A 121899-nucleotide genomic window follows, 5' to 3' on the forward strand; every position below is an offset into this window, starting at 1 on the left:
GGTTGAAGCAGCTACAAACTCTGCTCCCCATCAGCTTGGAGCTGTGCAGTTTCTCATGACAGTCGCTCACACATCAGTGCAGTTCCTTCCACCTGACAGTCTCAGTTTATTCAGCCCATCTTGATTCTAAACTTCCTCTCTCACTCACTGAAGAGAGTGTCCTTACGATGTCCCCATACTGATGTTAAACAGCCTCTGCTAGTGTGTCCTCGCGCTCCTTACTTATATTGGGCCAACTGAACGAAATAGTGGCAGACTTTTGGACTCTTTATTCAATAACAAATATCGTCATTTGAGTTGCAAGACTAAAGAAACAATTTTACAAGTGCATACAAGTTCAGTATTATAATCTTAAATATGTATAAAATGCCGTGGGGAGTAGTGTTTCAATGAACAACGGAAATGACCCATATTAAATCACTGGCCAGAACTCATCTTCTCTGATGCCCTCAACTTGTGTTTAGAAATGCCCTCCCCAAACTTCATCACATTTCAATGAGTAGATCTCAAGTTAGAAGTCACCAGGGCACCCACGTGCACAGGGTTCTCATAATGACGTTATAATCGCACTGTACCTAAATATTTATAGGCAATCTAGAGTTCATTGGAATATAGCCAAATGCAATCCTCAAAGTCTAGAGAACTGGTTAAGGTGCAAAATCAGGGCAGTTACCGTGTTCACCTTATACAGTGTGACGGACAGACAGATGGACGGAGGAACACGATCATCGCATAGCCTTTGACACCTTGGATCAGCCATCTGACAACAAAATCTACTTTTTCTGCTAAACTGAATTTCACTTTGCAGCTGCTTCTCTAAGACTCCTGCCTGACACATATCAAGGTTAGTGCTGTCAGCACATTAAAAACCAGTTCTCACGCTGCAGTTAACAGATCAGAGCAGTGTAATACAATGGATCATTTATTGCCAATCCTCAAGAAAGAACCCCCCAAAATTGTGTGCGACTTGAATTTTATTTATTTAAATTTTAATTAAAGTTTGGGCACAACGTTAAAAACTAAATATTAATGCACATTGTTTTTACATATTTAAAAAGGTTTTCAATGTAGAAGTTGGTTGCACAAAGGATGTTGTACAAGCCGCGGGCAGATAGATGGTTTACAGCCACCCTCAAGAGTGAAATAACCCCAGCACTGTATGTACTTTCATGTAGTGTTCTGTTTAAAGAAGTACAATGTATTGAACATGAAGTATGTTTAAACCTTAATTAAACAGCTGAATTCAGGGAGCCAAAAACTGCATGGCAACGCAGCATCATTTGGAACTGTGTACCCAGCCATTCTTCAGAAGCTTCAAATAAGGATTGTTTGCTTATATTAGGATATAAATAAACTGCACTTTCAAGCAGAGTGCACCGACAGCTCAACGATGGAAGAATATACGTCAACCGAGACAGCAAGGAATTGTATTCTAGAGTAAAACTGAGCATGATGGTGGGCAAATGCAGCTTTAAAAACTGATCTGTCTTCCATGCAGTAGCAACAGTTCACATACAGAAAAGTGAACTCACTGTATGTGGGCAATTTCACTGTCCATTATAAGTCATTAAGAGAAAGATATTTTAAAAACGTTTTAAATGTATGCCCAAAAACCTATAAACAGACAGGTGTCTTAATAATTGCCAATTAACTACATTTTTACTCATAAAAAAAAATCTTGAAAATACCTAATAATAAGGACACAGTATAAAAACCGAGCAAAGAGCCTTCAACACAAGAAATGGGGCCAGTGTAAATATAGGGCTGGCAGGGAGGGGGTTAAAATCCACCCTGCCAGAATACATGTGGGAATGTGGCTGCAGCTTTGTTTGAATGATTGATGGTTAATTGGGCTCCAGCCACATGTATATAAGCGTGTACACTGTGTGCTTTTGTAAATGTTTTGTAACTTGGTAGTGAAGGCTAATGTCAAGCCTACAGGGGTCTTGTTCTTCTGTTTGATCCTTTATTTTGGCCTTCGTGCCGTGTTTATTTTGTGTTCCTGTTTGTTTGTTAAAGAAACGTTTGAAACAGTGCTTCTACAGCAGCTTTCCAAGCCTCCTCATGCTATCCTGCTACAGTGGCAGATCAACCCACAGTTAAATGTTCCTTTTGTACCCCGGAAAACCAGTGTAAAACAGGGATGGAATTAACACTCCCATTGCATAGCTGTTTGATCCTTTCCGGGTTGAATAAGACACACCAGCTTGATACTGCTACACTGTGGCTAATCAAGCTTGTATTAAAATCTGGAATGGGTGAAACTGTTATGCAATAGAAGTTATTCCCATCCCTGTAAAAGTGGAGGTTCACTCAAACAAATTTGTCCTGGTCAAGATTAAAGGGTTTGATAATTGCAGGTCTCTGAACAAAGTAATAGTGATCAAGAAAATTACAGTTATCGTAGCAGATTGTGATATCCTTGGTCTGTCTCTCATCTTCATTGAAATTAATGGAAGCGGCATATTACAAATGGTATATTAAATTCACAATGCAGCAGGGAGTAAACTATTACTGTAAATTAAATGGTTTACACGAGTTTATATTTGATTATTTAAGCTCAATTCCCTGAAGCAGAGTTTGAAATCAAAGTAACAGAGACTCATTTGTGTATGTATTTATTATGTTCTACCAGGGAGCTGCAGTTTCAAAATGTGGTCATGGCACCAGGTACTGTATAATAACCATTTGTTCTTCACTAAAAGCAAAGCAGAGATAACCCTGACGGTTTGTTAAAGGTTCTTACTTAAATATGGATTCTATTCACAAAGTTTTTAAGAATGGTGCTATTGGAATGGCATTGTGAGGCAAATGGGAACCATGCCTACATATCTTTCTAACTGGTTTTCATGGTATAAACGGAAACCTTATAAGGAGAGAGCACAGCATGTTGTAGCATCCTTAAAGAAGCCATGCAAAGGCACGGGTACCGGTATGTAAAATGAGTTACGTGAGGTAGTGTATAAATCCCAGGCCACATAAATCGCAAGGACTACAATTATGGCCAAAAGTTAACCCTATAGAATTAACTAATTTTGCTTTATAAAAGTCAAATGAACCCTGCTGAAATAATGTTACGTTAACATATTGAATTACATTGCGCTTTGTAGCTTTCCACATGCTTAACAAAAAAATTGACAAATTAAAAAATGTGACATTTCAAAATCTAACATGAAATACTGTACTACTATTATGGCTTCTTTGATTTAAAATTCTGTTCATATAGTTTATTTTTTATTATGTCTCCTAAAAGGCGAGGTGATGCGAAACTTTTGGCCATAGCTGTAGTATTTAGCTAACTGTTTTCTAGATGAAAAACAGGGGAGTTTTGGACAGTTAACAAATGCACCACAGAAAATCCTTCTTTCAACCTGTCATTATTTTGGAAGATGAATAAATTACAGCTTAAAAATTACTTTTTTCTAATGCAAACAGCTACCCACCCACTTTCAAATGGAGATCAGGGACTGCAAAGGCAGAACAGACACAACTGTAAGATAACTGAATACTTAACCAGCTGTATTTCCATTTGAATGATTTTCTCTGTGACAAATTATTAGCATATTATGCTAATCAAACAATAGCACAGCAAATAAATGAAGTAAAAAAAAAACTATTGGTACAACTCACAGTAGAAATCACTAAATAATGCAATATATTCATTGCAACAAGGGTGTGCAAAATGAAGTCAGAGCTGACACCGCCATGGATTCTAATCTCTCTGGATATCATAATTGAATGTTTTTCTTATTGTTCTAAATTTTACAGGTTCGTTCTTTCTGGACATGAAAGTTCTACTATTAAGGATAGTTTGGTATATCCCTTGTCTGGTAAACCCAAGGCCCTTGGTCACATGACCACAGCGAATCTCAGCACTCCAATGGAATCAACATTATTAAATTAATCACATTTGTCTTTTCTGCTAGTGCAAGAGCAGCTCAGTTGACGTTTTCTACAGTAGCACACCGGTATAGTAAGCTAGTTGCTCTGCTCCCTGCTACAGATGACATCAGACAGACTGCAGCCGAGGCCAGCCAGCGCAGCTTACCCAGGGAAACTAAAACACCACCACATTAAGGCACTGATCAGATAACAGTTTGTGCTCTGTGACTGGTGCTCCTGATGCCAACTTGTCCCTTCAGGTTCTGACCTTAACTTCAAACAGCACTATTACGGACTACAATGTAAAACTTTATAGGTACAAATGCTTGGCTGTGTCTTCATCAATGTAAAGTGCACTTTGCCTACTTAACTTTTTTTAATGGTTGTATCTCACTCTGGAGGAAGTTCTGCTCTGCACTGCTGCTGTAGATCACTTACAGCTAACATAATCAAACAATACACAAAGGCTGCTGCTTATGCATCCTCAACTATTGATGAAGTGTAATCTGATTGCAGTTGTCCAACAAGCACATTACCTGTGGGGTCAGGCTTGTACTGTTTATTGCCCATTTCCAGAAATTTACACAACAAGCTCATGATGATGAAGAAATCTGACAAAACCAAGCACTGGACTTTACGAATCACAACAAACACATTGATCCCAAAAGAGAACTGTACAGCAATGTATCACTAGCATACTAGTTCTTGTTTGCCAAGTACAAAGGACCAGCTTTTACAAGATATAAATAGGATCTCAAGGCATGTTTACAGAGAGGCAAATTGCCATGTCTGTGCCGGCAATGATGCAGTATCACTTTCAGTGTAAATGGGAAATGTCGGTAAAAAGCAGTCACACTGAACAGAGATGGCTCTGTGCCGGTACTGAAACAGCTTTTTCTCAGTGTAAACTGCAATGCCGCCACTGACACCGCATTTTACGTTCAAGGTGGATTTTTTTTTTTTCCAAGTAAACACAATTTCCTGTTCCACTATGCGTTGATTGAAGAAATAAATCCAACAAAATGGCAAGTTACCCAGGCAGTAATTGGTCTGACAAAGCAGTAAGGGAGCTTTTGACCACCAGAGCAGAAGAAGAGATAAACGCACAACTTGATGGAACTGTGTGAGATGCTAATGTGTACTCCACAAGAGTAGAAAAGTTAATGACACGCAGTGTTGTGCGTAATAAAAAGCAAGTGATGGCTAAATTCTCTCTGTATGTCTTCCTATCTTTTCATTAGTCTATTGTGATATTCAGAAAGTATAGTGAAAAATATTACGCCAGGTACCAAAGGCATCATTGTTTTGATTACGGTACTGAACACTAGCAAATTATGTTAATGCGAGAACATCCGCCTTCTGTGTAAATGGGGGTAAGCCGCCAAATTGCTGGCATTGAACCGGCAATATTGTTGTGTGTAAATGGTGAATTTAGAAAACAAAATGCGGCATCAGTGCGGCTTTACAACAGTTTATATTAATGCTTACATTTACCTTGTTTATCACAGATGCTGTTTTGTCAATAAGTAGTATTGCAAAGAACTGTTAAGCATAAGGTTCAGACAGTCAGCTGGCAGTAAGTAGGCTCACAGTGTTAGCTCTCTGTCAGTGCAATAAAGTTCAAACCTTAAAAAAAATAAAAATAAAAAGAATATCAACCCTACAGATACTGACATAGTCACTAAAGAGGTTTTAGTTTACCACCAGTATTCACTTAGAGTAATGCTAAGGAAACGTCCGTAGCATTCCGTAGTTATTCTCAAGAGTACTTTCCTCTACTTGGAGGTAATTCAATTTCTATTAATTCGGCAGCCTTGCCATCTCCAATCCACCCATCAGGTTCCGTAAATAAGGCTTTCCTGACTAATTGAGCTTTGAAAGGTTTTTGTCTGCAAAGTGACAGTGTAGAGTTATTATTAGCTGCAGAATAATGACCTGTTTGCTATTGTATTCCAACCTCAAATCTGTAGCACTCTTGTTCAGCTTTCAATATTTTTTTTTTGTGTTTTTTAAATCAGGGGTAAAATAATGTGGCACACTAAATTTTAAATAAATGAATAATAAAAATTAATAAAATACTTATCAGTAACGCTTTGGCTTCCATCCCAATATGTAGTGCCGATAAACAGCGAATCATCCAAGATGAATACTTGTATCAGATTGCTTGATGTACGGTCTCTTGCCTCCAAAGTGATACATCATTGTTTCAGTCCACAACATGAGTCGATGGCATTTGTCAGCAAAATGTCAGATTAATAAAAGAGATTCGCTGTCAGATAAAATTACTGCAGAATAGGTTTATTCTCATGTGCTTATGAAACGTGATGGATGGGCAGTCTTGCTAGCCTTGATTCACGTGGCAGATTCTTTACTACACAGCATGGTGAGTGTCAGGGTAAGCACCTTCAGTATATTTCTTAACTTATCAACTTGCTGAGCAAGCTTGAGATACTGTCTTGTAAGTTCGTAGTTCATTAAAGGATAACTGGTTTATTTACTTGGCAGATGTGTTCTCTGTGCCATGTACTCCTACAGTGTAAGTTTCAGAGTGAGCAAAACCATGCAGAATAAAGCAAGTTATACAACAGGTGTACATGGATCTACAGCAGCACCGAATAATGAAGTACCATCCAAAAGCGCTGTCCAAGAGCATGAGAGGAATTCAAAGACACAACAATGAAAACAAACAAAGAGATGAAAATAATATAGATCGGACAGTTAATTAAAAAAATAATATAGATCGGACACACAGGTCACACAGTGAGTCAGTCAGTGGCAGAGGTGGGATTTCAACCGGTGACCTTCTGGTTACAAGCCCTGGACTTTAAGCAATGGGCCACACTGCCTCCTGATATGTATGTTCTGCTTTTATTCAACATAATACATTTAAACATAAGTATTAATTACACACATGCACTCAGTTGTGTATCAAACCATTTTACATTCAACTCCCTTTGGATGTTGTTCCATGGCAAAGGAGCAAACTCTTTTGACAATTTACGTATGAACATTTAGGCACTGCAAAATCTGTTAATGATAATATTAGGCATCTGGCTTCTGACAGTCGTGCACAATTAATCGATTGATGGTGGCCCAGTATACAGCACACATTATCCCAAATGAGGCCTTAGGGTAAACGAGGCACACTCCATTTCACAACAGTGTACAGTGTGCTGTGCTGACCTTATGACTTGAAACCAAGGGGGCCATCTGCTAGACCATGATGATGATCCCATCTCATGGTCAATAGAACAGGAATATTATTGACCCTGGTGCCCTGAGCAAAGACATCACCACCACTCCCCTCAAAGACATGAGGAAACAAAGGTCTTGTGAACCTACCCTAGATTAGCCAAGCTGGAAGAATGTTACAATATAACCTGTTGGTCACTGGACATGCTCTTCTGCAAGCTTGATGCCAGAATAGTTTCACATGTGCCCTATATTTACCTTAGAATAACACTGTGTATAACCAGAAGGCTTGCAATAAGAAAAAATCTAATAATTGAACGCGGGACCTGGTTTTCATTACTGAGCCTCACAGTGATCAAACAAGGGTCATTTAAGGGTGCACTAGATAAAATCCTTTGATGTCACCTTTGAAGTAATGTGGACAAAATTGCACAGTGCAGTAACAATGCACCCAAACATGGAGACACACATTTATAGGAAATAAATATGTGCAGACATACACTATCTCTTGAAATACTACATGTAATTATAATGAACGAGGAGGCTTCAGCATGCAGAGATACAATCATACAGTATCTAGTGGACATCTTTGGAACCCAGGATTACAACTGGATTTTCTTTCCCCATATGTGACTAAATCTTCTTATAAAATGAAATTCACTCACAATTCCAAGAAAAGAGACTGGGACAGAGATAAATAAATGGGTGTTTTGAGTTGTTTTTTGTTAATGAAAAGAGGAAAAAACAACTGTGAATAAAAGGGCTTAACCTGATAAGATATATATGTCCCACAAATAAAAATGATGCTAACTTTCTTTGCAAGAGGTGCACAATTACTGACAGGTTGGATCTGGTCATCCATGTCCTGCTGTCTTAAGAAAACGAACTAGGATTACAGCAATACAAGTGAGGCTTTTTGCAAATTTAGCTTTTAATGTTTTAAGTACCAGCGAATACAAACTCCAGATTTAATTTAGCTGTAAAGCTGCATCCTTGCTTATAAGCATCTAACAATCCACTGCAAATCAAGCGTTTGACCACTTGTAAAGCCATTATTTGCAATTACCCCTGAACATTGGAGGTAATTGCAAATACCCCAAAAGAAAATGGAGCCAGGAGAGCATCCAAATCATTAAAACACTTTTGCCAACGGACATCAAAACATCTACCAGCTTGCCTGCCTTTAAAGTACAGCTGTGTGAACACTGGAACCACTCTTAGTTTCTTAAATGTGGCTCTTCATTGTGTGAATAATTTTGAAACTAGGTACAGGACTGTCGGTCTTGTTGCTGCCTTGAGGACACTTGGAAAAGAAATGTTTGATCTCTGGTGGAGTGTTTTAAATAATATACAGAGTCTATATTGATGTGCTAATAAAATGCATTTCTCACTGATATGCTAGTTACAAAAGTTAACCCCTTAACACCTACCCATCCATTTTTGACAAATTTAGCCTTACCACACAAAAACAACACAATGAAATTAACTGGCAAAGCCTCTTGCATTACAGGTTACAGGTAGAGTATCTTTAAAAGGGTATACTATAAATATATAGTCTTTTGTTAGGCTATTTAGAACCAAATTTAGTGTACGTTTTAATAGTTTTTTTGATAATGCCCATGATTTGATTATCTGTCCTCAGGATATTTTCAACCCTTAAGCAAAAACATGAATACTTTACATAACATGAAATGTCACAGATAGAATAAACATGCCCATATATAGCCCAGTTTTGTGGGTTGAAGAAAAATGTTTTAGTAACTGCCTAAAAGTGTGCAGGACTGCAATGCATTAACAATACAAATACATTAACAATAGAATGACTATTCAACAGCTCAGCAGAGAGAGTAGAAGATTGTAGTGGTTTATGACAAAATGTGTGTAACAGAAAATTGATTAAAAAAGACAAGTGGAGGAACCCACTATACCACCTCTTCCACTGAATCACACGAGCTGTTGTTTGTTCCACAAATTCAGCTCTGAAAAAATCAAACACTCTTGCAGTAGCCATTGTAGGGTTGATTCATATTTGCAGTTTTAGTACAAAAAACTTTTTCTATTTCTGACTGAAGTAAAGTTGCTAGTTGGTAATTCAGTTTATTTTCAATTAACAGCAGAGTATTTTTTACTGTAAAGCGGCATGGGCAGAAACGAAAAACTAGTCCTTGAATTTAGTGTGAGGCACTTCATACTGTATGTGCCATTCATGTGACGATTCCTGTTTTCCAAAGAATGAAAGAGGGATAACCAGCAACCAGCAGAATACAAACCTCTAACATCTTTGCAGGTTACATTCTCCTTAAGGGAGCAGTCTCAACTATGCAATAACCTTGCCACCCCTCTCTCTCTCTCATGTAAGAGAGAAAGCTCATGTCCAAACCCTTACTTTACAAATACCACATCCGTTCTGCAAAGCTGTAAATCCCTTTTTGAACATCAACAGACCTCTGAATGAAAATAAAAAGCATTCATTCATTGCACACGAAGGCTTTCGTCTGCCCTGGTTAGCTTATTGAACTACTTAAGGCAGCCTTTCACAGTCATGGTCAGTGGAGTTCTAGCCCTTCTCTAGTTTTAAGCTCAGTAGTTGCTAGGAAATGTATTTTTTTTCACATTCGAACCAGCAGAAGCGAGGGACTATAATGATGCTTTCTGTCTGTCCTTCAGTCTGTGTCTCATTAGTGACAAACAAGGGTTGTGGGAAAGCTCAAGGTCAAAAATCACAGAATTGTTTTTTGCATTTAGTGCGCTTTGAAAATGATCAGTTCAATGGGTTTCCATAGCAGAAAAAGAACTTCAGTTGTTCAAGACCTTCCTTATTATTTAAGTAACATTGGTAACATAATAAAGCTCATTAAAAGGTAGGTAAATGGCTTAAAACACATGCACTTTTTCTTTAAGCATTAACATGACCTTGGAACACTGTGAACACAGAAACAGATGTTGAGCATTACTGAAAGAAAAGAACATTATCTGCTTTGTATTATCATGTATTACTCAGACTTTATTACATTCTGAAAGGTCACACCAATACATTTGTAAAGCAGAATTATATAAAGGTTGATATTCTGTTGCTGTTTCTTCAGAAAGTGATATTAATATTTTACACTGTTAGTAACATACGGGGAACTGCTTTCAGCTTGTCCCATGCTTCGCCTTGTTGATTGCCCAGGGGAAGTCTGTGTGATCAAGTGACTCACAAGTGACAAAACATTTGCTTGAGGTTCCAGAACCTGCTGTGAGATTTTAAAGAATTAATTACAATTCTTAACTAAAATAAAACAAAAAATGCTACTTTCATTATATAAAAAGTAGGGCTCTTTTAAAACAAGCATTTGCAAATAAAACTTTATGTACAATTTTCTAAAATGATTTATTTTATTTCTGTCCTATAAAGAAATGTGAACCCCTGCTTTAAAATCCATTTATTGGCATCTTATTAGTTTTCTTAACATTATTACTGCCCCTTCAATAATAGAAAAGGCATGTCAGTGAAAATACTGCAAGTAAATGGTAAAAACTTGATTTGTACTGCTTTAATAGTTTTTGTAACTGATAAAAATTGTAACAGAAACACTAGGAAATCCTGAGCTGGCAGATATTAATATTAGTCAACAAAATGAACAATTATGACCTCTGCTAGGTGACATGCAAATATAGACAGGATTAATTCCAACACATATTTCCCAAACAGCCCAGAGACAGTAAAGTAAATAATAATTAACTAGAGAATACAATGGCTATTAGGCCTCAGCATACGCATGGGAAAAAGGATAAGTGAAAGTTGACTTTACATCTGCCATTAGCAAATGCCACACTTGCAAAAGACGTCAGTAAAATATGCAGACAAATACACTTCATTGATTTTTATTTTCCTTTCCAGCGAGATCTCAGAATCAAGCAAAAATCATTTCACCTTAGCAATAATATATTCAAGAAATGCAAAGCAAGAAAGAATGCAACATAAATTAGAACCGAGAGCTCTTTGTTATTAGCATGTAAAAAGAAAAGCGGGGAGGCCAGTGATCATTTTGCTAGTGCTAAAAAAAAGGTAGGTAAATATCATACATAAGTAGTCCAAAGAGTTTCTTGTGGCTGCAAACTATCTAACCCTGCTACAAAAAATACACAAACAGACTAAATGGTTAACCGTTAATTAGCTATTGATCACCAGGTACCCGAACTGCATTTTTCAACTGCTTCTCCTTCAAAAACAAGTAAAAGAACATGTCTATTACTGTTCTCATCATTTCACACATGTTCACAGGTGGGCCTACAGAGAGCTCTAAACAAATACATGTTTCACACAGGTATGAGTAAAAACAACCACATTTCATCAAGTAAACACCATTCTGTATTTTAACACAAAGATGTTAACAACCCTGTAAGAAAAAAGGTACCTGAGCCAATAAGAACGCCTGATTCCACTGTCACCTTTACCACAGGAAGTGATACTGTACTTGAAAGAAGGAAGTAGGGTTACCATATGGCTCCAGATTAACCGGACGCTTTGAGACAGACCCTAATTCCCCAAATTCCCCCTAAATTGAAAGTAATTCATGTATAAATGAGCTCCACCTTTGCTGAGATTAATCCTGCTGTGGTGGAATTGCTTGGGCGCGGCAAACAATTCACACTGATCAGCTGCTTCTGATCAGATCTTAATGAACGAATAGCTAATTTATCGATAGAGCAACGAGATGATGATGCGATTGTATTTGCAGAATAATATGGCCGATTGAATTTTAACAAACAGAAAAAAATAGCGACTGGCTGCAATTCATTCTTAGTATAATACAATTATTTGACGCGCATGCGGGTATTTAAGCACCATTCTTAATTGTAGCTAAGGATGGTTCATTTACACCTTCATTTATTTCAATTTAGGGGCAAGTTTGAAATCCCGTTCTGTCTCACAGCGTCCGGTTAATCTGGAGCCACATGGTAACCCTAAAGGAAGTGTAAATGTTCTGACGTTACCCTCTAAAAAAATCGGGATACCCCCAATTAAAGAAAACCAGTGATAATGCTGCTGATGCTTATAAGAGGGAAGAAACTGAATCCAGATGCCTTGGTTAGCACTCCTTTAGGAACAACAAATCTGCTTCCGTAGACAGAATGGAAAATTAAACCGTGTCTATTTCCATGGTACATAAACTGTGGCAGCTCATTTGCAAAAGAAAATCCAATAAACATAATGAAGATTTTAATCTGAAAGCTGTTACCACAGCAAGAGGCAGGTTTGGACTGCGACATGCTTAATGTGACTTTACCTAGGACAGTATACTGTATATCCCTGAAAAGGTTTCACTTTATAGGTAAAATTACGTTGTATAACATATTTAGATGGGTTTATATTTATACATGTATGAATGTTAAAGTTACATATTTGAGAATATGTTTGTACTATAAGATTGCATGTATGTTATTTGGCCTATTGTGATATATTGTATATCCCGGTCTTTAACAAGAAAGGGCATTAGGATGCTTTGCAGAATGCTAGTAGAATCTGATGGAACAGTACAAAAGCAGATTTGTTTTATTCATCTGGGGAAAATACAAAGGGCCATCAGAAACCATCAATTGAGGATTCTTTGTAGAAACATCAAAAGCTGTCTTTCTCAGTTTGGATTAACCTCCAAATCAGAGGACCGGAGCATGAATTTACTATTCAAACATGCAACACTTACCCCTGCAGCAAACCCCAGGCTACTATCCAGGATTCATTTCTGTTGAGAGAAGAAAAAGGCCAATTTGAAATCTCCCATTTGTTTCTTAAATGAGAACTAATTATTCAAAGGCACAGCATAGCATGTGTGCACAAAAGAAGAAAAAGCAAAACAGACAGACAACGATTGCTCATAACAGGTAGTAAATTACTTTAATAGTTTTAAACAAGTGAACTTCTATTAGAACTTTTTGTTTTTAGAAATAAGCAGCTTATACAGGGCTAGTTTTACTAACCACCACTTTTCCTAGAACAAAATTAGTTCTGAATATTTATTCAGAGGGTCCCAGGAGGAGAAACAGTACAAATATCACAATGAAATATGCACTATACAGTATGCTCCTCCAAGCTGCATATACAGTATTTGCCCCCTGTCTGATTTTCTGCATTTTTGCACATTTTTCACATTGTATTTGGTCAGATTTGTTTGTGGGTTGAAGTAGTATATAGAGGGAGTCTGAGAGAAAAAATGACACCAAAGTTTGGTGCTTCTTTCATTTGTTTGGTGTGCAAGGTAATCAAACATGCAATCTTCAGGTGTGAAAAAGTTATTGCCCCCCTGTCACAAAGACGGCCAGAGTGGGTGGCGTCAGACCAGACAGGAATTCAAAACAAAGACAGTGGTTGATGATGAGCTGAGTGCAATGGCTGCACTCAGCGTTTATTAACAAATAAAAGGGTTGAAAACAGCACAAAACACGGGACACGGCACTTCACGCCAAAATAAACAGGTAGACAAAACGGACAGACACTAACAAACAGGGACGAACAAACACGGTGAGTGAAAACACTATTTACTTTATATTTACGTTCTTCCGTTCTTATTTTAACTCTCCTTCTCCACACTCGTTCTCCACTCACCGAACACCAACCCCGACTGAGTGAAACTGTGCATCTATATATACTGTTGTGCTGGGATTCAATTACTAATTCATTACTCACTTGAATCCCAGCACGTGAATTCATTACGTGCAACCCCGTGCCACACATTATACACATTTTATCTGCACGTGAAGTGATGTGCCATCCTCGTGCCTAAATATAATTATACACTTTAAACACACGTGAAACACAGACCCGTTTATATCCCGTGTACCAATCTATACACCAACATTAACATACGCACGCATATATACAACACAGAACACACAAATGCACACAGGGGCGGGGCACTTTGCCACATATACCCCCCCTTGTGCGCAGCACACATGGCCTCAACGGCCACCTCCCCCCTTAAATACCCAGCAGTCCAGGCCAAAGTCTCGGGCTGGGAAGGGAGGCTTTAGTGGGCCCATGGCTGGACATGCTGTCAGCTCCCCTGCCGGTAGTGGCACGGCTGACAGCATGCTGGTCCCGTCCTGCAGCGAAAAAGCTGCGGGGGCAGATGGTCCCCCGACCTCCCCCTTCTTCATAGCCGGCAGCTCCCTCCTGTGGGGCTCCGGCCACAAGAACTCCTGCAGCGAAACTGCTGCTGGGGAAAGTGGTCTCCAGACCTCATCCCCCTTCTTCGTGGCCGGCAGCTCCCCTTTCTGGGGCTCTGGCCACCGTACTCCCTGCGGAGGTACGGGCAGCAGAGGCAGCTCCAGCTCCTCTGCTCCAGGCGGTGGCGGAGGCAGAGGCAGCTCCAGCTCCTCTGCTCCTGGCGGTGGTGGAGGCAGAGGCAGCTCCAGCTCCTCTGCTCCTGGCGGTGGTGGAGGCAGAGGCAGCTCCAGCTCCTCTGCTCCTGGCGGTGGTGGAGGCAGAGGCAGCTCCAGCTCCTCTGCTCCTTGCGGTGGTGGTGGCGGAGGCAGAGGCAGCTCCTGCTCCTCTGCTCCTTGCGGTGGTGGTGGCGGAGGCAGAGGCAGCTCCTGCTCCTCTGCTCCTGGCGGTGCTGGCTCCCTCTGCTGTGGCGGCTGGGCATGTGCGCGCCGTGCTGCCTTCAGCAGCATAGCGAGAGGCTGCTGGGGGACACCAGCATCCTGCCCTTCTCCCCCCCAAAAATTTTCAGGGGGTTGAGCCTGTAACCCCTCCCCTTCCGGCTCTTGGGGCTGAACCAGCAGGCATTTTCCCTCTGCTGGTGGCTTGGGTCCCAGGGCTGTGGAAGCCCCGACTTGCCTCCCTTTGGGCTGTGGACGCACCGACTCCTCCCTTTTGGGCTGTGGACGCACCGACTCCTCCCTTTTGGGCTGTGGACGCACCGACTCCTCCCTTTTGGGCTGTGGACGCACCGACTCCCCCCTCTTGGGCTGTGGACGTTCGGGCTCCCCCCACTCAGGCGTAGGACGTTCGGGCTCCTCCCACTCAGGCGTAGGACGTTCGGGCTCCTCCCACTCAGGCGTAGGACGTTCGGGCTCCTCCCACTCAGGCGTAGGACGTTCGGGCTCCTCCCACTCAGGCGTAGGACGTTCGGGCTCCTCCCACTCAGGCGTAGGACGTTCGGGCTCCTCCCACTCAGGCGTAGGATGTTCGGGCTCCTTCCGCTTGGGCTGCGGACGCTCAGGCTCCTCCCATTTGGGCTGTGGACGCTCAGGCTCCTCCCATTTGGGCTGTGGAGGCAAAACCAGCAGGCATTCACCCTCTGCTGGTGGAGATGGGGACAGCAGGCATTCACCCTCTGCTGGTGGGCCTGCTACCTGGGCTGCTGTTCCTTTTATCGTTGCCTCCAGGTAGCTGAGGAGAAACTCCACACCTTCCTCCAAGGTGTTTGGGGTGTGTTCCTCCTGATAGGCCTCCCATCTCTCACTGTCCATCATCCACAGGGCCCGGACGATTATGGGCAGAGACTGGGCCTCCAGCCCAGCATTCTCTAGGAACCAGCCCCGCAGTTTGATGGCGTCTTCTGCCATTGACCTTTTTTTTTTTTTTTTTTTTTTTTTTTTTCCAGACCCCTCCTGGTCTGACGCTTGGAGGCGCGGCTATCCCACGATGACACCACGTGTCACAAAGACGGCCAGAGTGGGTGGCGTCAGACCAGACAGGAATTCAAAACAAAGACAGTGGTTGATGATGAGCTGAGTGCAATGGCTGCACTCAGCGTTTATTAACAAATAAAAGGGTTGAAAACAGCACAAAACACGGGACACGGCACTTCACGCCAAAATAAACAGGTAGACAAAACGGACAGACACTAACAAACAGGGACGAACAAACACGGTGAGTGAAAACACTATTTACTTTATATTTACGTTCTTCCGTTCTTATTTTAACTCTCCTTCTCCACACTCGTTCTCCACTCACTGAACACCAACCCCGACTGAGTGAAACTGTGCATCTATATATACTGTTGTGCTGGGATTCAATTACTAATTAATTACTCACTTGAATCCCAGCACGTGAATTCATTACGTGCAACCCCGTGCCACACATTATACACATTTTATCTGCACGTGAAGTGATGTGCCATCCTCGTGCCTAAATATAATTATACACTTTAAACACACGTGAAACACAGACCCGTTTATATCCCGTGTACCAATCTATACACCAACATTAACATACGCACGCATATATACAACACAGAACACACAAATGCACACAGGGGCGGGGCACTTTGCCACACCCCCCCAGTTAACTCAACTCAATTAAAGGGATAATTAGGGCCAGCCTTGCCCAATATAAATCTGACTAACTTTGGCCCTTACCATCAGAGTGAAGTTGTCAGCACACAGGTTCTAGAGGCACATCATGCCACGAACAAAATAAATTCTTGAAGACTTCCGGAAAAAAGTTGTTGATGCCTATCAGTCTGGAAAGGGTTTCAAAGCCATTTCTAAGGCTCTGGGGCTCCACAGAACCACAGTCAGAGCCATATTGTCCAAATGGAGAAAGTTTGGGACAGGAGTGAATCTTCCCAGGAGTGGCCATCCTGCCAAAATCTCTCCAAGAGCAAGGCGTAAAATCGTCCATGAAGTCACAAAGAATCCTAGAACAACATCCAGGGATCTGCAGGCCTCTCTCGCCTCAACTAAGGTCAGTGTTCATGACTCCACCATCAGAAAGACACTGGGCAAAAATGGGATTCATGGCAGAGTAGCAAGGCGGAAACCATTGCTCACTAAGAAGAACATGAATGCTTATCTCAAGTTTGCCAAAAAGCACCTGGATGATCCTCAAGAGTTCTGGAACAATCTTCTATGGACAGATGAGTCAAAAGTGGAACTTTTTGGCCGACATGGGCCCCGTTATGTCTGGCGAAAACCAAACACTGCATTCCACAGTAAGAACCTCATACCAACGGTCAAGCATGGTGGTGGTAGTGTCATGGTTTGGGGATGCTTTGCTGCATCAGGACCTGGACGCCTTGCCATCATTGAAGGAACCATGAATTCTCCTCTGTATTAGAGAATTCTACAGGAGAATGTCATGCCATCCGTCCGTGAGCTGAAGCTGAAGTGCAGCTGGGTCATGCAGCAAGACAATGATCCGAAACACACAAGCAAGTCTACATCAGAATGGTTGAAGAACAAGAAAGTTTTGGAAAGGCCTAGTCAAAGTCCAGACCTAAACCCCATTGAGATGTTGTGGCAGGACCTGAAAGAGCAGTTCATGCTCGAAAACCCACAAATGTCACGGAGTTGAAGCAGTTCTGCATGGAGGAGTGGGCCTAAATTCCTCCACGGTGCTGTGAGAGACTAATCAATAACTACAGGAAGCATTTGGTTGCAGTTATTGCTGCTAAAGGTGGCGTAACCAGTTATTGAGTCTAAGGGGGCGATTACTTTTTCACACAGGGAATATACTGGCTCAGTACTCTCATACTGAATGAGTTAAAGGAACCATGCTTTCATGAATACTGATGGACATTTGTAAATCATCATATCTAAAACTAGATCCCAGGAGAGACGGGTAGGATTACTTTAAGGTTCAATCCATGTGCCAATTAAACCAAAATTCAAACCAAACATATATTGAGCAATTGAATTCCATGTATGAGGTACATAAATCAACTTCAAATATCAATCCATCCCTGTGACATGGGATGCCACTATCCTACTTTTCTCTATTGCTTATTTAAATTGTGAAGAATGCAAGATTTGCATGAACTACACCTCCGATTGTGTGCTATTTGCAGGCATGCAATCACAATGAAAGCTTGTAAACTTTGAGATAAAATCAGCACCACAAATAGGGAGATGTTTTGCATGAACACAAAATAGCGTGCATAACGGAAGCTTAGCTAGAATTAGACTCCTATTATAATAAGCTTTACAATAAGCTTACATTAGCACACACAGACACACCTGAACATGTTATCTATAACACCTTGCCAATTAGACCTAGAAAAAACCTGGTGTCCACTGAACTGCTGATTTAATTGGGGTTCCTATTTGCAACCCTGAAAATCTATTGTGTTTCTGTTCTAGGATTTATCATAACTGCTATGCCTGCAATGTAACAGAGGAATATATACAGTAGATAAAACCATATTCTTCTACTTCCATCCACAACAGCCCAGAAGCAACACAGTGTCTCACAATGTCACTGGTGTGGTTTCTCAAGCCGTTGCCTGCATTAGAGACCTGTAATTCCTGATTTGATTTCCTGATTTCAAAGGAATGCAGGTTTTACTGGAATTGAGATCATGTTTGGGGTATTATTGCTTACTTGATTATAATTTGTTGCTATTATTACAATAATGAAGGCCAGTTTTCTGTGGGTATGCCAAGAGAATTAAAATAAACTAACTTGTATCAAGCTTACCTGGTGTTTCCTTTTAACCTTCTGTTTTCAGAAGACAATAGTCCCTCCCAGCACCTCCTGTACCCCAATCTTGTAAGTGTCTGTACAGGGGGCAGTCTACTGAGAGGTAAAGATACAGGTGACAATGGCTTGTGAACAGCATCTGTTGTAGTTTTTTTGCTTGATAACTCTGATTACCAGATCCATTTACCACAATGCATTGTCCAAGTTGGCTTATGCTGCTTTTTTCCCCATTCAATGCATGCCCTAAACTTGAATAACGGTTTATAATCAGATAACAGTTCTAGTGAAAATGACATCATGAAATGAGACCAGATGTAGAAAAACCTGCAGCTTTAATGGTTACAAACAGATCGTATTTAAATTATTTTTATAGGGTAGATGCTTGCTCATTTTTAATGCAAAACAAATAAGATAGCCTCGCTTAATTGCATACCTGCACATTATGTTGCATGCATAATGAATACTGCACCTTAACGACTTTTTTTTTCAATAATCTACTATTATACAAATAATTTATTTTATATTAATGAAGCTTTTTATATCGCATTTCAATATACTGTAGTACAATGCAAAAAAAATGCTTTTGTATATGGTACCGGCAGTTAATCAGTAAGCATGCTGAGTAACATAATCAATTACCTATAAACTCTTTTTGTTCCTTTTGTATTTCTTTTTTACAAATAAAAATATAGATTACAGTACTTGCTTACTTTCAATCCCACAAGTACCAGTGAAAGTCCACTTCCTGATTCCATGTCCACGTTTTCTCTGAAACACAAGGCTGCCGTTGGCTATGGTGATTCCCTAGCTCTACCCTATGCGTCAGTGTAAGGTTATCCTGAAGACGTTCCATCTGCTGTCCTTGGTGTCAGATTGTTACATATCGTGTTGTGAAGTGATCTGTCATCCTAACAGTACAATAAGCTTAGTTTTCAACTACCACAAAATAATGTAATTGCTTTTGTATTGTTTGTGAAGGATAATAGTGTGCAAAGTCTGGTTTTCATCTGAATGATAATACAGAATGCAGAAAGCCCATATGATTAAGCAGGCAACATAGAACGTTACTGCTGCTAGAAGGAAGTAATTCCTTCTCGTGATAAAAGGGTACCAAAGCGAAAGTGAAAAATAATATCCAGTATTAATTTAAATACATTTAGGAACAAGTTAATTTAAGAAAAAATATATATGTGTAGATAGCAATGGTCCCAGAAACAGAAATGCGATAAATTAAAACTCCTTTTTGTATTTCACTTGTACTACAATAGCCCATTGTGACAGTTAAAAGCCATAAGTATTTTAGGGTTCCTTTGTCTGAGATGATCTGTCTGAGGTGGGAGAACTGCATAATTGCTAAGTGTAGGTGTCTGTATCATTATGAACTGGCTTATTTCTGCCTGATAAACTAATAGCAAGTACGTATGTGTGCGTGTGTGTGTGTGTGTGTGTATAGATAGATAGATAGATAGCTTCTCTAACACCCCATATAAAAATACTGCAGCATAGTAGGTTGCAGTTGCTAACACACTATAGATTACAGTATTCTATGTAGTACTATAGTATAGTTTTTGGCCACTTGTATAATACTGCTGTATTTTTTTTTAGTATGGACACCCTCTGTGCTTTTGCACACAAACACAGCCCCTCAGTTCTGTTTGCAGGCAGCTCACTAATGTTTACATTGACAGGAGCATCTTAATCTCTGCCCTGCTTGCTACTGCAAGAGTGTTTATAACAATCCAGGTTTTGTTTCACCATTATTTTGAAACTGGATCCCTTAACTGATACATTCTGTGTAAATATGAAAAACACTGAAATGATACCAAATTGGGAAAACACGACTCTATGTGTTTTTTTTTTTTTTTTATTATTAAACATTGCAAGTCTCTAGCCATAGCAGTTCTTTTGACCAAAAAAAGAAAAGGAAAAAGTTGAAACGACAAAGTGATCTAGTTCAGAGCATCTCGTCCTCATTGTTTATTGTTTATATATTCCTCAATAACACCACGCAAAATACTTTTTAGGTTTGCTTTACACAAACATGCAACTAATTGCACCTTTATAAACAGTGCCCTTGTGATTGGACCAATCAAATACCACCAATCGGACCACCACCCTATTATACAGTACAAATGTTGACCAGTATTAATGTCTTTAAAACAGCATGACTTTATGAACTTACAAACTACTAATTGTTTAATTTTTCTCTTACATGTGGTCGCATTCAGGGAACATGGTCCAACCCAGGCATCTCCTATCATCATACATCATGCTGACTTTATGATCATGGTATTGATAAATCTATCACCTACTGCACTCAACAACTAAGATTGTTATGCTGTGAGGCACAATTATAATAGGCAGGGAGGCCATCAAACCACTGGTGCAAGATTAGACTGGCTCAAAAACTGGTCTCAGAACAGCATAGCTGAAACCTTTGTTTTTTGTTTTTTTTTGCAGTTTCTTTCGATTTCCTACCATTATTGATTCATTATTTGCCTGTAGAAATGGACAGTAATTGCCTCCTATGAAGATTGAACATTGCCTTTCAATAGGAAAACTATGTGGTAAAAAGATTTTAATCGGTGTGGCGGGTGGGTTAAAGAAATGCACAGAATTATGGTAGTACTGTACTTGTGCTGCATGGATTCTCTGCTGAATGGATAATCAGTGATTATGCTAGTTTACCTTTCATTATCTCTGGGAAGACCACATCAATATCAAGTAGCTTAGTATCACAATGAGGAATATACAGTTAATTGATTAGGGGAAAGATGAAGCAGCAGAGTATACCTTCCCTTCAGTGAGGCTATGGACTGCATATCAATTCAGCCAGAGGCGCTCAAGAGGCCACAAACCTGTCAGTCAATCTGAGAGGCCTGACAGATTTGGTGAGAACTCAGTGAAACCTGAAATTCTCTTCATCTCGAAGACAAAAACTCAAATATTCATAAGGTGCTTTTTCTTAGTGTACCAATTTATTTTCAGAGCAGAATATATGCATTGCAGCCTTGAAGCAACACTGCACAGGAACCTACTGTACTGAAATTAATAACACAGTCTGTATCCCTAATATGTTCTGACTGCTTTTGCTAAAAAACAAAACAAAAATGATGAGATCATATTTGTCTTTAAAAACTATTTTTGGAAAACTGGAACAGTTTTTAATATAAAAAAAATATTCAAATTTAGTGTAGATATTTTTGTAATAATGCTTTATTAGGATTTCTACTATGCTTTTCCATTCTGATTCATGTTCTGCCAATTGCATAGCAGTTTGGGCAGTTACAGGTTTTAATGGGTGCTTAATTAGGCTTAAAAGAGTAGGAATCGTTCTTTGCTGCATGTCACCATGCTTTCCTGTGCTTTACAGCATTTTGGTATCCAATTGTACACCTCTATAAGGGCATACCCCCACACACAAAGAGTTGTGACTGGAGAAATGGGATTTCCTACTGGTACACCTGGTGGAGGTGCTTTTTCAAAACTTGTAATCTGAATCAAAGTGATCAGGATTTTGTAATCCTATATTTTGTGATCGAGATTACTTGTATCTGGATCGTTTTGATCCGTTTTTTCAGAAAATGTCATCGCTGGATTACATTTATCCAGATTACAAATAATTACAATTACGAAATCCTTTTTCAAAATATAGGATTACAAGTTACAAACTTTACAAGTTTTGAAAAACCAGCCCCTGGGGTTATTATGCATGTTAGAACTGGGTTGGAGCTGTTTTGTAATCATCTGAATTATAACCATGTGATAGTGGTGTGGGTATCCGTTGCGAGACAGGAGAGATTGGAGGTTGTATTTATTTTGCCACACCACTCCGTCATGCAGATTTATTTACAATATTTACATGTTTTTATTCATTTCAGGTGGCAAATGCAGTTCATTTGTTTGTTTTGTGCACGGCATTACAGCTACAGTGATTATTACCAGGATCAAGTGGTTCTTAAAATAGTGAGCAGGATCTGTTGATTTATTTTTCTATTTATGGACAAATCTGTTTATACAGAAATAACATTTGTCATGCAGTAACATGTATTTACTAACATTTAAGCTTTTCCACAGCTAAATCAGAAAACCAGTTGAGTTTTTTGGTGTTTATGACTTTATTTTCCCTTTGACTGACTCCATCTGCCCTACTGCTCATCATCTACAGTTTGAGAACATTTAGTTTCTTACCATGTTAATTAATATCATATAGGTGTTTAATAACTTATTACAGTAATGTGAGTTTCTAGAGCGAGGTGGTTTTCAAAATGACCACTAGGGGCGTGCTACTGAAATTTCGGACCTCTGAGGGTCTTATTTTCAAAGTGTTCCCTCCATTCTTTATTTAACACTTTGATGTGCTTAAGAGAAGTTATTTGTTTGGTTTTAGTTTTAAATTAAAAGGTGTATTACCAATTTAAAAAAAGAACAGGAGCTAATTAGACTGAAGTTTAACACTTGAATATATGGTCAGAAGTCTTTAAAAACCGAAAGTCCTCATAATCACATAAATATTTGTGTAAAATCAATCTAAATGTGATCTACAAAGTCTATTATAAAATGCTGTATAGATGTTGTAAATTCAAGGCACTATTGTGTTCACTCTTATTCTCTTTGGATGATTCTAGCCAGCTGTATCTCAAATAATTGGCAACTGGGTATGTTTATAGCTTTAAGCTGTCCTTTTTTCTACAGTAAACTAGACAAGCTGAAAAAATAGAAATTACCCATATAGAGATAATTAATCAGCAGATTTAATTACTGTTGAAATGTCTTAAGCCTTCAAAGCCATATTAGACTAGCTATTTTAAGCCGTTCGCCACATTCAATTAACTTTAACAGTTGTTTATCATACCCTATTAGTCTCATATAGCCTCCATCATGTACAAGCAACTCAGGCAGCGAGTGAGCTCGGGCAGACACCTGAAGAGTTGACCTTCATCCTCCTGCGGCCGAGGGCTCTAGTATAGTCAGCCTTTAAAGAATACAGTTATCCTGTGAACTCTGAAGGGTGGTGACCTTTGTCAGTTCATCTGCAATGTATCAACTAAAAGGAGTTGAAGAGTTCACCATGGCTCTGAAATTCAAGGCTAATATTGAAGTCCAGCTCAAGTCCAAGTCAGTTTCAGAAAAAAAAATACTAAATCAGAGAGAGGAAATCCAGTAAGGAGGATGGAATGCTTGTGTGTGAGGTTGTCAGATGAATAGCTCCCTGCTGATGGAGCTCCCATCCCGAGGGCCGCTGACGTAGCTTTAGTCCGGCAGGATCCTTTATTTTCACAAGGTCCTGGAGGACTTGTTGATAGATCTGTAATAACAAAGATGCTGGTTTTCTTTGGAATCCGGCACGGCCCCTTAGTCTGAATGAATTGCACAGCACAGTTTACAAGAGCCTGTAAAACCTAGTTCAACAGGAAAGAGTTAATAAATGGCAAGGAATGTTTGGCCAGTAAACTCTCTGTGAAATGCCCCCCTTCCAAATAAAGTAATTCCCTGCATACCTTGAAACAAATTGATTCAAGATTCTTTTTTTGTTGGTTTCACCCCTTCCTTATAATTACACAGGCTGCCCCAAGTCTAGCCAGCTCCTCCTGGTTGACACCTAATCTGTTAAAAATGAACTGTGTTATGTTTATATTACGTTGACCTGTTTCATGCATTTATGAATGCCAAGAATTCTGTTTTCTGGTTGAAACAACAGAGGCGAACCATGTTTCATATTAAGGTTGAAAAAAAGTCACAGCAAATTGATCTGTCCATTTTAATAAAATGTGACCATTACTTGTGGAAGAAGACTTAAACTTTCTACGAGTTCCTATTGTTGTTTCAGTAGCTGCCAGTGAAGCATGCTGCAGCAGTCACTCTGAGCTTTCTTTCCACTGACAACGTAACTAAAGACCACAGGACAAAAAAAAAAAAGTTGGAAACTATTTCAGGGAGAATGTTTAATCATGAAAACAAAATATCTGCAACAGATGGAGCCATCTGCACCTTGGAAACAGCATGATATAAGACCAGCTAAATCTCTGGGACCAACAGCACAAGCAAGTGTGCTCCTGGAAGCAAATTCTCTTTTTAGAATTTTTCGGTACAAAAAAAACTTTTCAAAGGAATTTCATTTGTAGAGCTCTTGTATGGATTTTTATGTTACTGGTCTTGTTTTTGTGTTTTAATATTCTAATTTGGCATCTGGGTTTTAAATCATTTCAGCATATGGGCCGTTTCTCTTTTGAAAGAAATGTCTTCTAAGTTAGTTTCATTTTTCACAATGGATTTTTGGTTAAGAAGAACGAGAATATTTTATCAGTGAACCCAGAGGACATACACTGACTCTCTACTGCTACATTTTATTGTCATTTTAAATATATTGTCCTCCTTCAATATATTGCTAAAAAAAATGGAATCGCTGGACTTGTCTGTTACAGATCTTGTTCAGAATATCTCATTTGGTTTCTTCAATGACACCCTAGACTATGAGGATGACGTTCCTACAAGCATCTCCAAAGTCCTTATGGCTGGACTCTACTGCATGGTTTGTGTGTTGGGACTTGCTGGAAACTCATTGGTTATCGCCATCATTCTCCACTTGGACAAGATGAAAACTGTGGCTAACATTTATATCTTTAACCTGGCCGTGGCTGACGGCTTGTTCATGCTGGGGCTTCCCTTCCTGGCTCTACAGATGTTCCTCAACCGCTGGATATTCGGCAGTTTCATGTGTAAACTGGTCATGATCCTGGACGGGATCAACCAGTTCACAAGTGTCTTCTGCTTGACTGTCATGAGTGTTGATAGGTACTTGGCCGTGGTCCATCCCATCAGATTCTCCAAATGGCGCTCTCCAAACGTGGCCAAGATAGTCAGCATCCTCCTGTGGTTCTTCTCCTTCCTGCCGGTGATTCCCATGGGCATCTATTCCAGAGTGGAGTTCAGTTTGTGCGTTTTTGTTCTACCAGCTCCCTACGAGACCTGGTCTGCTGCCTTTATGATCTACACCTTTGTGCTTGGATTTGCCCTGCCCTTCATTGTAATCTCACTGTGCTACATGTTACTGGTGGTAAGATTGAGGACTGCCCTCATAAACCCTTACACCAGGGAGGCAGAAGTCTCAGAGAAAAGGGTAACCAAGATGGTGGTCACGGTAGTGTTGGTTTTTGCCATTTGTTGGCTGCCATTTTACATCATGAATTTCTGTTTTCTCCTGATGCCATTGGCTACCACTCTGTCCCTCACCAGGCTCTTTGAATTTGTGGTTCTTCTCTCATACTCAAACAGCTGCGCCAACCCCATATTATACGCATGCCTCTCAACAAATTTCAGGAGGAGCTTCCAGAGGATTCTGTGTCCCAAGAAGAGCGGCAGGAGCGTCCGGGAGGAATCAAGTTTGGAAAACTACCAGCTCAATGACCTGCCTGAATCTTGAGTGACCTTATCCAGCGGGGAATAAGAGGAAGAGACCTTAGACATCTACTGTAATCACAGCAAACATTAACATGGACTTCAGTAGATAAAGGTTTGGTAACTGTCTACAGTAAGTTTTGATACACACCTGAAGAAAGTGCCATTGTTATTTTTCATGTGGTTTTAGACTAAATTAAATTCTCATGATCCATAATTTATTGATTAATTATACGGTGTGCAGCTGGTCTGTGGCTACTGACGATTAAAGCTGAAACTATCACCCAATAAAATTTCTATAACAGATGTAACACGCTTAGCTTATGCATCAAGCGATTGTTAGAAAACATTAGACCATTAATGCCAGCTGCTGTCTTTAAGAGTGAAGGACTTCAGATACAATGGGTTTGCTTCTAGGTTCTGGGGAAAACATTGGAGAAAACAAAAGATCCTAGAAAATAAAATAAAAAAATGAAACATTCTTATTCCCAAGAGGAAACACTCGAGTGCTGATCATTCTGTTATGAGTACAGGTTCAAGGGAGCACTTGGGTGTTGCCCTGTTACTTGGACACAACAGCTTTAAAATCACTGTTACTAATGAGTGCAAAACTCTATGGATGCAGGGTGCTTTGAAGATTGGTGTCATTTTATTGTGCATTTTAGAGCAGAGTTGTTTTTTTTTCAAAGTGTTGGAACCCAAGTGTGTAATTTTCTCTAAATGAAAATAAAAAGGTTGTGTCTATCAGTCAAGGGCTTTTACGGTCACAAAAACACTCTAGGGTAATGCCTTGGCCATCCTTTCAATCATCATAAATGCTGCCAAGAGACCCTGTTTACTGCCCCTCTGATCAGGCAGCAATGATGTATTCTTGTGTTATATCCAATGCATTGATCTGGCCACACATGAACCATATTGATGTATGTATGATGTTTGTAAGAGTTTAGTTTGATTTTTTTTTTAGACTTAAAATAATGTATTGTAACTTGATTGTAGTTAAATGGTTTCCTTCATATAGAGATGCTGTGGGGTGTGAGAGTGCAAACATCAGGTAACACCACAAGTTATTACTTTATTTAGCAATTATTATTTCCTTTTTTAGAGTTTTTTTTTATTTTTTAATTAAAGATCACGTTTCTGTAATGGCATATGAAGCGACAAGGGCTGTGCAGGGAAGGAAAATATATTTTGTATGGATATTAAAATTTGAAATCAGTATTTTTTTCAATTCAAATAAAATTAAAATAACAAGCTCCTGGTGTAAAATGCACATACCTTGTGTTGCCTTGTCTAATATGCACCCCTTGCTTAATGTCCTATTAAAATAATATATAGTATACTTAATAAAATACTATTACCAGAATGCACACATTGTTTATAACTCACAAGACAATTATAGCACACAGAAATTCTCCTAATATTTGTAAAAGGGTGCATGTTATATTAAAAAAAAAAATCATAAAAAGAGAAGAAACTGGCATGAATGTAATACTTTTTTTCAAGCAAAGCAGCAGTCCAATGCTGCACTAATCAGTCTCAGTATTCATCAATGATTAATCCTTAATAAGAACATTGTTCATTGGTGACACAAGCTTCTTCTTGTATCAGATGAAGACAAATGAAAAAAAAACTTCCATGTTATTATCTGGAAAATTAATTAACAGCAGTACGCAGCCCACTTCTTGAAATTCTGTGTGCCAGAAGCGAGAACTATCTGTAACTGTATTAGTCATTTGTTTTGAAAATATGTGCTCTTCACCACATAATAAACCCTGATTGCCTTTATATATTATATATCATTCAACGTGTAACATGATGTAATAGTATATATGTATATCTCTATGTGTATTGGAACATATAGCTGTATTATACTAAATGAGGAATGTGTAGACAAATAAAATTAACCATTCATAATTGTCCTTTTTTATTAAACATTCTGTACCATAAAATCTCATTTCTTGTGCCCTTTTTCAATTAATAGAAAAACAAATAAATACATTGTTGGTGCAACCAACAGGGACATCTGGCCAGGTCATGCCCCGCTGCCATAGAGTGTGACGTGGTCGTGTATAATTGGGCACCTGAGATAGGTAAGCCCGGGGAAAATGGTCAGGAGGGGCGTTGTATGATTGATGTGGTTTTAGGCAATGTGAAACCCCACACATTAGTGGACACAGGATATGAGCAAACCTTAATTAGAACAGCTCTCTTGGGCAGTGTGTCGTGGGTCCACAAGCTGGCCATCTCCTGTATCCATGGAGACATGGCGGCATACCCCACACTAAAAGTATGCTTATCGGTAGGACCGATAAAACGTCACTTGGTAGTAGGGGTGGCAGAAAGGTTGCCACATCCAGTTATTCTGGGCCGAGACTGGCCAAAATTTAAAGAAAAAATGCAAATAATGGCAGTCTCAGCCGCACACGTAAACATGGCAGAAAAAAAAGGAAAAATTGGTGATGTGTTTCCTTTTCAAGCCGAAATGTTTTCTCCTATTTTCCGTCCTAGAAAAACAGAAGGGAGCATCACTGAGACAAGGCTGGGGTCTGGCGGGAGAGTGCTTGAATGGTAACAAATGCCAGTCAAAGGGAGTCGGAATGCAGTGTGACCGAGAGGGCGAGGTTACTGGGCCATCCAGGGCAGATGCTACTCCTGCCCCTCTCAATATACCGGATATGTGGTACTCAAGCGTGGACATAGTGTGGGGTAACATAATGACCCATCACTAGTGCACGCTTGGGGGCAGGTCCGGTCTATTGAGTAAGGATGTTGATGGCGCTGGGGTGCTAGTATATCCACACTTCAGTATCAAGGGACAATTACTATATAGGGTAAATCTAGCCGCAGGCACAGGACAGCCTGTAACACAATTATTGGTTCCCCCATCTTGTCGGACCAAGGTCATGAGGCTGGCACATGATACCCCTTTTGTGGGGCACCTCGGAGCTGACAAGACAAGGGAGTGGATATTGGTTTGATTCTATTGGGTAGGTCTTCATACTGATGTGTCGAAATATGCAGCCATATGCCCGGACTGCCAGCGAGCAGCGCCGGGTCGAGTGTGCCCCGCCCCTTTGGTTCCACTGCTGATTATTTCCACTCCCTTTGAACGTATTGCAATGGACATAGTGGGCCCTTTGCTACCTTCTGACTCTGGGTATACGCATATATTAGTAGTGGTAGATTATGCAACGCGATATCCAGAGGCAGTTCCATTGAGGTAAACTAGTGCCACTGCAATAGCCACCGAGTTAGTACAGATTATGGCTAGAGTAGGGATCCCCAAGGAGATCTTGACTAAGCAGCGAAAGTAGAGTTCTTTGGACGGGCTGGCCTGACAGTTCTTTCTCCGGGCCGAGGAAGTCGGTCAGTCTGGAAGAAGGCAAGACTCTGCAGGAACGTTGCAGGAACATATTGGCCCGGAAGGGAAACGACGTAGCAGCTGCAGATAGTAGAGACAGATGCACTCGTTTACCAAGGGGTCATGCGTGATAGCATAAAAGGGGACAGAGAATCGCAATCTACTCCTTCACTTGGTTTGTGGTTTTTAAACCTAGAAGGACGGTGGGAGACCCCAAAAGGATTGTGACCAGTATCATGAGTGTTTTTTGTTTGTTTGTTCTGTCTTTTAGTAATTGTCTTGTTTGTGAATCACCAGACAGCTAACATGATTCCTTGGGCCAGCACAAAGCCGGAACAGCACTTCACCACTGTCAGGAAATAAACTGTATCACCCACCACGAGCACTACTGCATGCACCCAGGACTGGTGACCGTGTTAGTATATTGTGAGACGGATATTCGTGTTTATTATTTGGGACTGTAACCCTGTTGTTATTTACTCTGTGCACTACACATTGTTGTGTATTGCCGGAGATTATTATTTGGTCACCAGACCTGGATACAAATTAAAAACTGTTTCAAACTGTATTATAACTCTCTGTGTTTCATTACTGCACCTGCACGTACCACTTACCACTTTTCCACAATAGGCTACGGATGTCTGATAGGGAGTTTGAAGTTCTGGACCATGTGGTCTATTCAACTGATCTAAACAGCAACGGATCCAAATCATTAAATCTCTTCGTGAAAACCAACATCTCTAACAGAGTTGCTTTGGAGTATTTAGAGTCTCATTTGTCTTTAAATATAATTTAAAAATGTGATTATATATGGTGGGAGAGAGGGCCACATACATGAAAAAACAGAATATTTTGGTCTATAATTATTTTAGCAAATATCCATGTAGTTTCATCAAATTCAGAAGAGGATTCTGAAGACGTAGCCTTTGTTTGTCAACCAATCAGAGACGGATATCCTCAGGAATGTTCACTCAAAGTGTTATCAAAATTGGATGAATAATTCTCAAGATACAGCCTAAAATCCCATTGTGACATACATGTATAGTAGCACATTCCAATCATGCAGACTTCTCAGAGGGGATATGAATTCATCAATAAGGGAAGGCACTCTGGTTTGTCAGTTCCTTTCTAGTTCAACAGGGACCCTGGAGGCACCCAGTCTTTGAACTAATTTGTTTCCATACTGGAGCATTAGCAGAACACCCTGAGTCACTAATGATGTTTGCACTGCTGATAAATACTGCGAATGGACACAGCTAGGAAGACTGTAGGAGTTATTTGTTTGTTTATTGGCATGTTGAACAGATCAGTTCACTTTGTTTATTGGCATGTTGAACAGATCAGTTCACTTTGTTTATTGGCATGTTGAACAGATCTTTATTGCTGGATTTTTTTTCTCCTCTAAAACCTGATACTGATCAAGCCAAAAGGATCATGAAAGAAAGGTGAATGCCATCTTAAAGAGAGAGATAATGCCAGCATGACAAAAAGATCACGACAGATTTAATGCATGCCTTGGAATGTGTTAATCACTGTAATCCTGAAATTGATTTTATAACCATTGAATGTATTCTGATAGGGGCACACAAAGCAAGTAATGTGAAGTACTCCACGAACATACAGTATATATATATATTCATTTTAGTACTATATATTATTAAGTGCTTTAGGTATTTCAGCAAGCATTTTAGTCCTTTACCTAAGCATAATTTACCCGAAAGTGTGCATTCATAGATCAATAGCCAGAAAAAAAATGAAAATGCTTGTCATAGTCATAAAATAACATTTAGGGGTGGGGAAAAGAAAGGAAAATTTTATAAAACTAATTGTTCACAAAAAAAAAAATAGCATTGAGAAGTCTGCGGTCATCCGTTATAGTATTGCTATCTGTAAGCACAACACTGGCACAGGGTATCATTTGGGCTTTCGTGTTTATGCAAGTACAACACTTCAGAAATAGCCTGAGATTTCCTCACTAGATTATAAACGTTTGGTAAATTTGCTCAGTAAATTTTGCAGTTTACTCTGCTTCTTCCACATAACAGCTGCTATTATAAAGAGGAGATCCATTTCCATAGAACCATTTTCTTTCATTTTCACACATGATTATACAGACGAAATCTGCAGGAGACACCAATCAAATGGTTATTTTCTGTGAAATATCAACTGACATAAATATTTAGACTTTTCCATTTTTTTTTACATAAACCAAAGGTCAGAAAAGATCGTTACTGGGCAATGGACGCCATCATTAGGTAATAAACATTTCAAAACAAAATACACAAACATTAGTGTGATGGAAACGATAGAGGGACCAGTTCATAAACAAGTAAAGTTTAATATATTTAATACGTGCATTTTACTGTAATTCTTCATTTAAAAAAGGATTTGTTAGTTGGAGTGGTTATGTATAATGCATGATGGCATTCAGTACAAATTTCAGGATGAGAATAAAGGGTTCTGGGGAAATTACAATCAGGCAGGAGAGACTCTCAGAAAACGAAACAATTAGTGAGAGTGTGTTCTTTTGAATAAGAGCTCTAAATCATGTCAGATTATCAAATAGATTTACTAGTTGTTTTTGGGACAACAATTCCTCATGTGAATTTCAAATAGATTTTCAGTGTGTGGTGTGGGGGGGGAGGGGGGTCATCTAATTTTTTTCTGCAGTTTTCTGTTTACATTCCTGATGGTAATATAACATTTTAATATTTATAAATACTATAGCAATTAGTTTATGAATTATACACATGCTTCTGTTCATTTACCCAATTTTCAAGGCAAAAAATTTCATTGCAAAATATGAATGAATCATTCTAATTATGTCAATCAATCTATCTTTACATATCATTGTAGATTCTGTTGAGATTGTAGATTAAGTTTATAGCAGCAGTAGATTACCTCTAACCAGTTTGTACTACACAACTGTGGAAGTAAACAATGTGAGACATAGACTTGACTTTGAAAAAAAAAAATTATGTACGTGACAGAAAGTCTGTGTATGTAAGTAAGAGAGTACAATAGGTCTCTAATTTCCTCAGAATGTTCTAGCTGTCACTATCTGTAACGCAAGTTGCTAAGAAACTAGAATACACATTTTCTGCTTGCATCTACACTTTTCTTACACAATGCAAAGTATCAGCCACTATTGACAGAAATACAAGGTTACTATAAAAAGCTTATTAACATGTGATTGGTACAAGTAGAATACTTGTAAAGACTTGATTGGTTACTGCCTTATGTAGAATCATGCCTGTTTAGCTATATAAACTCTATGTTTCTGCCTGTGAGCAGAGAACTCATGGGTTAACTAGAAGAACTTATGTTCGGTTGCCTTCTGATTGTCTCTCCCTGCAATTGCTGGAATGTTTATAAAATGCACAGAATAACTTTGGATCTAAATTTAGACTGAAGTGTTTATTCTTCCACACAACCCATTAGCTAAGTACAACCCTTTTACAGTTACAGGTCACATATTATATAGTAATTACAAGTGCATGTAAGTAACTATTATCCTTGTCACCTGATTCTGAATAGTATCCTTTATCCAACAACAGATGCTTTCTAACAAGCATACAGAATCTCCTGCGGATGAGATGTTAAATCAGTGTCCTATTGTAAGTGACTCTGCATATAATGCACAGTTCACAACCTACCTCTGTAAAGCGCTTTGTGATGGTGGTCCACTATGAAAGGCGCTATATTAAAAATATATTATTATTATTATTATTATTATTATTATTATTATTATTATTATTATTATTATTATAACATTAGCTAAGTATAAATCTGTCTAAAAATACAATTAATAAATAAACCTGTAATAACATAATTAATACCTGTGCGTTGATCATCACCTTCCTGGTTTATAATTGACCTTGTTTTTCCTGAGACCCTTTGGTTTTGGACACTCACTGTAACATGTCAGCATGGTGATTTATCTTGCAGGTAGCTATTAACACCTAATGGTCTGGAAACAGCAAAGTAATACAGTAGTCATTGTTCCATAAAGATTAGGTAATAACATTAGCACCATTTGTTTAAAACCAGACAGTTTTTACATGCTTGAGAACTGTAGTCCCCCTTTTAGTTAGTTTATTTAATTTGATATTTTTTGAAGAAAAAACATAATTCTTGTCTAAAGTTCACATAGATAGAAATGGTATATGATGAAGCCTGAATATTTCAACAAGATGTGATTGCGTTGTTGAGCTGCTCTGATTATAAATGCAGATTGTGTTTAGATAAAGCATTCCTGTATAATAGCCTCCGGGAAACACTAAAAGTTTCATTTAAACTGCTAAAAAAAACACATCATGGAAAAATCTTTGATCAAAAAAGCAGAAACAATATTGCACGACTGCCGTATACATATTGTAAGTCCAGAACAAGGCAAGCACATTTATACCACACGCCAGAGACCCGGCTGACACACACATGCTGCACCACCCACACTAAACATGGGGCAGGCTGCTTGGATTGTCTTGAAATAATGGATCAAGGTTACAACTAAAGGGAGGAAAGGGAGAATATTTTTTTAAGATCAAACATGGAGTTCTTCTGTATCAGAAGGATCACAGTGTCACTCCAAAGTGTCATTAGAACCATTTTTTGAAAGCTGCATGGTTGTTTATTTCTAGTTTTGTTACATTGGACTCTATTCACAAAACTGCAAGGACTGTTTTAAGGAATGTTTTTAAAGCCTGTTTTGATTATTTGATTAAAGTTAATTCTCATTGTTCTGTTTGATCTGTCTTGAACTTAAAAAAACGTCTTTAAACAGTCCTAAATGTTTCAGAATAGGGTCGGTTAAAGGATGTTTTGCTATGATCAGAAAATAGGTGCTAATGACACTTGCAATAAATGGCTTTCACAATTCCTAACAATGTAAAAAAAGAAACCTTATTTGTATGTAAAACAGGAGACCATTTGCAGGTTTGGTTTCTAAAGGTTTTGTGTCTAGCTCTCATTCTTTCTGATAAAGCAGAGTTCTCGTAAGGTAAAGATAAGCTATAAAAAGGCAGTAAGTAGACACAGAGGAATCACATAATAACCTATTGACTGGAAGGAGAATCCCTCCCAGCTTAACTGACATTTACATGTTTTAAATCTTGGAAATCGAATCCTGAAATGAAAGGCTTTCTAAGCGCTATCTTAGCTCTGAGTTATATGGGAAACATTGCAAACCTTATTCCGCCATTCATTTATTATTACACAACATTATTATTATTATTATTATTATTATTATTATTATTATTATTTATTTCTTAGCAGATGCCCTTATCCAGGGCGACTTACAATCGTAAGCAAATACATTTCAAGTGTTACACTACAAGTAATACAATAAGAGCAAGAAATACAATAACAACATAATCTCTATGCTTTTAAACATTTAAAAAATGGCACAATACATTATGAATGTGAATACAGTAAACACACATTAAAACTAAATGGAGAACACACGCAAGCAATATAGGGCAATACCTCAATTTCCTTGAGTTGCTGACTAGCCTAACTCATGATAACAACTTCCACTCACGCCACAGCACTAGCAGCTAGACCATTCATATGCCTTAAATAAAACAGGTTATCTTAAAGCTTTTGAGAATCGACTTTTTACTTTGTCACCGCTGTTGTAACAGGTTTCCTGGGAATAAGAAGCACATTCAGAGCTTCTTAACCTAGTGTACTGCCCGATATCATGTAAAAAGAAAATACATGTTTAATATAACGCGTTTATTTCATAATTGCACCTTTTAGACCTATATAGTAAATGGATGCGCACGACAGCTAAGAGCTATGTAATTATTTCGTTCCGAGGACATTTCACTTCAGCAGTGTCTCTTCGGTCAAAGCAAAGTCTCATTACATTGATATTTTATTCTAGGGGACTGTATTCTAGATGGTCTTAAGGGGGTAGTTTGTTTTAGGTCACATTTTGGTTCCAGATAATACTGCCCCTGCAGGTGAGACGATGTAAGCCCTATATCCATCAGAGATCATAGACCCGATTTCTGTACAATGGTTTGGCAGCTTGCTGTGGGACTGTGAGTTTGTGCCGAGGTACAAATATTCAAATTGTGATTGATCCAGTATTTGGTGTTAAGTGGTAGCTGAGCTTTCTGATTGACTAGTGGAACAGTCAGACTACATCAAGGTAATTGTTCAAAACATGTGGTTCATTTGAAAACAGATAACATTGTAAGTAATATATCTGGGTTAATTCCAATATTATAAATGTATAGATTTGTTTGCTTTTTAAAATGTTACTAAGTGACTTGCAGTTTGAAATGGCTGAAGTGTGTTGAGAGTACCTTGCAGTAAATGTTATACCTTATTCTTGTCTGTGTGTTGTGAAGGAGTTACATCTCTTTATACTAAATAAGGAAGAGTATTTAAAAAAAGTAAAGTAAAGATCAAGTTGTAATTCTGGACTGAAGAGCAGGCAGTTATTAGTCAAGCTTGGCAGGTGATCTCATGAGAAATTTTCCTGAATGCAAGAAGTCTCACCAGAGTCTTTCCTACACTTTTATGACTTTTCTTCTGACTGAGGAATGTATAAGGCAGGTGTTTCTCTAGCATTCATTCTTTATGTAATATTTACATCTAGTAACATTTGCAGGCAATTTGATGTAAAGTGCTACCAGGAACCAGGTAGGATAGTGGATCCTAACATCCGCTTATAATGGCCATTCAAGGGATAAAAGTCTTTGTAGACAATTGGTCTTTAGGTAAATGGAACACAACCAGCACACATGCCTTAGATTGTAAAATATCAGAATGTAGAGCATCTATGCCAGTTCAATGCGACAAGGCACAGAACAGATTGTAGGATACCTTTAAGTTCTTTTTATTCAGAAAACTGATTAAATAGCAGGAACAAGTAAGTAAGTAAGTAGCGAGATTGCGAAAGGTTAAACAAAGTTTACATTAATGGGAACTATTTACTTTCTTAAGTGCAAATGTAACAACGCTGCTACCCAGCGAATAGAGGGGATATACATTTTTACACAACACAGTAAAAGTTATAATAAAAACAAAATACAACGGTCTAAACACACACACAATGTCCGTGCAGGGGAGGGAACACACAGAGAGAAACTAGCATCACCGTCCATATAGCCTATTCTGTCTCACTTCCTAAATTCATGTCGGCTACCGACAGGCTAAAAACACTCAAGCCGCTCAAGTTCATTATTCAACACCGGCACACAATCAGCCCAATACTTAGTCGGGATGCTCCATTTACTGGCCCGTTTCACTCTCTCTTACTCGTCGTTAGAAGCTCCAAATTTTGCGTTCCCACTCTTGCACAGACAAACACAAACCCCAGGATGGTCATTTGTAAAAACATGGGCTATTTATATTCATGCACGTAAATTGATCAGTAATTAAATCAGTCGGTGCCCAATAAGGCAGATAAAGGGAAACGAGTGGAGAAGCTAACATAACGTGATACAAATCAATTATAAAGTGTCAGACAACATAAAGCATGCACTAATCAAATCAATAAATAAGATTATAAAAATAATAACATACAAGTGTAAAATAAATGTGAACAGGGCATTCTTGACCCTGTTACACCAAGATTATTTAACATTCAGCAGTCACAATGAAAATGCTTGAGCTACTTAACACAGGTTTGATCATAAAATTGAAAGAACACTGGTGTATCACTAATGTAGGCTGACTATTCATTTCCTATTAAAATACTATATAGTGTTGTTCCAGTAGAAAAATTTATATGGATAACTTGCCTCACAGTCCACACTGACTCCTGTTATCACAGCCAGAGGAGGTTTCCAGGGTGACATGATCTGATCTCCCTGAGTTTCAAGCTCTCTGGAGGTCAGTGTTAGAGGGGATACCGAGCGTGACTGTATTCTCTCCAACACTTCAGCCTGATTCTTCTGGGGATAATGGAGAAATACTTGAGATGCTGGGTGACTAATGATCCTTAACGTAAACCTCAGAGGATAGGATTTGTACTTGCCATTGGAGATTAAACTTTTACTGAAAACCAGCAGCAATTTTTTTTCTTGTCCCCTGAAAGCTGCTACTAGCAGATGCTGTGATGTTATAAGCTCTGATTTCAGGGTGGTGTACTATACATAAGGTATTGTATGCTGTCTTTATTCTTTCAACTTTCTATTCAGACGGGAAGGTTATAGCATACATTCAATTGCAGCTGTGAGTCCATTCAGTAGGTAAATCAAAAGATACGACTGAAATTAAACAGTCAAAAACTACTTTAAAAAAAAAAAACTGTGAAAAAAGCCCATCATTTATTAAAAAAAATCTTAAATGATAGCATATGTATGCTAACTGGCCAAAAAATTGGAGACTGTAAGTAAAATTTAAAAATGTATGCAAATTTTGAAGGGAACGTTAATATACAACCCTGCAAAAATGTATCTAGAATTTGATGCGGCACCGAACTGATACTATAAAATGTGATGTTGTTCTTCATTTTTCCCATTGGTTAAGCCATTGAAGGGGCCATTTTCGGTGCTCTTTAATTTTCTCAAATTAATGTAGCCCAAGCTGGAAAGTGGAGAATGGGAAGAGGAATTACACATGCCTGTTAATCTTGTGAGCTCAGTGTTATAAAGGACTCCACTGTCAAACAGAAAGAGGGAGGAAATTGATACCATGGACCTCGACAGAGCCACGTTGCCAGGCGTAATCTCACAGCTAGATTCAATTGGGGCCTTTCTTCCAGAGGCATCGCATGATCACGGGCTGGCAACACCAACCTCAAGTCTTGTTACTCTTCTTTTTTCTTGGAAACCTTGTGGAATGAGCAACTGCAGAAATAAAATCTGACCATGGCCACACACCACATTACATTACATTGTACTGCACTACACTATCCATTGAGTTTGCAAGCACATTGGAAGCACTGGAGAGTCCATTTCACCACTGAGCAGGGGTATCACAAGCAACGTTTCTAGCTGTTACAGGCAGGCTGGTGTATTCACTCTCATCTAAATCATATCATAAATGTCATAAAAGAGTTTCGTTCGCCTGTTGCAACCAATTGGCAGCGGTGAGCCGGGTTGAAATAAACAATAATAATTGGGCTTACCAAATTGGGGAGAGTTACCAGACTTCCTGACAAATTGGGATTGTCCCAGTTTCAGTCTTATTTTTCTGTCCCGGTCAGAAACAGTAAAATTGTTAAATCATCCCAGTTTTGCTATTTTGTAGTCACATTTTTTATAAGTACAGAACTGTAGCAGTGTGCTCAGCAACTTGACAGAAAAATAAAATAAACTTATGGATTACTTGTTTAATAATTCTGGTTATGTGTTTAATAATTCATGTTCTGTTTAACTTCCTGGACCATAGCTATCTTATTTTTATTTGTATTAATGCCTCTGTATTATTTAGGCGTAAAGTAAAATAATAGCTAGAGCCGAACCATTACATTCTGAAGACTTGCATGGAAAAGCTTTTTAGATATTGCTATGGGTTCCCATACTTCATAATTCCAGTTCATCCTCTGACAAAAAAACATCCACCTTACTGGCAAAAAACACCAACATTAAAAAAATAACAATAAAAAAAAACAACTTCATTAATTTGAAATATGTTCCCTGAACACTCTCAAGTAATATCAATACTGAAAAGTAATGACCATATACATCTGTTTCAGTCTTTTTTTTTGGTGCTAATATCACTCTAATCTATCATTCCATACCCCCCAGTCAAGTCTCCCAGAAGTTGAATACAATTAGGTCTGTTTTTTTTTTTTTATATAGCAGTGGAATAATATTCACTTTTGGAGATGCCATTCCAATCTATTTCAATGTCTTTTTTATGGCTTGTGTTATTTTTATTCTGGTTTGATTGTATAAGCTCTGTTGCCCAGGCTCCTGGATAATGTCAGTGGATAATGGGAATACAGAGTGCAGGAACAGGGGGGGCATCACTGTTAAAAATGCTGAATGATTACATGATCACACATCAGCTATAGGGGTCTAGATCCCCAGCGATAAAACCGTACACGCTTATGAAATGTGTGGAGATCATGACCGCAGTAAGAGAGAAGGACCCAAGCAGAGTCCTGGAAGATAGGGTTAACTAGGTTTTAAAATTGCATCATTAATCAACACAGCTCAAATAGTAGATAGCTGGTTTGATAAATAGCTGAACCAGCAACATGGCATCAAATGGAAGCAATAATAATTCAAGATACAGGATTTTAAAAGTCAAATAGTAGCGATGGTTTGTCAAAGAAGCAGACCCAATATTAATCATTACTTATGATTAGTATGTTATGATCAAACTGTTATTTTTTGTTAGTGGTGAAAAATATATAGTGATTGAAAGTTTGAGTTTTTGAGTCTGGTCATTTATCTAATTAAATGGTAACAAATTTAAATGGACGGTTGACTGACTGATTGATATCTTAAAGCACAGGATATCAGTTCTACATTGGCAGCATTGTATGTGGAAGAAAATCATAACATAACATAACCAGTCTAGTCTTTATCATCAATACTGGGTGGATTAGAAGTAGGGAATGAAGATTTCAAAGATGTTTCAATGATTAAAGGCCTCCAACCATGACTTTTCATTGTCAAAGATACAATACAAGTAGATTCTGGTAAAAGAATTATAAAGTTATAAATTCCTCGTCTTGGCCTCTGTATTTTTCCATTCGTAATTTACTGAATCGTTTATAAAACAATCAATAGAATATGTTATGGCATTGGTTATATAACATAAATGATTGATGGTAATAACTGGGTGCCATATATTGCATTCGACAGATCATACTAGCTTGCCCTTTTACTTTGATTGTCTTAAGTTAACATTTACTGATTAAATGAAAAATGAATAAAAAGCAAGCTTCTGTGTTTGAGGAAATTGTAGAAAACAGGGCTGCTTAACTCATGTTTAGGGTTACTCTTTCCATACGTAGCAGGAATTCAAATGTAATTATATAAAAAATGTAATATTTAGATTTAGTATCTGCATGCTATATTCTCTCCTCCTAAGCCAATACATGTGTTTACTTTACACACTGTGGCCTCAGCAGGCTATTTTGTTTGCTGAGTTTACAGTTGGTTTTGTCCAATTTAGTTGTAAGTTTTTTTTTTTTTTTGTATCACAATATCTTTTAGATTTCATGTTATTTTCTAAACAGTACGGTTCTACTGTATGATTCACTGGTATATGCATGTACCGACAACTCCCCAGTAACGTTGTTGAAGCTGACACCCTGGGATCCTTCAAGAAGCTGCTTGATGAGATTCTGGGATCAATAGGCTACTAACAACCTTGTAAATATTCTTATGTTCTTATGTTCTTATGTGTCTATACCATATGAGAAAAAATCACAGGGCATAAATCACACAACTCTCCAGGCTATTAGAATAAATAAGGAAAAGGGTACTTGAGCAGAAAATGCAGAAGTTTACTTTCCCAGACCAGTAGGACGCACACTTCTATCTTTCTCATAAACAACAGCCTCTCCAACACTCTTATTTGGCTTTTAAGTTGGTGGTGCAACTTTTATTTTATTTTTATTTTAAGTGGGATAGCAGTTCACAAAGTTTTTCCCATGCATAGGCAATTGTATATGCATCGTATTTCACTATGATGTGCTAAACTACCATAGGTATATCACATTAAAAAGTTGATGGTATGTGGGCAGAGAATTTGGTGTGCTACAGAGACAAATAAATATTTTAAGTATAATGGAGCACCTGTCTTATGTTGTAGTAGCTGTCATATGTTTTAAACCTGACCCCTACATTAAATACGATTTTTGATGTGTTTTCTTATGGCGGACTATAGATTTCATTTTACAGAATGCTCTGTAGCTGCCAATAGAAATATGTCAATTACTAAAGAAATGATAGGTGTAGGGTCAGAAAGTGGTATAGCGTCAGAATGTGGTACAGCGTCAGAATGTGGTACCCGTTTGACTGCAGAAAAAGGTACGCTGTCACTGCTGTGATTGACTACTGCACAAATCAATACCAACAAGACAAACAGTTCACCCACAAAATCGGATATGTTTACAATTTTAGATAACCCAATTTGTTGCTCATCAGTTAAAGTCACATACATTTGCTGAGTTTTGAAGAAAAAAAAATGATATCAAAAAAACTTTAAAAGTCAAACTCAGTACTTTGTACCCCTTTCAGATGGCCGTTTACTTGTTTTCTGATCTAAAATCATTTGCGCATGCCCGGGCAAGATCAGTACACGATGTGCCACGTTTTAACGCCTACCACACAACAACACCACACCGGTATTACAACAGCATACCCCTAACCCCATATAATCAAATAACAGCTAACTATCCTGATATGGGTTTCTATGTTATGAGACGACAAGGTTTATTCATCCAATTTGAAAAATACCAAAAATCAAGGGGGTAATTTGGAACTGTAGCAGTACTCGATTGCTCAAAGGCATAGGTGTAAAATGATTATTCCGAGGGGAATCGCCGAATGTGTAAGGGTATAGCTCGTCAGTCTACAGCTTAAATGCACAGTAAATTGATTTATGGTGGAGAGGGGTGATTGCACAGTTTAAAGTATTGATGCATAAAAGCAAGCCATGTAGGGTCATTTTTTCTGATAGGACGAGGGTGGGGGGCAGCAGTCCGCTCCTCCCGCGGTCGGTGGCTCCATCTGCGTTTAAAACTGGAATCTTCCGATACAAAGGGAGCTGTTTCCAGTTCCAGTTGTCACTAGCATCAGAGAGCCTCCTCTGCTCAAAGCGCCTGTGCTTGTGCAATCCTGAAACCAGTTTAAGACTTGACTTGACCATGAGTCCTGCAACACGACCGCACTCCCTTTCTTCTACCCTGAATATCATTTAACGGAACTTTATTAAACTAAAGAATTTTCTAAATACGGAGAAAAGTCAAACAGATCACCTGTTGTCTTCTCTCCTTGCTCCACGTGTTTTTATAGTGGGGAGCGTGCTTTGAAATCTTTTCTGCTACAGGTGCATGCTTTTTAAACAATGTATGTGGAAGAAACGCTGGGGGTTCCTAGGACTTTAATCGACGAGAATTTCTCAATTTCTTCCTGGTGAATGCTGGATTCTGAAAAAAAAAAGTTTTTGAAGATCTTTATAGCTAAGGTAATATTGCAAACTATGTATATTTATTTATTTATTTATTTTATTGCCACGCATTATATGCAAATGTTGGTTACGCCTTTTCTGTCGCATGCTAAAAGTCAATGTTGTGAATGAAATGTGACTACATATGCATATTTATTTTATTTCTTTATTTGATTTTAATGCATGCGCTTAACGGTTTACCTGTATATTATGGAACGAATAATTTATTATTGCCATTTGAAAAACAAAAAACCCAGCAACTGGCAAATGCATTATCCCAGTTTTTTTTTTTTTTGTTTTTTTTTTTGTATTTTGTCAGCTATAAGCTATTTACTTTATATACATACACACACGCACACCACGTATGCATTATTAAATTATTAATCGCATATCGCGTTGGCAAGGTAAACTACTTAACTACAGGGTAGTCACAGAAAGGACTAACAATTCATAATGCACCCTCGCGAACAGGATGCGTTTTCCATAACATTGGTATAACCATAAACATGCACATTTGTACCTCATTGAAACTTACATTTAAAAAATGCATAAAAAAAAAAAAGATTTATTTTAGAACTTTTTTGTTCACTTTTTTTTTGTTTGTTTTACCATAGGTTACATTAACTGCGCTCCTATGTAGCATGATTTGCCAAAGTAGCCCAATAAAATGAGGCAAATTGTAATAACTTAAACCTTTACTGACTATAATCACGTAGCCTAACATCATCATCATCATTATTATTATTATTATTATTATTATTATTATTATTATTATTATTATTATTATTATTATTATTATTATTATTTCAAAATCATCATGTCAGTGTCTGTAAACATGTACAAATCAATTTGTTTGAATGAGTGTGCCTATTCTTTTCGCAATTCTTTGGCTATACCTGGTAATATTGGTATCATATTGAAAAATAGACTCGGAGCATGTGTGCTATGTTACGGTTTCAATAAACAGTTTTTTTTTTTCTCTCAGCGTGAAATTAGATGCTATGACATTTTTTTCTAAAAAATATAACGTTTAAAATCGTAAAGCAACTGTTTTTAAACGATTTAAACATACTGTGCTATGTAATGCTAGGCACAATGCTAAAGCCCTTTCTACTCTGTGAAAACGTGAAACCCCATCGCACTCTTTTCCAAAAAGCAGGGGGTTTGGCTGCATTCCAGAAAAGATAATAAGAAAAAAATAAAATTTTACACTGGCACTTGATTCAGTAAATCTACAAATCTATAAGTTCTAGTAAGATTGGAGATACATAGGAAATCCTCTGTCAAATTGGATCAGTCTTCAAATAATAATAATGATAAAAATAATGGCTGTATATTTTTTTCCTATCAGTACAGAATGAGGGATATATTTTGACATACTGTGTTTTAAAGAAAACAAAAACAATAACTTGAAAGAGCGTGCCTTTTAATTTTATATCATTTAGTTGTTTAGTGCCCCTTTCAAAAAGAAATCTGAGTTAATAAAAAGGATTAAACGCTGAGAAAATGAGCCCCACTAATGATTTAACAAAGTTGCCACTCATTTTATTTGCATTTAAATTTTGCATTCCGACCAAAATTCAACCAAACAGCTCTGTAGAACTAAATCAATAAACTCAGAAACCAAAAAGAAGTTGCATGTAATGTACCGATTTGGCTCAATAAATAGTGCCGATGGGTAGAAGGCTCTGTTTCCTTGCTGCTTTAATGGGGTTGGTGGTGCGACTTTTAAGGGCTATAAAACGGATGAGATGTCGCATACAGAAACAACAACCATCTTGATTTTGTGCAGTGCCTTTATTGATAGGTTCACATGCCTGGCATACATTCCACAGACTACCTAAAGTCTCAGAGACTGTGAGAACTGACTTTTACAAGCATCATGCAGTAGAGATGTAGAATGTATGTTTAACACTTGGTTGGGTCAGAAACCTTCGCTGGTAGTGGCTCCTTTAGCATCCCGAGATCATATTTAGACTCCGAGCTGAATTCTCAAAGCTGTTTACTACTACAGTATCTCCATTAGCATGAATAAACAGCAATTATAATTCTAAAGTGAAACTACTAAAACAGCATACAAGCTCCTGCATTTAAATGTGTTTTTTTCTTCAAATAAGTTGACAAGTGCTTAAGATGATTATCCACAGTCCGCGCCTGGAGATTAGTTATATAAAGATATCAATATTAATATTTTGATGTTAACAGAAATTGTCATATGGAAAATGAATGGAAGAACAGGCATTAGTAACAACACCTCTTACGATTCTATCCAGGGTCCTTCTGTTTAATAGTATATTAATAAGGCTTTATAAGGCTGGTCACCTTGGCATTGCATGTATAATTAATACCGATTTTTTTCTCTAAACTGAATTCCCAGGTTTGATGTCACATTTAAGGTAAACATTTGACTGAGACAAAACAAAATGGAGCTTGGAACTTCATCTTCAGTCGCCAACGTGACAGATCCCTGGATTTACTCCGGTATTTTCACTGGAAATGACTCCTCAGAAGTTACCACTATTGCATCTAAGAACGTCACTGACCACAGCTTTGACAAGACCAGCAGCGTGGTCATCACCTTCTTGTATTTTGTGGTGTGCGCTGTGGGACTGTGTGGAAACACATTAGTCATCTATGTGATCCTGCGTTATGCCAAGATGAAAACTGTCACCAATATTTACATCCTGAACTTAGCCATCGCAGATGAACTGTTCATGCTTGGACTACCCTTTATCGCAATACAGTTGGCCCTAGTCAACTGGCCTTTTGGCCAAGCGCTTTGCCGGGTAGTAATGACCGTTGATGGACTGAACCAGTTCACAAGCATCTTCTGCCTGACGGTGATGAGCATTGACAGGTACCTGGCTGTAGTCCACCCCATCAAGTCCACCAAATGGAGGAAACCAAGAATGGCCAAGATGATCAATGGGGCAGTGTGGGCTCTCTCGCTGTTGGTCAACCTGCCCATCATAATCTACAGTGGTGAGAGGAGAAGTCACGGAGGGAACAGCTGCACCATCATCTGGCCAGACCCTCCAGAGGCGTATTACACAGGGTTCATGTTCTACACCTTTTTACTGGGATTCTTCATTCCCCTGATGGTCATCTGCCTTTGCTACCTGCTGATCATCATCAAGGTGAAGTCCTCCGGGATCCGAGTGGGCTCTTCCAAAAGGAAGAAGTCAGAAAGGAAGGTGACCAGGATGATCTCCATCGTGGTGGCAGTTTTCGTCTTCTGTTGGCTGCCCTTCTACGTTTTCAATGTCACGTCCGTGACGGGCACTATTACCACCAGCCCTGCCTTCAAGAGCATGTTTGACTTTGTGGTGGTCCTGAGCTATGCCAACAGCTGCGCCAACCCCATCCTGTACGCTTTCCTGTCTGAGAACTTCAAGAAGAGCTTTCAGAATGTTCTGTGCCTGAAGAGGGTAGGGGGGCTGGATGATATAGACAGGAGCGACAGCAGACAGGACAAGACCAGGATGATGAATGAAGCTACGGAGACCCAAAGCACACTGCTTAACGGGGATCTCCAGACCAGCATTTGAAATAGATTTGAAAGATGCATTTCAGTCCAAATCAAGAAGTCTTTACCCCTTCATCTATGGAGATCTATTTCCATTACCATTGCCCCTGCACCATGGATGATCTGTTTCTGATATTGCACTATACTGACCCATTTAAAATCACTTCAACTAGTGCAAACCTGCACAAATCTGGACAAAACTTGATGTGATAGATGGAGACTGATGCCATTACACTGTGTGTAAGGTTCTGGAATCCACTCACTGTGTAAGGTTCTGGAATCCACTCACTGTGTAAGGTTCTGGAATCCACTCACTGTGTGTAAGGTTCTGGATCCAGCTTTAGCCACCCCCCTTACTGTCAAGGAACCTTAGAATAAGTGAAGAAAACTGTCCTTTTGTGCCATGTCTCTGATGTCTGCTGTGATGCTGCATTGTATCTCCACTCTTTCAAATAATTAGTTAGACAATCTATCCAACAATCAGAATGGCTGGGGATACTGTAGCTTTAAGTGAAAAGGTGTTTTTTTTTCAGAGGTGCAGGATCAAGTCAATTATATTAAAAAGTTACATGAGTAATATAATTCTACAATACAGCAAAGCTGTATTGTGCCACCCACCACAAAAAAACAATATATATATATTTGACTGTGCTGTATAGTTTTTTGTAATTGTGTTCATAGACATCTTGTGTAGTGTTTGTAACTGAAATATCCCCGATATCCCCGTAGAGAACTAATGAAGAAATATGGTTGGGTTAAACAACGATAATATGTAGAAGGGAATATTATGACTGATGTATATTCCACTTTAGTATTTTAACAAGGTATTTTCATTCACTTGTAAAAGGATGTTTGTAATGAACACAGTGCCACCAAAAAACTTGCATATAAATATTATGTACTCCCCTTCTGTATTAATAATAAGTGCATAATACATAGTTGTACAGATTTTGGTGAAGCAATCTATGAAATTGAATTTCTTAAATGATTTGCACAAAAATATTTAATTATACCATACGAAGTGTATCATACATCCTTTAAAAAAGTTTTAAAAATATATATATATATATATATGTATTGTATTTCTTTTGTGAATTCTACAGTATTGCAAAGAAAGGAATCCGCATGTGGTAAAATGACATGCTGTTTTAAAATTAAGCAAATTCTGCGTCAGGGAATGAATGCATTTCTGTTTGTAATTGTATTTGAGAGCCATATTGAAGTCACTGTGGATCATCCAGACTAGCTGTTTTATAGCTTTATAGTTTTTTTGCTTTTAGCCCATGTGACTGACTGTTGATAATTGATGTCTTTATTCAAGTTATTTTTGTGTGTGATATGATGAATGTAAAAGTGTGCCTGTGCCTGTCTCCCTCGTCACTAAGCTGTTGATATTGAATGTATTCTTTATATGCAAGTGGTTTTATTTGCTTTTACAGTATTTGGCTGTCCAGTTTGAGCTATGGCTAGATTTAGACTTGGGGTTCCAATGTAATTATTCACTATGTTTCTACTGTATTCCATAGCAGCTACAGTTTGTATTGCAAGCTTTAGATAGTTTGTTTGGTGTAAGCTTTTGATAACTGTATAACAGCCAAATACATTCTGTAATACATTTTACCTATGAGTTAATACACTAATTCTGTAGATCCTATTTTTCTTACTGAAAATAAAACCCAAACCACTTCACAATTATCTCCAAGAACACATTGATCAATAAAGACAAGCGCACCATTAAACTACTCCACGTCATTCCCTGCCAATCGGGAAACACTCCGTTATGAGGACCACTCATGAAATACACATTCATCCAAAAATGTATTCCTAAACAGGGGGAAAGGAATAAACAAAACCATTATGATATATTTATAATAAAAAAGTGTTTACAATTAATTAAACAACATATATGTTAGGGTTATAGGATGGCGAACGTCTGTATGGCGGTAAAATGGCAGGAGTTGAAGTGAACGGATCAAGGCTGAAAGCTGAGGTCCATTTAACCCCTACGAGTCTTGAAATACCCACACACAGACGTTCGCCATCCTATAACTATTATGTACTGCTTTATTATTAATACACAAGTTACAAATCCAGCCATATTTGTTTTCTAATCATGCACTCTGATTGGCTGAAAAGATCCTGAGCCGTCTATAATAACAATTAAACACAGAAAAGCTTTCAATTGACAATCCTACTGTACCTATAACCACACAGGTGGAATAACAGAGAGACTCAGGAACATCAAAGGCAGACTATATGGGTAAGAAAACACCAGTGAGGCCTTTCTGTTTGCTAGAGTGAACAGTCGATTCCTTTTATTATTTATTTCTTAGCAGACCAGGGGGACTTACAACTGTTACAAGATATCACATTATTTTTACATACAATTGCCCATTTATACAGTTGGGTTTTTATTAGAGCAATCTAGGTAAAGTACCTCGCTCAAGGGTATGGCAGCATCCCCAACCAGGGATTGAACCCACAACCCTATGGTCAAGAGTCCAGAGCCCTAACCGCTACTCCACACTGCTGCACGCTCCAAGGCAAACACAGCACCTAGATGTATAATGCCTTTCTTTGCAGCCATTTGCTGCCTTAGATTGAATATCACCTGCTGGCAATTAGAACAAATAAACCAGCAAAGCTCCTCAATCATTATTATTGACTTTCTTGTTCCTGATCATTTCTTTCTTTAGTGGTTGGAGGCAATGGAGTGTAATGAACTTCCAGGCATCTCGGTGCTTCATAGAAGGTGGACCACAATGTAGGTATTAAGAGATGCCAAACGGGTTAATTGATTATTCTAATTTAGGGCTCCCCACAGACCCTAACACCCAGGTGAGGCCCATTGATTAGGCTGATTTCCCATTCCAATTGAAATAATTGAGGAAACAGCTGCTTGATTTCGGGCTGGTTGTCGCTCTCCATTCAGAAAAGCAGACAGCAGCAATCGGCACAATGCAAGCAGTTGTTTCTTCAATGGTTTTGACTGGATTGGTAAATAAGGCAATTTTTGTAACCCTAACCTGGGTGTCAGAGCCTGTTTGCTGCGGTGATCTTAAGATTTACGATTCTCAAATCCACAACTCTGACACCCTATTCACACAACCTAAATAATGTACAATTATCTTGTGGTTGTGCATGAAGTGAACTGCAGTTAGGGGGTTTCAATCACACCTTATTATTATACTGTGGATAAAGAATCAAAGCAAGCCTATTACATTCCAAAGGTACCCCCTTCCGCAGTGCGATCTGGATGATTTGCATCTCCAAAACCATGCTTTGAAAAATTGCAATACAAATTACACATGATGGACCTTCAAAGGAGTCAGAACATTCCTATTTTAAAAGACTGCTAAATGAACATTTGAGTTTTAACAGCTGCAATTATAATAACAGTTGTAGTATTATTATTATTATTATTATTATTATTATTATTATTATTATTATTATTATTATGTTTTTCTTAGCAGACGCCCTTACCCAGGGCGACTTACAGTTGTATACAAAAAATACATATCAAGAATTAGAGTCCAGTTAAGAGCAAGATACAAAATACAATGACTTCAGTCCTAATAAGAGCAAATACAAAACACAGTACGAATTGTTATTGGGGCAGTTCAGGTTATCTCAGTTTTAAAATCAAGGAAACCGAGCCCCGAGCTCTTCTATTCTCCTTCCATATCCACTATATCATCTACCATCCTCATGCAAACCTCTGTTTAGAGTGCTGTACGACAAGAATGAACACCCCGCCCCGTCATGCAAAAAGCTCTCTTCACATGATATTCGAAGTAAGGTACTTTGCAAAATGGAAGGGTATTCCAACATTTTGTGCAAAAAACATCATCAAAACCATAATCTAAACAGGGATGGAAATAAGACTCCAATTGCAGAGCAGTTTGATCCATTCCTGGTTTTACTATGAGTTTAATAAGACACATCTGAGCTTGTTACCTAGACACGATGTCTAATCAAGCTTGTATTAAAACCTGTCTATTTCCATCATGAGGCAAAGACTGTTTTTATTCATAAAAATATGGTTTGGTGAGCATGAAACTCGAATGAATATCAAATGTTATTTCATGCAAAAAAAACAGACTTTGAAATCATTCTTTAAATAAATTCAGTGTCATTTATTTAAATGGTTTTCCAGCTAGAGGTCCACAGGTGCTTGGTTCCTATGGAGATGGCGGAGGTTGAGAATAATGCAGCTCGGGGATGTATGCGTAAATATGTTGACTGGGTTAATTTGCCAGTACTTTTTAGTTATTAGTCCAAGCCAGTATCCTATTTATGTGGCTGTTTCTGCTACAATGGAGTAATTCACAAGATCCAAGGTATTAAAATACTGATTTTCTATTAGTATTGGAAAAATGCTCACATAATCCAGGGCAAAAAACCTCCATCCAATTAAATTAATAATTTATTGAATTATTCTACAAACACTAGCTATATCGCCACCTAGAGCATATTCCACTGGCATAAAAATCAATGATGATTCTGCATGGATAATATATAAATATTTAATTTACAAAAGACATTATTAATTCGAAGCTTAGGCTGTAGAAATAGGATCTCTGTATTCTTTAATAAGCAAGCAGGACAGGCTGCAAAAAGATGAGTTGTTCAGTTTTACCTTTCATCTCGGTATTTATTATTCCTTCAGGGCCTGATGCACTTCACTTAAGGCAATAATACAATTTATGATTGAAAGCTATGGGAAAAAAATATTCATTTAGGCACCTGCTGATAGAAAAATTGAAATATTTACGGTATAGGCAACAAAAAGTCATATTGACAGCTGCTTGAAAAATATCCTTTTAACATTTCAGATTGGAAATGCATTAAATAACAGAGCAGGACAATCATAGTATCTCGCTTTCTAAATATTTTCTTGAACTCCTAATAATCAAAGTTTGAGAAACCCTATTAGGATTCCATTATTATAGCAGCAAAAAGACATGAACAGAATCTGTTACAAACTGGTCTTGATATAGCAGTACTGGTAGGGGTAGTGTTGCATAGGTCTATTAAATGGACATTGTAGTACTGTACAGCATTGTAAAGCTAGTGGCAGCAAGTCTCCCCCTAGTGGACATTTTTCTTTATTTTTATGGTTGCACTATATGAACATGTGTTATGGTTTTTTTGTATATTATTATCATCATCATCGACATTCTGGGAGTAAGATGCTGTTATCAAAGGGCAAAGGTTTTGCATATTAAAAGTTGGTGGGGTGTTTTTTTACAGTTGCCTTTAAGCTCAGTTCGCTCCACCTGTTGTATGATATAGCACACAATCTAAAGTGTGAGTTCAGAACAATACACTGCTTGAAAATAATACTGCGTTGCCTGGTGGGATTTAGTGTTCTCTCATACCATGTACTCCCCAAGTAACCTTGTGCTGTGATTCTATCAAAAGCATACCACAGTTCAGTTATATAAAAAATGGGTCATCTGTTCCTGTTTCCCCTGGATCGTCCTGGTTTTGAGGAAGGTGTCCTGGGATTTCAATATGCCTTCTTGGGACACTAAAAGGTACTGTTTTTTGTTTTTTTTTTTGTTTAAATTATCCCATTTTTAATCTTATGCTTTAACATCCATTAAGATAAATTACTACAACAGACGCACAGTATTAATTGGTTTTCAATACTATAATAGTAATATTAGCAATGTTACCTGCTTTCATATTAATTTGACAGCAAGCCTGAAATGATATTCATCCATTATTTGTAAAATATATAGTTTTCGTATTTGGCAGGAGAAAGGCTTTTATTGGGTGCTAAGGCTGGGCCCCTTAAAAGTTTCCCATAGTGAAAGCAAAGCAATGTAAAAAACCATAGTGAAAGCATGGCAGGGTAAATTAGGGTTGTAAATCACCGAGATGTATGGTTAAGCATTTTTTTTAAAAGATGGCAAACAGGTAAAGTATGGCAAATGCATAATAAAACCATGGGTAATGCAAAAAATACCGTTCAAAAATGCCGCGGTAAATTTGTATAAGGGGCACGCTGGTTAAAAGAGACTTAAATGCTGGTTGAAGAGCTGGTTGAGCTGGTTTAAGCTTCTCTTTCAGTAAATCTATATTGTTGTCAACACTCCTAAATAAATGTAGTTGTACCTGTTTTATGTACCTCCTGGCTAATGAATAAGAAATCAGTAAATGTGTGCTCCAATTCCAAACTCTTACAGTATAGTACTGCCAAAGAAAATGCAGTACTGTTTTAGCAGTACTATGGGTTGTTAGTACTTTTTATTTAGTAAGAAAAGGGTTATTCAAATAAAAAAGCAGAAAAGTTTCCCTAGATTCCTTTTTCTTTTTACCCAAAAACCTGTGTATTCTCCTTTAGCCGCACAATTCCCTGTAACGCAATTCTCTATGACAACAATAGATTTAATAAACGTTTTTCAGACGTTTCATTGAAGCTTGCAAGTTTGCTTGCTCCTGTTTTAACTAACATTAACTCGAGAAACAATTTCTTAGAAAACTTTCGTCAAACAATGCCAAAACTACAAAACAACAACCCCATCTACTGGATACAGATAGTAGTTAACAACAACAAAAAATGCTCTCTTGTCATGTGATTAGGGAATTCCTCGCCTGCTCTAATCAGCTTCAAGATCCTGCTTCCTGGTTCCGGTTCCAGGTTGTTGTTACAGTGATGGCTGCTGTGCCAGTTCAATCGCTCCGGGTGTCGGAGATCAAGGACCTGGCTGCGCTTTTCGAGAGGTACAGCACCGATGAGATCCGCGGGGTCGAGCGCAAGGTGCGGGGGGAGATCGAGCAGAAGAAGGAAGAGCTGCGGCAGATGGTTGGGGAGCGGTACCGGGACCTGATCGAGGCGGCGGACACGATAGGGGAGATGAGCCAGTGTTCGGAGAGTGTGGTGAAGTCGGTCCAGGATATGTACCGGTACTGTCACAAACTGAAACAGAATAAAACCGGGCCTGCCGCTACCAACAAAATGGAGGTAAGGAGATACAACATATTTTCACATGTAACGTGATTTGAATGTTACCTGCTTTTTTTAAAGGTGAACCCCGACCCGTGTTTCGCAAATATAATTTGTGAGACGATGCTGAAGTTGGCCAGCTTCTTATTTGCCCGCTGAAGTTGGCTTCTTATTCGCCAGCTTCTTATTCGCATCCCGCACATTTTGCAACCCAAATTGAATAAGTAGCTGGGGTATTTCAGGGGTTAAATCGCTCAGGGCCACTGATTGCAAAGTTGATTCTCACAGAGGGGGAACCCCTCTACGTCCCCCATGTGTATTTATCCCGGCCCAAAACAGATTTTGATACAAAAACAGTGGGCAAAAACCGGACCTCTCGCACTAAAGCATAGCGCCGATACCGCCTTACAAAAGAGACGACTCCTTTGCAAGAAGCGTATATCGGGCTTACGTTTTCATGTGTGATTACAGTGCCTTGCGAAAGTATTCGGCCCCCTTGAACTTTGCGACCTTTTGCCACATTTCAGGCTTCAAACATAAAGATATGAAACTGTAATTTTTTGTGAAGAATCAACAACAAGTGGGACACAATCATGAAGTGGAACGAAATTTATTGGATATTTCAAACTTTTTTAACAAATAAAAAACTGAAAAATTGGGCGTGCAAAATTATTCAGCCCCCTTAAGTTAATACTTTGTAGCGCCACCTTTTGTTGCGATTACAGCTGTAAGTCGCTTGGGGTATGTCTCTATCAGTTTTGCACATCGAGAGACTGAAGTTTTTGCCCATTCCTCCTTGCAAAACAGCTCGAGCTCAGTGAGGTTGGATGGAGAGCATTTGTGAACAGCAGTTTTCAGTTCTTTCCACAGATTCTCGATTGGATTCAGGTCTGGACTTTGACTTGGCCATTCTAACACCTGGATATGTTTATTTGTGAACCATTCCATTGTAGATTTTGCTTTATGTTTTGGATCATTGTCTTGTTGGAAGACAAATCTCCGTCCCAGTCTCAGGTCTTTTGCAGACTCCATCAGGTTTTCTTCCAGAATGGTCCTGTATTTGGCTCCATCCATCTTCCCATCAATTTTAACCATCTTCCCTGTCCCTGCTGAAGAAAAGCAGGCCCAAACCATGATGCTGCCACCACCATGTTTGACAGTGGGGATGGTGTGTTCAGGGTGATGAGCTGTGTTGCTTTTACGCCAAACATAACGTTTTGCATTGTTGCCAAAAAGTTCGATTTTGGTTTCATCTGACCAGAGCACCTTCTTCCACATGTTTGGTGTGTCTCCCAGGTGGCTTGTGGCAAACTGTAAACGACACTTTTTATGGATATCTTTAAGAAATGGCTTTCTTCTTGCCACTCTTCCATAAAGGCCAGATTTGTGCAGTATACGACTGATTGTTGTCCTATGGACAGAGTCTCCCACCTCAGCTGTAGATCTCTGCAGTTCATCCAGAGTGATCATGGGCCTCTTGGCTGCATCTCTGATCAGTCTTCTCCTTGTATGAGCTGAAAGTTTAGAGGGACGGCCAGGTCTTGGTAGATTTGCAGTGGTCTGATACTCCTTCCATTTCAATATTATCGCTTGCACAGTGCTCCTTGGGATGTTTAAAGCTTGGGAAATCTTTTTGTATCCAAATCCGGCTTTAAACTTCTCCACAACAGTATCTCGGACCTGCCTGGTGTGTTCCTTGTTCTTCATGATGCTCTCTGCGCTTTAAACGGACCTCTGAGACTATCACAGTGCAGGTGCATTTATACGGAGACTTGATTACACACAGGTGGATTCTATTTATCATCATTAGTCATTTAGGTCAACATTGGATCATTCAGAGATCCTCACTGAACTTCTGGAGAGAGTTTGCTGCACTGAAAGTAAAGGGGCTGAATAATTTTGCACGCCCAATTTTTCAGTTTTTTATTTGTTAAAAAAGTTTGAAATATCCAATAAATTTCGTTCCACTTCATGATTGTGTCCCACTTGTTGTTGATTCTTCACAAAAAATTACAGTTTCATATCTTTATGTTTGAAGCCTGAAATGTGGCAAAAGGTCGCAAAGTTCAAGGGGGCCGAATACTTTCGCAAGGCACTGTATGTCACCTACCAGCCCTGCTGCTGGCTTCCCCCGTGCACGCTACAATATATATATATATATATATATATATATATATATATATATATATACACATACACACATGATTTACCATTGAGTACCATCTTTCCCATGAACTATTTAAAACTATAATTTAATTAGAAATTTAATTTGGGACATTCTGTATGGAACATTCTGTATTAATGCCATTGCTTAAAAAAAAAAAATACTATATACGGTAATTAGAATGCCACTTACCTATGAAAATGCAGTTCATTTAGCTCCAGTGCCTTCAAAGTCTGTGTCTGTTTTTCCATGCCTTCAGAGCAGGCATCAGTCCCAGGAGAAGTTCTACAGCATGGCTGCTCAGATCAAGCTTCTACTGGAAATCCCGGAGCGGATCTGGAGCTCCATGGAGTTGGCTCAGTACCTGCGGGCCACCCAGCTATACCTGCTGTGCTGCCACCTGCACAGCCTGCTCCAGCTGGAGTCCAGTGGGGCCCACTACAGCCCAGTGCTCTCCCGCTTCCCCATACTGGTGCGGCAGGTTGCAGCCGCGGGGCACTTCAGGTACAGCGTCACACATAGTTAGGGAAATGATTCATATTGCAGGGGTAATAAGAACAGAAAGGAACATTTCTGAAGGAGAGGAGGCCATTCGATCCATCAGTGCTCATCCGGTTCCTAGTAGCTGGTTAATCTAAACATTTTGTAATAGATCCCTATTATTCATAATAACAACATGGTTAAGTTTACTTTCCATACCCTCACCACTCTGCTGTCCTAAATTTGTCTCAGTTTCAGTGTCCTCTGGTCCTATATTCTGTGCTGCGTTTAAAGTATTGTCTGGGGTTAACTTTGTCAACTTTTAAAGCCTAGCAATGACCAAGACTTAAATAAAATGGGGGTTATTTTTTAAGGATTAGTAAGTTTGTGTTTTTAGTTCTATAACTAAACAAACAAATTACATTGTGTGCCTGAGTACTTAAACAACAGAAATAACAGGGCTAAAACAGAACCGATATTCAAGATGAAATCCAAAAGCAAAGCAAATGTATTGATTTGGAAATGCTAAGTGTGAGGGATTGAACTCTGAATTGACTTGCATACTGTTGGGTCCACTCCCCAGGTCGACCATCCTGCTGGAGAGTAAGTCCCTGCTGAAGGGGAGGGCGGTGTCGGACCAGGCCATCGCTGAGGCGCTCGCGTCCATCATGCTGCTGGAGGACAGCTCCCCCCGACAGGCCCTCGCTGACTTCCTATTGGCCAGGAAAGCCTCCATCCAGCAGCACCTGAACCAACCACACCACGGTAAGACTAAAACAAAGGGACTGAACATTTGTGGTGGTTTGACTGCTTATTTCCTTTTGCTGTGGGTACAGGTTTTTATCTATTTAGTTGAATTACATTGAGATTTACTGTACTCCAAAGTAGTTTTCCTTCTCTTCCCCCAGACTCTGGTATCAAGGCCCAGGTTTGCTCTCTGGTGGAACTCTTAGCAACCACCCTTTACCAGGCCTACGCTGTATTCTACACCCCTCCTGAGGGCCAGCTGCCAGACCCCACCCTGAGCTCCGGCCTTCTCTTCACCACACTGGAGACCAGCACCGCTCCAGCAGGTAGGAGTGGGCAGTATTTCTGAACTGGTGTAGCCGTTTATCACCTGCAGTATTTGAGATTCAAATAGATGGTGTTTGTATAAGCCACTGCTCCCTCCTCCAATCCCCAGGTAAAGGAGTAAAGGTCCTGCACAATGAGATGAAGTCTGGCAGCTGGTTTAAATATCTGCCGTCCTCCGTCACTGACTTCCAGCCAGTGCTGCGGACCCTCGCTCGCCCAATCAACCAGGACCACCTGAGAGACACCTTGCTGCAGTGGATCAACATGTGAGTGGAACCTGACCACACACAGAGGCCCTGCTGTGATCACTGAGAAAAAAATGGGGCTACCACAAAGTCCCTTTAGTTATCTCATTTACTTTAACACATACTCAAAACCATTCATGCACATATCATTGCTCTTTCATGTGCATATCATTGATCTAGAAAACATATCGTTTTCTTCATCCATAACTTCAAACGCTTAATCGTAGTTTCCAAACTTAGACTTCACCTTGTTTATTCATAAACAAATGGTTACATGTTGTATGACTTTTAAAGCAGGCACAGGTATGGAAATGCCAGCTTTATAAAAACTTAAGTAACACTGCCCTCTTGTGTCTGCAGGTGTAAAGAGGATATCAAGTTGGGGATCTCAAGCCTGCTGGTGTACGTGAAGAGCCTGAAGGGGCTGGCGGCTATCCGGGATGCGGTGTGGGACCTCCTGACCAGCGAGTCACTCAGCCAGCACTGGGGCTTCGTGTGCCAGAGACTGCTGGAGCACCCCCTGTCCTTCTGGGAGGACTTCCTACAGCAGCTCTTCCTTGACCGCCTGCAGGTGGGTGTCTGTGTAGGCTCCGTGGACAGGTGTTTTGTATCACAGAAACAGCATTCGCAGTCTCAGCTAGGGAGAAGCTAAATGAAATGTCACCTGGAACTTGAACACCACACTGACGGTAAACAGGGATTTCAATGTGGTAATACGCAGCGAACTCTACTTACTGTTTCTGTCATACCCGTCTCAGACGTGGCTAATGGTAAAACATAACTCATTTGCTCAAGTGAGTCTCAGGGATGAGGACATTGATCAGCAATAAAGACACTACAGGACCTAAGATTTCGTTCAATAAAAAATGTGACAAGCATGTCAGTTACAAAAAGCAAGCAGAGACGGCTTCAAAATATGTCTATCACTTTATTTAATTCTTTTCCACACTGATTGTTCTTTTTCAACCCCCAAGGCTCTGACTAAAGAAGGACTGGACGGGATCTCAAGCAGCTCCAAGCAGCTGCTGGTCTCAGCCCTGCAGGAGCTGGCAGCCAGGCCGGCGCCAGGGGGGCAGGGTAGAGCAGTGCAGTTCGAGTATGACATCGCCTCCTTCCTGTGGTCCGAAGCCCCCAACGACCTGCTGAGTGACGCCGCCTGGGTGAGCGTCTCCAACCGCAGCCACCTTCTCAAGAGCGGTCTGTCTATGAAGGCCCAGGCCCTGACTCCCTGCATCCAGAGCTTCTGCGGCTCCCTAGACTCCAAACTCAAAATCAAGCTGGACGACCTCCTGTCCTACTTGCCCCCTGAAAAAAATCTGAAAGAATCCGCTGACCTGCTCGCTAGCTCCCAGCTGAGAAACTCTGCCTTTGACCGCTACGCGGACGCCAGTACTGTGGAGGAGTGTCTCCGGGAGCACTGCCTGTCCTGCGTGCGCTACATCCTCTCCTGTGTCCAGTCGGAGCTCAAAGCTGCCCAGGATAGGCTGCAGAGCTCCAGCAGGTACTGTCCCTTAGACAGCAGCCTCAATTCAGTCCTCTTCATGGCCCGGCTTTGTCAATCCATGGGAGAACTCTGTCCCAACCTCAAGCAATGCATCATGGGGAAAGCAGGCGATCATGTGACCAGGGAGACGTTGCGTGTAGGGAAGAAGCTGGGGAAGGGCAGCAGCAAAGCACCTGAGGTGAACCCCGCCCAGGCCAGGTGGCAGGAGGTGAGGGAGGAGCTTCTTAAACACAGCATGGAGGCCTATCGCATCTGGAGCATCACTGTGTCCAAGGTCAGTTCAGTGTGGGCATCTGTAGTTAGGGGTGCATCAGCGTTTCTTTAGAAGTGTGCTGGAAGTATATGAAACTGTCTTCTCAGTCTCCTGCTGTACAGTGTGCCCCATGTACATGATCAGGCTGAATAATGAAAAGTGCATATCATGCATAAACAAACCTCATACAGTCTGATTTGTCATACTTGCTTCTATAACAGCTGAGAATCACTATGGTTTTCCTGCCAAAGTGTACACTGTTCGCATGTGTTACAGAGCGGTGTGCAGAGTATATGGGGAGTATATGCATGTCGCCCAGTCCAGCTGCTGGTATTTGATGCAGACAAATCCCTTGGAGGTACTTTAACAGCTGTGCATGTTGAAGTTGTATTTTCTCACACTCGGTTTCTCCCTGCAGGCTCTGGTTCATCGCTTCTCATTGACACTCCACTCAGACACTGCAGGCTCTATCCTGGCTACATCCACGAACTGGGAGGAGTTAGAGATCCAGGAGGAGACAGAGACAGGGAACAGCGTCACTTCAAAGATTCGTCTGCCTGTGCAGGTGAGGAGTGGCAGGACCCGGTTAAAGTTTATGCTGCGAGAATAGCTGGACAAATAGACAGAATTGCATTTGCATTCTTCAGATGCAACCAGTTTTCTTGGCTCTATTTTTCATATTTATACGTTTTCTTTTTTTCCCCAGCCATCGTGGTATGTACAGTCCCTGCTATTTCATTTGTGCCAAGAGGTGAACAGGGTCGGAGGTCACGCCCTGCCAAAGGTGACCCTGCAGGAACTGCTCAAGGGCTTCCTGGATGAGCTGATCCTAGCATACAACGAACTGACTTCAAACAAGCACAACAAGGTTGCTGAATTCATACTACACTGGACAAATTAGGAGTATAGCATTGATGTTACAAAGATACAAAAGGTGGTCAGTAGTGATTGAGATACTGAAGACACTCAATCATGAGATAAAGTTGTACTTAAATAAGAAGCCGATTATGGGTCTGTTTTATGACCTTACACTTACACTTTGACCTCTGAGGGCTGTTTATACTGTATAGCCACTCATTTCACCTGGAACCTATTCAGCTGGGCCAGTTTTTCAAAACTTGCAATCTGGATAACAATTTTGTAATCCTATATTTTGTGATCCAAATTACAAAATATAGGATTACAAAATCTGGATCACTGTAATCCAGATTACAAATTTGGAGATGAACCCACTACGCCACCTAGCTAGCAGATTTGAATTGCAAGTTTCTCTCCTGTCCCCAGCAGGACAGTGCCTCCCCGATGACGCAGAACCGATCCCTGCAGCTGGTGTTTGACCTGCGCTACCTCACCATGGTCCTGAGCGCACGGCAGGAGGAGGGTAAAACCCTTCGCACACAGCAAGACCCCAGGTACCGATCAGCCCTCTCAAGTCAGGGCAGCTCCTCACTCAGCATTGTGTAGCCTAACCTCCATTCTGTCTGCTCTGTGTCTGTCAGAATCCAGCAGGTCATTGACGCCTTAGAGAGCCACATTGACCCCTTCGATCTGGATGTCTTCACTCCTCCCCTCAACAGGAACCTTAACCGCCTCTCTCAGAGAACCTCGGTGAGTTCTCCCACCAGCCACCACCTCCCTCACTTCACGGCTCTGCCTGAGATTTAAATAGCAACTATTAAAGCATAACTAGAATACATGTGCAATCTAGTGCTTTTCAGTAGCACGTGCAGAACAGAAACTGTTGGTGGTACCAGTTCAAGCAGGTTCTAATATTTCGCCAAAAAGAATTGCACGCAAAGAGCAAACAGACTGAACAATGAGTTTGTGTCCCTGTGTTTTGGGCAGGTTCTTCTGGGGCTGCTCACAGGCACAGAGAAGATGTTCACCAGCCGGAGCACCAACGTCAACTCCCAGGAGCCTTACAACATCCTGCCCCTCTCCTCTAGCCAGATCCGGTGAGTGGGGAACCAGCTACTGCATGTACCTGTAACAGCTGCTAGAATTGGTACATAAAGGGGGGAAATCACAAAACATTTTTCTTCAAGGAGAAACAAGAACATAACTGGAGAATACCTAAGCGCTCTTGAATGAAATGCCTGGATTCTCTTTTACTTTATTTTATCACTTCAATTGGTGTTTTTCTCCTTTCAGAGGAGGTTTAATTGGTTCAGTGGCAGCCTTTGTGCTAAGGCTTTAGGAGGAAAGCTGTTTTTAAAAGCAGGTGTTATTTGCAACTAGTATGAATGGAATACTGGATATTTCTGCTTTTTTCTGTTTGATAAATCTGTATTTTTAATGTTCTTTTTTCACATTTCGGATTAAGTAGTTCATTTAAATGTCAAAAAAGAGAATGATCATGCCCTCGACCTTCTGACAAATACACAAATGTACCTGTGGCTAAAAAGCTTACTGGACCACTGGGCTAGGAGGTACTGGGTGAAGGCACTAAAACGATTTCTCTCCCAGATTCGGGCTCTTGCCACTGAGCATGTCCAGCTCCCAGAGAGCCAAATCAGCCAGCAGGAGTTCAGAGGTCAAGAAGTCCCAGGTTGGTACTAGTTAAGAGCAGCTAGCAATGTGTTTGGTTAAGTCACTACCGAGAGTTGAGGAGGTTTCATTACACAACACCAGATGTTTCTGGATTCAATATATTAATGTGTCACTTCAGTTAAGAAAGAGCACAATGGTAAGGTGATCAAAGTCAGATGACCTTTCAATTACCATTTTCAAGTTACGTCATGTGCATTCTGCCAGTGAAATGAGTTTGATCACTTTATGACTCTGCTCTCTCTGTTCTATTTGTGCCTTCTGTGTCCTGTAGCCTGAACTAAGAGCACATATAACCTGTGAAATCTAAGTCTCTCAGTGTGTGAAGGAGATGTATTCAATGCTGCTGTTTTCCTTTGCTGTTACATATCTGGTTGCAGCTCCATTGAGATGCCTCCTTATGATCTGCCCTGGATTCTCATGTTGGTACGATGAGCTTGGTGTGCAGTGTGCTTACGGCATGGGGAGGGAGAGAGAGAGTGTACCCACTCTCCTCGTGATCGTGCACTCTGCATGAAGCTGTGTTTTGTAGCACTATACTGTGTCTGGTTTCTTTGCCTTTAAAAGTTAGGCTAGGTCTTTTAGAAGCTGATAGATGCCATTCTAATATAGTGAGCGCAGTATCCTGTTGTTAACAGCTGATGGAGCTATAGAAACAAAACTACTTGAGGAATTACTCAAGAGAACAGTAAAGACGGTAGACTTGGTGAAAGAGTTATGAAAGCATGTAAAGAATTTTGTTTGTTTGTTTGATTATTTAAATCTGTTACTAGAAGAAAAGATTGTGGTTTTCAAGTTCCAACTCTGCTATGCTCCCTGTGTCAGGAAAGTAAAAAAAAAAAAAAAAAAAAAGATGTACTTGCATACAAAAAGTCGCTTGTCATAAATTGATAGGCAGCTTTGCAAAGCTGGTGCCCAAAAGCATCATAATTGCAAATTGTTACAAGGGAGTGGTGAGATGGTGGAAAAAAAAACATGATTGGGACACTTTCATTGCAGGGTTTATACTAAGTCTCTGGATGTTTAGCTCTATAAAGTTGCATGGTTCAAGTTTGTCCAATTAAGTTTGTCGTAAAACACAGACTGAAAGTCCCAACTTTAACTGGGGGTATATAAAGCAGTGACTGACTTGACCTTGCTGCTTCTAAGCTGTGTGAGTCTTCTGTCTACTGATGCTGTAGCTCAGCCTTCCCCAAAGTCCTATGAAATTCATATTGACTGTAAACTGCAGCGAATCCTAATACTAAAAACCTTGCTCCGTAATTACCTCATCATGCACATCCCCTTGATTTTGGGCAGTGCTACCTGGGAATTAAGTAACAACGTTCTTCCTCCAACGTGGTGTCTCTTCACAGAGGGCTCCTGTATCTGCTCCCCGAGTCGAAGAAACGTTCCAACCCGGAAATCTGTTCCGCCAGCTTGCATCTCAGGAAGAAGAGCCGGCCGCGCCCTCCCTCTTTAAAATGGGCTGGCTCTCCAGCATGACCAAGTGAAGAGAAGCGTTTCCAGCCCGCCACAAAGGTTTTAATGAATGTACAAAGTTTCTTATAAAATGTATATATTAATTACAGAGGTTTACCTTGTCTTGTGTGTAACATCGTTCCTATCTATGATTACCAACACTAGGCTATGCTTTCCTTATCAGGCACACCCTCCTAGGTGTCTTGGCTGCTCTCAACCAATGTTTCCTATTTCCATGTTTGTCGTGCTTCATTCATTGTTCATCACTAGATGCTGATGCAACAACATTCTAAAAATTGTAAGTGCAGAGATGAGGGTTGGGATTGATTTTCCTGTTTTTCAATTCCAGTTCCTTTTTAAAATCAATTCCAATTCCTTGGAGGCAATAAAAATTGTTGTGATTGTTCGACTGCTTTCATTTTGAAACCAATTTAATTGACTAACAGCGACTCATTAAGTCATTTCTTCCCATTGTAAGAAGCTCATTTTAACAGAATACTGCTAATTACAATTCTGATCAATGATGTGTTGGAATTAATAAAAAGGGAGTTGGAATTGGAATTGAAAAACAGTAATTGACCCCACTCCTGGTAGAGACCATAATTTGTCAACAATAAAGCAGTCTTCAAAGTATACTTTTTATTTAGGCACTTGCACAAACCAGATGTTTCAAATTCCGCTTGAATGTGGAGGAATTCCATATTTTACATGTAAACAAAACAAAAAGATTCACTTACTGTGTACAAATCTTGTATAATGGAATTTGCCACGGTACAGCATTTTTCAAACTTCATTTACGTTCAAACAGTTATTATCCTTTGTTTCCTGACAGGAAAACGATATGAAAATAACAGTTCACATCTATAAGGAATGTCACAGTAGTCTTCAATACATCAGTGTAAAAACATCATACACTTATGTAAACAATAAATACTAATTTACATTATCTACAGCCAAGGATTAACCGTGTATATTTACAGAATTAAAAAAACTGACTACAAACTTGGTGAGTCATGTGTATGAAAATGACACGATGGCTTGCCATACATTACAGTAACAGAAGCTACCTTCAAACCCCCTGACAGCCAGTCAAGTAGAAGAAAGTAAAACAGACTTGATCAAACCTCACAAATACATAAGTGCTAAGCACAGACATACAGATGTCTGTGTAATCCCAGGAAGAATAATTAAACAATGACTGAAATCCATTCTGCCCTACATAATCAAGATTATATTTGTTTCATGCAAAAGTATTTATTTCATCGAGTTACTGACGGATCTCTTGATTTCACAGTATACGTGAGAGCCTAACATAGAAAAACACTTTTGAACGGAACACACATGAACATACTGGACGTCATGTAGCTGCTTATTTCTATTTAGTTCTTTAATGGCCTTTACTAGGAAGAAGTCCTTGAATGTGGTAAGGATCTCCAGTGTGTTGTGTATCAGCCAGCCTTGCCTTCTTCTGTGATGGTCTCCCAGGGACAGATTACCTGTTTCACTGTGTTGTTCTTCACAGAATTGGGACAGTCCTCCTCCTCCTCCTCCTCGTCCCCGGAGACAATGGGGTAGATTCTGCACTCGGACGGGATGTCCACTTTGATCTGAAAGAAGCTGTGAACAATAACCAGCAGACGTTAGTAGCCCAAAAAAGATTGGTTCACATTGAGTCAGCTGATCAAACTTGACAATAATTAAGCGGTCTACTACCACTGTGCTGCAGTGTCAGTGGAGCACCAGGGTGCCTACTTTACCCCTGAAAAAAAACCCTGGTGGTGTTAAGTTTTAGAACCTAAGAACAATTTCAAATGAGGAGGCTATTTGGTCCTCATTTGGTTCCTAGTGGCTGGTTCTTAAAGTAGCCCAAAAACTAATCAGCAACATGACTAGCTGACACATTCCATACCCTCACCACTCTCCGTGAAAAGAAGTGTCCCCTAAACTCTGTATGTAGATTTGTATCATAGATGCACTGTGCCAAGGATCATGAAGAGGATCTAGAAAGCAAGACAGGTTTCAGGACTTACTTGTTAGTCTTCTTTGGTTTTTGTTGCCCTTGATGATGATGATGGTGATGTTGTTGGGGCTGGTGCTGTGGCTCGCCATTCAGAGGTTGCACTCTGCTGCTGTTGACGGCTGGGCACTTGGTTGAGAGTGTGGCGAAGATGGGAGAGTTGGAACAGCCGCGTTTCAGGAAACGGCTGAAGGAGAGAGCCACGCGCGATTTGTGCGAGGGCTGCTTGGTTTCCTCCACCGCGGCCGTGCTGGAATCTGAGCTGACCGACATCTCTGTGCTCTCGGCGATGGAGAGGAACTGAGTCGAGATGGAGCTGGGTTCAGACTTCCTCTCAGAGGCAGGGGTGCTCTCGATGGCCACGCAGATGGGCGAGGGGCAGGCGGTGCTGTTTGGCAGGGTCATGAGGCCAGGAGATGGGGGAGGGAAGTCGCACAAAGCGGTGCCAGTCTGGGAGGTCGGTTCACAGAATCCGGTATACACAGTCAGGTGAGGAATAGGAGCTGTGAACTTACACAGCTACAGGGGAGAGGGAAAGGGTCTAGTCAGGGTACACAGGGAGAAGAAAGGATACTGGAACAGTTTTGTGCAGGACCATTTAGAATTTGTGCTTAAAAGAAAGACTAATAATATGTATCCTGCTCTAGCTTGCTGATTGCTGGTGTTGGAGGCATACTATGTTGGTATCTTTGCATCGATTATAGATTAAATATATGCAAAGGGTTTAATAAGAATGTTGTCTCCCAAGAAGTGTTATTTATTTTCTAGGATTGAGGAAGAGGGATCAGTTTCAATTTGAGACGAATGGACAATACATGTTCCACCTCCAGTCTTCCTAGAAAATAGATTACATTTTAGAGTACTTAATAAAACAATTTGCGTCAAGCAACAGAGGTGAAAACACAGATACAGCATGGAGACACAGAAATAAAATGGCACAAAAACACAAGACCAGAGGACTGCTTTTACAACATGGACTTTATTTGATGGATGGGTGTAGGACACACAGTGTACTTAGAGAAAGACAGCATACAAGAGAAACATGTCTGGTGATGATCATGGTCAAAAAAGACATTCAACAGAAGCCGTTCTAGTAAGTGAGAGTTCAGTCAGATGTTCAATTATGACTGGAACAAACTGCATGCAGATGAAAAAAAACAAAACAAGGCTGAAGCAAATCGAAGTCTGTCTCAGCCTGCATCCAGAAGATGTTTTCCAAGATGGGTTAACATTTGGATGCTCTGAATTAAATTAATATGGAATAAAAAGTGATCCTAGCTGATCCTATTAAAATGCATAAAAAACAAAACCCATTTGTTGCATGCTCTGAATGGGAATTACATTTTAAATTTTCATTTAAAACCTATTTATTATAACTTTTTTTTTCATAGCAGTATGTAGTGTTTAATTAATTAATTAATTACTTAATACATGCATTAATTAAAACAACGATTGTATACATGTAAATGATTTGATGACTTCTTTAATTGTCATAAAAACCCTTTCATTTCAATAGTTTTATTATTTGTAAGCATTTTAAATACAAAGATTGGAAAAAACATTAAATTAATTAAATGAAACCCTGTGGCTTAGCGTCTAAATAACTGAGAAAGCCAGTTAGCATAGTTTTTTTTTCTTCTAAATATTATATATATTAGTACTAATATTAATACTGCATATTCTACCTTTTTTGTGATCTGACACATATCTTACAGCACTAAAATTATTAGACAAGTTACAGTCTGGTGGCTGGACAGTGCCGTTCCCACAGGGACAGTGTGCTGTTCCTCATGGGGAAAACTGCAGCGATCACCTTCTGTTGAATAGACTGCAGTTACAAGAACAAACTGCTCATTTCTGTGGAAAGCAGCACCCACTACAGCCTCCAGATCGTAACTGCATATGAGAATTAGAATACTGCCCCTTTAAATCCCTGGTATGATATAGTCTGGAGCCCCAGCCATTATAATTAATAATCAGAAATGTATTAACAGACTATCAAATAATATTCCAATGGCTTGTATTCAAAGACATACTAATTGCTTCATAAACTGATTGGATATGTGAGTTGTTAAACCTGTCGGTTAAATCTTCTTACGTAATTCCTAAAGGTGACCCAATGAGTAATTTGAGCATTACTGCTTCAAATCAAACTCACTCAAACTTGAAATGTCAACTATAACTAAAAGCAGCAAAATCTTAAGAAATCTTGTAAGAATAATAATACTAGCAGTAAACATTTATTATCCATTAAAATGTGTTATGATTTTTGGATAATCAAGTGCCAGCTATAAATAAATTCACTTAATTGACATACAGATTTCACCTACATGTAGTTACACTGTAGTTACCGTTTACTAATATTTACTGCATGTTCTGTGATTTTGAGGATATTTAAACAAAGTTATTTGCCCGCTCATATCATTTAAGTACCTGTGCTCAATAACATAACAAACATGCAAATGCAGTGTACTTAAGGTACCTGTATTTTATAGTGCATCAAATAAACGCATTCAATAAATAAAATAGTCTTGAGGCTTGTGAAAGGGTGTGCCTGTACCTGTATATCACCTGCTGTTTCCCTGGATGATTTACAGCAACACAACCTTTAAAAAAATATATATTGTAAATAGATTTAAATATAATCCCCTCCCACCCCACCCTGGAGGCCTGTCCCTAGACCAGGAGCTCTATTTTTGCACAGGCTCCTGTTTGACCTGATTGCGGCGGTCGAGTTTGCTCATGACCTGGGTGATGTCGACGGGTCCCGTGGTGGCAGCCTTGGCTCTGGCCTCCTGTTCAAGCTGTCTCAGGATGACCGGGCTTGGACTGGACCTGCGGTGCCGCTTGTTGAATGGGAACTTGCTCTCACTGTGCACAGGGCAAAAACAAAACACATTGAGATGGGAAGAACGTCCGTAGCCATTTAAAATACAGGCCCAAGTGACCTACAAATTTATATAATAACCCGCAGATCCGTGACAGTCATTGTACAAACTGCAACATAAAACTTATATGGAAGGTTCTGTTAATTTTGTCGCCTCACGTCTGGTGTGTAGTGACCTTCACCATCATGGTTTTACATAAAGTATGCCAGATACACCTCCTTATGTTTGCTTTGGACCACAACTTGCTTACAGTCCCCCACTGAGAAACAAAGCAAAACATCAAAAACTTGTACACTCAATGTGCTCTGTAGTAATCACTTCATTGTATCCTATGAGCTCCCCCCTTCTGCTCTTTGTCTGTCTTACCTGATCTTGGTCGGCTCAGGAAGGATGGCCTTATTCAAGGTTTCTTTAAATATAGGGGACTTCATATAACGACCGTAGGAATCCTGTAATCAAGAAACAACACAGTCAAACACTGCGATAGCCAGACTAGCACAAAAATCCAACTCCTCTCACTGATTTAAAAGTTTTTCCTTCCTAGCGATGCCCTTTTCTAGTGAAACCTTGCTACATACCAAAAGTATTTTATCATTGCAATCAAATACAGAATATTTTCAGCCTTGCATTGGGGATTACAGCTCCATGTGAATTTCCTGAAAAAGCACCAAAACTGAAATGAATGAAAGCAATGTCACAAATACTATAATCTTTTCTATATGTATCTGCGGAAATCAGAATCCAGTTGAAATACTATTTCACTGTTAAGTAAATACGGAAGTAGGGATTCCTGTTTAGCCCCCACATACCATCAAGTAAAGCTACACAGTAACAGATATAAATTGAAACCTTCTTCATGAGCATGTAGATGTGCGACTGGGCAGCGTCTAGTACATAGCGGTGAGGGTGTTTGAGACCCTTCACTGTGATGTCCATGGTCTTGCCATCGATGTTAATCCAGCGCCTGGCCCCAGGAGCCAGAAAGGTCCTGAAACAGAATACCAGGAATATGCTAGTCACACCGACTGTAGATCTGTTTTAAGAACAATATTCAAATCTGTGATCTGTGTTTTGGAGTAAGACAGGGCTCTGAGCAGCTGGGAGCGAGGGAACAGAGAGCTTACTTGTACACTTCTTCAGCTTTCTCTTTCACTTTCGACTGGTCGCCATACTTTAAATCTTCACAGGCTTCCCAGAATGCCAAGTTCTCCCCTTCAATCAAAAAAAGATAAAGGGACTGTGATGTGGTTTCATTCACAGACTATCCCAGCAGCTTGCTTCCAGAAGCAGGCACTGCCAGCTGATTCTATTTACAATTACAATTACAGCAGAATTGTTTGCTGAAATTACAATTACAATTCTCTTCTGTTCGATTACAATTACACCTGTGCTGCAGTAATTACAATTACACTAAAAAGTAACAACTACACAAATTAACATGTATACTCTATTTATCACAAATAACCCAGCAATAATCACTGGTATGAATACAGAAGCATACTATATTATATATATATATATATATATATATATATATATATATATATATATATATATATAAAATTAAAACAGAGTCACCAAAAGTGGTTGAAAATGCAAAAACAAATCAAATCAAATAAATGCGTAACTGAACTGTAAATCAATTATACGGTATAATCACCATTACAATTACGCAGGTGTGCCAAGATTCAACTCCAATTAGTAATTGCAATGAATTCTGAATTGCACAATTGTAATTGTGCCCTAGTACGGTTGCCAGGTCCGGTTGCTGTCCCTCCACTTATACCCACCGCTGAATTCCTTCCGCAAGAAGAGCTGGAAGTCCTGCCGGCCTCGGGGGTCGCTGAGCAGCTCCCTGAAGCTGAAGGTCCAGCGCTCCACACGCAGTTTCGTGGGGACCTCCGACCTGCAGGTTTCAGAAAACTGCCCTTATTCATCTCAACACGTTTTAACTGGACCAGAGCTTTCATTACAAACACAGTTACACCACACGAAGTGTGCCTTTGACAGTCAATACATTTAAACGCTCCATATATTTGTCAAAAAATCATAACAGCACATATATAAAGCAAGCTCGTTTAAATAAGTAAAGGTTGTATTTTAAGAGACACACGTGCAATTATGATTTTTTTTATTTTTATTTTTTTTTACAAAATTAAACCTGTTCATTCTTTATCCTTACAACACAGTGGAAGGTATTGTACAGTTTCTATACTGTAAAATAGGCATATAATATAGTACAGCACTGTGTACTGTATAATAAATGACATACAGCACATTCTGTATATTCATTGTTTAAGACTTACAAGGGAGCATTCAAGTCCCAGAACTGTGTGTCATCAGTAAGCCACGGGTTGCTGGGCAGACAGCCTGTCATGATGGGGTCGTGGTTGAAATACTGTTCACAGTACTTGACAATCCTTCAGGAACACAAAATTAAACCAATTAGCTGCTACTCAAAAAAAAAACTGCACACAGATACTATTAGGAGTTTAGTTCTGTTTAATATTTACTGGATTTTAATATACCAGTAAGAAACCACTAGATATATGATCGAAAACAACTGTGGCCTACCCTCCCAGGGAGACCGAAGACTTGACCCTTGACTTCATCAGTGAATGCTGGTTGAAGATAATCTATTGACAGGACAAAGAAAGAAACTGAATTTTGTACAACCTGAAACCTGACAACAGTTTTTAGGCAGACATACCATACAAAGGCTTTGTTTATTGTGTAGTAAAATTTAAATACTGCTCCTTTTTGACAGCTAGGAATAAACAATTTAGGTGGCAAGTATGTTCCTTTAAGATAACCATATTTTCAATAATAAAGAATTCTCTAAAAAAAAATAGTTTTAAGATAACTTGAATATTTCAACTTTGGCGAGTTGAATATTCTAGAAGCATGTTAATTAAATTGGTAAGGACTGATCACGTTATAAGCAGCTCATTCTGCAACATTAATAATCACATTAATAGGTACATAAACTATAAATTAACTTAATCCATTTCTTCCATTTACATTTTTTAAAAAGAATGTAAAAAAAAAATGTAGTTACCTCTCTTCTGTACACGTCAAAGGTTTTTTTCTGGAAGAAGGAAAAAACATTAAACTGGTTAAAACATTTCAGCGGTTAAGCGACTTATCGCTCCAGTGAAATACCAAAATAATGACTAAACAGCTGGCTACTGCAGCACGAGTAAAAAAAGCATATTGATGGGACCCTTTCTGGACACAAGCTAGAAGTAGAATATTCTATTCAATGTTTCCTGATTATACTGGTCTGCAGCATGGTGCGAAGAGAAACTCCACAAGTGAAAGCCCTTGAACAACAAGACCGTGTTTGTGGCACCAGGGCCTGAAGGAGCTATAAGCGCAATCAGTATTGCATTGACTATGAAAGTACTTGTAGAGAGTGTCAGGCCAACATAATGATGCCACAAGCTAAACCTTGCCTAGCAATCAATGGGCTGGAATGATCATGATATTTGATTAAGGGAAAATCAAATTGTCATGTTACAAAAACCCCTTGAATCTTATCCCTTTTGAGTGCAAATTGAATTTTGGCAGAAAAGGACCCCCTGATAGTTCTGTCCTGATGTGTTAATTTGCATGTTACTAAGGTGAAAATCTGCTGTGTCGGACATGTACAAAAACAGGATTTCAAGCCTGCAACTGTCAGGTGACAGAAAAGCTGGTAATAAATAAATAAATAAATAAATAAATAAATAAATAAATACAAGAGCATCGCTCAAACCATTTGATCACTAATAAGAACCAGACAATATCTTATGAATAAGTCATAACCAAGCAACAATATGTTTTCTTTCTGTTTGAAGGACTTGAGTACTGTACTACAGTAGGTACTGCTATTGTGGCTGGAAAGCCTGAAGCTGTTCAAAATGAACGAGCACAATTATTATTCTTTTTTTTTTCTTTAGAAGATACAGTAAAAAGACAAAAAGGCAGAATTTGAATAGTTCAAGGGCAGAAAGGTGTTTTGCACTTCACAAGGGAAGAAAGCAAGGCTCCTGCATGGAGTGTTTGAATTTTAATGTGAAACCAGGAGAGTGCACACATCTGTATGCTTCAATAAACCACTTCAGCTTGTGTCTCAGAAGAAAAAAGAGCAGATTAAAACATGGCTTACAATATTTTTATTTTAATATATTTAGGGACAGATTCACCAAGATTTTTTCCCCCAGTGTTTAGATAGCTCAACTATATATCTATTAGATGTCGGCACGAGTAGAAAATCCGGAACCGGGTACCCGGATCTTTTTTGGGTAATGATTAAAAAAAATGGGACATGTGCGTCTGTGTTTGGTTGTAACCAGGGCAGCAGTGTGGAGTAGTGGTTAGGGCTCTGGACTTTTGACCGGAGGGTTGTGGGTTCAATCCCAGGTGGGGGACATTGCTGCTGTACCCTTGAGCAAGGTACTTTACCTAGATTGGTCCAGTAAAAACCCAACTGTATAAATGGGTAATTGTATGTAAAAATAATGAGATATCTTGTAACAATTGTAAGTTGCCCTGGATAAGGGTGTCTGCTAAGTAATAAATATTAACAATAAAGCACTGTTCTTGATCGCTAAATTCTGTCTTGTGAATACATAACAATGGCATCCAAGCAAAGCGTGTGGAATTTCATTACCAAGCAGGAGAAAACGGAATTTGCAAACTCTGCCAAGGAAATATTTCATTCAAAGAAAAAAAGTACACTTACTTAATGTGCTCCACATTATTTTATTTTTAAATAAAGGCTACTTACTTTATCTTTTTGGTAAGAAACTATATCTGCTCAATAACTGTTGATAAAGCATTCCATAATGGAAGCCACACAGTTATTATTAATGGATCACAGAGTTATCACTGACATAAACCAACAGGATGTTGTTATGTTGTTTTGTTTCCGATTTAGTTCCTGAGAAGTATAGTCGCCGCAGTTAATATTATTGAGGTGTACTTGCCGCTCGCTGTGTGTTAATGTTTTCTGTAAAGATCTCCCGTCAGTTAAGAAAAGGCTTAATCATGCAAAGCTTGTTTTAACGTTGTCTTTATTACGCTGACCAGAGACCCGTGCTTACAATTGTATTGTCATATTTTCTACATTTTCTTTAAATTCTCAACTTAATAAATCGATACCTGGGTTACAAAAAGGTTTTCGGGTACCCGTGCCGACCTCATTATATATGTATTATGTATATATATGTATATATATATATATATATATTATATATAGATATATATATATAATTTTTTTTTTATGTAATACAAATGACAGACTTCTTGTTGTCTTATTTTATACATTTCATTCTAGTTCTACCAAAATCTGTTTCAAATTTCAATGATTGCCCAGTATATTCTTTTAAAATTGATTGTGAGCCAGGTGTTGACAAAAAGTCATGGACAACCATTATAAATGCTCTTAGAAACAGACACAGAACCACACAGAAAAAAATAGAATTCCTTATGTTAAATGCCACTCCTCTTGATGGGTGTTCAAATGAGAAGAAATAAAAGCTGGATGGAGAGAAAAGAAAAAAAAGAAAGTGCAATAAGTGAAATGAACAATGAATAAGATGTAGAATGGATCATTCATTGATTAATCAATCAATCGAGGTTTGAATTAATGATTAGATTAATGCATTTGCAGTAACAGCAATTTAGTGTTATTTTTTTGTATTAGTTTTCCAATTGGAACTGGCCATCACCAGGGTAAGAAAGTGATTAATAATATGAAAATAAAGAGGTAAACTCAGCAATATCTCTGAAAACATCTGCAATAAAAATAAAAAAATAAGTTTTACCCAACATTGTATCTTTTCTCAACTGGCTGTTCCAAAGTATAGACTATCAATCAACAATCATGTTCTCCTTATTATCACAGAATAAACAGATACCACTTATACTAGAGACAAAGCCATTGTACATACGAAGCATCGGAAGTTAGACGATAAGGACCAGGAAAGTAGTATTGACTGCAAAGCTGGGAAAGTATATTAAAACACCTATCATATTACACAGTCTTCAAGTGAACTGGTGTATTTTAATAATGCTTCCCCGATATATTCCAGTTTCTGTTGGGTTCTTCAAATATCACAGCTGGGATTTGAACTAGGACCCAGTAGGGAATGTAGTCGTATCTATCCACTTAGACTACATAAGAACTGAAATCCTATTCATTCCATTTCAGTTGGCACTGTATTTAGCAGAGTGATTCATCTTGATTAGGGAGAGACAGAACCAAGGGGCACGCTTCAAAGAAACTTCAACAGTAGTGTAGGCAGCACATGCGGTCTCAGCCATCTGTTACACGGCATAGTTCATACAATTAGACTTCATACAGCATCCCAGCTTTCCACCAAGTCAATGTTATCAACATCCCTCAATAACTAAGAAATTGATCCTTATAGCTGGCCAGATAAACTTTTACAATGATTCAGTGGGTTAAACATGTTTACTGTTGACATCAACATCTCAAGCTGATTTTGTATTATTGACAAGCCTGTTGAATGACAGCCAGCAGCTGTGCCAGCTCTTCATCCTACAATCTAGCCCTCTGTGACTCTCTCTATCTTCTCTGGTCTCTGTGTGCTTGTCTGGAACACAGGTTTGAGTGAAGGAACAGCAGTTGTTCTCCCCTTTCTTGGTATGCTTGAATGCACTCAATGTGCTCAAAAATAGAAAGGAAAGTTGTGGTAGAAAGCAGAGCGTGAGAGTCTGATTTTACGGATGATAAAAATGATAATGATTTTATTCTAATCTGATAATCCCATATATACATGAGTACTGTATGGATGCAGGTACTGAGTCAATGTTGTGCCCTAATAAAGGGTATAGCAGTATATGGTAATGCATAGAAGTTTAGTGAAAGGGATGGAAATAATACTCGTATTGCATAGCAGTTTCACTCATTCCAGGTTTTAAGATGTGTTTTATTAGCCCCAGTGTATAGGTAACAAGCTCAAGTATGTCTTATTAAACATTGTAAAAGCAGGAATGGATCAAAGTGCTATGCAATTAGGACCTGGCAAAAGCTATCTGACATGATGAGATTTGGGTACTCCATCTGCCAGTGTGTTTGAAGTGCCTATTAATGACTATTGGCAGTAATCTGAACTATACGCATTCCATATTTTTCATGCTAAATGGAAGGGTTTGGTGTTTGCAATCATTAGCAACAGAAACATTGCGGTTTTAGTCCCAGAAGCTGAAGAACTGGCTTCAGAAGATTGCTTGTACCAGAAGTATGGGGACACAAGCCAGCTCCATCTGCTGCATTGAACTGAGAGTCACTGATCTCATGTCTCAGCTCAGACTTTCTTTGATGAGTCCTGCGGGCATTGGCAGATTGATTCCTGCAGTATGGATGTTGCAGTTAAAACTGTGGTTTACAGTTCAACTCCAGGTATTGAATTTAAAAGGGCAGCAGTGTGGAGTAGTGGTTAGGGCTCTGGACTCTTGACTGGAGGGTCATGGGTTCAATCCAAGGTGGGGGACACTGCTGCTGTACCCTTGAGCAAGGTACTTTACCTAGATTGCTCCAGTAAAAACCAAATTGTATAAATGGGTAATTGTATGTAAAAATAATGTGATATCTTGTAACAATTGTAAGTCGCCCTGGATAAGGGTGTCTGCTAAGAAATAAATAATAATAATAAAACTGTCAGCTGTGGATCTAGTACGAGAACTGGGGCACGAGAATGAAGCCCTTCATTAATTTTAGAAATGAGCTCTCTCGCTTATAATATAAGAAGATCACAAGGGGAGCCTAAACTGAACAAAAATGTTTTTGTGTCTATCTGTGCCAAGTGCAATGTGTAGTAGCATACTATGGATCATTCATCATTATTTTAGTTTTCAAGGCAACAAAAACAACAACTCAATATTACCAAGAGAGCATCTTAACCACTGTACAAAAGAAGTGACTGCTTTAGATAAATTATTTTAATGATGACTGCTATATTCTCAGAGCTGTTTACTTCAATCTACAAGTTGCACCAATGTGAGAAGGGATTAAGTATGTAATATAAATCAGTATATCAGCCAGAAATGTGTTGTACAGCACTATGGATCATTCTCCAATATTCAATCTAACTACAGTGCTAGCAGACCTAATTCTGACAGATCACTAAAGGGTTTGGTTTTAGACAAAGAAAAAATCAAACTTTAGTGGGCCACCATTACCATTCCAAATGTCCGACAGCATGTCAGATAAATAATCACTCGATCAATCTCTCTCGCATTGCACGATATTTCAGAAAGCCTCTTTCGAGGGACCAAATGACACAAAGCAGATTCCTTTTCTTTTTCAGTTTCCTTGGCAACTGTTATATGTTGCTATGCACAGACTGTTGAAAGTGGAGAAGTTAAAGTACCGGTATCTTAAATATTTCCTAGTAGATTACCAAAAGGCCATGTTTGAGAGACAGGACAGTCTCTTCTCTGGGTATTAATTTCAATGTGGAGTGGACAGAGCTACTGCTATGCCCAAAACTTTTGCATCACCTAGAATTTTAGGATTGAGACATAATTGAAAATATTTATATATATATATATATATATATATATATATATATATATATATATATATATATATATATATATATATATATATATAAATATTTATATATGTGTGTGTGTGTGTAAACATAATTTAGAACTTAATGTAGAACATAAACTACAAAATGATATCACAAAAGTTTTTGTTCATGTAATTCAATATGTTAACGTTTATTTATGAAGTAAAATTAGTTCATTTTATAGGGTGATGCAAAACTTTTGACCATAGCTGTATGTAGAAAACAAGGGTTGACAGTGACCGTGCTTTTAAATAAAAAAGTTAAATAGTATGATTGCAATTTTTTAAGTAAAAATCAATGATAAAATTCCAAAATTTGTCACTTGACAGCAAAGCGAGGTGGTGGTGGTGATTATAGGGCTGGAATCCTATTAAGAGATTTAAAGAGATTGATGTCAGGGGGATCCAGGATGTACCCTTCACCTGCAGTGAATGCAAAGAACATTCTAGAAAAGAAACTGGCTGCCTGCGAAATCCCGACCAAACACCTGTTTAATTGTTGCACTCGTGAAAGGAATTCATATGTTATCTACAGTATATATATAATACACATATAATACTTAGAAATCCAACCATTTAGAGACAACTTATTTTTGTGCGTTCCTCCAAACGGTTATTAGCACAGTGTCTTTTCCATAAAGGAAAACACACCAATTCACATTTGAAAACAACTTAAGCTTACAAATCCCTCAAATAAATGAGTGAATTGTTCATTTCTGGTAAATTGTTTGGGTGGGTTTTTCCTCTCTCAAAGAAACATGATGATAATGACCATTTCCACTCAACAGCCTCAGGTAAATGGCACATTTTTAACCACACTGAAAGGATATATGCGTTGCAGTCAGCAGTACTTTCATGAGCACTGTGATGATGCCCCTTTACTCCTTCTCTGTGCTGCCTGCTCACTTACCTGTGTTACCTGTTTTTCATTGGGATCAGAGAAGCGGTCCAGGCCGTAATCAATTACATTGGGAGCTCCCGGCTGTAAATGAACACAGAAAAGAAAAATAGGCCTTGTTAGGGGATTTATCTATGCTTTAGAACAACTCACATGTCCAACCACACGATAATTTAATAAATATATGAGAATTTAACACTGTCCTTGTTAAATTACTGACACTGAAGAGTTGTCTTGTATGATGTTCATGATCAGACTGGTCAGTGGGCCTAGAATTCAGTTGTGTACCAAATATGAAGCCAGTATCACTAAGGTTTTCATCGCATCTCAAATGATTTGTAAGATAATCCTGACATCGAATACAACGCTAAGAATCCCACAGCACAAACATCTATCTATCTATGTTTGCAAGTATGGGATTTTGAAGCTGGCTTTCAGGCCCGGTGTTATAAAGCACTGTTACTGCGCTAATACGGACATCAGCGGTCTACACAACAAACAACATTATCTCGTCAAATTTGTTTCCTTTCAAGATATTTGTCGTAGTGTACAGGCCTGATCAAAGTCACAGACATAGCTAACAAAGACTGATGTCTCCATTATTGCATCATTACTGTCACTTGGAGCAGACCACTCACACAGAGATGCACTTACTGGGAGCTGTGCTTTTTGTCAAGCAGCTAAGCTGTGGGTTTGTAGACTGGTTTGCCAAAAGAATTAGGGACTGTAAATACAATTAGAAAATCCCTTAAGTCTGCAATGTAAGTGGATTGATTTAATCACATGACATGCCATGTGACCCACAAGCTCAACAAAGCATGAAGAGGCTCACAGAACTAGGGAGGCCTAAAACAAAAAGAGGCTTAAGATCAGGTCAAGTAAGAGTGTGTCAATGTTGAGTAATTCTGTTTTTATTACTGCGAGTGCAGATCTTCAACATTACATTTATAATGGGTGTCCCAGGAGCAAGAGCAGAGCAGAGTCCTGAACCAGAGCAGAGAGTCCTAAACCACAGCGGAGAGTCCTAAACTAGAGCAGATCCCTCAGAAAGTACAGTTCCGTATCTCATACCCAATGGGGCCAAACTGTGCTGTGTGGAAGTACGTAATTGAAAGGCGTGCGCTAAAAGAGACAAACTGTTTTGATCAGTTGCGGCTGTAAGCGAAGGCTGTGTTAAAAACAAACCCAACAAAGTTGTTGCTTCATGGGACCCCAAAGAAATTATAGCTCTCTTCAACATTTGGGCAGAAACCCACATTTAAGAGCACCTGTCAGGTACAGTTAGAAATTTAAAAGTGTTTGACAAAATTGCGGAAATACTGCGGCAGCAGGGGATCGATCGCACTGCTATTGAGTGTTGAGATAAAATTTTAAAATAATGAAATCTGTATACAAGAAGATTAAAGAAAATAACAACTTAACCTTTTACTGCTGCACTACTACTTCCTGGGTCAGTTATACCTGACAAAATTACACTGGAACACAGACCGCCATCTTTAACTACACCTCACCCAGACCGGCCAGCTCAGCTATACCTGGGAAAAGGTAGTGGAAACGAGGGATTAATAACCCTATTAAAATGAAGCAGTGCATGTGTGACATACCTGTATATCTGAGAACTTGTGGGCAACTTAAGAGTGTCTGTGTGGGAGAGAGAAAGAAAGTTTGGGAGCAAGCTCTAATCACTATGGGCCAAATTAGTATTGTCTAGGAAATTTAGCACCGCAGCCAAGAGCGTATGTGCGGGAGTTTATTAAAAATGCATTGCTATAGCGAGGCTGAGGAAGTCTACTGTAGAGACTGCTTTCATTTACTCATCCTGATGACCTTTGTTTTTTGCACAGTGTCTGAGATCGTTACTGCAAATTGAGTCACTCCTGCTGTGATCACCAGGGGCTGCTTCTTTGCTCTAACACGCCACACATATATTATTTATTTATTGATTCAAATATTAACACGGGTGGGAAAACGTGAATAGTGTCTAAACAAAGAGTAGGGTTGTCAAAATTTAAGCTGTCAGTGCAAAGTATGCAACACCTTGAGTTATAAGTTATTGGGTTATTGGGATATATGAAAGGCATCAGGCAATACTACAAAAACCCCAACACTGACTGCAGGTGAAAGACCAGGACAGTGCACAGGGAGTTACTCAGGACTTCCTCAAATACTGACTGCTCTATTAGCAAGGACTTATAAACTGTTCAAGAGTACTGTCCCTTATTATTGAAGTCTGTTATTGTATTTTTAATTGGTTGATTCCCATTACTAGACAAATTCTAAGAAATCCATGACATGTGAAAACTGCAGACCCAGGTTTGCAAGGTCTGTGCCTGCTGTGTAATAAACGGTTTGCATACTCTGCCTTGCCTACGTAAAAAGTAATTTCAGGAGTCTGTGACCAGTAAGCAAAGGAGGCAATTAAAGTGATGTCAGCCAGAGCACACTCAGAAATGAGTCACTGAAAAGGTCCTGTGCCCACGCAGTGCTCTTGCATTTCACTCAGACACAGGTAGCTGAGTGATTGAATAGCGAGTGGCAATGTGAAAGGGAATGGCTCACCACCACAAAGTCTGTGAAAAAAAAGACACTGCTGTGATTTAACAACCCACTTGACTACATTTGAATAAACATTGTCAGACATCTTGTTTAGAGATTAGTATGTGTATCCATGGGAAATGTAACAAGAAACAAGCGTTGGCTCTCTGTGTCTTGTTCAAATTCAACCCTATATACTTCTGCATGTCTCAGCCACACCTACTCCAGGGCGTAGTGTAACCACACACACTGAGGGGGGCGTCTGGGTTGAAGGCCGCTCACGTTGAACCGTTCCCTCTCTGCAACTGCTTGGACATGTTAATCATAACGACAGCTGACTCGGAGACCGCAAGGGGCAGAGTAAATACCGCTGTCATTAAATCCAGTTATCCCCATGCTGACAGCCGGCACCACTGGCCCTTCATTAGACGAGGCAGGGCCTCAGCAGTGTAGCTGAGTGGGAAGGAGCCATCGACGGGATGCACCCTGCCTACATTCCCATTCCCTCACCTGCAGCTTCCTTACTGATGCAATTCCGCCGCTGTTTGGAATTTATCCAACCATTTTAAAACAGATAAGCAGATTTAATCTGGAAGCCTTAAATTTCGACCTCTACTCCTGCAGTCTTGTCATTTGAGCTGTAGGAACCGGCTCAGTCAGCTGAGATGCCTGTCCTAGAGATTGCAAGGTCTTGGGTTCAAACCCGATCACCTAGCCTGTATAAGTTCTTTAATTTGTTGTACTCACAGGTGTGCAATAGGAACCTCAGGCGTCTTCAAGCTTAAAATGGACACATGTAATGTATCCCATAGGCAGGGAAACATGTCTGTGGTATCGCATTACTATGAATTTGCTCCTAAGCCACCTGCAGTACTGTATATATCATGTAGGATCTGCAATTTCATTTTTTTTTTTAAATGCCCATAAAGGATTATGGATCATATTACAATGCTGCAGAACATACTGGTGGTCTGTGGACTAGCCAATAGGCTCTCTCCTGAAACTCAAAGACCACTCTGTCAGCCTTCTTCCGTTCTTTTCCTGCCCTGGAGAGAAAAAGATTAGAAGAGCTTCAAACACAGGAAATAATGACATTGCAGATTTAATGCCACAGTTACACAAAAAACCTCAGACTCAGCATGAAAAATAATGCCATAAAATATGTCCCCGAGGCAAGCAAGAAATTAAGGATCAAAGTCCATCTCAACCCGACACAGCAGAAGGGGGACAAATCAGCAGAATGGACTGCCTTGCCACCACTCAAGATACAGACAATTCCCATCTTAACCCAGACAGTTTCAGATATGCTTCTAGAACCAGTTAAACCTGTTCTGTATAATCCAGTTTTGCTTTGAGTATGTGAAAATGTATCTATGTAAACTCAGTATTGTTTGATTGAACCTAGCCATACAGTATGTACTCCTGAAACACTGTAGAATGCAGGACTTGAATACAGACTGTATGCACCCACTCACCTGTACTGCTCTTTAGCCTGCATTATGACAAAGTCCCACTTGTGATTTATTCTTATATTAAGTATATTGTAGTTTTCCTGTAAGAAAGAAAAGTATTATTATTATTATTATTATTATTATTATTATTATTATTATTATTATTATTATTATCTATATTTTACTTTTTTTAAAAGAGGTTTTCAGTTATTTTTACAGTGAAAATAATGATCATAATGGCAATTCCTTTTAAAACGAAAAAAAAAAATTCTAGAAAGACACTTCATTTCTGCCATATCACCCCAGTGAATCTCCCGTAAGAGCAGTAACAGTCTTGCATATCTGTCACATCCAAGTTCATTTTCTCAAGAGTATCTATTGACATTTTCTGATGCACGCTTTTCATGCAAACTGCCTATCACTCATTTTGAAAGGGCATCTTCTCCTCTGGACATGCCTCCCATCAGTGAAACTGCCATTCAAAAGAAAGCAAACCTGTCTGTTTCCCTCCATGCATCCTCACAGTGTTGTCAGTATACAACAGCAAGCTCCTAACTAGTTTTCAATTGATCTGCAGTTTGTAAGAAAATCCGCTGATATGTGTTGGAATCATCCATTACACCTTCTGATCTCTTTATTTCAATTATGAATCATTCCTCATCTCTCTGGAGGAGGCTGTGTGGTCCAGTGGTTAAAGAAAAGGGCTTGTAACCAGAAGGTCCCTGGTTCAAATCCCGGCTCAGCCACTGACTCATTGTGTGACCCTGAGCAAGTCACTTAACCTCCTTGTGCTCCGTCTTTCGGGTGAGACGTAATTGTAAGTGACTCTGCAGCTGATGCATAGTTCACACACCCGAGTCTCTGTAAGTCGCCTTGGATAAAGGCGTCTGCTAAATAAACAAATAATCATAATCTCTCTATAGCTGGCATTGTAAGAAATATTGCCACTTGAAAAAAACACGTGTCGAAACATTTGCCTTGCATGCTTGTCTCCACACACGTCGTCATCTTCAAGGCAGAGATTTTCCAAAACTAAAATGCAAGCAAATGTAAATGCCATTTGTATTTATGTACATGTACATGATTAGTAGTGTACTATTAATTATGTCAGCTGGGGATATATTCTTTACCTTTTCATAGTCTTCCAGCACCCCCTTTTTTCGTATGTTTTTCTTTGCAAGGTAAATTGCTGAAAAAGAAATTCCAATTAAAATGTGTGGTACACTGGGTGTACAAACTTGACTTGTATCTATCTATCTATCTATCTGTCTATCTGTACACACATTTGGCTCAAGGATTCTTACCATAATCTGTCTCTTCTGCTGGCCACTGCTGGGTGGGCCAAAAGTAAGGTGTCTGCATGACAAGGAAAAGACACAAGCAGGTCATACCCCAGCTATACCCCAGCCACCGGATGTACTGAATACTTTTAAGACACAGGTGAAGATCATTAACTCACCTGGAATCGGTACAAGCTGCTATCTGGTCTGAGAATGAGGTTCTTTGGTTCCTGTAGGGGATAGATGTAACCATACTGGACCACCAAATTTCCAATGTTATGAGCCTCTGAAATCAAATAAGATGGGAAAAAATTCACATTCCATTCAAACTCTATATACACAACATTGTACATATCATGTATATAGAGGTGGGCTTTTTTTTCCCCCATACGGCTCATCATTTGAAAACGGTTTAATTCTCGTCTGTGAAACAAAAAGGTACCGGATCCGGGATCCGAAGCAATGCCACACAAATTAACCCCTGAATAATAGCATTATAAAAAATGCATATTGAAATTACAATATTTACCAATCAGACAATACACTAGGTAAACACCCCGTTAGAATTATAGGGGAACAATAGCAGCTTGACACACTTCTTACCTTCATCCAAAATCTGTAACCGATTTATAATCCATTCCAGTATATCGTGGCCTGTGGGCAGAACAAACACAATTCAATGAATCTCTAGTATGGCCTTATTGTATGTTAACAACATAAAGTGCACTAAAAAGCACAGTACAAACATGGTCAACAGGGGTCCACAGCCCTAATTAACAGGCTGAGACTTCTCTACTATAGACTCTGAATGGCTGATCTAAAAGGCCCTCTCTCCTGACACTCACGTGGCTATGCCTAAGGTCTATCTTTCATCAGTGACCTTTTCCTTGGATTTGCATAGATTACTGCGTCTTTACTGCACTAAGCCACAAGCAGCTTTCATCCAATTGAAGGCTGCCTTATATAGAGGATATTAGCAGATTACACTGCAAGCAGTCTGCTGTTGGTAACGGTGAGCTCAAAGTGTACTCAGTTCATACATGTGCTTATTTAATTGGAGTCCTGTATTTTAAATTGCCAATCTGGAATTGGCTTGAATGGCGTATTTCTACCACACAAATCTTTGATGGCTTCCAGCTCTCCGTACTGTTCAAATTTAACACAAAAGAAGGTGAGCTAGGACACCTTGAGGGAAATGTAGGAACAAAGGCCATGGATTCAACATCTTACATAAAGGCATGGATTTCATGTAATAATCTTGCAGAATGTGACAGAATCATTGAACTTGTGATCTGTAATAAATATTACCCCCATTAGTAAGAATTATTAGTAACTGGGATTTCCTCTCAGGTAGGGTTATAGGACGTACCGGAAAAACTGGGATTGTCCTAGTTGTCAGGCTTCATTTTTTGTCACGGTCAGAAAAACAGTACAATTGTTAAATCATCTCAGTTTTTCGATTAACATTTTAAAGTACAAATCTGTAGCAGTGTGCTCAGCAAGTTAACAGTACTTAATTAGGTTGTGTTAGTGCCATTCAATCAGATTATGTGTAATAAGTCATATTCTGTTTAACGTCCTGGACCAGATCTAGTTTTTAAAAATGTTACCTTGCTAGTGCCAACAACCAAGTTAGCCTTTAAGACATTTTTATTTTATAATAATATATATATATGTTATATAGATGTAACGGTAGAAGTCAGAATATTGGCAAATATTAAGATTTACTGGTAAATGTCGACATTTACCAAATAAAGTGCTAAATGTCAGAAATAAACGTGATAAGGCTGTACTTCAGACATTTACCGGTAAATCTCAAGACCAAGTGCCTCTACCAATGAGCTTCGGTAAACCATAAAATCAACCGGTAAATGTTCAAAAATAAATGTTTTTTCATAATTGCAGACATTAACCACCTTATTTGGTAAATGATGACAGTTACTTGTAAAAGATTGACCAGATTCTGACCGTAACATATACATCACATGCTTAAATGGTAATAGCTGATCTAAAAATGTCCCAGTTTTTCGCTCTGGAAATCTGGTAACCCTTCTCTCAGGGAAAGCCTCTGATGAGCCGTCACACTGGACAGGAACTGTCAGAGGAGGATAAAGTCCTGAGTTCAATGTTTACAACACACAGTGTAAGACAGCAACCTGGATTCATCGAGCACCGAGTGTGAATGCCCACTTTCAGCAAGGAGCCGTGCAGGGAAAAAAAAGAATTACTGACGAATATCCCTATGAAACTGCACTGGAAATAAATAATTCCCCTTTAATCCTCTCTTTCCCTCGCTAATTACACCTAACTGCTCCAAGCCTTATGTAGAGCACAGTCACAGTTTATCTAATATTGTCCCAGGAAGTGTCTCAACTGTACTGCCTAATAAAGTGACTAGACCTAGTTGCAACTCAGTAGTTGCCATGACAATAGCAGCTCCACCAGAAGCATCCAAGGCATTAAAATGTATATACTCTGCATGTCACGACTATTTGTCATTTCAGCTGAGAGAAACCTGTGATTTGCACTAATGGATTAGCTTCCCGTCTCAATACCTTCAGTGACTCCATCCAGAACACGGACATTTCAATGAAACTCAACTGTTGTTAGGCTGTCATTATTAATATTACTACGACTGAGCTCTCTGTCTGTCTGCCGTAACACAAACCACCCTGAAGGGAGCAGTATAAATAAATAGGCTGACGGGTCTCATTAAATTACATGGCTGGGGAAAAGCACTTGGATAAATGAAAAGTTTACTGCGATAAACAAAGGGGAATCAGTATTTATTACATTACCATATTGATCAATGGTATGTTATGCGAATACAAAATAATATTTCTTTATGAATATTATAGCACCATATACTCAAGAAAGAACTGAAATCAATTTAGTCTCTGTTATTAACCTTTTCATGCATGAAATATTGAAAATACATTTTTGCATTGTTTTCCATTGCTTTATATGGGGAAAATGGCATCCTCATGAGAGGTGATGATGCATTTACGTCTTTCATATGTCCCCATATCAAGACTAGAAGAGAGTTGTTTTAATCCGTCCCCATGTGAGGTTGTCCTGACTTTTGACACCCCCCCGAAATGACAGACATCCACTCCCTGAAATGACAGACATCCACTCCCTGAAATGACAGACATCCACTCCTAGAAATGACAGACATCCACTCCCGGAAATGACAGACATCCACTCCCTGAAATGAAGCCCCAGCTGTGCTGCAGAACTCTTACCAGTCATTGCATGAGGGATTGTGGTGATAACCAGCCTCTGAGTCTGTGTCTTGATTCCTGTGTCAGGATCCTGCATCTCCAAAACCAGTGCTTCAATCTAAAAGTGTAGTAAAGCATGGTAAAGCACATGAAACTATGGTGCATAATAGTAAAAGAAAACATGGTTACATATAATAAGCTCAATTACTTGTTTTAATATACAGCTAAATATATGTTAAATATTGCTTCAGGGAGTCTTAGTAGGTCTTCATTTGGCTGACACTTTCTTGGCAATGTCTCTGGCTGGCACAATGCAGCTGGGTGAATCAGGGAGCATAACCATATTTCAAATATTTTGTACCCCAAAGACTGTCAATGTATGTTCCCTTCTGGCATATTCTTTTAATTTAATGTAATCTCTATGGGGCATGAGACGTTGCCCTGACAAGACTTTGAAAAAACACATATGCATTATAAAAGTATAGTATACAGTATATATATATATATATATATGAAACAAGATACACATGCAGTGATCGTAGGGGATATTTACTGTATCTCTGGCTTTGGGAGTGATGAAACTGATATCCTTGGCACTGCTATTTATTTAGCAGACACCTTTATCCAAGGCGACTTACAGAGACTAGGGCACGTGAACTATGCACCAGCTGCAGAGTCACTTACAACTACATCTCACCCGAAAGACGGAGCACAAGGAGGTTAAGTGACTTGCTCAGGGTCACACAATGAGTCAGTGGCTGAGGTGAGATTTGAACTGGGAACCTCCTGGTTACAAGCCCTTTTCTTTAACCACTGGACCACACAGCCTCCTACTATCGGCCCAAAAAAGCAATAGGAACCTTGTCCAAAACTACAAATAACCACAGATTGAGGGATCATATTGCTGTTGGAATGTACTTCCTCCAGCCGCTGAGTTTCAAGCATAACTACATCCCTGCAAAGTCAATCTTGCTTCCATCAAAGTAATAACCAGTCCCTGATGTATCAACCTCTTGTTCATCTCAACCTATGGAATAACAGGTCATGCTCACAAAGACTTCACCACTACTTTAAAAAAAAAAAAAAAAAAAGGCATTCGGTTTTGTTTGCGTGTTTTATAAATACAATACAGTCTGATTAATAATTAGGAAATTAGAAACATCTGCCACTGCCGTGACACTGTTAAAGGCAAGTACAAAACCATAGAAACCATCTAAAGAAATTGATATATTTACAGATAATCAACTGTAAAGGCAAGCGAAGAACATCACACTGTGAAAACGACCTTGCAAGATACATTGCAGACCTACTTTAATACCTCAATCAAGATCTAGAATAATAAATGCTGATGGAACGGGCAGTGTTGTGTGATGCAACGCTGTTACGGATTTTGTCCTCTCCCGAATCGGGGAGATGACATGAGAGGAGGTTAAAAGCTCTAAAACCACAAATCCAGACAAGCCCAACTCTTGCATTGTGGTTAAGACGCTTGCTTGCGGTGCGCAGGGTCACTGGTTCTCGCCCAGCCTCTGCCCTGTTACACTGACTATAAAAAAAGTTATTGGTTTTGCCAATTTACTTGCACTGATTAACACTTTATTCATATTTATTTATTGTTAGTTTTCTTCTATGTAATTTACTGTTGGTTATCTGTTTTGGATTCTAACAGGTTTAGTTTTTGTGATTAACAGCATGATGCATCTACATTTTCAAAGGGTTTTACAGCTTCTTAATTAAGAGGTCATTTAACAGAGGTTTGATACGTTTCAGACTGCAGACGGTGTCCTTAATGTTGAACAGAGGGGTGACCTTAATGCTTAATGCAAAAAATAAGCTAATCAAGACCATAGGGAGAAAAAAACGCCTTAATTGTGAATCTTTATAATGAAGTGGAATTAATTTCAGTAAAGCAATCCACTACAGAGTGGGTTCAATTTGTAGTTTTTATATCACTATGTCAGATGGTCCTCTTGACAAATTTCATCATTCGTGGATTATATTCTGAACAACCATTTCAGCATTCTTCACTCACACACACACACACACAAAACAAAAACCATGCGTCTTTTTTTCTTTCATTTCTTTTTCTTTTTAATTTCCAGTCAGCAAATATTTCAAATTAGAGGTTTCAGTCGTCTAACTAGTCTAGGCAACCCTACCCTGTATTGTAATAAACATTCCTGACAGATAACCAAAACACAATCTCCAACCCTTCTTATATCAGCTTCCCTTTGACTGCATATGAATTACAAACAGTACCCTCTGTTCAGCGGTGCCCTTTTGTTATGGAAATTGAAGCAATCATTCTATAATAAAAAGAGCTTGGTGTCTTTGTAATGCTGTCTTCCACTCCACCATCCAGAAGATCTGTTTTGGTTTGCTTACTGCCTTACTAGAATGTGCTTGTCTCTTGCTGGGGTTTTCATCTTTGAACATTCTTAAAAATGTAAAAACACATTCCAGTATCGTTCTGTGTTCAAATTACATAGTGGAGATGTTTACGGTTACTTGGGTACTCTTTGAATTTCCCTAAGATTACTTTCTGCTTTGGTATAATAAGACTAAGATAACCAATGAAATGCCCATTACCTAAAAAAGCATTGATCATGAACTATCTATCTCCATACATGTGACTGTATTTGTGTTGGTGCATGCAATTTAAAATGTATCCAATCCTTGAATCAATTGATTGATTTCATCAACCTGCCCATCCATTGATTTAGAAGCCTGGTTTGACTCTGATCATCAGACCAATGCATGCATGTCCATCATACATACACCCAATCCGCATAACTGCATTTACGACAATACTTGATTGTCAATGAAATGAAGAAATATGCATGAATCTATCGATGTATATTCAGGTACCTTTTAAAACATATAGTATACAATATTTAAAATGTGTTCTTAAATACATGCATATAAATATATCACAAAATTATTTGTTTTAATTTGCAGCTTGTTCTGGAAAAAGCGCCATTCTGCGATTATAATTATGGAAAAAAAATAACTATGAAAACTGAACTATGAATTGATCTGCCTTATAAATATTCTAATTGGGTTCAGCTCTATAAATCGTCTTGCTTGGATTGAAGAGAGACTCCGGGTGTCCCTGGGTTACCCTCATCAATATAAAGTGCGAGCCTGACATACATTTATCAGATTCTCGAACCGATATGAGAACCCCAAGCTCATAGCAGAGGGTTTAACACAACATGTGTCTGTTTTTCAATGCTTTTGTTTTTTATCTTTCCATTATACTGTATGATGTTTGCAGTCATATTGAGTGGTTCTGAGCACCGTTGCTGAATTAGAATAATTTACCCATCAAGCTGTTTATTAATGACCACAGCATTTAGCTAACTAGACTTATACATGTGCTCGCTCTCGCTCTCGCTCTCTCTCTCTCTCTCTCTCTCTCTCTAATTGGAACAGGTTTCTGTACTTGTCAGTTTCAAAGCAATAATAGATGGGAAAAAAATATGAAGAGGAACAAGTGGATCCTGTGAAGCTACAGAAGTGTCAGGGTATTCAACACAAGATGCTCATTTAAGAATTCACTTGCACACTGTATTATGCAGTTATGAGTGCAATTTAAAACAGCAGTGCCCCACTAAAATATATATCCTTTGTGTCTGTTTCTAATATCCTGTTTCTAGAAAGCAGACCTTGTTGATAATCCAGTTTGATTGCATTAAGCAAAGGTAGTTTTTAGAATAGGGAGAAAATCATAGCTCACCAAAAAAAAAAAAAAAATAGGCATGCTCCTGTTACCACTTGCAGCAGTAGAGGTTATAAATATAAATCTACTTTACAGTTCACAAAGCAGGTTTTACTATGAGTTTGATTAGCTCCAGTGTATAGGTAACAAGCCCAGATGTGTCTTATTAAACTCATAGTAAAACCAGGAATGGATCAAACTCAAAACAAACTGCAAAGGTTACAAAATGAGGAAGAAACAAACCCTTAAATCTGGGTTATTTTTAAGATTAGAAAACCTACACTAGCAATAACCCCCTCTTCATCAGCAGCAGCGCTGATGCTGGAGAAACAGTTACAGATTCTGCCCCCTTGTAAGCTTGATGTTGTTAACTGCTTGTGATTTTACAACTTGGTAGGGAAGAGTGTTGCTGCAAAATACAATTGTCACTACAGGTGCGTTAGAAAGGCCGATTCCATTAAATAGGTTCGGTCAGTATAAATGACAAGGATGTATTTAAGATTTGTTGTACATATTTATGTGTAATAGCCAAATATTTTAGAGAAAATGCTAACTGGGATACAGGCTTAGGTAACTTTTTTTTATGTAAACATATTTTTTAAACAGTTTTTCACAACTTTAAAGACAGTTTTAAGGGATGCTTAAGGACTGTTTTTTGTGAATAATTAAAAAGTGCTTTAAAATGGATAATGCGTGTAATCTCTCTAACACGTTTCACGGGGGTTTCAATAACTGCAAACTTCACGATTCCTTCAATAGCCAGACATCCCTTTAACAGCCCTTAATCACTACTTAAGCAACAGATAACACGGTATACTGTGTTCTATAGAGCACTTTTAAAACAAGCTCGTTTAAAATAGTAAATAGGTGCTAAACTATGCCCTTAAAGTAAAATGTTTAATCCTAATTCATGATTCCCTCAGACAAGACGGATACTGTGCATGGCAAAAAAAACATACAAACAAAAAAAACAGTATTCGTCCACTTCACACACCATGAAGATGGATTAGACGTTTACTCAGATTAGTCGTTTACTCTAATTTGATGAAGAGCGTTTTTCTGAGGTGAAACGAAAAGAAATTCCGAAAAGTTACATGATACAGTACTTGTACATTTAAAACAATGCTATATTGTAGTTTACCAAAACATTGTACGCTCATATTATTTTATATTGCATAACGATAATTGTGTATTTAAAGTAGTAAGCGTTATGTGCAAAAAATGCATGCACTGGAAAAGTATTTTGCCGCACACGAAGTATCTTTGTTATGTAAACTTAATAATTACTCTACTTTAAAATTAACTCGGTATTACATTTAGTTTGGCATCAGATTTACTGTAACAACACAAAAACAATACTGTGCATCTCTCACATACAAATGCTGATGCATTCTACTTCAAATGTGCACAGCTACGCTACTAGAAAACATTGAGAATCGTAGTCTTTGTTTTTACCTTTTTAGTAAAAGCCATTCGAGGCCGATACTGCTGGCTATAGTCACAGTGTTTGATTGTCATGTTTGCTGTCCTTTTGTGTTTTGATATCCTTGCTTTAAAAAAAGAAGTCTATTTAAAATAATAACAATAATCCGTATAAATAAAGCAAACGCAAAAGCTGTGCATGCCTGGTCCGTCACTCACTGTTCAGAATTATAACAGAGGAAGAGCATAAAGAAATCTCTGGGACAGCACAGCCAATCAAAACGCGTCTCCATCCTCTCACACTGTCACCTCCGCCGGTAAGCAATGAAGTGTCATTTACGGTGACAAACTGAAGGCGGCGCTGCATAGGCATATGTATGCCCTAAAAATCTGTTCAGAGTTGCTGTGTTCACATTAATATGAACTTTGAGGATAATAACGCAGACTATTGATATTTGTGTTGTCAGAAGCAACATATGCCAGTGGTAACAATATTTTAAAAAAATCCCCAAATCTATACTATTAAAATAGGGCATTGAATCAACCAACACTCCAAATATTATTTTGCTGGTATAAAACTTAAATTGAAATCACTATTCAAAGCAAAGCAGCCTGTACTGTCACTGTTCAGTAAGATGTTGTGATGCTTGATGGTTTCTACATTTAAAAAGTATACAACACTGACCCCAGGTGGAAATAATTTAAATTACAATTTTGTAAAATAATAATACCAAATTAAAACGTTAAGAATGTGTTTTAAAATAAATCCAGGAATTACAAAGAACTCACAAAAACTAGCCTAAATATAGAATGCATTACGAAAGTGTATATCAGTATTTGTTCAACGACACCAGCAATCATTCATCTTAAGACGGGTCTACCGAGTCCCGTTCTCAGTCACATGCAGGTAAAGTAGTTTATCATTTCCAATTAACATAATGCAGGCGATAGTGGTGCACATTTACACTTGCAGCTACAGGGGATGGTGTATATTTTACTATACCAATATGGACCAATATATCTTAGAAACATTTTTCCTGACTAAAAAATTGATATCAACAATTCTATTTCTGATATCAACAATTCCATTTTTTATATCAACAATTCTAATTTTGATATACAAAAATGCATACTAATGAACACCTGGTCTGAATTGTTGATATAAAAAATGTGTACCAGATGACCACATCCGGTCTGTACTTCCTTTGTATAAACGCCATTGTTTTTAATTTGAGCATGGCTGATAGTGACGTGTCTTCAGACGACACTGTGTGTTAATGGGCTAGAACAGAAATGTCTGACCCAGCAAAGCTTCAGCGGTGCTAACATTAACACGCAGGATTTTTCAAAGACGAAGAAATTCAGCCTTCCCAGGTCAGTGTTGTCTGTTCAATTGAAGTGGATTTACAGAGGTTATCTCTTTCAACAATTCCAAATTCATGCATTCAGCTTGCTGTATTACTGGTTCATATGATATTAACAACGTGTTTTACTTTCAGATCCCTGCTCTTCATTTCGCGTCTAGTTTGTTAACATATGGATTCAGGGTGTCCAAGCAAGTTATTTATGTTCTACCAGAATAAAGAGTAAGGAACATCAGGATGTATCAAAATAAATTTAAAATAGGCATATGATATCTATCCTATTATGATCTGGTGTGTGTGTGTGTAGGGCATGGGTATGTGTCCTGTAATATAGGTAAATACAGTGTACTGCATCTGGGGTAGAAAACTGTTCAGGAGCAGAAGCTGTACAGAAGCTTTTTGTAAATATAGATTTATAAATTGCTACCTAAGCCTTCACTCCTGATAGAGAAGATGAAAATGGATTAACACATAACACTACTATTACAAAATGTTTAGTTTAATATTTGAATGTAGGACTGATTCTTTTTCATTTTTCAGGAACACCAGTGCAAGAGCTACCTGGTCCTACTGAAAGATGTAAAAAGACCTCCACTGTTAATCGTAGCTGGCGCATGGAGGAATTGACATCAGAATATGCAGTGTGTACAGTGGCGAGCACCCAGGAGTCCGAGGTGCAAAGTATTGCAGCTGATGTGTGAACGGGTGGGCCTGAGGCTGCAAGCCTTCAGGGCCCCTGCTGGGGCTGCTGAGGTCGGGGCAGAGCACGCTGAGGCAGCTGCCTAGGGTGACGGCCCTGGAACTGCCTTCTGGAGCGCTGCTGCGGAAGGGTCCGGTTGCCTGCTGCCGCGGTGGCCTGCAGGCAGTGCCTCAGTGGAAATCGGGACAGTCTGGGTTATTGTGCGTGCCTGTGGAGCTTGCCGTTTTATCAGGGACCCTCGCCTGTGACAGCCATAGCTGTCTGCAAGCCACCACCAGGCTTGCCAGACTCCGGCCTAGAGCTTGCCCTTGAAGGCTGGAGATCTGGAGCAACGTGCCTGAAAGGAGGCGTAACTTGGAAGCCATCGGCTCAGGGAGCGGGGCTTCCTGTAGTATGCCATCCATATAGACGGTCAGGATACTTGCCGTTTTATCGAGGTGAGTCACTTGTGCTTCCGCTGCGTAAGCCCTCTTCAAGTGCGTCTCCATGACCCTGCATTGCGGGTTCGGGCACGCAGGGTCCTAGGGCAAGCCCCCCACCGGCAGAGCCTTGACCAAGGCCGCAATGGTGAAGTCCACTGGGGGAAAACCCGCCAGGCCCAGCTTGTATGCTCCCTCTAAGGAAGTGAGTAGAGACGCTTGCTTCAGCACACTGGGTGCTGAGGCTGGACGATCCCAGGAGGAGCGTACCTCCTCCATGAAATCCCGGAATGCTGGGAAGGGGTGATTGCAGGGAGCCGCAGCCTTCGTCCTGAACACGGAACGGCATGGCTCAGCCGCTGTCGCCTTAGGGACCTGCAAAAAGTTTGCAGCGTGTCCCATTAGGGCCAACATGGAGCTCAATAACAGGGGTGCACTAGCTTCCGAGGCAACCTCGGAGCTGGGCTCTGCCTCGGTAGAGAGCGCAGACTCCTCTCCTTCCTCCATCTCAGTGGGGAAGGAGTCCTCATTCCAGGAGGCTGCTATCGAGAGTACATCCTCCTCCTCTGCCGTCCGTGCCGGCGATTCCAGCTCACTCTGAACTCCCCTGGGGGAGACGGGCTGGTACTGGGACGGGCGCTGGCGGAGCCGAGTATCGTGTGCACCAAGTGCACCATGCACCGAGCACCGAGTGCACCAAGGTGCTATGCACACCGAGCACCGTGTGCACCGAGTGCACCCAGCAAACCGAGGCGCTATGTGCACTGAGGCACCGAGCACCATGTGTACCGAAGTACCAAAGGCTGAGCATGCACCAAGGTACCTTAGCACCGGGGCAGGTAATGCAGTGGTGCCTACCCTAACCGCGTGTAGTCAGCCATCTGGTTAGTGGGCAACATGCACCAGTGGAGACACACAGGCTGAAACTGCGGCGAGCGAGAGCTCAGTTAGTTTAGAAAAAAGCAGAAGGGAGAACGCTCCCTTTTTTTTTTTTTTTTTGAAGGCCCAACGCTGTGAGGTGGGTGGACCAAGGCAGCCGGCGAGGTCTACTCAACAGCGGGGCAGGCCAGAACACAGCCCCGGTGGAGGAACACACGACTGACTGACTTTTGTTAATTTTGCCTAAGCTGCGCGAACGATAGCCGGCAGAGTCACTCAACGACGGGGAGGCAAGCCGAGCCCCGGCGGAGGAACGGTGTTCTCCCTGAAGGTGTAGGCTGAAAGACAATACACGCACACACCAATACTGCACAGGCAGTCACACACAGCCGAGAAAAGATGGCCTGCAACACAAGTGAAGCAGACCGTGAAGAAGGAAAAAATGGAGCCGCTGATTCCACGAGAGCGGCAAGCTGGCTCTCTACACGAATGCAAGGGAATTACAGTCGACTCAGAGGAGCTCTTTCAAAAACACACTTGGGTTAGTGACACATAAGCATACCTTACCAAAGGTGAGAGGCAAAAGAGGAAGTGGGTTCTGCAGAGCGACTATTTATTCCCTCTGCAGGCGGGACCAAGGATGTCACTCCACGGAGGGGACTATCGGCAGCTCTGACATAAAATGCTCATCGAATACCTACCTAAGGCAGGCATATCCCTAAAGTATTGGTGGTAGGTCGTCTTCGAATTGAAAGGGAACCCATCTGTACATTCCTGCTAACAATCCCCACCTACAAAATAAAAAATAGAAAACATAATTAGAAACTGCAGAGAGCAATATTGTATTACATAAATCCAGTTTGAAAACTTGTCATTAGACAGTAAAGTGAAAAAACATTAGTATATGTGTTATAGGTTTATGGCCAAAGTCCGACGTCTGCCAGTGATGTCAATGACAGTGCACTGTTATCAGAGCCCAAAAGCAACGGCCAATGACAGCATTGGCCGGTCATTCATGTCATTGGCCGGTGTTGTCGGTCAATGTAGTCATAAAGATCTAAATAACAACATTGACCGGGCAATGACGACATTGCCCAGTACTAGGTGGTCAATGTTGAAACAATCGTAAATACAACTGCTAAAATATACTGGAGGTAATAAAAGCAACCCTTGTATATTTTAGAATACTTTATTGCTTTTTTCAACAAAATGTATTCAACATTTAAAAGAACCAACTATACAGATTTAAATTAACAACAATGCATACACCATTTCAGAAAATATTGACTATCAATTTATAACAAACAGCTCTGTAAATCAAATACATTCTCAACTAGTATTTCTAAATAAGAGAAGAACAGAGAGATACAATATACACCTCACTGAAAATAGAAGAATTGCTTAATAGCAAATATGAAACGGTAAAATGTATCAAACTCAAAAGATTTATTTACACAATATTTGCAAATGCTCGGATTGAAAAGAACAAGAAAAGTAACAAAAACATGTATCTGAAACACAAAACCAGTAAAACGGTAAGAACAGATTACTAGGTGATGAGTCAATTGGGGGGGGGGGGGGGGGAATAATATTAAAAAGAAATAAATAATAATAGTCCTGAAACTCTAAATGCTGTATAAATCAGTCTTTATTTAAATATCCCGAAATATCCAGTCCCCCAAAAATATATTTTTAATCCCCCCTAAAAAGCAATGCAAAAAGAAAAAGCTCGGTCTCACCGGTAATCCAAATCGAGAAGGATGATAGGATGATTCTTCAGAGATGATATTCTTGCTGATCACGGTTTAGGAATGAAGATCCAACAGCAGGGCAAGGCTTACACAGTAATAGCACAGCTGCATTGGAGTTTTGTTGTTGTTATTTATAGCTGTTTTGTATCTTTACATTTTTAAAGGTATACACTCCTAATGGAAAACCAAACAATGGGCTCATTTTTCTTTTTGCATACCTTTTTCTTTAAAAAATAGTGTTGCCTGGCCAGGCTTACTGCTGCTAAAAATAAGAGACAGCGGGTGGAACACTTATTATCCTACGTTATAAGGTATTTGCTACAGATTGGCATAGTTACACACATATTCACTGGGTATTGTTAACAATGGTCGGTTAATGTCCGAAGTTTATGTTAAGAAAACAACATCGTCCAAAATGAGCGGCTATTGACGACAATGACCGGGCACTGTTATCAGAGCCCAAGAGCAACGGCCAATGACAGCACTGGCTTGTCATTGGCAGTATTGGCCGATTTTTGGTCTTTGGCCGTAACATATGTACTCCACGGGCAGTGTATAGTGTCTTAACCTTATTTTTTCCTGAAATAAACAACTACTTGGATTGAAGCCTGATTCACATTGTGGTTTGTGAGTGTGTTCTGCTGGTTGCTCACAGTTGTTGATGAAGGTGTTCCCCTGTGTGTTCCATGTCATTCATGTCTGGCTATGAGACACCTACAGTTAAATGGCATTTTGTGCTTCCAGGCACTTGATCAAGCCATTAATAATTAATATCTTGCTCACCCCAGAAACTCATCAAGCTGTTTCTTGCAGGATCCCAGTGACTCAGCATCCACAACATAGCTGGACAGTTTGTTCCATACACCCATACATTAATCTGTACACTATTCCCTGACTTAAAATGTAACTAGTTCTACACTGCCTTTAAGTAATAACCTTTAACACCCCATGAATTACAAGAAACATGTTGGTTTAAACTTTCCTTCAGTCAGGCCCATTACAGCAGTCCATGGTGTCTCCTTGGTACTAGATCTTAACTTTCTTTAATACGTTTCCAGTTTCCTGGTTATGATAGTTGTTACATTCATTTCAAATATTCATCACCATCACAACACGTTGCATTTAAGGATGGAAGATATTTTTTTTTCCAAACAAAACCTTGATAACACAAATGTGATTATACATCAACACAATAAAACATGGTATACCTCACTGCCAGATCGTGGGTATACAATATTACGTTGTCTTATGTGATTCATCAAGGTCTTCGTCTGAGATGGGAATAAATCTTCTCATTTTGATGCCATATGTTTTTAACTTTATATAATGATGTTGAACATCCAATATCGTTTTTGTTATAGTTCGGTCCAAGAGGTCACGTTTAAAAGTATTTTTTTTTTCGTTCAGCTTGAATTTGATATCAACAAAATGCATATAGCATAATAATCATATACGTTTGGTAACTGAAATTATTTTGAGAAGTTTTTATTCAATGTATCACACGGTTACTCAAAACACAATGTAACGCAATGCATAACTTTAAAACATAATTGATATTCTAATTGTATATAAATACAGTAACAAAAACAGTTGCTATTTTATTCAAAACAAAATAAATATGTTACTGTCGCTTTAAAATGCGTGACATCACCCTATTAAACCCATTGCGTCATCGTCGGATTTTTTTTTTTTTTTTAGGTGTTCCGCACAGCCTGATCATTCGAAGCACAGAAGTCACGTTGCGCACCGTGCTCGTCCACCTCCCTGTCGTGCCCCGCCCGGCCTGAGAGCGCGCCCCTTCCCTCCCTGCTGTATCGATGAAGTTGGTTCAAAGATGGCGGATTTCCTGCCGTCCCGGTCCGTCTTATCGGTTTGTTTCCCGAACTGCTTGCTCAACAGCGTCGAGGCCGAACAGACCAGAATCTCTAAGGAGATCGACAAGTGCATTTCCCGGGATAAAACATACGTAAAGCGGCTGGTAAAGATATTACTGCTCGGAGCCGGCGAGAGCGGCAAGTCGACTTTCCTCAAGCAGATGCGCATCATCCACGGCCAGGACTTCGATCAGCAGGCCAAGGAAGATTTCCGGGCTACGATTTACAGCAATATTATCAAAGGTAAAGTCGAGAAAGAAAGTGCCTTAACTCAAATGAACTTGGTGGTTGTCGTAAACGGCAAGCTGTTTTAAAACTGCGAAACCGAACTTAGTTTAATTGGATCAAACTTTTGTTGTAGACTAGGCATCCCCGTATCGCGCTCGTCAAGAAACGCCCATGGTATTTTTGGTATACTGTTACAATAGGAAGGGGGAGTTGTTGGGCGCTAGTTGTTTTTAATGTATTTATTTTGTATTTCATTGTTTTAAATTGTTCTTATTTTATTCAAACTGAACGTGAATTAGTGTTTGCCGGGGTTAATTTTGTATAAAGTCGCGAGCAAGTGGAAGAAAGTTACTTACAACACGAGAAAAAAAAAGAAAGCGTTAAGGTAGTACAAACGATACATATGCAGTTATATAACTTAACTATTTGCAGCGAGGTTTGTCGTAAATAGACAGAAATTAGATGGTTTTATTAAAGTGTAGTCATTTCAAGGTATTTTTTTTTTTTTAGAAATTGAACAAAGGTAATGTTTTATGCACTGTTTGGCGCTGCAGCGTGCGTTTTCAGAGTTACAGAACAGTTTTGCGTGAGGTTGGCTTTTGTTTTAGTTGGTGTGATAAAACCAGTAGTTTCTAAGTTACTAACTTCCTCAGTTACCTCAGAAACGGAAAAGGGTTCACTAAAAATACCCTCTTTGTAATAGGAAAGACCCCATCAGTGAGTATTGGCCTTGTCCATTGTCAATAGCCTGCTTTTTTGTTTGTTTGTTTGTTTTAAATCAAACATTGACACTAACTTATTGCATCTTAGAGACTACAACTTTGAGGCATTGGATAATAAACTAAGCCTATATAAAATGTGTATTTGATAAAAACGTTGACATTTTGTAGTCTTGTGACCATGCTTTGCGTGACAGAATGACTAACAATATACAATTTAGACCCACCCCCCACAAATACAATAGGATTAAGAGTATTGTATTCAACTTGTTACACTATCAGTATGAAACAAAACCAGCAGCAGAGCTATGTAAACTTTGCTCACATTCACATCTGTTATAACAATTTGACAGGAAGATTTTTGTTTTCTCCAGGGAATATCATTTTAATATTGTTAGTAACAGTAGATAGAATTACAGTAATGCTAATGCATAGCACTTAAGTAAGTTCTGCGGTCAATATGATGAAAGGAGCATATTAATGGTACAGTATATACAATATGCTGTAATTTGATACAATGTAAAAAATAAATATACACAGATTGTTTTTTTTCCAACAGTGGAATGGGCAATAGTTATTGGTTCTCTAGATATGTTTCAATGGGGGATTGCCCCAGTTATCGAAAGTCATAAGGGGAGATTTCCAGGACTAGCAGACAAGCATGCTAAGTTTGGGAGACAGTGAGAGGGTGGAGAATCTATCCAAGGGGTCATGTGTCAAAAACAGGAGCAAATTTTTTGTTTTGCTTGACAGGTACAGTTTTTAAAGCACATGACTTTTCTTTTGATATGTTGCCAGCTTTAACTCTTGGAAAGTTAACCCATTGTTGCACATTGAGTTAGCATGATGTAGACCAAGCAATAGTTCTAGTTACAAAATGTTTGTGCAGTCCTAAATAAATGTTGTTTAAATGATTTACTTGACAAGTGTTGAATTATAACCACAGTAGTTATGCTTCCTGAATCCGAGCAGGATATCGGTGTCTGTCCGTCTAAGAGCAGCGTCTCTATTAAGCTTGTAGCGTCAGTTCTATGCTCGAGATGTTAATCCAATATTATAAAAATATTTGTGATCACAGAACATTCTTTTATTTGTTAGATTTTGTTTAATGTTACTTTTGTTTGTTTATTTTATAAAAGATTTGCACACAGTCTCTATCGAGCACTGCTCCTTTGCATTTTATAAATGTTGTAAAATGATTTAATATTCTTTAGCAACCCCCTTTTGATAATGCTTATCAACCATTTTACTTATTCCAGCGTTAAGTTACACTTGGTGAGTTTAATTGACAATAGCACTGCTAGGAAATTTAAACTTTGCCACCAAAGATTTGAAATCACAATATATGCTCTCAAAGTGCCAAGTACTGCGCTCTTATTTTTAATAGAGAATTACACTCAATGTTTTATTCAGGCATTATTTAAAAATTGGAGATGGACCAGTTTTACAGCCAACGCCACCGAACTGTTCGCAGAACTATTATATGATTTGTAAAATACGTTTTGTAGTTTTATGTAGCATTTGCTGGAATTGTCTGGCTTTATCTTAAAATGGCTATGGGGTATTATGAAGTTGGTTAAACCCCACATCAATTATTGATCATAAATTAAATGATCAGGCATTGAACATGATTGTCATTGTTAATTAATGGAAAACACAGTACCTCCTTTTGAAAAGATGTTAGATCCCCACCTTCAAGCAATTCTGACCAATATCCATAATTTATTTATAATTTAAACAAACCTGCACAAGACATGTTCAATATGCTATACCAAAGACCGAGACAGCTAACCCACAGTAAAGGGGTTAATGCTTGTAAAGCACAATTTAGTTATTCTGCATCTAGGGACAAACTAGTCTGAAACAAGAGAAGCGTGAAAAGTGGAGTGCCTCTATTGTACTGTCAGGCTAAATATTTCCACTCTAGTACTGTTACTTGACGCCACAGTTCAGCGTAGTATGCAAAGGCTGGCCCCATACTGATGAAGAAAACAATACAAAGTTTCCTTTGGCCTACAAGACATTGTAAACAACTTGCATTTTCTGTTTTTCTGGGAACACTGCATCCCAATTTAACTAAGGGAAACCCTTGGGCTAATCCGTCTGTAAAGAATGCATTGTTTTCTGATTTCTATTGAGAGTACGTGTAATCATGAACACTTTTCTATTGATTTCATATCTCTTCTTTAAACTAAACTGATTCTGTACCTGATACTGTAACACATGTGTGCATACTCACCCTAAAGTGGTTCTAGTTCAGAGTGACCACTACCAAGGTGTGTTTTAAAGGTTAGCTACTCAAATTGGTTACTACAGATATTTAGGAATGATACGTGGCTCCACGTAACAAACTTGTCTTTTTGCCAGTGGCTAGCTTGTCCATACCACAAAGCTGTTTTCCTAGCTGCCACACATTGGACCTAACGTGGGCAGTGCCTCATATTCCTTTGGTTTTGTGACTGAAGTGCTACATTGATGTGGCATCGAGAGGGAGCATGCAGTGTGACGACACATGCCCCTGTTTGTACCGATCAAGTCTAAATTGTTACCAAAGCAAGAGCCTCATATCTTCTGTTCAGGGGTGTGGTACATTGCAGGATGTAAATGGAGGAAATGGAAGAATTGTATCAGTCTTTGAATTGCAATTCAGATCATCTCCTGTGTATTTTGGCTGTTGTAGTTATTTATTCTTATTTATAAAAATTAAGGCAGAATTAGAGTAATTCTGTAAGAATTTGTTCCACAGTTTGAAATATTATCCTGTCTTTTACTTGTTTGTGGTGGTTTTTTGTGTTAAAATTCTATGTAGCCTGTGCATACCCATGCAGTCCTTTTGTTTGTACCACAAGTTACCTTTCCCAGAAATGTAGAGCCTTGACAACATCATAGGATGGATAAACACTGCACCTTATTATTTATTGAGGGTGCAATTTATAATGTTCTTGTTGTTCAAGTCAAGTGTGGTCTTTAATTTTATTCGCTGGTTATGTAGTACTAATTCCTGGAAAATGTTGTGAATGTTTGTTTTAACCTGTTGGGGCAGTTCTAAATAATTTCCACATTTGTTATTTTGGTTGATTTATTTTCTCTCTGAGCACTTACTGATCTTTAAGCACTGGTTGCTTGTTTCCATTGGCGTGATGACCAAAAACAGCTGTGGGTGTTTGCAAACGGATAAGTACATGATGGCCTATTGTCATGCTGGTTCACTGGACAAGGTTAAGTGTAAATTAGATTTCTCAGGTACTCTATGCTGACATTTCATCAGTTAGCAATGAACTTGCGACATACTGAGTGCTGGTGGTTAAGGTTTACTGTTATGTGGTAATATGCGTGTTTCTCTGCTGAAGAGTGGGAGCAGAGTGTTTAATGTGTACTTGCTTTGTCTTTTTTAAGGGATTAGAGTACTGGTGGATGCCAGAGAAAAGCTGCATATCCCCTGGGGTGACCCCTCTAACCAAACACATGGAGAGAAGATGATGGCGTTCGACACCAGGTCGCGGATGGTGGTCCAGGGCCTGGTGGAAACCGAGGTCTTCATGAACTATCTACCATCCATCCGAGCCCTGTGGGAGGACAGTGGGATCCAGAATGCCTACGACAGGCGACGAGAGTTCCAGTTGGTAAGACGCAGGATATTAAATATTTTTTTTAATCCATAACTTTAATACTCCCAAGTGTAGTGAGCTTGGCTGTTTCTAGGACAGCACTGAAAAGCCATTATCATTGAGAGCTGCTGCTGCTGCTGCTGCTCTGGGTGGAGGATTGGTACTCCAATAAGCAACTTTCATGTATATAAAACATTAAGAAGTGTTTTTGGTTTGAAGTATAATTCACGGCAGCCTTTCATTGGGGAAGACTAAGGCTTTCTCTAAATCTCCCTGCCTTTTTTATCTCTGTATTGTAGGTACAAGTGCATGCAGCTCTGCTGACTTTGCCCCTCAAACTCTGCATTCAATTTGGCCTTGCTTCAAAGTCTGTTTATTTTTATAAACTCTTAAACTGAGAAACCTTCTGTTTTTAGATGAGCGAAAATCTTTCAGAAGGCATTTAAGACATTTTAAAGTAATGGGTCTCCTATTCAAATGAATGTGCTATATCTTAAAGTTGAATTGGAAATAAGACTGTCCATTTGTAACAGATTCAGTTTTTAACTACAATAGCTAAAATAATGTTGAAGCCATTCCATGTATCCCATTATGGGAGTGGCCTACAGAAAAGCACATTCCACACATGCTATGCTGTTCTTTCTGATTGTATCTCATTGCTCCTGTTGTACAGTACACCCACATTCCGTGGCTTCCAAGGAAATAGTTTTTTTACTATGCAGATTTGTATATTTTTCAAGAAAATCATTTGGGCTACCAAGCTTCAAGGATGCTTGCAAACCTTTGCTCAATTTGTAAGACAGGATTACAGATGGGTGGAGTAAGACTGGACTTTCCTTTTGACATGCATAGGAATCCCCCCTGGCCTCTGAGAAGGGACAGATTGCTTTGTTAAGACAAGAACCAGCATGTGTTGAAAATAATCAAGCAACATTTAGCCTAAACAGAACTGCCTGGGCACTGTAGGTAAAACAAACTAGTACTCCATGTAAAACAGCTGTTGGTACTTTACAGTAAATCATGCATACGTGGGTAAAATTGGTGACTAAACTACTGTTTTGGTTCAGTGCCTGGTAAAATGTGTCTTTTCTTGTAGCTTGTAAACATGAATGATAGCACAGAAGGTAATGTGGGCTGCTGTTTAGAGTTAAACTGGGTGGACAAGTCTCCTTGCTCAAAATATGACTACTATTTGCAACCTAGAATATAAACTTTCTTGTGCCTCAATGTGCCCATTGAGGCAGTGTGGAGTAGTGGTTAGGGCTCTGGACTCTTGACCGGAGGGTCGTGGGTTCAATCCCAGGTGGGGGGCTCTGCAGCTGTACCCTTGAGCAAGGTACTTTACCTAGATTGCTCCAGTAAAAACCCAACTGTATAAATGGGTAATTGTGTAAAAAAAAAAAAAAAAAAAAAAGTGATATCGTGTAACAATTGTAAGTCGCTCTGGATAAGGGGTTCTGCTAAGAAATAAATTTAAAAAATAGTGTAAAATAGGTCACTGTGAAACCTGTAATCACTGTGTTTCATGTTATACTAGCATTGGGGATTAGACTAAATCAAGAGAATAGCTCCTCTATAGCCATAATGGACTCAAATTGGTTCTTTTACACTGTTCTAAGAGAACACCTTTCATGATTTTGCCTGGGGTGATTGTTGGTTCTATTTCTGCTTGGTTTATTGCTTTGAAGATATGCAAGTCAACTGTTAGTTTTATAGTATGTGTCAATACAACGTTGTACTGTCAGAACACTTTTTTATTTTAATTCATTAACATTTGTTTAAACAGTAGAGTCTGGGATAGGTCTGTATGATATCTGTAGCCTTTTAATGGGAAGTAAACAAAAAAAAGTGGAGGGTCTAGTGGCTTGCTGTGAAATTGGCTCATGAGCTGCAAAAATATATATAGTTGGAGTGTCTTCCCTAAAAGTAACTTCCTCTACCTAATGACAAATTATTCTGTTTTCAGTACAGATTTCTGATTTATCTTTTTTGGATTTATAACTTAAGCGAGTATTAAATGCAACCGCAAATTGAACAACCATTTGTGCCGACAAGCTTTGCGCTGTATAGCAATTAGGAAGTGCTTCAAGTTCTGCAATTTACCAACAATGGATCTCTTTGATGGAAGCGGCTGGAAATTGTTTCATACACATTAGTCAATGTGGTACTTGGGTGTCCTTGGACCCTTTTTATTTATTTGTACCGCAGATTTATTATGATAAGATCCTTAATCTTTGACTGGTGTGGGGCGGGGGTTAATTGCATGTTGGTTTGTCTCATGTCTTATTGATTTGCATTTTTACAATGCTGTTTGCTTCTACGTTCTGCACTGCTTATTTTTTCATTTAATTCTATTAACTTTTGCATGCCGCAAATCGTACATCAAGTTATTTTAATGCAGTTAGATGGAAATACACATCATCCATCTCTTTCTCTCTCACACTTGTAGTTGCGGTTAGCCTGTGTTTGTATTTATGCGTTTCATAATTTTCGTACGCATTACATTATTACTCTTATAATAACCCCCCTTCATAGGTATTAAATACATAGAACAGCTTTAATGTTTTAAATTTAAAGAGAAGTTAACCCTTAGCGGTCTATTTATTGAGCATGTCTCAGGCGCGTCAGATCCAATTTATTTTCACACGCACAGTTTATTTTAGACGCGCTGTTTAAGTGTTTTTTTTCACAGTAACAGGTTTAAAAGGCACTGCATATCAACAGGACACTCCATCTCCAGCCCCACCCCACCCCTTGTTCGCTGTATTTTTCACATACCTCTTCATAGTCGTACATACCGATCAATCATCTCCTGATCACTCGTTTCATCACCAAACCCCTCAATAATGCGATCCAAGTCATTATTTTATTACTATAACATCTAAAAAAAGCTCTGCAAATGTCTGTGATTCTTTCAGCGCTGGATGCAGAAGCAGCTATCTTGTTTGTTTATGTCCGTGTTATCTATGTGGTGCCGGGGCTATCTGTATTCATGAGAGATGCCCCCTTTTTTTTTTTTTCTTTGACTTCTCTTGGCTCCAGTCGGGCTCACTCGGCCATTGAATGTTTTTTCTCCAGAAAAAGCTGAGAAAACCGACTAGTGACCTGTTTTTTTTATGATGTCGGACAGGGTCCATTGGACATTGGACCGGAAAGGGAAAATTACAATGTTGGACCAGGTCCGACATAGGACCGCAGAGGGTTACTGTATTAATATTTATTATTTTTAAAGTTTCATAATTTTTTTCCTCTTTTGATATCGTTTCTTTCTCACGAAACGATACCACTAAAGCCACCTCTTGTCCACCTTTTGAATCTTTTATTGTGGCTCTTTATGCAGAAGCCTAAGTGTGTGCATATTCATTCTTCCTAGTTACTGTTCAAAGATCTGATCAAAAAATCTGCTTTGTACACAAACACCTTTTCATGATCTGGCTAAAAGAGCTGGGATCCAATCCTGTTTTTTGATTCCATTAGTCCAACCGGCCCCAGGTCACTGATGCCAAGTGCATTTACTTTTACTACTTCTCACTATGGACATTTGAAAACTGGACAACTCCTGTTAAAAGCTACATGTAAATCGTATATAAATTACTTTGTTATAATTATATTGTACAAAATCATCATCAGTAAGTCACAATTACAAAGCTCAGAATCCCATGTTAAAATGTGACATTTTCCAAACAATTTGCATGAGAGAAATCACTAACTTCACATACTTCTCCCGCTGCCGCCTTCAACCAGTGACGTCACAGGAGCGATTTCCAGCAATAGCGGATTACAGTTTGATAGACCGTGGAATTTAAACAGCTCGTTTTTGATATACCGATCAAAAACAATCAAAACCAACCCAAGATTACATTACGTTCCCATCTGTTATTTACAAACAAACAGAAAAGTGTTTCCTATCCCCTTTTAACACAGAGTGGGTTCTAGGCATTGAGGTCTAGTGTGACATGAGCACTGATGCCTTTGTGGTCAAGTTAGTCGTGGCTGTGTCTTACTGTTGGTGGATATACATCAAGTAGATTGAATATGAGGAAGCTTTTTCATGACATATACAATATTGAATGCATATTTATCTGTTTCCATAGTGAGACTTGACCACATGCCTATTCCCAAGAGGCTCAAAAGCACTGTGTTTCAGGCCTGGTGCTGTCCTGAGCTGCAAAGATCAGGCAAAAAGTGTTTCCTACGGCAGTTCTTTCATCAACAACATTTTGCTTGTCTGACACTGACATCATCCAGTTGGTTGTGAAGTCACAAGTTACTTTTGTAGTTGAATGTATTTAATTGAACTCTTGCCATGGCCTGATGGTGTGGCTGATGTAACAAATGTGTCATTTGAGAAGTTATTGATACTGTCACATATTTGGGTGTTTAATTATGAATATGGGGATCCGTTAATGGTTAAAGCTTGGTCCCACACAATCTCTTCTGGACTGCATTAAAAGGCTACCTCTACCCCATGTAGTGTCAGGAAGGCACTTATGGATTTAGTGAGTTGCTAGGAGCTCTGTGTTTTTGGGCGGTTGGAAGTCCTTCTTGGCTACTGTAAAGCAGGAAAGGAATAATAGGAAGCAGTGCCCATCCTGGTACACTGTAGAAGGAAGTATGAATGGGGCAACCCCTGATTGGCCCACACTTTTAAAGGGAAGGGCTTGTTCTCAATCACAACAGAGGCACTGCATTTTTTGCATTCCCTTTGTGAATGAAAAAAAATGGTGCCGGCAGCTTCTATACAGTAGGAGCTTGTTTCTTCAGTACCGTAGGTGTAAGTGCTAAATAAACCTGTAGTCTTGTATGTAGTATTCTTTGTAGACTATGATGCTTAGACGTGGTTTCCCTTTGTACAGTTTCATGTAGGTGTAAATGCAACTGAACAATTTCAGCCCTGAACTTTCTGAAAAACTGTTCAAGATCTTAAACAAGTTATGGAAATAATGCATATTCATTATAGCATAGTACAAGGTAACTAAATTGAGTAGAATTCCATATGGCGTTTTTCTTGGCCAGTATAATATCCCTTTCAGTGCCTGGGGCCACAAATGTTGACAAAATAAATAAAAACTGCTTGATCAATAAACCTGTGACCCAGCCTTTCACCCGTGTTTTGAAGCAGCAATACTTCCTGCGATCTAGATAAGATGGAAATCCCAAGTGTCAACTTAGCAATGGCAGCTCGCCTACTAAAATAGAACTGAAAGTGCAGTGCAGAAGGGCAGTCATGTGTGTCAGTATAACTCAAGACGTGGTGGGTGGGGATACTTACAAGTACAAGTGCAAGAACTTTGTTGTTTTGGTGTTTTTTTGGTTTGGCTGATTGGAATCAGTCTGTACCTTAAGCTTATTTTGACACATGATTTGTAAGGCTTACCACAGGACAAGCAACACTAGTTTTATTGAAAAATGCTTGAATGTGGGGCTTACCTCTAGGCAATCCTTAATGTGTATGCCTGGGACTGTTACCATGCACAGTGTAGTACAGGATCACATTGACTGGTGTGCATCAAAAAATGGTCCAGAGCACTCCTGCAAAGAGGGTTATTGATTATGCCTAGAGAAGCATTATCCTGTTGCTCAATAATGATCATGTACTGTTTTTTCAGCATTGCGATTAACATGTATTTTGGCAAATTCAACAACGCGCAATTTCAAACCTGTTTGTAGTTTTTTTTTTTTGTTTTTTGTTTTTTTTTCCTTACTGTCCTACTTTATGCAGTCTCAGTCACCTGCATTATAGCATTGCAGTTCCAACGAACGGAAGACTTGGTTTACTACTCGGCTTTCTAACCAGTAGCTGTTTTGTACGGTTCCCAGGGGCGGATTCAGTTTGAATGCATTATAGCTATGATGTTTTGAGAGGAGGTCAGTCCGGAGTCTGAAAGCTTGTGTTTAACATTCAAAATGACTAAGGGTATTCAAAGTAAGAAAAAGGTAAAACTTTTAATTAACAGTGGTTTTGTGTTTCTACCTAGCAACTTCCAACGGTTTTTACGGTAAGTGAATTCTTCAAGCTCTATTATACAGTGGCAAAACAACATTTAAAGGGATTTCCCTCCCTTTTTCCTGCTAACAATTTTATAATAAAATATTGAGCTGGTCAATTTGGGCATAAAAGGTAACCTTAAGCAGGGCTTGAAGTTTTCGGGTTTTATTTTTGATCATATGACGTCCCTTTTAAACTTATTGGGACGATTCTGTTTTCTAACTAACCTGTTAATTACAAAACAATGTTGCTTGTTTTTACCTTCATATCTTGACTGAGCCTGATTCTGTTTTCGCTTAATTTTTCAAACAGACAAATTACATTAATTGCCCATCGCTGATCCTATTTGCATTTTAATCTTGCAGTTGCCTAGTTTTATTGTTGTGCTTTTGTTATTTTCACTTGTTTTTGTCCCGACTGATTTTCTTTTCATCATAAAATACCCAGTACACTGATGGCAAGTCCATCCTTGATTTGTAGCAGAGGAAATAAGTCTTAAACCCAATTAGTCTTTAATTAGAATGCAGAGACAGCTTAACAGCTACTAATTGACATTTGAAGGGAGGTAGAGATTTGGAAAATAAAAACCGAAAAGTTCAAGCCCTACTTATAAGTAAACCAGTGTGCCCAAGCCGCTTGCCACAATGCCTCTCAATTTAAAAAAAACGTAGTTGCCTTTAAGCCCGCCCGTCGGCACCAGCTCATCTGATCTACAACCCATTCACAAACTTGTTCAGCATCAGCTGGCCCGTTCTCTGTCTAATCTCGTCCTGCGAGAGAATGACTATCATAGTGTATTATTGTTGCCTTTCGTTTTACTGTGCACCACCAAGCAGTAAGCCATGAGAAAGAGGGAGGGATGCTGTTAGACTAAGCTCAATATGACCGTGCTTCAAGGAAGTGTCACACTGATTTTTCCGTAAAGCGGCAGCGACGTGTTCAGATTTACATAATGTTCAGGCAAGCAATGGGTGCACAAAAATTTGTCCCCTACAATAATATTAATGTGAACTTACAGTTGTCAAGCAGAAAGGACCAGATTAGATTGAATTGTGAGAGAACGGGCTTAAAATTGTAATACTTAAAATGCAATGGTGCAATACAAATGGACTCCTTTTATGTCTTCAGTGTATATAAATTGCTAATTTATTTAGACATGTCAATGACTTTGGGTGCAATATTCACTACCTTAGGTAGTTCTGACTTCACCACTAAAACGTGTGCTTTCACAAAAGGGGTTAGAATGTGTATGCTTAAATAGCATACTTTTTTTTTCCTTGAATCGAGTCCAGCAATGCACCATAACAAAAATAAATCCTGAACTGTAAAACTAAAGTCTCTCAAATGTAAACATCTAACATTATGTACCTCCAGCTGTTCATCATTGTGATGCAGAGCACTCTCCATTGCCTGAAGCTTCTATTTCAAGTCTTTTTCCAAAGCCGCGTTGTTTGTACAGGTTTAACAGCGGTTAGCAAACTAGTTGCGCAGACACTGCAGCTCGAACAACTCATTTGACCACGATCGTTATCAAGCTTCAGCTATAGTTAAATCTGAATCTTTTTTTTTTTTGTTGTTTCCCTTCACTGACTTCGCTTATTTGTGTTGTTGTATCACTAAGGCTGTCAGAGGTGTGTGACAAAAAAAGTTTGTTTTTAAATTTGATTTGTTATACCATTTTATTTGTACAATGGAAGAGTGACCTATATTTTATTTTTGTAACAATTAGTGTGTGAATCTCTCAGAAAACATTCATTTGTGTTTTGTTTGAATTAATTTCATCAATAGGCTCTATTTATTTTTTTGTTTTATGAATGAGTATGAAATCGCCTTGGTGCCCTTGGGTTGGGTTTATATTTTGCCTTTCTGCCCCCTAGAACTGCCTTGGTGCCCCTGAATTTTCATACCCAATGAAGGCAACATTGCCTTGCCCTTCATGCCCTGGTAAAGCATTATGAAATAATGGGCGCCACCTCTTGGTGTCAGATGCACAAATCTACAGAAATGTTAAGTCACACATGCACACGGCCTTGTCATTCTGTGACCTTTTAAGAGGTGGTGTAGAAAAAAGAAAACTACAACTCCCACCTGCCCAGGCTTGTCTGGTTTTCAGTGGGGTCTCGGTGGAAGGAAGCAGAAAGGTTGCACACTATTTACTGTGATTATCCGCTTTGTGTGATGTTTCTTAATAAAATAAAAAAATCCATCTGGTATGTAAGCGCTTTTAAGTTAAGAAGGCACACAAGAGTGTTCAGTACCAAGGCTCAATGCAATGGCTCAACAAGGATTTGGCCTTTTTAGAGCTACATTTCTAAAGCCAGTATTTGCATATGTTTTTCATTGAGTGTGTTTAAATGTTTATCACCTTGTGGCATTTCAAAATCCAAATTCAGACTAAAAATGTGTAGTGCCGCTTGCATACATCACTATATCATGGGGTTAATTAACAGAAGATAGCTGATTTCAGTTGATGTGTTAAAGAATGGGTACTCTCACAATCGGTATAGAGATGATGCTATTAGGTATAAATATATGCATCCATTCCCCCCTACGCTATGCTGTCTTTCTTTACCTTCAGCTCCTTTTAAAGATAGGCAATGGAGAAACTCGGATTTCTAAATAATGTAATGAGCTCAAAAGGCAACCAGGAAGGAAATGATACTGAGCACATGCAAGCTCATTTGAAACAGTGGTTTATAATTGAGCAAAGTGAAGAACATTGCACTGAATAAAAGGTCAGTGTTTGCAGGGTCCTTTTGTGGCAGCATGCAGGGCGGAGGCAGCTGTATGAACGTGTTTTTGTTAGAAGCAAGAGAGCCGAGCTGAAGGCAGGGCAGCACGCTTCTATCAGGTTTTGACTTCCGTTGGTACAAGATGGAGATGAGTACAGGAAGCACGAGGGGAGGAAATGTGATAGTGTGCCTGTATGTTGATTTTAGAGATGTGTTGTTGACGCACTCCCAGGACGCACACTGTTTAAGGGGTTTACCAGTACTGTATCTATAGAATCACTTATTAGGTGGAGTTTCCCAGGTTTTTTGAAAGCTTTTTTTCTTTTTTTCTTTAAGTAATAAAGATTTTATTTTAAATTAACGGGGCCACTACCTACACATCACTCATGGGTTATATTGTATTGTGGATACAGAATTTAGTTAAAGCCCATATCTTGAATTCATATTTTTGTATTCCAGCTCCTTGTTTTCAGGAAGTCTGACTCAAAGCTGAGGGGAAGCGACCAAACAAAGTGCTGTAATCTGGTTTAATTGACTTCATATCCTGCCTTGGTACTTGGGTAGATTTTGTACGTGAAGGCTTGGGGGGGGGGGGGGGTTGGAGTGGAAATCTGTTCAATAAAGTGTACAGTTTCAAAGCGAGCTAGTAGTATGAGCGCCATGGTCTGTCCTAAAACAGGATCTGCGATTTGAAAATTATTACTTGCGGCTGCTGTATGGCAGTCGAAGGTTTCTGGTGAAAATAGGCAATGTCGCAGCTCTGCGAAAGTTTTATGAAAACCAATTTATTTGCGAGGTGCTTGCGATTTTGTGAATCGTTGCAAAATTGTTTTTATGAAGACGGGCCCCTGAAATGTGATGTCATACAGAACCAAAAGTTTTTATAAAACTAATTCAGCAAGAAAATGAATGTCTTTCAATAGCATTTAATAAATGAAAAAATATATTCTTGGAAATGCAGTTACATAAATTAATTGCCAACTATTAAGCTGCAATAACCAATTAATTGATTATTCATTTAAGTCAATTACTTTGTCTAAATGGGCCTCCTTTTAAAAGCATCTGAAGTGGTTCTATGGGCTTTAAGAATTGAGTTATTTTAATTAAGTTTAGCCAGTTGATCTGTACTAGTAAATATATAATAAACTACATATCTGATGATCCAACAGGTTCATTGTCAAATTTTTCGAAGGAACTAGCCTACGCCAGTTTAATAATGCATTTTGTTTGTTCTCTGCAGGGTGAATCGGTAAAATATTTCTTGGACAATCTGGATACGCTTGCAAAGCCGGTAAGTTCTGGTTTATTTTTATATTTAACATGAAGAGCATATTGCATAAGTGTCCCTTGAAATGGTAAACAAACCCCCAAATAATTTCCTAATGCAGTCTTATATAGAGAGAGAGAAGGGTATAGGATGTATGTGCATTTGCACTACTTGTAAATTTTTGTATTGCATTTATAACATTAACAATAATTGTTTAGTTAGTCCAATAAAAGGTATCCTCTCCTTCTCTTTGTTTAACATTACATAGAAACCTAATTTTCATTTTACTGGCCCTCCCTAATTTTGATCAGAATCCAACAATTGGCCCGATGATTATTACCAAAAGTGGACAAAGTTATGATTTAGGAACCATGTTGGCTATCATAATCCTAACCATTTGTCTGATTTCTTTCTGTTTAGTCTACTTTTTAATACTCTCTTGTTCATAGCACCCCTAGCCTCAAGTGATCTGTCCTATAACAGGAATGGAACAAACCCGTTTGGCTGGTTTCATGGCTTATCGCCAGAGCACTCAATTTCTTGTACATTTGGTTTTTTTTTTAGCTACTTCTATTGGGAGGGAGAATGTCTTTTACCAGCAGCAAAATAAAAATCTTGACCTCTTGGATATCAAGTTCAGTGCTCCTGGGTTCGCGAATGTGATCTATTCTATATTTATATGAATACAGGGGCTGCCTAGGTGTGGATTTTCATATCTAAAGCGGTCTGGCCCCATGCTTGGATAGAGATATAAAAATGTTTTAGGTAGTCAAGCTATATAACTGTCCTGCTTATGATTTGCTACTGTTGGGGACACACAGTGTAGAGGGTTAATTACTACAGTCCTCCCATTAAGGCTGAGGCGATGCATCGATTTTATCGATGCATTTTATCGTTTGACAACTATCGGTAGTCAAGCCTGTGCATCGTTTTTGTGTAAAGGGTTTAAGCAAAAGGAAAGTTTTTTATTTTATTTTATTATTTATTAAATTTGGAATCTACAATTATTTTTTTGCATTAAGCGCAGAGCTTCTCTGCTCCCCTCTGGTCTGACTCACTGAATCTGCATGCGATTGAGCTCACCTTCTCCCCCCTGCCCTGCCTCCTGTGAGTGTTTACTGAAGGGATTGCATCTGTGCAGAAGTCTTCAAAGTAACAGAGCAAGTTAAGAGCGTTGTGTCCGAATTAAATACTGTATCGACCGAGCGACAAATACAATGCCTTCCGATATTTGGCAATTATTTTCTAAAGACAGACAGCGAGAAAGTAATGTTTGGGGTACTCCGGTAACACAGCTAATCTGCGTGACTATTTAACGAGATGGCACCCTGCAAAACTTCAAAAATTAATCTGAACTAGCCAGGAGTAAAAATGAAGAAAAACAACCAAGATCATTCCAAAAGTTGTATCTTTGGTCAGAAGTATTAAGCATCCCGGCAACGTCAGTCCCTAGTGAGCACCTACCCAACTAGTACAAATGAATAAGGTTTAAAAAAAAAAAATAATAATAATATTTTGCAATTACTATATGCATAAACAGATGTAATCAATGTAATATGCATAATAGTTTTTAAAGCGTTACTAACAATGTTACACAGTAATCCACAGCTCCACATGTATTACTGTGTTTATTTTATTTTTCACCCTTTTCATAACATCTAAATTGATGCATCTGTTTTTTTGGAGAACGATATATCGATAGTGAAAAATTAGGCATCGCCCCAGCCTTAATATACATATTAACTCTTTGAAAAGCACATGGCTAATTACCACGCCCAGATATTTAGATTAGCCATGAAGTGGTGCAGGTATTTGCAAACAAACTGTAGCTCCCTTTTGCAGGACGGTGATGCTGAGAATAGTACATGTAATTTTGTAAAGCAAACTAACAATACAAATTATCATAACTGGTCAATAAATTAGCTGTATTGTGTGGTAAAGCTTGAACTTTCTTTAAACTGTTACAAAGCTGCTTCCTATGAAAGTGGTGAGTACTCCACACTTCTTCTAGTTACTATGTTTGTAACCCAAGAATAGTGACTGGAGACTAAGCTGAGGTAAATTCTCATGGTATGAAAAAAAATGCAATTTCACTTTTGAAAGCTTTAGTGCCTAAAGTTTGTTTGCGGTGTGTCTGATCCTACAGAAACACAGCAAAAGAACTATATCGATTTTAAAGGCAAAAAAATGTCTGGTATGGGACACCTTTTTAATGTATTAAGTGTGCACAGTATATGCTTCGTTCAGCATTGTTTCCTCCTACCTCTTGTCTAAAAAGGGTTGGTAACTACTTCAGGCTTAATAAAACATGTGTTTAGGAGCAGGAGATCAAAATAGAAACTACTTGATGCCTGATGATTTAATTACAGGATATAATAGTCACTGTGTGGTATTTAGGGGAAGACTTATTCATAGACTGGATAGAGAATATGGAACAAACATTGACTAGATAAAACTTAACCATATTCACACCTCCTGACGTGTGTTGTGGTCAGCTAAGCAATGCAGGTAGGTGAATGGTTGGAAATGTGTGCCGCACATTCACAGCCCTCAGATTTGTCAGTCGTTACCTTTTTTTTATTTATTTATTTTTTATTTTAATGGCTTAAATAATAGGTTCTGTTGTATGTAGGACAAATGTCATCTTGCTCCATATTTAATGTTGCTAGCAGAAGAAATAGTTATCATTGTGGGGAAACTGGTACCTTTTAAAGCACTGTAGCACTATGACTTCAATGACTACAAACACATTTCTGTGTCCTTTATTTGTGGAGGTTAATTTTATGAGCCCGCTTTGAGAGCACAAAAGTAAACTGCACTTTCAGGGTTTCTGTATATTCCCATGGTGAATTGTTATCTCCATAATAATCTGAACACCAAGGAGCATTCAGTTGGTAATTTCGGAAAAGAACTGTCTTCAAACATTTGTGTGCATATAAAGGCAAGACCTGCCTCAGAATTGAAAAGTCTGTAAAGGTGTAAATACTATAGCACACTAACAAAATCCTGATCTGAACTTCGGTACACACATTGCTGACACTGTAGAATGCTATGTCAGCAGGGTAGTGTTTTATTGTCTACTTTAACATTATGTTGTACTAGACATTTTTAACTGAACCTAGTTCCTTTGCATTATTTGTAGATTACAAATGTCAATTTATAATAGTAAAAAAAACAAAGCTGCCAATTTTTAGAACTCCTCTGAGGTAGCTACATACAATACACCTGCTTTTAACCTGGTGGTAATGTTTATAAAGCAGATTCTCTTCCTTGGATTTGGTACATTTTTAAATTGTTTCTTTTATCTCTCTTGCAGTGCTTTTTCAATCTGTAAATTCCACACTTCTAAATGTATTTGAATTTTCTATAATGCTGGTAACCACCCAGCTTCCCATTTATTTTGTCAGTTTCCATGTCATTGTGTTTTTGTTTTTTTGCAGATTTCATTCTAAACCCTTCAAATAAGCAATTTGGACAGTTTTCAAAACAATTTGCCTTATTTTTAAAAATGCACACTTTTATTGTTATGAAAAATGGAAATATTTTATTTCAGTAACTTAACAAAATAACAGTTGTTTACAATTGTAGCATTATAACAATACAAATAACATTTTTTCCAAGGGCAGTAATATATGAGAACTTTTTTCTTTACAATTGCAGCATTATAACAGTGCAACAGTCATCACTTTTTAGAAATTATTTTTTGTGCTATAGATTTCATAGCAGATGCCCTTCAAACCCTCATCAATGCTAACATCTTTATCTAGTACATATACATCAGAGCATTTACGTCACAAATTTCCAATCACGTCATACAGGGTGATTGATGTGGTAAACTTATTTTCTATCTTCCACAGTTTCGGGTATGGGTGTGTATCATCAGCAGAATAAGTCAGTTTATTTACAAACCCTTGTAACATCAACAAAGACATAAATACCCTCATCTCATTAGCTGTAGTAAGCATCCATTTTTTACTCGACGAATGCAACCATCCATTTTTTTTACTGCTCATCTATGGATGGGCTGGTCTGTCAAGCACATTTCTTGGGGACTTTGCCATCTGCCAGTGAAAAACAAAACTGCAGACTATAGTACCATAAAGTCTGCTTATTTATTTAGCATTTACAGTAGCACTTGGCAGATGTACATATAACCCACAGCACGCTATTCTCACAGGAGTGACAAATTTGGACTCTCTTGCACTTCACATGGAAATCACTGGATAAGCAGCTAGGTGGTTAATTTAGGACTACTATACCAGTCTTCATGATGGTTAATGTGGCCCTGGAGTGGGCACCTAAGTAAAAGCAGAAGCTTGTAAATGCAGCTTTTGCTTTTATTTTTCCAATCACACATGTGGGGGTGTATTCAAACAGAAGCATGGTTGCGTGAGGTAATGAAAAGCAAAGATTTCACAGTGCTGAACTCTCCATCGTGGCCATTTGTGGGGCTAAACACAAATGCTAATAAAGTAAGTGATCTCATTCTGGCACAGGAAAGGGGGTGAATCAAGGCCCAGATAAAGAAAGGAAACATTCTTTCATAATGGCTTTGATAAGTTTGAGGCTTGATTTGTTTTCTGTACTTGTCTGCATTTTGGGGGATGGGAGGGAACTTTCTATTGTAAAAGACCTCTGTTACTGTGGCAGCAAAATGACTGCCTATGGGATACTCTTAGGAAATGCATAGAGTGTATTACTAAGTCTTGCAATCAAATGCCCATGTTCCTGTACATGCTTTAATGAAAAAAGTAAGATGAAAAAATAATTTCTTAAATAAAGTGATAATTGCATCGGATGTAGTCTGGTTTATAAAGTATACTGTGCTTTCTCATAAATAACTAGAGTAATTACAGTCTGTTCTCCTCGGTGAGGGGGCTATCTGGATTTACTCATTGAATGTGGTGGGGGGTCGCTGGAGTTATTTTAGTGAGCTACTAATAGTGAAAATGTTGAGGCGTTCAACTAAGCTCTTTCTAAACAAATGTACTGTACAGTGCCTGAAGTTAGACCCATATTGGGCTTTGTTTATTCATGTTGATTAATTTCATAAGCCCACCTTACCATTAAGGCCAATCCTTTTTAAATGTGACTGTTTTCTTCTATTGGGACAAGCTCCATTTTAAGATTGTTTTGCTCAGTCATTTTGGTGATGGTAATTGACTCTAGGTTTATATTGTATTACCAAGTAAGCATTTCTGCTTCCTGTTTACATTAAAATCCCTAGTTCTCTTCCATTAAAGCATTACAGAGCTTCTGCTGAATAGCACAGTAATGAAAAGCATTTTGTAATTCATACATTTTGTTTTGTTTGCTTTTTTCCCCCCATAGGGAACTCCATGCTTTGCTGTTCAGTCTATGGAGTGGCCTTTTACTGTACAACAGCTAGAGCTAGCAGAGTCCCTTTTACTAACTAAAATATATGGGGGACAAATTGAAGTCAGTCTTTTAAATGTATACATTGATATGTGATCCCTTGGTTTCATGTATTGAAATGCAAAGAGAGATTCATTCAAGTTACCTCAATGCAATTTAAAATACGCAAAAAGGATATACCCAGGATTTACCTTTTACAGTTTGTACCGGCTTGTACTGGTAGATTTTTAAATATTGTGCATCATAGATTGATGCTGACCCATTGTTCACACACGGTTATACACCATGGTGTGTTGACCTTTCGAATGAAGTTCAGATTCTCTCCTCTCGAGTGTGTCTTAAGTTGCTAGGTTGAGTAGGTTTCCACTGCATTGTGGTTATGTGCTTCGTTGGAGGAGGATGAACTATGTCGTGTTCACTGCCAGTCAGTACTGATAAATGAAAAGTTTCTCCTAGATGTAACCGAAAAACCTGAGGTAAAACTGAAGCAGTGTTTTGGCTAGTGCATTTCATTAACATAATGTTCAACTGTGTTGTGGTTGAATGTATCACTGGTGAAGGAGTTAGCCAGACCCTTTTTCAGGGGTGGCCAATCCTGGTCCTGGAGGGCCGGTGTCCCTCCTGGCTTTTATTCCAACTGTGCTCTAAATTACTTAATTAGACCAATAATTGGTAATAATCAGTACAATTAAGTAATTTAGAGCACAGTTGGAACAAAAGCCAGGAGGGACACCGGCCCTCCAGGACCAGGATTGCCCACCCATGCTTTAGATACTTGAGTAACAAGGATAACCAAATGTCAGATTTGTGGCTTACTGAAGTTAGTATTAACTATTTCTTCTCGTATTAGCCATTTTATTTTTTCTCAAATACATGCAAGTTCAAATGTGCGTGGGAATTGGCATTTTTGTAATTTAATTTTTTTAGATTAATTGGACAGAACAGGAGGGGAGGGGGGAATAAGTAATCTGCAAAACTTCCTGAATCCACTGCAGTTAAATTAAAATCAGGGATTGGTATGGGATTACAACAAAGCACTTGTATGTTGCATTATGTTTTTTATTTGGTTTTATAATGTGTATTTTTCCGTTCCTTTCAGGGCTATCTCCCAAGTCAGCAAGATATCCTGCTGGCGCGAAAACCCACCAAGGGAATCCACGAGTACGACTTTGAGATCAAGAACGTTCCCTTCATAATGGTGGACGTGGGCGGGCAGCGGTCGGAGAGGAAGCGGTGGTTCGAGTGCTTCGACAGCGTCACGTCCATCCTATTCCTCGTGTCGTCCAGCGAGTTCGACCAGGTGCTGATGGAGGACCGGCAGACCAACCGCCTCACCGAGTCCCTAAACATTTTCGAGACGATAGTCAACAACCGCGTCTTCAGCAATGTCTCCATCATTCTCTTCCTAAACAAGACAGACTTGCTTGAGCAGAAAGTTCAAGTCGTCGCCATCAAGGACTACTTCCCCGAGTACGAGGGGGAGCCCCACAGCCTGGCCGACATCCAGAAATTCTTGGTGGAGTGTTTCCGCAACAAGCGCCGGGACCAGCAGCAGAAGCCGCTGTACCACCACTTCACCACCGCCATTAACACAGAGAACATTCGCCTGGTATTCCGCGACGTCAAGGATACTATCCTTCACGACAACCTCAAGCAGCTTATGCTACAGTGATGCTCTCTGGGACTTGTTGTTTTTATTCCTTTTTAATTAATGATCTTGTAAACAATTGTTTGTGGGGATAGAAGGAGAGGGGGGTTACAAGTCTGCAGCACATGACATGTGAGTGTGAGAATAAACGGGATGCTATCGGACTCAATGCTGCAGTAAGACAACTTTTTTTTCATAGCAAAAACCACCCCTGTCTTTCTCCTTTGTGCTCTCTCTCTCTCTCTCTCTCTCCCTTTTATTTTCCTTTTGTGGTTACATTAACACCAAGAATGAGTAATTTTGTTTTAATGACTAACCAATGTTAATTGAGAATTTTAGGAGGACGGTTAAGTATATAGGGGTGGGGTGGGTGGGTGCGATTGACTGGGCGGGAAATTGTTCCCAAAAAAAAAAGAGCGAGCAGGGTGGTGGCAGAGCACAGATCTATTTGTATGGGTTACTGAGCCTATAACTGCAGAATCCTCAAATGGAGTTTATAGTGGCTGGAACGTTCAAACCATAATTATTTCACCGTGTTCCAAGCCAAACTGTTTGCCTACCACAAGTCTGGCCTTAATTTTTAACATTATTATTATTTTTTTGGTTGTTTTGTTTTATAACAGGATGTATCCAGAAAAGAACATGGTTTTTGCTTTGTATTTTTGTTGTGCAGTCTTTCATGGAAAGTTCTTGTATGTTACAGGTTTACAGTGCTTGCCTTTTTGTTTATTACTACTGCTGGATGTTTAAAAAAAGTAAAGAACTAGGAGAGCACGCTGGCAAACACTCGCTTACACAACTTGATACATTTGAATTTGTGCAGTAGCCTGACATGCAAAGCCAGATAGTTGCTATAGTATATGGTATTATCTCAGGGGCTGACTTTTGACCACTTTTATTGCTTGCCTATAAAGTTACTGTCGATTTTAGTACCTTAATGAACATCTACAAACTGTGTCAAAGGCCAATGGTGGTATTAAATCCAAAAGGCAGACTGTTCGTGTTTATATATAAAACAAATGTTTAGTGCAGTGAAATTTTATATTTTGGGGGTGACAAAAAAAAAAACCCTAATTTGATTTACAATTTCTTACTGGAATAGTTTTTTGTAACTGAATACCAAACTGAACCCCCATTCATTTTTATTTACAATTTCTGTGTAGTAAAATTGTGTCTTTTTAACCTGTAATGGCCTGAAAAGCAGCCTTATTCAAAGTGCCAGTTTGTGACTAAAAAAGATTTGTCTTTTTATAATGTCTGTCAGGTTTTATTTTGGCTCTCAAATTGATTGCATACGGGAGGGATTTTTAAAAGCGTTCAAACTTGCCACTTTTTTTCAATGGGTTATAAATGTTGTAGTGACTCTTGTACAGAAACCATTCTTAATTTTCAAAATAGGTTTGATAAAGGCGTTGTATATAAATTACGAAGAAGTGTTTTAAAGGCTCAAGTTATTTTTTATTGTAATCTGTAATCTGAGTGATTGTCATCGCCAGTTTTTTTTATTTGTTAGATTTTATTTTAAAGTCTTTTTTGTCTTTTTACAGCATGCCAAAACATTTCTTTTTGCTGTTCTGAAAAAATGCTTTTTTGAAACTGAACAGTTTCATTTAAATGTAGTCTTTTTGCTGAGTGGAAATCTCTGTAATAGGTGCTTCCCTGAATTTGACTCGTAAACCAGAAGCCTTACTGCTGTCCAGTTCAGTTGGTATTGAGATTAAAGCTTGATTTTGTTTCTTATTCACATTCCATTCCATTTCATCTGTGAGCTCAAACTTAATGAAACTTCAGTATTATACATTTCAAAAGTCTGTATCTTCTGAATAGTGGAATTGGGGCTTTAGAAATCTCTTTGTGTTCCAGTTTTGTTTTTTTTTTATAGACTGTATCATCAGGTACTGCACTATTACAATGGTGATTTCCTACTTTGTGATACTTTTTCGTTTTAACAATGAGCTGTTCTGTCTTTCAGTTTTCCTTTTATTTTTGTAACCACCCTATGCTGCGGGGTTGCACTGTACGATGACCACGGCAAAATTAATATCTTTTTGGCCCTCGATCATAGCAGCAAACAGTTCTTGTCTGGCTTCAGGCTTTGATTCTGGATGTATGCTATTCCTTGCTCTGCATATTGGTCCAAGTGACGAGCTTTCGGCGCAGTATCTAGGAGGATGGGGTGGTGTTTGTCCCTCATCCTAAGAGGATTTTCAGTTACAGTTGGCTTCTACATAGGCGCCAGTTGCTGTACAGGGTGGCCTATAATGTTCCTTTTGTGAATGTCTTCAAAATGTTTTTCACCCATTTCCTGGGAAGATATTCAATGTGTGATGTCCCGCCCCCACCCCCACCCCCCCAACCACAACAGTTTTTATAAATAAAGCCTTTGTGAATATTCCACATGCTGACATCTAAATGGGTTTGGAGTTCTGAACTACATAGTACATGTGCATAATATCCTCTGCTGTTAAAATACTAGTCCAAAATGAGCACTTTGAAATAAGAGCCGTCTTTTTTTTTTTAAAAAAAAAAAAAAAAGGAAAAAAAATCTGAATACATGGAAGGAATCTTTGAATGGTCATTTCTTGTAAACAAACTGTCTATTGTTGATCACATTATTTTATCCACATCCCTTGTAATTCACAAGTGTCATTCCATCCCTAGTGTTAACAGAGACAGGCTGTGTGGATATTGGAAGTGATTCAAGCCTAGCAAGTGCTGGACAAATGGCTGACTGTCTGGCCTTGTGATTGTGAGTAAAAAAGAAAAGGCTGCCTAACTGAC

General features: G+C 39.0%; 5 protein-coding genes across 7 annotated transcripts; 4 read left to right on the plus strand and 1 right to left on the minus strand.

The window, feature by feature from the left end:
- Window positions 1–24489: 24489 nt before the first annotated feature.
- Window positions 24490–27731, plus strand: LOC117424773 (somatostatin receptor type 2-like). The gene has a single exon (XM_058992201.1). The coding sequence runs from the start codon at window positions 24882–24884 to the stop codon at window positions 25905–25907; it is 1026 nt and encodes a 341-aa protein (XP_058848184.1). The 5' UTR covers window positions 24490–24881; the 3' UTR covers window positions 25908–27731.
- Window positions 27732–41532: 13801 nt separating this feature from the next.
- Window positions 41533–47748, plus strand: LOC117424251 (somatostatin receptor type 2-like). Its single transcript, XM_034040438.3, has 2 exons — window positions 41533–42353; window positions 44713–47748. The coding sequence occupies exon 2, from the start codon at window positions 44759–44761 to the stop codon at window positions 45881–45883; it is 1125 nt and encodes a 374-aa protein (XP_033896329.1). The 5' UTR covers window positions 41533–42353; window positions 44713–44758; the 3' UTR covers window positions 45884–47748.
- A 4709-nt stretch (window positions 47749–52457) lies between these two features.
- On the plus strand, window positions 52458–62950 carry LOC117424248 (conserved oligomeric Golgi complex subunit 1-like). Of its 3 annotated transcripts, none has more exons than XM_058992418.1 (14): window positions 52458–52834; window positions 55240–55484; window positions 56044–56225; window positions 56369–56533; window positions 56644–56800; window positions 57140–57350; window positions 57754–58557; window positions 58955–59101; window positions 59243–59404; window positions 59821–59948; window positions 60036–60144; window positions 60382–60491; window positions 61003–61084; window positions 61464–62421. In XM_058992418.1, exons 1-14 carry the CDS (start codon window positions 52526–52528, stop codon window positions 61470–61472), a joined length of 2820 nt encoding a protein of 939 aa, XP_058848401.1. In that variant the 5' UTR covers window positions 52458–52525; the 3' UTR covers window positions 61473–62421. The 3 variants fall into 3 exon arrangements, with proteins under 3 accessions (XP_058848401.1, XP_033896320.2, XP_033896321.2); XM_034040429.3 differs by lacking the exon at window positions 61464–62421 and adding an exon at window positions 62439–62950 and having other exon boundaries at window positions 52459–52834; XM_034040430.3 differs by lacking the exon at window positions 61464–62421 and adding an exon at window positions 62439–62950 and having other exon boundaries at window positions 52459–52834; window positions 59824–59948.
- A 227-nt stretch (window positions 62951–63177) lies between these two features.
- On the minus strand, window positions 63178–90845 carry LOC117424250 (regulator of G-protein signaling 9-like). Its single transcript, XM_034040432.3, has 19 exons — window positions 90598–90845; window positions 85443–85539; window positions 82801–82851; window positions 82377–82483; window positions 82222–82273; window positions 82048–82106; window positions 80942–81018; window positions 80431–80512; window positions 76944–77015; window positions 70508–70537; window positions 70024–70085; window positions 69756–69869; window positions 69240–69355; window positions 68574–68661; window positions 68299–68437; window positions 67816–67898; window positions 67309–67432; window positions 64575–65080; window positions 63178–64161 (listed from the first exon to the last, which is right to left on the minus strand). The coding sequence occupies exons 1-19, from the start codon at window positions 90658–90660 to the stop codon at window positions 63993–63995; spliced, it is 2091 nt and encodes a 696-aa protein (XP_033896323.3). The 5' UTR covers window positions 90661–90845; the 3' UTR covers window positions 63178–63992.
- A 6534-nt stretch (window positions 90846–97379) lies between these two features.
- On the plus strand, window positions 97380–121633 carry LOC117424191 (guanine nucleotide-binding protein subunit alpha-13-like). The gene is made up of 4 exons (XM_034040335.3): window positions 97380–97794; window positions 101895–102121; window positions 112068–112118; window positions 118570–121633. The coding sequence occupies exons 1-4, from the start codon at window positions 97512–97514 to the stop codon at window positions 119140–119142; spliced, it is 1134 nt and encodes a 377-aa protein (XP_033896226.1). The 5' UTR covers window positions 97380–97511; the 3' UTR covers window positions 119143–121633.
- The last annotated feature ends 266 nt before the right edge of the window (window positions 121634–121899 follow it).

This window comes from Acipenser ruthenus, chromosome 19 (genome assembly GCF_902713425.1).
Source record: "Acipenser ruthenus chromosome 19, fAciRut3.2 maternal haplotype, whole genome shotgun sequence".
Classification (NCBI taxonomy): domain Eukaryota; kingdom Metazoa; phylum Chordata; class Actinopteri; order Acipenseriformes; family Acipenseridae; genus Acipenser; species Acipenser ruthenus.

Coding starts and splice junctions, on each gene's coding strand:
- LOC117424251 (XM_034040438.3), top strand. CDS start 44,759: ATGGAGCTTGGAACTTCATCTTCAGTCGCCAACGTGACAGATCCCTGG.
- LOC117424250 (XM_034040432.3), bottom strand. CDS start 90,660: ATGACAATCAAACACTGTGACTATAGCCAGCAGTATCGGCCTCGAATG. Junction 81,019..82,047: donor TGCTGGAAGACTATGAAAAG/GTAAAGAATATA, acceptor TCTTTCTTACAG/GAAAACTACAATATACTTAA. Junction 64,162..64,574: donor AAACCAAAGAAGACTAACAA/GTAAGTCCTGAA, acceptor TATTGTTCACAG/CTTCTTTCAGATCAAAGTGG.
- LOC117424191 (XM_034040335.3), top strand. CDS start 97,512: ATGGCGGATTTCCTGCCGTCCCGGTCCGTCTTATCGGTTTGTTTCCCG. Junction 97,795..101,894: donor TTACAGCAATATTATCAAAG/GTAAAGTCGAGA, acceptor GTCTTTTTTAAG/GGATTAGAGTACTGGTGGAT. Junction 102,122..112,067: donor GGCGACGAGAGTTCCAGTTG/GTAAGACGCAGG, acceptor TGTTCTCTGCAG/GGTGAATCGGTAAAATATTT.
- LOC117424248 (XM_034040429.3), top strand. CDS start 52,526: ATGGCTGCTGTGCCAGTTCAATCGCTCCGGGTGTCGGAGATCAAGGAC. Junction 52,835..55,239: donor CCGCTACCAACAAAATGGAG/GTAAGGAGATAC, acceptor CCATGCCTTCAG/AGCAGGCATCAGTCCCAGGA. Junction 58,558..58,954: donor GGAGCATCACTGTGTCCAAG/GTCAGTTCAGTG, acceptor TTCTCCCTGCAG/GCTCTGGTTCATCGCTTCTC.
- LOC117424773 (XM_058992201.1), top strand. CDS start 24,882: ATGGAATCGCTGGACTTGTCTGTTACAGATCTTGTTCAGAATATCTCA.